Source organism: Furipterus horrens, unplaced genomic scaffold (assembly GCF_987537825.1).
Source record: "Furipterus horrens unplaced genomic scaffold, mFurHor1.1.pri manual_scaffold_1, whole genome shotgun sequence".
In the NCBI taxonomy this organism is placed as follows: Eukaryota; Metazoa; Chordata; class Mammalia; order Chiroptera; family Furipteridae; genus Furipterus; species Furipterus horrens.
The window spans coordinates 35306458-35450636 of NW_028327171.1; the positions used below are offsets into that span (position 1 = coordinate 35306458).

Consider the following 144179-nt stretch of genomic DNA (forward strand, 5'->3'; position numbering starts at 1 on the left):
TGGCTACTGTCCCTGACGCTTTCCACTCCACTGTCTCTTCCATCATGATTCCCTAAGTGTTAGATGGCTTGGAGGGGCTACAGGCATTTTTAGGATTCAGTCAGGGGAAAATTAAACTGAGAGGGCATTTAGCTTGCGTTTAGTAAAATAAATATATTCATGTGACTTTTCAGCTACTTCAGTTATTGTTGATTCACCCAGCGGAGGAATGACCCGGGAAAACTTCTATCCCACACTCTGTCTGCTAATGCAGGGCCAGATGTATTGAAACATGAGTTAACTATATTGTACCTAGAACCAGAAGTTTGAGGGAAGGTGGAACAAAAGCAACGTTAGAAATAAATGGGTCCAGAAGTAATCTGTGGAAGATTCTCCAAATCATCAGATATATTTTTAAAATGTAAGCAGAGGAAGTTCTCTTCTGGCAGGAATTGTTATTCCTTCCAGTAATTTGGGGTGTCTGTTTCAATTTTCTTAAATCTGGGCTGGTCCTGTGATTTGCTTTGACCAATAGAATATGGTGAAGTGATGTGGGGTAATTTTGAAACTTTTCATCTTAGAAGATACAAAGCCTCCTGCTTTTGCATACTTAGCATGTTCTGTCTTGGAATTCAGATGCCATGCCTTTAGAATTCCATTTCAGGAGAAAAGGCCACATGGAAGAGAACCAAGTCACTTAGCGAACAGCCAGCCACAAGTGCCAGCCACACAGTGAGTCACACGGATGGTCCAGCCTCATGGAACACTCTTTGGCTGGGCCCCAGGTCAACAGTATATTTAGCAAATAATCCACCACGCTAAGCTCAGCAAATAATCCACCAACCCAGAACCAGGCAGTAACAAATGGCTATTATTTTAACTTACAAGTGGCAGAATAATATGTTACTTAGCAATAGATAGCCAAGACAGTTGCTGTGTTTGGATCAGAAGGAGGATATAATAAAGATAACAGGGCCAAAAGGAAGTTCCTTCTTGACAGGACAGCTTTGACTATATTTATAGAGCTAAAAGAGAATGAGTAGGGTGAGAGGTAAAGATACTGGAGAGAGGGGGGTACCTCAGCAAGTCCTTGAATGAGACATTAATGAACTGGATTAAGGACACAAACTGAGGTACTGGCTTTGTGTAGAAGGCAGTAACTTCATTCTACGGGAGTGGAAGAAATGAACCATTTCTTCCACTCAGTGAACCATTCATCTTAAAGTTAAAGACTTAAAATAACTTTAATCGTGGGCAAGCAAATAAGTATTATTTCTTTATTTCAGGAATTTAAGCAGCATAAAGGAAATAGAATTTGATTTCTTACTAAAAAATAATGAAAACAGAAAGAAGAAAAAGACAATATCCTAAAAGTGGTAGAACTGTTTGACTGGTTAAAATTTCTCAGATTCTTGATTTGATTTCTGTGGAATATTTGTGGAATGTGTTACGTAGACCAGTCTTTTAGCAAAGCAAAAACCTCACTGTCTGTTAAGAGAAATGAAAAAAGGACTTGAATTGTGGAAGGATGAAAAGAAAATCTTCACTTTATCCATCTTCTCAAAAACATTTTTTGCTTTGAAATTTGGCTGAAATTCTTTGAATTATTTAATTTTGCTTGGAAATACTTAACTAACTTCTTTTTTTAACTTTCTGAAAAAATAGCTATGTATTTTATTGTGCAACCATTTAACCAATGTTTACATTATATAAATTGTTAACATTTAAAAATACAGTTATTATTTTTTCCCCATAAAATCCAGTATACTACAAAAAATGGAAAGAACAGGCTGACATTTGAAACATACTTCACAGTTTTTAAATCCAGTGTGACATACAAGTAACGTAAGTACTTCATCCATTCTGTAGTTTCCAAATTATGGGGAACCATGTATTGAGCAAAGATCTGTTCAAAAAGCAATTGCCCATCAACACTATTTTGATAATATATGTAGCGATTTGTTTTTGATCCCTGAAATCTGTTCTGCAGCATCTTTTCCAGCTGCTGATTGTAAAACCTATTTCTTATCTGTGCACTCTCTACCATTTCTCTAAAGCTCTCTGATTCACAAAAATTAAGTGATCATTGACCAGAAGAATATCCTTTATAGCAGTTATAATTATAGACACAATAACATCATGTCTAATAGCTTCCTTAGGGTCATGGGACCTCATTTTAAGAAACTATGTTAAGTCCTTTGCTAAATCAAGATGGTTCATAAGACAGTGACTAGCAAATTTCACACATTCCAGGCATATTGGTACATGAATGTCATTAAACCTGCCCAGGTAACACTGCCAAAGTGGTTTGTTTTAGAAGCCAATTCTGAATTATTTGCCCCAAACATTTTTGTCAGTAGTTTAACAATTTGCAGGTGTTCCTCATTATCATTGTTCTTTAGTTTAAACTCAAGCTGGGATAAAACTGAAATCAGCAAATTACTATCAGTATTAGAGAGCTTCAAATTATGTCAAAGACATACTGACAAATTGATGATAGATATTTTCCCAAGCATCAGAACCTGATTTTTTTTTTTTTAAGTATATTTTATTGATTATATTGTTACAATAGTTCCAATTTTTTTTCCCCTTTGCTCCCCTCCGCCCAGCACCCCCCTTCCCCAACAATCCCCTCTCCAAGTCCATGCCCATGGGTCGTACATACAAGCTCTCCCGCCTCACCCTTTCATATATTCTTCTTCTTCTTTTTTAAAATTAATTAATTAGTTAAATATTTTAACAATAAAAAATAACAATTCCTCCCTCTCAGACTTAAGACCCTTTACAATCTTATAAAGGACAATGGATGAAGGTCTCGAACTCCTCTAGCTGCTTCAAGCTGGACATGGTCGTCGTCCTACCTACCCGTGGGTCAAGAAATCCCTAATAAGAGTGGGGATGTGGAGGGGAGGGTGGCCTTCCCACAAGGGGAAGGATCGTGCAGACTCCAGGTTGGTTGGCTGTCTCTGGACAACGGCATGCTTGGTTTGACAGGCTGGCATCCTTGTTGTATTCTGGGGGCAACAGGGTTAAAGGACATCATTTAATCCGTAACCACTAGATGACAAAAGACAGGTATTAATTTTTCAATGTCCCACATTAGGGAAAAGAAGGGCTTCTTTGGAGGAAGGTGTGCCAGGTACATCTCACCTGTCCAAAACCCTTTTGCCCATTATACTTATTTTGGACTGAGGGAAATATTTTAGGTTTCCCCCATCTCAGGCCTCTGGGCTTTTTCTGTCCAAGCCATTAGGATAGAAAAGAGAAACCAGTTTTAAAGTGAAGCCCACAGACCACCCCGTTCTTCACCAACCCAGCCACTTAGTTCAGCCAAACCATTGAGTCTCAGGAGGCAGCAATGCAGACAGGATTAAGTGAGGCCTATGCATACAGATAATCACTCAGGTAATGAGATTGTAGGCTTATGCCCTTTGAAAACAGAAAACACATGTTAATTTATGTAACATAACCCACATACAAGTCTCTAAATCTGTAGGACTGTCTTATCGGAAGGAAAATCCTTGTCCTTCTAATATTCACTGAACTTGCATTTCTATTCTTTATATTTTTATTCCCCCCCCACTAAAAAATTTTCTGTTTGTTTGTTTTTCCACTACAGTTGTCTCACTTTTTTCCCCCTCTTGCTTCCCTGCACCCTGCCCCCCCCCCACAGTCAGTCCCCACCCAGTTGTCCATGTCCATGGGTCATTCATACATGTTCTTTGACTAGACCCTTCCCCTTCTTACCCCTTCTCTCCCTCCCATCTCCCCCTTTGTTACTGTTTATTCCTTGTTTACATACCTCTGGTTCAATTTTGCTCATTTGTTTGTGTTGTTCATTAGTTTCCTGTAACAGGTGACAGCATAAGGTAATTTTCTTTTGTTGCCTGGCTTATTTCGCTAAGCATAATTCTCTCTAGTTCCAATCATGTTGTTGCAAATGGTAGAAGTTCCTTCTTTCTTTCAGTACTTATTCATTGTCATTTTCCCCCTTTGTACTCGTGTTCCTCTCTGTCTCTCTGTTTCTTCATCTTCTTAAAGCAGACCCTTTAGCATCTCTTGCAATGCTGGTTTGGTGGAGATGTATTCTTTTAGCCTTCTTTTGTCTTGGAAACTCCTTATTTCACCTTCCATTTTGAATGAAAGCCTTGCTGGGTAGAGTATTCTTGGTTGTAGGCCTTTGTTTTTCATTGCTTGGAATATTTTTTGCCATTCCCTTCTGGCTTGTAGTGTTTCTGCTGAGAAATCTGATGATAGCCTTATTGGAGCTCCCTTGTATGTTATTAGTTGTTTCTCTCTTGCTGCTTTTAGGATTCTCTCTTTGTCTTTGAATGTTGGCATTTTAATTATGATGTGTCTTGAAGTGGGCCTGTTGGGGTTCATCTTCATTGGGACCCTCTGTGCTTCCTGGACTTGCGTGACTCTTTCTCTCGTCATGTTAGGAAAGTTTTCTGTCATTAGTTTTTCAAAGAGGTTTTCTATCCCTTGCTCTTCTTCTTCTCCTTCTGGAATTCCTATGATACGGATATTATTACGTTTCATGTTGTCCTGCAGCTGTCTTAGAACCTCTTCAGTCTTGTTCAGTCTTTTTTCATTTTGTTGCATTGTCTGGGAGTTTTTGTGTAGGTTGTCCTCCAGCTCGCTGATCCGATCTTCTGCTTCCTCTAGCCTGCTTTTAATTCCTTCTACTGTGTTCTTCAATTCAGAGATCGTATTTTTCATTTCCTCCTGGCTCTTATTGATAGCTTCTATGTCCTTTTTCATGCTCACGTAATTTTCTGTGAGTTCCTTGTAGTTTTTCTGGAGTTCTTTGAAGTTTCCGCTGAGCTCATTCAGCTTCTCCATAATCCATGTTTTGAATTCCATATCTGATAGTTCGCTCCCCTCTATTTCATTTAGCACTCTTTCTGGGGATTCTACCTTTCCTTTTGATGGGAGGTTGTTTCTCTGTCTCCCCATTTTTTTGACTCCTATTGTTTGTTGGTGCTTCTTGGAATGATCTGCACTTCCTGGATCTGCCTCTGGTGGCGTCAGATCATGTACCAGTCTGGGCCTAGGCAGCCTGTTGGAGACTTCCAGGGATCTACTGCTGTTGTCTGTCTTCTTTGATTGTTAATCTATTCAATCTGTGATTAGCTGTCAGGCTTAAGGACTGTGGGTGTGGCAGCTTAATTCCTGCAGGCAGGGCTTTTGCTTCCCCTCAGGCTGACGCCACTTGGAGGGGAATGGTCTACCCGCAGTACTGGGGATGAGTCAGCACTGGGACCCAGTCAGCTGCTCCTCCAGTTCTCCCCTCAAAGCCACCGTGCCAAATTCTCCCCAAGTGTCTCCAGTCCTCTCTGCCTTCCCTCTGCTTGAGCCCAGGGTAAGTGGTGGCCAAAATATTTTCGTATGTGATCCACTTAAGAGCTCTTTTTCTCCTGCTGTTTCTCTCCGGCTAGCAAGAAAGCCTGTGGCTTTTCGCTTTTCACAGCTGATACTATTTTACTTTCCACTCTGTCGCTGTAGGCTGGGAAGCCCAGCTGGGGGTTTAGACCCTGCCCTTCTCAGGGGGAATCCCCGGCTGTTGAGCTGTTTCTCAGTCCCTTCAGCAGCCACCCGTGTGAGCCCAGCCAGCCCTTCCGCGTCTCCGCACTCCCTACCGGTCACGTTGTGATGTAGCAGCCTTTTCTGTCTCTCCGTGGTTATAATACTTCTCTCCAGCTAGTGTTCGGTAGGTTATTCCAGATGATTTCTCCAAAATTACATTGTAAATCCAGACTAGTTCTAGGAGGAAGTTAGTGTAGCTTCCACTTACTCCTCCGCCATCTTGTTTCTCCTACTTAGCTCTCCAGAACCTGATTTTTAAAATTGGTAATAGTGTACATGGTTCAATAGCTTGAGCTGTCCTTTTGAGTAAAACCTTTGCCAAATCATATGCTTGCTTGTTTAAATTCTTCTGGGCAGGTTCCAGATTTACCAAAACTGTATCCAAAAGCTCCTGAGATACTGTATTGCCTTCACAAATAGTAGAACTCATGAGGTCTATGTGCATATGAACGTTCCAATTGCGGCTATTGTTTATAACTGAAAATAACATTCTGTAGAATTGTATAAAAAAGTTCAATGCTACCTTCCAAGTTAAAGCATATATTATATGACTTAACCCAGGCAATGTTGTCAAGTAAATAAAAACATTTATTAAATTGTGGGCTCTTTGTATCCTCTAACCCCTTCAACTGCCTTGTTATAAACATAAATCTACCCTTCAGTTTATCAGGCGATGTGTAAGGAGCTTCAGGAGCGTAAATCCTGAAAAAAATCCGCAAGGCAGCAGGCTGGCAGTAGGCAAACATCTTTATCGGGATGCTTGAGGAAAAAGTCTGAAGCAAGATGTAAAGCTATCTTTAAATAAAATAAAGCTCCCTTTTTTTCTTCAGAATCCTGGTCCATATCCATGAAAGTTTTCACAACCATCTTTAACCATCACACCATCTTCTCTTTGGATATTTTATCTGAGATTTCCTTGATCCCTGGAGGATAAGCAATTTTTCCATCATAAGTCTTGGGCTTTGAATGAGCCCTGAAGCCATGAAGGAAATATCTTTACCCCGTGCTGGGTTGAGATGTTGCCTGCTCTAATGCCTCCAGCCTGAGTTAGGTGTCTGCTGTCCAGATTTCCAGGACATCCCTTGGTTCCGGCAGAGGGAGGGTGGAGCAGACTAGACTCATGTGAAGAGACACTGGGGTTTGCGGCTCTAGGGAGAGAGCTGAAGGGACATGAGAGTCCCTTTCCCACACAGCAGATGCCACCATTCTTGGGTGGAGCACTCCCCTCCTTGCCTCAGCCTGGGGGAATGTCTGGTCTCTAAATAACTTTTTCTTTTTTTAAAAAAGATTTTACTTATTTATTTTTGGAGAGAGAAAACACGTGAGAGACACATGATCTGTTGCCTCTCACATGCCCCCAATGGGGACTTAGCCCACAACCCAGGCATGTGCCCTGAGTGGGAATTGAACCGGTGATCTTTGGACTCACAGGCTGGTGCTCAATCCACTGAGCCACACCAGCCAGGGCTCTAAGTAACTTCTTAAAAGATTATATATTTGACAGGTTTCCCCAAGATAAGCAGCACATTACTGTATCCAGACATGAAATGAATGTCACGGTGGAGGCCACTGAGCTACCTCTCCTGAAAGGCAGCTGGGGGACACCAGTGGGCAGAAGACTGGAGTAGAATTGTGGCTAGGAATCTGAGATACAGAAAGAAGGAGAGACATTGAAACCAGAAAAACAGACGAGGAACACAGTGCCAGATGGAGCCACTTTATTTCCAAACATGAGTCAAAGCAGACATATACTTTCCTACCTCCATACTGGATTTTCATCTTATAAAACAGATCTGCTGCTAAAATCCTTCATAAAATCTGCCTTTCCCTTTGCAGTGGGAAATAAGCAAGAAGTCACAGGTTAAAAGGTCATGCATAAAATATTCTATCCACCAAGATAATTATATAATAGTCTTAACTTCTTCACAAATCAATGGAAAAAAACATTAAGACTAATTGACACTTTGCTATGTTTTGCTGCACTTCAAGATTTTTTCTTCATATATTTATGTTCATATTTCACAAACAACAATGATATTACAAAAAGGCTATCAACTTTTTCATAAAATAGGAAAACAAAACAAAGCCATAACACTAAAATATATACATATCAATCTGCAGAGCATAAACTTAAAAAACAGACAAACAAAAAGAAAATGAACTCACCCCAATTCAAAATATCTTCAACATAAACTCTGTAGGCTTTCCAAAGGAGTTCTTAGCACTCCCATTTGGGGTTGCTAGAGAGCCTGTCTTGCATCTAGTGGTTTTGTGTATCATGATTCACAACTGTGATTATTACAAGGACAGTTTCAAGGTCTGAGGTGGGACACAGTGCAAGTCATTAAATAAATCATTCACATGTATAAAAGCTTTAATGAAACTCAAGTACTTCATCAGAAACAGTGCTTGACCCCCTTTTTTTCACCCACTCCCCTTTTCATCTGAGAGATCCCTTCAGAGATCTGGAATCATTAATTGTCTATAATTGCTAAAGGATTTGGCTTATAATTCTAGGGGCAAGGGATGTCATTTTAAGGAAGTCTGTGCATGCATTATGTTTTCTTTGCTTAATCAGAGGTAGATAACCTCAAAATAAGGTGCAAACATTGGTTCCTTCAAAGGGTGTCAAAAAGGATAATATTAAACGAGAAGGTTAACTACAAGAAAGTAATAACTAAAATCCTAATTTTTAAGAAAAAATATCTTTGATGATGCATGTATCTGTGTACATGAAATAAACGACCTACAAAAAAACAATGTAGCAGAAGAGGTCAATATAACTTGTCAGTCTGACAAAAATGGTTGGAACTTATAGTTGGAAGAAACCTCTTAAATCAAGTAATCAATTCTCTGATTTTAGAGAAAAGGGAAAGAGACCCAGAGAGGTTGAGTGACTTGCCTGAGTATATTAGTACGCTAACCTGTACAATTATTTTTAGACACATATAGGCACACCCATACACACACACTGTTGCATTTACTTCTGTTTTGCACAATAAATGCAACTGGCTTACGTAATAAATAAAAAAATAACTGCGAATTTTCATCTGTTATGTCATTGCCAGAAGTGGGAAATACCCATCTTTCAGATGAGCAAAAGGTTCTACTTTCTCTCCACTGATAAATGTATTAAATTGTGTCATGACATGGCTGGATGGCTGCTTTCTACAGCCCCTGGAAGAAGCAGATTGAGGGAGACATAGGAGTGGCAGGAAGGAAAGCAGAGGTACTCAGCTCACGTTGGAATTGGTTTCTTGTTATGCCACAGATGTTCCCACTGGCAGTGAAGGCTTTACATCAGTTTACACTTGGGCTATTGGAGCTTCTGGACTTGATGGAAGGACACAATGAGGGTGCAGGCACCAGGTGCCAGTGTATGCCCTCCGCCCAGAAGATTGTGAGCTAGTGCTCCTCTGAACATAAAGAGCAGAGGTGAGCAGTGTGTGTCTTGCCTAAGCTATAAACTATAAACTCAGATGACTTTGCTAAGTGAAGTCATAGTTTCTAATGATCTTAATTTGTATATGCATGTGAACATCACAATACTTAGGCCTAATGTATAGTAGTGTTAACAGCTATTATACCTTTTCCATAAAATTACATGTAGATATAATTCTAGGGTAGTTTTTAAAAATATTATTATTTTTAATATTCATTATAGACTTTATTCTAAAAAAATCTTGAGTCAAGCTACATATTTTAACATGAAATAACTTAAAAAATAAACAATGCTATATATATACCAAAATAGCCCCATTTTAAAGCCATATAAGTGAAAAAGTTGAGTTTTCAAGAAGAAACTAGACCTTCTACAAGTATTTTTCTACTTTTAAACTAATATTAAACTTTTTTTTCTGACAATGCCAAATATATTAGTAATTTATGTCAGAAGTATTTACTAGAAAAACAACGGGTTGGTTGGTTTGTCTGTTTTCACTTGTTCTTTAATGGAAAATTTATTCTAAATTTAAGTAAGTTTGGTCCCAAAAATTTTCCTCCAAGGAGACAGCATAACCAAGAAACCTAACAATGTACTATCCAGTGCATGCAACCTTGCATTTTCTAGTAACAGTGGTGGAAGGTAACTTTCAAGTATCATCATAATCCAACTGGACTTACAGATAGTTATCTCATAAAATCAACACTCTGAAGGGAGAAAGTCATTTGAGAAACGTGTCCTTGCTAGAACATCTTTGCCAAAATTCCCATAGGAAACACCACCACCCATCCACAAAGTACAGGGGCCACTTGGTACCCAGCACTGACCTTAAAGTGCACACATTTAACAGTGCTCTGAACTCAAAGTAAACTCTAGCAAGTTGAAGAAGAGCCCACCAAAGGGCCCTTTAACTTATTAAAGAGCCCTCTGGGTGCTCCAGTAACCTTTAACTCATTAAAGATTACTGTATCACCAAGAGCTGGAAGTATTTCTTCTAAAAAGAACTTGGGGAAGGCAAGGCCCACAGCTATTTCCAGCTCCTAGTCCTGCTCTCTGCTGCAGTGGCTATTTGTAGCTGTTTGGCTAAAGCAAGAAGAGAGAGATTTCCCCACTTGGAGAACCAGATGTGGATGTTTTTGTACTTATGTTAGTCAAACTAATTTTTAAAAATTAAATTAACATAGAGAAGGGAACAGAGATTCCATAACTCACAAATAACAAGGAGGGCAATTAATTAACTAAAAAGTGCGTGTTTTTCCAAAGCAGGCGCAGGTCAAGAGGGGCACAAGCATTCTACAAATTTTACTTCTTCACAGGTTTTGATCCAACCACTTGATGTAACTATTCCTAGTCCGGATTCCCACTGAGAAGTTGGTGGGCCAGCTGGTGAAAATCATGCACCCGTGGAAGCCATCCTCAAAGTGATCCAGGGTCACCTCCACGCCTGCACTCTCCAAACGCTTTGCATACATGATCCCATCATCTCTTAGGACGTCATGCTCACAGGTCAGGATGTAGGTCTTCGGGAGGTGCTGCAAGACTTCCTGGTCTGCGAGGAGTGGGGCAGAACGGGCATCCAGCAGCTGAGGGATCTCCCGGACGATCCTGGCATTGCCTGTGGTCTGTACCACAGGCTTGTAGGTCTTTGTGATGGAGGCAGGCAGGAGGGATGTCCAGTTTAGACGGGCCCTGAGGGCAGCGGCCTCTTCCACATCCAGTGACGTGTGATTGTTAACTATCATTGCCTGGACAAAGTCATAGTTGCCTTTGAAGTAGTCCACCCAGTACTTCACCATGACATAACGGGGCAGGATTGGGGTGTTCATGTTCTGTTGATAAGAGGGTGTGTTAAAATCTAAAGCTTGAAGGACTGGATAAATTAAAGCTTGCACTTTGAGCTTGTTTTTCAGCTTGACGTCTTGATTAAACTGGAGAAGAAGAAGCAAACATATTATTTTATTTTACACAGCTCCTTTTACAGAAACCACACCTCAAAAAATAGGTTAATGTGTTACTTTGAATCAGTCAATAGGATACAGTTGTTAAATTTCTAGCAGGCATGGGATTAATGTAGTTTAAAAAAATAAGTAATTCCTCATCACCAACCGCCGCCACCACCACCACCACCCTATCAAGCTGCTGGATATTTACTAAGGAAGGTATGATGTCTGCAACTCATAATTTTGAGTGAACACTTCAAAGGTACATGATCTGTCAGATCTTTAAACCCTCACTAACGTTATTTGTGTCTATCCTTCGGCACTTAGCGCACCTTACTGGGTATTGTGGATGGATAATATGTGAACCTTATTTAGTTTTGTATTCCCTGCAAAGCCCCAAAAGGCAATGGCTTCCTGGGGAGAAAAAGCTAGTCTGACTCTTCTGAAGGAGAAAGGTAGGAAAATGAACAGATGACAAGACTCCGAAGCGTTTAGTAGGGCCTCCGGGCACCTCCTCTGATGGGTGCTCAGTCTCCGTGCTTGGTGAGAGAGTGAGATTGTACATACATAGTACCGGCGATGTACCCACCGCTCTGCCTAATGAGCACGTGCCCTAGATTGAAGTCAAAACAGGAATGGGAAGGAACCCCGATCTCAGCAGATCTCAGTTCCCACATGCCTCCCACAAATATGAATGCATTGCCTCCTTTCGTAATTCTAGTGTCTCAAATGGTTGATTTAATTTTATGTAACTTTATAAGACAGCTAACTAGCTCACTGTATGCAACAAATAACCTTCAAGGTAACTGTAGCCTTACAATTTTGTTTCACAATGAGCCCCGTCCCCAGGGAAGATGTACTTGCTCTGTAAAAGTGAGGAAATGTTCAGTAAATAGTACTACTGATATGTGCCAAGCATTGTGTATACATCATCTCACTAAGTAAGTCCTGGCAACAGCCCTGCAACCAGATGACATTATCCTCATTTTCCTGAAGCTCAGAGAAGTTAATTAAGGGATTTGCCCATAGCCCTGCAGCTGCCCAGGGGGCCTAGATTCCTTCCCAGTTCTTCTGTGTGGTTGTAAAGCCTCCCCAGTGAGCCAGGACTGACTTCTTACTGCATCTGGACACATGGGAAGCAAACTTGCCAATGCCGAGTGGAGAATGAAGTTCTTAATTATAGCAAGAGGGGAAGAAACCAAAGTACACCACAAATAAAAAGGCAGGTGCTACTCCGTCTCAAGAGACGATGGTGTAGCTTCTTAAGAGTCTATCTGCACCGCCGAGAATGGCTGTGCAGTCCGACTCGGGAGTGACACGGTATCTGTCTCCTCCCGTGTTGAATCGACATCTTGTGATGACGCTGGAGTGTCCTCTCCAGTGAAGCTGAAGCTACAGATCCTGGGCAGGGTGATATGGAGGGTCTGCTGTTGCCCATGCAGCACACCCCCCCCCCTCTCTTCGCAGCTGAAGGGTCCAAGGGAAAGACGGAGTCAATACAGCTTGGCTTCAGGTGCGCCGCAGGAGTTGCCGGTGTTGACTACAACGTCAAACCGCCTTAGGGACTTCGGCTCCGGATTTTCTGTCGGGGTTTACTCCCTTAGCCTTTCCCCTGAAGAGGTATGCCGCAAGGCAGCGGAGGTTTTTTGGAGTCAGAGTTTTCCTTCTCTGATGTGCCCTGACTGGAAGATCGAACCAGCGACACTTAGCTCGCAGGCCAACGCTCAATCCACTGAGCCAAACCAGCCAGGGGTAAGACAGAGATGCTATTCTTCAGTTATTTGACACGTTAAATGAAAAACTATGCAGCCAAAAGCTTTTCTGGAAGGAAAGGGTTATGGAGTCTTGTGCTGGCCAGAAAAAGGACCAGGTCCCGGGACCTGCAGTCTGAACATCAGTCGCAGGGCTGGAAGCAGAAGACAAACTTGTCCACCATCCTGGAGCTGAAAGGGCTCTTGATACAATGGGTTCGAGGAAGAGGGGTGTACGGTAAGCAGTTTGAAAGAACTGACACTGGCTGTAGATAAGGAGGGGTGGCAACAGCGAAGCAGGGAAGGTTCAGGGCTAGGTGCATGGTCCCTGAGGAAGAAATACTTCCTACTCTGGGATCGGCTGTGGGCCACAGTCTGGAAAGTTCCTGCATAAGCAGGATGTGGCGGTATCTGGTGATCAGCCTTTTATTTTTAAATAGCCACCTGGAAGTTGATTCAGAGTTTTAACATCCATTCAGGAATGTGAGCAGTCTTCTTCTGGATGGAGCCCGAGGCTCTTTAACTGATTACCTCTTACCTCTTCCTCCCACCCTCCAGCCTGCTGTCATTTAATTTAGGGCAGCTCAGAATGTTTCTCTGGCCAAATCCATAACAGGAAGAAAATGTATGTATCTTTGAGCGTGTACATCTGCCTCAAATTTTGTTTTCAAGGAATTTAACCAGGTAAAGCTCAGATTTATTATTACATTTCAAGTGAGAGAACGATTTAATTTTATTTTCATATTAAAAAAAAATTGGGAAACACTTTTTAATTTTTTAATTTGGCCAAAAGTTCTAAGGAAACAATCACAACAACTGGATTAAAGCAAAAATATCCCGTTTTGGAAGTCCAGCATAGAAGAGGAGTAGGAAATACTTAATTCCCATGCCTTCCCTGAGGAGCAAGGGGGTCTCTAAAATGCTAGGCCTCTTCTCATATTGATTGTCCTCGGAGCTTTTACAAGGACTCAGAGATGACATGGCTTCCAGTGACCAGTCTCCTGCTTTGGAAAGACCTCTGAGAGCTCTCCAAGCTCAGCCCTCCAAATCACTTGGCCGATAGTGACCAGCCTGGCTCAGCCTCTGCCACGCGTAGTGGACAGTGCGTTTGCTCTTCCGGACATCATCCCGCACCCTCCTGCTACCTCACAGCAGTCTGTTACCTGTTGGCCCAGGGCGGCGGCCAGATTCCCACCGGCACTGTCACCAGAAATGCCAATTCTGCCTGGGTCAACTGAATACTTCTGTAAGACTTCCGGCTGCAGAAAATACTTCGTGGCACGCACAACATCGTGAATTTGCTCAGGAAAATGAACCTTTGGAACCAGCCTGTATCTGCGAAGACAAAAGTTGTAATTAATTTAAGGGTTCACTAAGTCTTTACAGGCCACTTAAAGTTTATGAAGACACTGGTTCTTTTGGATGCCAGAAATAAACAGGTAAGGAGTTGAAATAAATATAAAAATAAATCATTTATTTTCTTGCAGACCAAATACTTAGTTTTAAAATGTAATGATTTTTGTATTATCAATAATTCTCCTTCTCCTCCTTCTCTTCTTCCTCCTCTTCTCCTTCTCCTCTTCCTCCTTCTTCTCCTTTCTTCTTCTTCTTCTTTTTTTTTTTTACTGTTACCCACCAAACCAAACCAAACAAAAACAAACACTTACCACTACCAATGCAAAAACAAAACTTCAAAGTAAAAGACAGATGTTGACTATTAAGATATGGATAGAACCACAACAAATTTGGAATCTTTTTCTAGAAGTCAGTGTTCTATTGATAACACCTCTGGGTTAGAGTGTGACGTGGCAGCATTAACCATATGGCATTTTTCATGATTGACTTGGTAAATGTAGTAAAACTGTACTCCACTAAAGAAGTCATGCCAGTCTGACATTAGACCCAAGCAATACATTCACTGTCTGGAAGGCTGCACCTAAAATGCCAGCTGTCAACCAGCAAAAAGGAAGCCAAATCTGCCAGACGGCCCAGGACAGGCCCTTTAGGACACTTCTGGGGCTTCTCCTTCTGCCCCTCTTTGCAAGATCAGATTCCCTTTTGGGATCATAATCTGAGCACTTAGAAGGATTCATATTCTTTTAAGAGTCAAAAAATAAAATAAAATAAAATAAAACAAAAAGCCCCAAATACCCTGGTTTTGTCAAATGCTCATGAATTATTACAAATGCATATTTGGTGGTCTTATCTTGGAGAGTTCTCTCAGTGTCCACCCTCCTTCCTTCCTTACTAATTCTCATCCATCCTTTAATCCTTACTCCAGGGTTTGGCCTCCTCTAGGCAGCCTTCCTTGACTATAACTACACTTCCTTCTGAGGCTGAGCTAGCTACTATTCCTTGATGCTTCTATGTGCTGGGATATATTACTATTCTTACTGTCTCATCTTGAAAGGATTTTTTTATGTATTCCCCTAAAGGGTGTGTTCTCTAATATCAGGGACTGTGTTTCATTCATCATTGTGTGTCCAGTATCTATCAATGTGCTAGGCACATAATCATTCAAGCAGTAAACCTTTTGTGAGTATTAATACCTTTATTTTGCAAATGGAAAAACTGAGGCACAGAGAAGTTATAGTATTTGATTTGTATTGGGTTGGCCAAAAAGTTTGTTTAGTCTTTCTGTAAAATAAAAGACACATTTTTAATTTTCACCAATAACTTTATTGATTTGGGTATTTTGAGTATGTTGGCTATTTCCTGCTATTTGCTTCTTGTGAGTAGAGGCCAGGGTGCTGCTAAACATCTTCTAATGCATAAGACAGCCCCACAGCAAAGAATTATTTGACCAAAATGTCAGTAGTGCCAAGAAACTTTGCAAACCACTTTTGACACGTTCAATCTGTCACAGAACCTTCTCCATACACTGCACATTTTTTTTTTGCAATTCAGTTAAGTTTTTTTTACCTTTCTTGAAAAAATAAATCATAATACACCAAAAATGTTGCATATTTTCTTCCATCTTCAATATTAAAATGGCTGCACAAAAGTTCGCCAGTTTTGATACATATATTTTAAATGCACACAGATATGACAGCTGTCACAATACAATCTAACAAAATTGGTTCACATGAAGTTAAAGACAACTAAGCACACTAGAGTCATTATATGGAAAAAACTGAATGAACTTTTTGTCCAACCCAATAAATAAGTCTAACACAGATCAAAACAAGGTAGGATAGAACCTTCTTTATTAAAATCTAATAATAGTTAAGAACTCAGGTCTTTTAATTTCCATTTTATAATTAGCATTGCTATTCTCAGAAACTTTTTTTTTCTAAGCTACTCTTACAAGGCCATTTATTTTCTCCATCTAAAATCCAGCTATTTAACTAACTAGCTTCACATGCAGTGTAGATACAGTAGTCTCTCACTTATCGCGGGTATTACGTTCTAGACCCCCCTGCGAAGTAGGAACCTTACATTTATTCTACACTCTTAAACCTATGTAGCTTTAACAACATACGTATACAGTACCGCAATATCCCACGATAAAGCAAAAAATCCTCAATAAATAATTAAATATAATATTTTAAAAAACCCCAACATACAGTGAGGCCGCGATAAGTGACCCGCGATATAGGGAGGGACTACTGTACAGTCAAATGGACAAATATTTGTGAAATACTATGATAAATAATAATGTAGTATGGTCACTGAGGAATTACTATAATTAAAAACTGTAAATGCAATTAGAAATTCCCGTAGTTGTTGCCTTGTTACAGATAAAATAAGTTTTATAATTTACATCTTTTTTTTCAGCTATGATGATCAATTAATCATCCAAAATGTGTTTTTCTCCAGTCGATTTTCACCATGTCTTAAAGCTGCTGCTATTATGGCATTTCATTGGTAATAATTGGTGAAAGGAGTAGGATTACACCATTTTGTCCACTAGGTGGAGACATCTCACATGCTTCCATTTACCCCCAAATCTGGGACAAGGGTTCAATTTCTTAACTTCATTATTACTAAGCTGAAGTCTTAATTCTTTTAATGAAATAAAAACTAATGCATTTAGTAACTTAAGTTGTGAAAATAAAGGCTATTTTGTTTCATCAGGATTCCATATATCATGATAAACTATTTTCTTGGTGGCCCAGAAAAGGTCAGAACATATTCTATTAGCACACATACATGAATTAAATTTTTGGATATTGCTTCTGAAAAGGTCTTCGTGACTTTGAATAAGGAGAAACGGTTAATCTAAAAAAGTTCTATTGCCTCAAACCTTATCAGCCAGTTAATAACTGGTTCAGATAACAGAACAAACATATTTAAAAATAGTTTATAGTGCAAGAGTCTTCCAGGCACCTTCAAAGACCTCCCCAACCCTTTCCTTCCCTTGGTTCAAGCCAGAAACATCCCCTAGTTTTATTCCATAAGAAGGGACACTGTTTTCACAGACTGGACAATGCAGTGAAACTAGATATTTCTGAGGTCACCTAGTGTAAGCTGAGCCTTCAAAGGAGCTGGAAATAGACCACAGGAGTATAACAAAAGTTCCGTAAAATCTTTATAGCCATGGAAACTGACAATCAGGAGGAAATTCATGAGTGGTCGAGCCAAAGAAAGCATGCAAAAATATATGTATGTGCTATTTTTGTTCAGAGCTGTGTCCCTGCAAAGTACTGAAAGAGGATTCTGCATTTTTTATTTTATTTTAAATTTGTAGATCTGAAGTAAAAGCAACTGATGAGTTCCAGCAACTATAGTCCCAATTGCCCATCATGTAGCAGTGATAGAAGACTCCCCCAAACCAGCTTTAACTACCTATTACCGTGCATGCCTCCTACTAGAAGAACAAAATTTAGTGTGAACTCAGGAATGATGTTTGAGCAATTTAATAAATGTGTACATTCTATAAAAAATGTTATTCCTGCGAGGTGAGGCTCCTCACCAAGTGCTCCACAGACGTGTTTTACTCAAATCTCGGAGCAAACCTGTGGGTTTAAGGATGAAAACATGAGACCCAAGGAGGATTTGTATCTTGTCTACAACAGCTAGTAAGTGGCAAATCTGTGATGTGAATTCACAGCTGACTTCGAAACGCATGAGGACCCACCTTGTAAAATCCTCTTTCTTCAACTCACTGCCTTTTAATAGTTTGCGTGTACTTTTCTCAGAGCCCTACCAAAGCAGTGAATTCTCAAAACTGTAGATTTCAGACATCCTCATATGTCTCTCATGATTTCAACGGTTTTGCAATATTCTCAAAACAAACCACCAAGCAGAGTGCCTGGGCACACAGTACATGTTGTGGATGAGAAAAGGTGTTACAATAAATCATAAACTCCTAACAGGGCAGGTTATGGTGGGTCGTCAGGCCCCAGGCCTATAACTTCTTTAGTGGAAGGGTTTGAAGACAGACCTGTCTATTGTTCTTGTGCATCTAGGTTAATACACCTTTGAAATGCCAGAAGTAATACCCCTCAAAGGGGTAACCACCCCCAAGGGAGCACAGAAAATCTTGTTAACCATCCTATGATCTAACCCCTGCCTTGCTTTCTCTCACCCTCATGTCATCTTATATTTCCTCCTTAATTCCAAATGCATAAGAGAAACCACAAACTACCATTCTCTGGGGTATTTGAGATCTTGCCTCCCAGCAATCATCATCAGTTTTGCTCAAATAAACTCTTCCAAAAATTCTCTGCAGGTTTGGATATTTCTTATGTTTCTTTTCTTTCCTCCAAACAAAATTTTAAAGATTTATTTTATACCTTTTGCATATAAAATATGTCATATAACACTATCTGTGGTGAGGAAAGCAGTAAGCCATATGGCTTTAAAGACATAAATTGTTCTTAACCCACCTACTTGTCTGGCACAGCTCCAACGACGCCACTTCCTATATTCTATGCATAGTTCAGTTTCTCAGCTCTGTACACACACAAGATAATCCTGAGGGATTTATAAAAGCACTGAGGTTTGAGCCCCTCTGCAGAACATTCCAATTCATTTGATCTGGAGTGGAGCCCAGTAGTAATTCTAACGTGCAGCCAAGGTTCAGAAATGTCACTGTATCCAGCCACTTTGTTCCTTTTCTCTGAACACATCTCCCTGTTCCCATTCCCAATGCATTGGTCCCTGTCTCCATCCCCTAGGCCCTTCCCCCAGCAACTCCTCTTCAATGTTTCTGTCCTTTAAGTCTCATTTCAAATGCCACTTCTCCCATGAAACCGTGAAACCATCTGAGAGCCCAGCCAAAAGTAACTCTCTCCCTCCTGAAGCCCTCAAAATCTCTCTGACAAAAGATCATAACACAGACACGTCAACATTCTCTTGCAGTAGATGGATATGAGGCAGGAGATAGTCAGGAGGAAGGAAACTCTGGAGGTGCCCCGGGGCTAAGACAAGGGACAGTGATATGGGACAGAGACCCTGTTCTAGGACCAGTTTTCCCTGCTTTCTGGAAAAGTGCTGAATCATGGTGAATCATGACTGCACCTGCAGAGATGTTACATGACCCCTGCTTCATTATAATAAATTAGCATTGTGAGACCCCTTCCCTGGTGGCCAGTCAAGGAAAATCATGGTAGAACCCATGAGCAGTAGCCTAAAAGTAATATAACTACTTGTACATGCATAATAAAACCCCGCTGAGCTAGCTAGGAGATCTCTGCCTTATAAGAATAGAATCCCTCCAGCCAGAGTTCAATCTCTGCTCCAAGCTGGCGTGCTCCCATGATCTGTGGAGTGCACTATCACTTAATACATTTGCTCTCTTTCTCTTTCTGCTATAAACTCTCTGTGTGTTCGGTTCAGTTCTTTGTCCATGATCACCAAGAACATGGTTATCTGTGCCCACCTGTGACAGAAAGTGAGCATTAGGTACTAAAGAGTTTGATGTACACCTACCTGAAATAATCAGCACCCACTTTATTAACAGTGACAGGGAGGTGGAGCAATGATCAGGAAGGCTGGCAAATTGTTCCTAAATCAAGGGGTAGTGCAAGTTGTTTCAAGCCTGTGGAAGCTGAAGCCATGAATGTCGCTAGTGTTCTGGTGACCTTGAAATGGACATTCACCCTCAAAATAACCTAACCTGAAACACTGTGTACACTCTTGTACTGAGGACAAGGGCGTTAAGTTCTCTTCATGCAGTGCCAGTTAGGTGAAAGGTATATGTGATATTCCAGAATGAAATTATACTCCTATGAGATTCAGCAGGAGTGAGATAAAATCTCATTTTTCTTTTCTTTTTTTTTTTTTGGCCTCCCCCCCTTTTTTTCCCTTTTCATCATCTCCCAAGAGGAGCTCAATAGATTCATCTTGAAAATACAGAAAGGTTAATATTCTCCTCAGTCGTAGAGAACCACATCTTCAGTGGAGGTTATCTGAAACAAATCAATAATTGCATCCATGTTGTGCTTGCTGTGAGAGACAGCTGCAGAGAAAGAATCTATTTATTCCTCTAACTGGTAGATACTTCCTTTCCATTAAAAGAACATATAATGAAATTGCAAAAGTGCAAGGATTGTGAACGGGTTCTCTTTTTGTTCTTAAATGTGGTTTGTGCATAAAGGTTGAGGAAGGGTCCTCCTTTCTGATTCTGCTCTCAAAACAGGCCCCTTGATACAGCTTTGACCACCAGTCCTTGAGCAAGGGAGAGCTCAGATTAGCAAAGGCTTGGCTGATTGGGTCAGAATAACACCCAAGAGAACTGATGTGTCAGAATACTTCACCAAAATCCCGAGAGTGATTAAGCCTAGGATTGTGATCCATTCAAAGGCTGTGATTCCCTGTTGCTTTGGTTACTGCTGAAGACTTCTCGAGTCCTATCTCCAAGCCCAGAAGGGAGCTCCCCAGACTCCCCGGGGTTATCTAACTGCCTCCTCCCATTCAGATGCCAACCTCGCCTTTCACCTCAAGGGTAAACAGAGAGCCAGAGTGTTCCCCAGGTGGCCCCAGAAGCCCAAGCAGGCTTGGTGCCAGGTCCTTCTGGCCTCCTTTCTCTGCGTCATTTCAGAGGCTAAAGATAGCTCTGTGGGGTTCAGGTGTGGGTGACACAGGCTTCACAGCCTCCCTGGGCTTAGCAGGCACAGGTGCTCCGTAGCTGCAGCACAGGCCTTTTGGGAAGCTCCAGTCCCCACCCCCACCCGCCCTGAAACTCTAAAAGACCAAAACCACAAGAGAGAATCCTGGGGATTTTTATTAGTAGAAAATGAGAACCGAGAAGACATGAGTTAAATATGTCTAAAAAGGAGATGCATTAAGTTAATGATAGTGGCAAGAATAAAAGAAACTACTTCTTCAAAGAAGCCACAATATTATCTTTCTGAGGCATTGGATTATTTGGGATGTTGGCCTTCGGGTTTGCTCAGGTTGGCCTGGACTGAGTGGAGCGAATCTTCCCTTTCTTGGAGGGGAACCCTTAGGAATTTGGTCTGCCTGCCTTCCAGGGCTGCCTACATGGGACTGACACATGAGGGTTTCTCCGCTCAGGACTCAGGTAGGTAAAGAGCCGAGGGAAAGTCACAGCTAGGTCATTGCCGCTCTGTGTTTTTCAGTGTGTGGTTTTATAACTCTTTGTCACAGCGGGTGTTGTATTGTGCCTCTTAGAAGCACTGTGATTTGGTCAGCTTGTACTCATATAATTTTATGGATTAAAAAAAAAAGAGGCATAAGTGTCCCAATTTTGGTAATTCTGTTAGCTGTCAACTCCAGCGTCTTTTCTATCTACATTAGCCATGTTCTTCCTTACGCTCTGTAAAGTTTTAAGTTCTCTGTGTATACCTCCACTGACATGTAATGGAATGGGACTAAGTCTCCATCCACATCAAATGGAGAGTTTATGAGTGTAGTAAAGATTTAATGAAAAGCAAAACACAAGTTGAAACTGTTTTTCACATCCAAAAAAGCAACATAAATGCTTTCCAGAACTTAATAGAATTTATGGATAAAATAAAATTTATTAAATAGAATTTAATAATATTCAACATGCCAATATGTTAGCTTACATTTTATCTTCTAAAAAAGAAATTAAATCTTATTTTCCCTTATTTTTTATGGTTCTAGTATTGTGTCTTAGTTTATAAACTATAGATAAAAAGATACCATGTTATAGCTACAGTGAACTTTATGAAAATAAGTTTATGGCTATAAAATAAGACCTTCCTAGATTATATAAATGAGGATACATCCAGGCATCTTTGCTATTATAAGATGAACTTTTTCATTTATTTAACAAGTACTTATCATGCAATTATTATGTAAAATAGCATAGTGTTGTAGAAGCAGCTGAGAAGGCACTGCCTGTTTTTTATACCCTGAGGCCTTATCTACACCTCAGTCACTGGGTCAGTCCCCAAAACCTTGAGCCAGGACCAGTAACATTCCAACTCCTGGTGCGCATTTCACGTGAGGTGACTCCAGGACCAGGGTTGTCCCCAACCCCTACCTACCAGTTTCCTCGGATTATAACCTTCCCCGAGGCCTCATCCCACATGAAGCAACGCCTGGACACCACTACCCACTCCTGTGGGCCTCGAACATGAGGAACAGCTGTATGCAGACAGCCTCCCTGCTAGGAGAAGGTTAAATTCCCGGAAAACCAAGGGTCCACCGTCCTCCTGACTCTCAAGATCATCCACCCTTATTTCTTCTTTTGCTTTGTCAGCGCCAGAAGCGTAAGCCTCGCCATCTCATGTTTTAGTCCCTTAGTGCTCTCTGCCTCCTGCCTCCCCCCCGAGCCCTCTCCTTACACCACTTTGGACCTCCATGACCAACGCACTTTGTCTAACTAGGTAATACTTATCCTGAGGACCTCAATTCAAATATGACTTACTTCTAGTCACCGTTTCTGATCCTTCAAACTAGGTAAGATCTTACTTATTAGATGTCTCCAGAAATCCTATTAGATGCCTCTGTTACTACTCTTCTTCTAATTCACATCACTTATCACGCTAAACATGACTTCTTCAAGGTTTATTTTCTCACCTGGCTTATAAACCCCATGAAGGCAGGCATGATGTCTGTCTTACTCGCATTGTATGTAACCAGAATTTAACATAGTAACTGGCACATAATAGGAACTCAATAGATACTTATGGAATAAAAGAGAGAGGAAAGACATGAGCAGTGAGAAGAAATATGCTCTCAAGTGAGACATCTGAAGATACTTTCCAAGAGAAACATGACCATATGACGTTGGCTATGCCTTCACTAAAGCATAGGTTACACAGCTCTTTGCGGGCTGGCTGGCCAGGATTCTTAGCATCTTAGCTCATTATTTCTGCAAAGAAAAGTGCTGTGAGTTTCAAACATATGTTGAAAAATGAGTTTGTAGGTTGGACCTTTCCATTCTGTGGGCTACAGCACTAACCCTCCAGACTTGTCTAGCACCTTTGGGTCTCTGAAGCCCTTTTATCTCAATTGCCCAAACTGATTCTCTGGACAACTCTCTGAAGTCATTGACCCAACTCAAAGTCTATTTGCCTAGAGTACATGTGCTAAGCCTTGTCCTGGGTGATAGGGACCTCAAGGAAAGAAGACATGATTTTTGTTCCCAGAAGCTCACATTTTAGACACACAGAAAGGATTCCTAACCGCATTTGCACATGAGGCTAAATGACTTGCCTGAGGCCACACAGTGATGAGTAATGGAGGCTAAATGACTTGCCTGAGGCCACACAGTGATGAGTAATGGTACTTGCCTCTGCAGTGCTGCCTCCCAGGTGATAAACTTCTGGTTGCTACACTGTATAGATTAGGCCCAATGGAAAGCTAAAGATGAAAGTAGTCCTATGTTTTAGCTCTTTTTAGAAAATCTTAAAAACATCTCATGCATCCTTGTGTGTTTTATGATAAGCCTAAGAACACCTACTGCATTTGAAACAGATGCTGGCAGGTGGAGAAAGGCATATGGAAGAGCTTAGGTATGTTGCCAATTGTTTCTGTGGAAGCCCCGGAGGGTGAAGCCTGGGTGGGGCATCCTCATGGTGCCAAGTGAAGCAAGGCCATCTTCCTTTCCAGAGGCCTCAGAGGAGCTGGAGCCACACAGAAAAGCACTGAAGGGGCTCTGAGTGGTTCCCAGGCACTGAGCTGTGGGACCTTGCTCCATAATGGGGCTCAGCTGCTTAAATGGCTCCTGCTTTCCTCTGGCCCGTTGCCCAGGCCAGATGACATAATCATTTACTTGAAGGTTCCTGCATTACAAAATGTCCCTGAAGGCCCTTCAGTGATCTGCGAGGCCTCCCTGAGAGGAAAATCTGCTGAGGAAGCAACCACACATCCCTCTGTGTGACCCTGTTCACAGGGTCAGAGCCGCCCAAATGACGCAGGAGACCAGTCCTTGCCAGGGACTACAGAGCGAAGGATTCTCTTAGGTCTCAGATCTGGACTGGGGGCAAGCAGAAGATGAGCTGTGAATGGGAGGGCAGCTGGCAGAAAGAGGCAGAGGAACAGGAGACTGGATCAGCTCAAGGCAGGGAAAGCGAGTGATGTTGCCATAACACTTTCACTGTCACTCGGCATTATCCATTTCCTTCGATAGTGGCTTGATACTGCGCCTGGGGAAGGACTTGACCTGGCTCAGTTCTCCATTCCATCACTGTGACCAGCTAGCTAGGTGACCTCATGAAGGGTACTTCACTCTCAGGCCTCAGTTTCCCCATCGATGAGGAAACTATAAAAATACTGATCTTGGATGATTTATATGAGAATTAAGCAGGACTCCTTATTCATTCATCCCACAAATATTTATTGAATGCCCACTATCTGCCAAAAATGTTTCCAGGCACAACAATCAAAGCAAAAGGGATAGAATCCCTAAGATCTCTGGCTTCATGAAACTTATGTTGTGTGCTTCCCTTTAGTACAATAAGTACATAATAAGTTAAACATATGGTCTATCAGATGTTGATGACAGTTCTGGAGAAAAACAAAGCAGAGGAAAAGTGGGCTGCACTTTTTAATAAGGGTGTCAAGGAAGGCCAGAGCACCTGCTCACTGTCTGCCACAGAATAGGTACTATGATGGTTGTATTATTACTGTCACCATGATTCTCATAAGTATTCACACTCTTCTTAGTTTCCCAGAAAGATGGCTAATAAATAATTTGTAGAAATAATCAAAGTATCAATACTAATACCAGTGATAATAATAAAATTAGTTGAACTCATTTTAATAAATAATTGGTAGAAACCAACTTTAATAAATGATTGGTAGAACTATAATAAATAATTGGTAGAAACAACTCAAAATATCTATACTGATGACAATGATAATAATAAAATTTGTTAAACTCATTACTGCTTACAGCATTTGAGTTGCAGAACCTGACTCCAGGAGAATAATTTTTACAACCCTTGGTTGTAAAAAGAGATTCTCTTAAAATGTTGATTGGTTTTTAGTTTTTGAAAAAGCAGTAGTAATCAGCTCTCTGACTTCTCTGCCCTGGGAGCAGCTCTCCTGCCACAGCCCCTCACCCCCTGAAAATGTGCACCTGTGCCGAGTCCGTCTCCACCCCGGCCTTGGTCGGGGCACCTCTCAGCTGCTGAGCGGGTCACTGTCTGCAGTGGGGCTAAAACGACCAGAGGCGCTGACAGGTGACAGCCTCGGCAGGCAGCGTGGGGGCCTGCGTCCTCAGACCTCACTTGTTTCTAGAAGCAGCTTCCATACCAGCACCATTTCAAAGGCCATCGACCCAGCAGCCAGGGCCCCTGGGGCTACCACAGTGCGGGTGGCTCGCTCTGGGCTTGGAATTAGGACTGTGTTTGGGAGCCTCGTCGTTGGTGATGCCAGGAACCCTTCTCTGACGCAACAGCTCTTCTCCTACAGCATTCTGGGCTTTGTCCTCTCAGAGGCCATGGGACTCTTTCGCCTGATGGTGACCTTTCTCATCCTCTTTGCCAAGTGAAGGAGCCTTCTCTACCTCTCATAGTTCTTTCTCCCATGTTTTTTTCTGCCCTGGATGTTCCTTTTCCTATATCTCCCCACAGCCTGGGGAAAGTGGTTGGTTCAGGGTTTGACAGAGGAAGACAAATAACTATTGTATTAATAAGAGGGAAAAAAAGGCAGTAATCACATTTATATGCTGTAGGTAACTGATAGTATATTTCTCTCAACTTCAGTTAATTCTTCTTCTAGTTTCCAAAACTAAAATAAAAATATAATTCGAAGCATTATAAGTGAGTGCAAGAAATTCTAAGTTCTATCAAAAATCGTTTTGTGTAATCTTGGGAAAATCACCTCACCTCTCTGGACCTTTATTTTATACTTTGTGTTATTGCTTGTAAAATAAAGTAACCAGTTCATTCTTAAAATTTTTTTTCTATGACTAGTATTAATTACTTACTCAATGGAGACAATGACAGCATTCAATTCCTCAGCCATTGCTGTACACAGTTCATCATAATAGCTGATTTCTAAAAGAAACAAAGGAGCAATCACTATTAAACAAATTATTTAATACTGTCTTTTCTTAAATTCTGCTAACTGTGGGTTGCTTTTACATTTAGACTTAAATTATTAATAATCAAAAACAAATGTGAACATGTATCTCTTTAATACAGTTATATGTACAAATGCAGAATTTAAATTGAGTGTCTGATAAAATGCAATTGCTATTAAGTAACAGGAAATCCATATTAGAATGCCTTTGAATGTATTTTTAACTAACTAAACATTTATTTCATAATGGACTCCAAGAAATGCACCAAATTAATTCTGACTTTGTAGCTCTTCAAAGGTGTGCTTTTCCAAAAATCACAGCAAATAAGCAGTTTTCTTCTTAGAACCATGAACATTTTCTCTTTTAACATCTTCATTTGCTGCAATCTAGGAAAGTCACCAATTTGAATATGATATTTTGTTTAAACCAATGCATAACAAACTAGATTTTTAAGAATCCTTAGCAATTCTTGGAAAGAAGATCCAAAGGTTTGCAGTGATAGAAGCCATTTTATAATGTAAAAAATCAATCCCTTAGCTCTTCTTCCAAAATATTAAGAGTGGATTGTGCCAACAGAGAGCCAAATATCACCTTATCCATAGGCTTTCCAAGGCAGTCTTAGAATCAGAAGTTTAGTAACTACATAGCCATCTACACATCTCCCTCAGTCTGAACTCTTCCTCTGGCAAAAGTGATCAGTCAGAATTATGTACAAAAGGTCATGTTGACTCATAACCTATACCAATCCCTATACTTACCCTTCCTGGCCTCCAATATAATGTCTCACCTGGCAATTGTCCAATGGTACAGATTCATTCTTTTCTAGGAAAAAGATTCTGCCTTATGCATTTTTCTATCCCCATCACCTAGCACACATCAGGGCGATCAAAAGCCCAGGTGTGCACACAATTGAGTTTTTGTACTGGAAGTCCTGTACCCCAGGAAGCTTCTCAGTCCTGGGCTAGCCTATGTACTCAGTAAACATCTGTTGAAAATGTGAACAAATCAACAACTAAAAGTATAAATGATGAATATGGAGTTAAATGAAATGGAGTTGATAGAAAAAGTTATACTTTTGACCTTTGCCTCATAAAAAATCTTATTAAAAAATGAATTAGAACTGGTTGGCATTGTCTTTGAATTAAGGGGATGCCAAAGCTCTGGGCTGAAGATGAGGAAGCAGCTCCAGGGAAGTCACCAGCAAAGACAAGGCCCTCACTTCCTCCTTGGTATGCTTCCCGCTGGCCTGCTCCACTGGGCAGCTTGCCATTGTGAACCTGCTCTGCTCATGAAACTAAGCCAACACTAAAGAGAACATTCTTGAACTTTGTCAGATCACTTCTTTTGAATGGTGGCACACTTTTATATGTTCATCCTTGGTTTCCTAAGCAGATGAAATGTTGATGAGTTAATGAGTATTCAGAAATACTTGTTCTATTTCACAGAAAGATGTCTTCAAAACACAAGTTGGCAAAACAGTTATAGATAATTCCCTCGTCTTCTGGCCCAACAACACCCCACCTTGTTTTGGTATATAAAGCTACTGTAAGCTATTCATAATAAGTTAGTCTATGACTTAGGTCACAAAAAATATTTTCAAAACAGACTACCTTCATTAACAAACAAACTAACAAATAGGCAAAAACCTTTATGTGGGCTATAAACATAATTAATCATTCAAATCAGGACATTCTCAAGCATGAAAAGGGTACACCACTAACACTTTTGCTGGGACAATAAGGGCACCTGGGACTGCCCAGAGGAGCCAAGTCAAATGGTCCCTCTCTCTGTACCCAATAAGGAAGTCAAACTTAATTATATACAACTCTCTCCCCAGGTCAACTGCAACCCCAAACAAGCTGAAGGTGACCAGGACGTACTTGCGCTAGCCAAGGCCCAGCCTCCTCCGTGGATATAAACAACACTGCGTTTCAGAGGCTCTTCTGGCTTTGGGGAGCCTTCAAACACTCTGACTTCCACGCCATCAAAGTCAGTGTCGGTCACCTTCACCTGAGGAGATGACCATGCGCTTTTCTTGCCGAAAGAAACGATGATAAAATTCAGTGCGAGCAGATGATGGCTCAGGCCCAGGTAGTGGATCAGGTTACTCTGCAGGGTCAGGAAAGGAATGGAGAGGGAGAGCATGGGTCAACTTTGTCATCCCCAGAGCCACACTCACCAACTCTTAGAATTTAAATTCTTACAAGCAACTGCTACTGCACTTGAGAATTCCCTGGCTACTTTTGAAAAATATATATTTCATTTATTTATTTTATTTTAGAGAGATGGGAAAGGAGGAGGAAAGAGAGGGAGAGACACACCAATGTAGGGTTGCCTCTCACACGCTCCCAACTAGGGACCTGGCCTGCAACCCAGGCATGTGCCCTTACTAGGAATCGAACCAATGACTCTTTGGTTTGCAGGCTGGTGCTCAGTCCACTGAGCCACACCAGCCAGGGCTGGCCACTTTTAATACAATAACAAACTGTATTTACCTTTTGCTTTTAGAGCCTACAGAATATTTTTAGGCATTAGATTCCCTTTGATTTCCAAGATCAGCTCTGAGAAGGAAATGGAACAGGTATCATCGGTCCCATCTTACTACGAAAACTTAGAAATTAAATAAACTTGCCCATTTAGCTGGATACGTGGCAATTGTGGGACTAAAACCAAGAACTTGTGATTTCCAGGATTCAGTACCTTTTGTTTTGTTTTTTTTTTCCCTTAGATCAGCACATCACAGTTCCAAAAGCATAGTAGGAGTGGAGAAAGAGTGCTTTAAATGCAATTAAAAGAGAGAAAAGTTATACTTGCTTGAAACATTTTTAAAGTATTTTTAAGCTTATATATTTAAGTGTGTCTGGCTGTTTTCAGAGTAGGAGAAAAAAATAAACGTGTGAGAGGGAACAAGCAGAGTCAACTGCGACCTTGGCATTTAGAAGCAGACCAACGCAGACATAAACAGGAATTTCAGAAGTGTGCAAAGAACGGACAGCTGCCATCTCTTCCCCATTAGCCTGGAGGGCATTGTGCTCTGCATTCAGTGTTCACAGTTATTTGGTTGGAGAAGGAGCACAGATAGAAGAGACTCAGCAAAGACCTTGTGGGGTATATTCTCTTTTCTTCACCTCTTATACAAGCTCTTCCTGTTGAGTACACATAAAACTGACCTCCCTGCAAGATTGAATGGCCGTGTTTCAGAGACAGAGATTTGGAAGCAGACTGGAGCTCAGTGATGGGTCAACCTAGAGAGGCTCAGAAGTGGCAGAGTGATTGGAGACTGTGCTGGCATGTGCACTTCCTCCTAGGGGCTCTCAAACCTCAGGAAGGGGAATAGTGGGAGTAACAGCGTCTTTCTGTAGGATATGAAACAGAACACTGATGATCAGTGAATATTTAATGCCATCATAAGATCAAGGAAACAATGCTACCAGCAGAACTCAGGACTATATAAAGTCTGCAATGCACCATAATACAGCTTCCCAGTGCTGTGTGCATGGGGCACACTGGTGTGCCTTGAAGAGAATACAGATGTCCTGCTATGCAGAAGCCCTCAGCTCCTGGGCAGCCAGGCTCCTGAGACATTTATCCCAGTGTCCCATACAAATATTAGTACTGTATACATATGCTATGCCATGAAAAGAGTTGGGGAGCATTGCATTATAAAACCATTAGCCGGCGTTCATGAAAAACAAACAAAAGGCAAAAACACCTAGAACAGTGTCTGGTACATGCTAGGCCTTTTATGAGTTGGTTAATGTTATTATTATACCTCTGCCTCTAGAAATGTCAGTCCAGGGACAGATAGTCCAATATTTCCAGAGAAGCTGACACTGTGTACATTTGTTATTAAAACCACGATGATTACAAAGTTATGAAATTATTTCAGGTTAAACAGATGTAAAATAATTACCTCCAAAAAGTCCATTTGTGTGCTTACCTCAAAGGGGATGGGGAGGCTGGGGAAAAGCCATAGTACACCGATACCTATACACATAAATAACTTAGCACGTGTTCAACTTTCAACATGAGCAAACAACATTAAATACTTAAAGCATCTATTGTAATTCACTACCTACTTCATTTCCTATATTTAAAGGTTTGTATTCTAAGTCAGTGGTTTTCCACCTTTTCCAGTGATGGTCAATTCATCCTGTCAAACAGTTCTTTTTAAATTCTACTCTGTAAATCTGCCTTATTCCTGCTTATTATAGAAAAACATATTTTCATGGATCATTTATCTGCATGAAAATTTATGGTCTTATTTTAAAAATATTGTAAAGTTTGAGTGCACTTTTAAATGCAGATTTAAATTCATTTATTGGCATGCAAATTATCACAGGGGAACGATTTTTAACATAATTCCTGTTGAGTTTGATTTTTCAGCTGTTTAGACTTAAATAGGCATGCTGATTTCAAAACTGCAGTTAATTTTTCTTCTAGCACGTCAAGTTTTTCCTGTATAGCTTATCTTAATGTGACCACTCTAGGCTGAATCAAGCCTGGATCAAGGGAAGCACTAGTGCTCTCCTGTTGGCTGAGAGCAAACCTCCCTTGAGTGGGGAGGGGTGGACCAGTGGCAGGTTCATACTTGTCTAGGCTATTCAGTTACACAGGAGACAGTGTGGTGAGAGGTTGTGTGCCGCTCTATATAGTGAATTGTATTCCGAAGTGTAGTCCAAGTTCTTGTCTGTATACAAGGAGTTAGCAGAATTTATTTTTTTTTACATCCATACTTATTTCCTTTCCTTCAGAACATGTCTGCCTCTGCTATTTCTCATCGTAAGTGCCTAAACAACCCTGATTCATTTTGCTATATCTGTGGCAGTTTCACCATTCCCAGTCAAAGGACAAACATCAGTGCATTTGTCAGGCAAGCGTATTTTTCATATTTTAAAGTAAAACTTGGTGATCAAGATAAGTCTTGGGCCCCTCACAAGGTGTGCAAGCAGTGTGTTGAGGGTTTACGGATGTAGACGAAGGGAACACATGATAAATTGCCATTTGGTATATCTATGGTTTGGCGAGAGCCCAGAGATCATTCAAGTGACTGTTACTTTTGTATAGTGAAAATGTCAGGATATAACAAGAAAAATAGATGTGAAATAGAGTATCCTAGTCTACCATCAGCTATACGCCCAGTGCCTCATTCAGCTGAAATCCCTGTGCCAGTTATCATTGAACTATCTTCTTTCAAAAAACAGGAGTATGGTGAAGAACTAAGTGACAGCAACGATGAAGATTTTGAAATTGAAGATGACTCCATTCATAAGGGATTTGATCCACATGAGTTGAATGATTTGGCATGAGATTTAGGACTATCCAAAGAGGCTTCAGAATTCTTAGCATCAAGGCTACACGAGAAAAACTTGCTTGAAAAAGGAGCGAAGGCATCCTACTTTCAGTCAAGAAAAAGTGCATTTCTGCAGTACTTTCGAAGTGACGGTGGCTTTGTGTATTGCCATAACCTACATGGTTTAATGGAGGAATTGGGAATTCCAATCTAGAACTCAACTGAATGGTGACTGTTCATCGATAGCTCAAAGTGGAGCTTGAAGTGTGTCCTCCTCCACAATGGCAGTTTATTTGGTGCAGTCCCAATTGGCCATTCAGTTTGTTTTTGTGAAGAATATGAAGACATAAAGAGAGTCATTGATCTGTTGCAATATCACAAGCACAATTAGATCATCTGTGTTGACCTTAAAATGGTTTGCTTCCTTCTTGGTCAGCAACGCGGATACACCATGTATCCCTGTTTTCTGTGTATGTGGGACAGCAGAACTCAAGAGACGTATTGGGTGGAGTCAAATTGGCCTCCAAGATCTGAACTCAAACCTGGTGATCCAAACATTCTACATGAGCCAGTTGTTGACAGAAAGAACATTATATTCCCACCTCTGTACATAAAACTGGGTCTCATGAAGCAATTTGTTAAAACTGAAGGATATTGTTTCAAGTATCTCATTTTGGCATTTCCTAGCCTGTCGTTTGAAAATATAAAATACCTTAATATGTATGTTTTGTGGCAGAACTTTACTACTTGTACACAATTTGACTTACAGTAACAATATATAGCCTTTATATGAATAAAATAACGTTAAATAAACAGTATAGTCAGGGAATTTTTTCTTTATTTTCCTTTGTATGTACATTTTGTATTATTTTTTGAGACAAAGTGAGGGTATGCTGTACCTTAAAAAGTTGACATGATAGAGAAAAAGTGGGTTATTTTTGGATTCAGTTGCCAAAAGTTAGTCAAAAACGAGTGTCAGATCTAACTCAATGAAAATTGTGTTCCCCAGTGTAATATATGACATCCACTTAAGGCCACTGTTTAGATCACCGGAGATTCACTAAAGCAGAACTTTTGTGAAACAGAAAAACCTTAATGTTTGTGGCAAGAAATGACCAAAGGTCATATAACTTTAATTCAATAGAAATTAATTAGTTACCTACAATATGTAAAGACTACTACAAAGGTGGGTAAAAGATGGACTGAGAACTTAAGGATTTAAGTCTTGTTTGATTCCCTCCCTTTCCCTAAATTTCCATCTCTTCTGTACTTTCTCTGAGACTTTAACCTATGAAGGAATTCTTTAGATTGTAAAGCATTGATTCAGATTTTTTTTTTTTTTTAAGTTGTTGGGCCTTGGCAACCACTCACAGAGGGGAAGGACTGGAATCAGGTAGGCAGGTGAGGGGACACAGAGAAAGGATTCAAAGAGATCCAGGGTTTTCACCTGGCGTATGAAAAACAGAGAACATAGGTGGAACAGTCAGGAAAGTAAGATAAGTTTCATTTTAGAATTAGTCCACACAAAGCCAATGGAACCTCTAGGTAGATAGGTCCAAAGACAGATCACAAATACAGGGACAGAGACTCAAGAGGATCTGGCCTGGTGGAAGAGCTCAGAGGGAACTGTTAACTCAGATAACAGGGAAATACAGAAGAGGTAGCAAAGAGACAAAATATGGGATCAAGGAAACAGACCTTGGAGAAAACATTCTTTGACAGGTTGAAAAGAAGAATCTAGAAAGAGAGTTCTGGAGAGTGGCAAAAATAAAACTATGAGTGAATCATGGTATAGAAGACAAATTAGAAATAATTTTTAAAAAAGCTAACAGTTTGGCAATTTAAGGAAGCTTAGGATTTAAAAAATGACCATGAGCATAAGTAGCATGTCATGATTAGTAGTCAAAAGAAATTTGAGGTGCATCATGCAGGTGTAATCCTATTATTCAACATTCTCCTCATTATTGCCTTTACTATGTGCCAGAGAGCCCAGCACTGCACTTTGACTATTGCTCTCTTAAGAGATTTAGCAGCTATGTCAACATTTTCCTATACTTCCCACTCTAACCTGCTGGTTGCTCAGTTCAAGTGCTAAAAGTGTTAGCCCAGCCTAAGTGATGCTCAGGAATTACAGCACCATATCAATCTTCCACTATCAATGTGAAAAAAACTGGGTTTGAATCTCATGTCTACTACTTACTGGTTGTGTATCTTAGTTAATGCTCTTAGGCCTTAATTTTCTCATCTGTAAAATGGGAATTTGAGTACCCTAACTCATTGAGTTCTTCAGAAGATTAAATGAGTGAACATGTGGAAAACACTTTGAACAGTGCCTGGCACATATTAAATACTACATAACTGTTTATTATTATGATTTTCCAACTAATAATTGATATTATAAAAGAAAAGTGTTACTTCAATTTTTATCCCACAAAACAAATGTGATTCAATAAAATATACTTAAAAAACAAAAAACAAATGTGACAGTATTTATCCCTAGTAAGTTTAATAAGACTATCTACAGTATTTAGGGAACGTTTGTTCAATTTATTAAAGTTTGCAACTTAAATGGTTAGAACAACTTGACTTGGTTTTGGCCATCAGTTACTAACTTTTAAACTAACTTATAACTTCTATTTAGCTTAACTTGTAAGATCCCAGTATATCTTCTAGTGAATCTGAGATATTATAATTCTTCAAAAACTACTTGTAGTAAGTATACATCATTTAGGACTTACAGAAGGAGGACAGTGTTACAACCATCAAAGATTAGCATCAGAATCTTAAAGAAATTACAGGTGACTTGGAAAGGAAAATTATATTTACAGGGTCATTTTAGAGACCAGAGGGGAGGGAGAGTGGAAAGAGTTGGCCAAGAAGCTACTGGAATGACTGTACTCCAGAGAAAGGGGACCTGGAGGCAAGGTTGGGTTACCAGCCCAGAAAAAAAAAAAAGCATAATTGTCCTACAAAAATAAAAGACAGGGTAGTTGTGACATAGACATGCCTTGCAGGGCTCATTCCCATGAAACTTCATTCTTGGGAGTAGAATGGAACAATTGCAACATTTCTCCCAATGTTATGCAATTGAGCCAGTTGGCTAATGTAATACCTCTGAGAGAATGGATGAGGCTGAACGGATTCCCCCCACTGGAGAGAAGCTGGAAGGGCAATGACAGGTGACAGAGTCAGAGTCTATCCCTACGTATTACCAACTTTGTGGTTCATGCAAAGTTATTATATCATTCTGAGCCTCTGCTTTTTCCATGTGTTAACAAAAACAAACCTCATGTTTTTCCATTGAGTTATTGTGAAAATTTTTTTAAAACATCTGACATATAGCAGGCACTGGTATATTACTTTATTCATTTAATCTGATGGTTCTCAAAGCTGGCAGCATATTAGTTTCATCTAGAAGTTTTAAAAATTACCAATGCCTGAGTCCCATCTCACACCTATGAAATAATCACCTCTGATAGCATGACCTAAGGCATGGGTTATCTTCTCAGCTCTCTATGTGATTTCATTTCACAGCAAGGTTGAAAATCACTAAGTAAATCAACTAATTCATTCAGCCACTATTTATTGAGTTCCTATTTGGTCATGACTGGTCCAAGTCTGGGGTACAGGAGGAACTTTTACAGCACAAGGGCCTATTTTTGAGAAACATACAGATGTTTTGGGGAGGTCAGGAGGGAGTCTCCCCAGAATATGCCACCCTGACAGGCAGATTATTTTAAGTTGAAAACAATTAAAGCCAAACTAACTCAAAAAGTTGTTTTTTGTTTGTTTGTTTACCTCCTCTTTTGTTGCCTAAGAGATACAGATAGAAAAACCTGCTTCACGAAAGGAACCTTAACAGAGTCACCTTAGTATATTCATCTTAGCACATTTGAATTCAGTGTAGCAGACGGGGAGGAGCCGAGCAAAACTCTGTTGGCTAGATGCCCCTTTGTTTCTCATTGTTTCTGGGTGGCCATATAAAAATTTGTTTACCAAAAGTTTACTCTGCCTTGTCTCCCTGTGAATTGCTTACCTCCCACTCCTTTAGTCTAAAATGACATATAAGACCTCATTTTGCCCATCTTTGGAATTTGCATGCTTGTGTAAATTCCTCATGCACAAGTATTAAAATTTTATTTTTTCCTGTTAGCCTGCTGTATGTCATTTGAATTTTTCAGCCAGGCCAGAAGAACCAAAGAGGTAAGAGGAAGGTTTCACAGGCCCTGAAAGTAGGGACTTCATGGACACAATAGGTGATTATAAAATGATGTAGAAACTTCAAAAATAGAGATATGCACCTGAAAGTACCGAGGTATGTGATCCAGCTTAGGAGAGAAGAGACAGAGACTATCTGGAGAGGCTGCCTGGAGACAGTATTAGCTGGGTTGAACTGAATTATGATGAATGATCAATAAGTTGGAGAAGGAGAAAAGAGTGGGAAAGGCACAGGACGTTTGTGTATGGGACAGGGGTCCGCACTGCACCCTTCTGCTTACCACCCACACTTTGCTTCACAAGTGTTCAGCACCAACCGATCTCCTGTAAAGATAGGGAGATCTCAAAGTCCTCTTTCCTATCCAGTCCCACCCAGATGGCAAAAATAAAAACACTCCTTCACTTGCTGGGGGCTAGAGCTGTAATCCAACCCAACTCAGGCTATCCGATCACCATTTCTTTTTTTTTTTTTTTTTTTTGGTTTTTCAGTTACAGTTGTCCCCTTTTCCCCTAATTTCTCTCCCCCACCCAACCCACCCCCTCTCCCGCAATCTTATCCCTCCCCGTTGTCCATGTCCATGAGTCTTTTATGCAGGTTCTTTGACTAAACCCTTCCCTTACTTATCCCCCTTCTCTCCCTCTCCCCTCCCCCCTATTGACTGCTATTCTGCTCTTTGTTCTATTTAGTTCCTTTGTTTGTGTTGTTCTTTAGTTTCCTGTATTAGGTGATATCATATGGTATTTTTCTTTCTTTGCCTGGCTTATTTCACTAAGCATAATTCTCTCTAGTTCCATCCATGTTGTTGCAAATGGCAGGAGTTCCTTCTTTCTTTCTGCTACATAGTATTCCATTGTGTAAATGTACCACAGTTTTTTGATCCACTCATCTACAGATGGGCACTTAGGTTGTTTCCAGCACTTAGCTATTGTAAACAGTGCTGCAATGAACATAGGGGTGCATAAGTTCTTTTGAATTGGTGTTTCAAGATTCTTCGGGTATAATCCTAGTAGTGGAGCGATCACCATTTCTGAAGGCTTTTAGCAGTATGCTAAGCTCCACTACAGAGGGGAAGTCAATTTTCTCAGGAAAAGCAGGAATTGTAAAGTTGAGTAAAATAAAAAATGAAACCTTGGGAACACCATTATTTAAAGGGGCAGTGGACAGAAGAATCAATCTTTAAGATATCTTCTCTACCCCAAACTGCCACCCTCTCCCCGCTAAAAAAGAGGAGGAATTATCAGTATGGCAAGAGAAACAAGAGGCTGGAGAAGTTAAGAGGAAAGAGTTTCAAGAGAGAGCAAGTTGTTAAATGTCTGCAGAGAGGCCAAGTAGGTCATTGGTTTTGACACTGGGTTATGGGATTATTGGTGAACCAATAAGTACAGTTTAGTTGGAGATATCTGGCTGGAAACCAGGTTTCAATGGATTGTAAAATGGGTCAGAATCAAGAAATAGAGACAGTGAATGCAACGGAGTACTTTCACTGTTTCAGAGAAGGAAAACTCTGACTCCAAAAAACCTCCGCTGCCTTGCGGCATACCTCTTCAGGGGAAAGGCTAAGGGAGTAAACCCCAACAGAAAATCCGGAGCCGGAGTCCCTAAGGCGGTTTGACGTTGTAGTCAACACCGGCAACTCCTGCGGCGCACCTGAAGCCAAGCTGTATCGACTCCGTCTTTCCCTTGGACCCTTCAGCTGCGAAGAGAGGGGGGGTCTGCTGCATGGGCAACAGCAGACCCTCCATATCACCCTGCCCAGGCTCTGTAGCTTCAGCTCCACTGGAGAGGACACTCCAGCGTCATCGCAAGATGTCAATTCAACACGGGAGGAGACAGATGCCGTGTCACTCCCGAGTCGGACTGCACAGCCATTCTCTGCGGTGCAGATAGACACTTAAGAAGCTACACCATCGTCTCTCGAGACGGACGGCTGCCGACGACTTTCACTGTTTGTAGAGATAAGGAAGGCAGTAGGACAATAGGCTGAGGGAAAAAGTGAAGAAAACTTTTTTTGTTTTTAAGATGAAACGAGCATGAGAGAGAAGCATCGACTGGTTGCCTCCCATATGGGGATCAGAGATCGTACATGCCCAGACTGGGGATACGCTCCTGGACTGGAGATCGAACCTGAAACCCAGGTATGTGCCCTGACTGGAAATCAAATCCACAACCTTTAGGTTACAGGATGACACTCCAACCAACGGTGCCACACTGGCCAGGGCCCGTTTTTAAATTTTATTCAACTGTACATCTGCTGCTTTCCCTGAATAAGTCAAAGTACTACTATGGCACAATGCTTAGCAAACAGGAAGGGGTTACTAACTAGCAGCCTGTTAAATTGAATGGCCATGACTTCTGTCCATATGCTTATGACTTCCAAATTTTTATCTCCAGTCTCTGATCAGTTGTTCTTAAGCTGCAGGTGCATATTTCCAAACATCCCAGGATCTAGTCTAAAAGCTCTTTGAAATGAACATGTTCTACCATCCCTTCTCCACCCGCAAATCAGCAACTCACTCCAATAAAATTAATAGTCTGACCATAATTTAAGTTTTCAAGCTGGAAACACACTTTGATATAGGTTTCTCCTACATCTGAAAGTACAGCATTCTTATAAAAGCGTTTGTAAGCTGAAATGGCGAGAAGTGAAGAAGCAATACCATTAATTTACATAGAAACATTTTTTAGTATTCTCAGTCCCCCCAAATAACCTACCAAATCATAACAAATGCACTTAATTACATCCAGTTTTAGGCTAAGTATAACATCCTTACGAGCTCCCTTAGGCTTTTCTGATACCTTAGAACACACCTTGCTAATGATGCACAAAATAAATTGAGATCAAGCCCAGCTGTTCGCAGACACAGTTCAAAGCCCTGGCGGCTTCCTGCTGAGATGCTGAGTGTAGTAGGAGTTCCTGGGGAAGACCTGGGGCGGGGTGTGCTACTTCCATAAGGGCTTGCTGCAAAGCAAATGCTGAGTGCTGGTTTTGTTTTTCACCGTTTTTTTCGTAAAAGCAAAATCCTTTTAGAATTTCTTTCATTTAGTGAAACAGGTACTAATGTAGGCCTTTCATAAAGGCAAAGAGGTATAGTGGGCGCACCTGTATTTTTGTCACCTCCTTCTTTCCCTCACATGATATCCAATCAATCATCTATTTATGTCAATTCCACTTGCCAACAATTCTGAATCTTGTTCTACCCTCAGCCTCCACCCATCACTCATACTGCGGCCTTGATTATATGTTCATTAGTTCCTGTATTTGCCTCCTAACTTGAATTCTAGATACTTTCTTTTTCTCCAACCCACTGTATACAGCTTATCAGGGTTCTTACCCTAAAAAGCTGATCACATTACTTGGCTGCTTAAAAACTTCCATTGACTTCAAGTTTCCTACAGAAAAAAGCAAACCAAAACCAGACCTGACATTCCAGTCTGATCCCACTCTACATTCCGACCCATTTCTCACCACCTCAACTCTTGTACTTTCCGGTTCTCTAGAGTCAAGTGTACGCAAGTATAACTTGCGTAACTACTTTATCCCATACCTGCTGTTTGCTTCAGCAATGGCCTCAGTAGTGTGCTGGAACTAGCTCTTGCCAGGTCACAAAGATCTACTGTTAACATTTACAAGTCAGCTGATATCAGGTCAGTAGCTTGGAATTGGCCGTGGTGCGATTACTTATATCTGGAAATTAGCAATAGCCACAAATCAGATTTTCCTGGCACCCCACTCCCCACTGGAGAGTACTCCACTGCCTGTACTCCACCTTCCCTTCCCTCTCACCCAGAGCAGTGCATACTATTTTAGGGTGTGGATGAGGAAGTCAGTTGGCCAAGGTTCAATCCTGGCCCTGACACTTAAGAGTTGGGTGATTCTGGGCAAGTCATCAAACCTCTTTCTGCCTCCATTGTTTTCACCTGTAAAATTGGGGTGATCATAATATCTACTTGACAGGGCTTTTAAAAAGATACCTGGTATAGAACTCAGTGTATCAGTGCTCATAATCTTCTCTTTATTTGTTTATGCCAGGCTTTTGTAGCATTTCAGACTGTCATAATAGTCTTACTACCTCAGCTTAGCTGTGCTGACTTGCAAAATAAACCTCACAGTAGCTTGGGGTTTTGTTGAATCACCAGCCATGTGGCCCTAAACTGACATATATTTAAAGACTTCTGGTAGCAGAATCCCATCTACCAGGCTTTCTCAGAAGAAAGGCTTGTGCAGAATCACGTTTCCATCATCCTGCCTTGAAATTCTCAGAACAAGGTTAGACAGGGTCAAGGAAATATGATAGAGAAGAAAGAGACCAGGGCCAAGTGCTGGCTCTAGCATTTATGAGCTGCATGACCTGGGCATGCTTCCTAAGTTCTTTGCCCCCATTTCCCAGCTATAGGAGGGAAGAAAGAGTGTACGTGAGAAGTAAATCCACATTACCTATTGCTGTCTCCTCTCTCTGGAGGCCCTGAATTGGCAGGGGCCTTGCTCAGGGCTCTGGAAAGTCCCCATCTGGTTGGGTACCCTTCCTATACCTGTCCTTCCTCCCTTATTTCTTTTACTCAACACTATTTTTGTTAAATCAACTGTCTTTCTTACACTCCAAGAATAGACATGGACCAAAAGAGTTGTTGTGTGGGGCACAATTGCACTCTGCTCCATCTAGCAAAGCACTGGAGAAAAGTATTAAGTCAACCTGTGAAGTACAAATACATTTATGTAACAGTAGGGTTCTAGGATGAAATTACTTTACTACAGAATTTCAAATCTGTTTAGTTCTGTATCTAGGGATTTCGTTACAAACCGCAGAGCAAACCTGAGGGTGGCATCACCACCACTCAGTTAAAAAAGTAACCCAGGACAGAGAAAGGTAAGAGCTCACAGAGGAATCTGACACCCTAGCCCCATTCACCCCAAAGCCTTCCGTGTGTTTTCTCACTCCCAGAGCTACAATTCAATCTGGGGGAGCACAGAAAACATAAGTTTTTCTCTTTCTAGTTTCTAAACTTGTCTGTCTGTTTCTTACTATCACAGAGAAGACAAATAATTTCTGCATTGCCAAAGTACTTGCTTAGCTCCCAAAGCCTCCTATAGTCTGTCAAGATATGTCCAGAAGTATAATAACACACGTGTACTGACATCGCTGTCTGCCAGTCACTGTTCTCAGTGTGAAGGTAACTCAGACCAATGGGGTCCAGTGAATTGCCCAAGGTCACACAGGCAGAAAGCAGTGGGCTGGATTTGAAAAGAAGCATTCCGGTTCCAGAATCCTTAACCATTACCCTCTACTGCCACTCACGTGTTATTTCTTTTCAAACCAATATCATAAAACGGGAAGATTTACATCTGGAATGAATGCTTAGCCTTCTATATGTACACAAAGGGAAACTGAGGCTCGGGTAAAATACATGGCTCGCCAGGGTCAGCAGCTAGAGCAGAGCAGCTCGAGCCTTGACCACTCTGGGCCAAGCAGGCACTATTTTGCTCTCCCCCGTCCTCATCAGCACATTTCTCTTGCAAGTCGTCTGGTCCTTTTCTCTCTCACACCTCCCTCAGCCCTGTTCCATCTCACTCTCCCTTGCCTTCCATACACACACAGGTGGCAGTTGAAATGAAACTGAAAAAAATTAATTTGAGTTCTTTTTTACTCACACCTCTGTTACCTATAGTAGCAAAAACTAGATTGTGAGGTCTTTGGGATAAGATCTGAACCTCGGAGATCAACTTTTTTCCAGTGCCTCATACATAGCTGGTCATAAACAAATGTTCTTCCTGAGGCTAGTGAAGCTGCTAAAAGGCTCCCTGAATGGCCGGGACAAGCAGTGTTTGTTTTCATTTGAGTGTTCCCCATAGTTGCTGATTAAAGGCAGCAAAAAGGCGTTCAACCTGAAAACAAACTCTCCCAGCTTCCTTCTGCTACGTGGCAATTCAGAGCTTGCCCACTCACACCCTTGGCCTGACTTCGCAAGTATGTTACCCAGGATACTCCAGAATGTGGGTTAATCTTTGGCTTTACATAAAGTGAAGGAAGCAGCAAACTAGATGTTACCTTTGAGAAATGGTTGAAGTGCCATGTAACCTCAAAAGACATAACCAAATGATTTTTATAGATACCTACAAGAGTCTGAAGAACCAGATTCAGATGGTTATAATAAATTAAGACCCCTCTGTGTACCTTCAGAATGTGATTATAATAGCTTAATGCATACTATATAACATATATAATAAATTTTAAGAAGTATAATAATTATAATGCTTTACAGTTTATGAACATTTGAAGTTTTTTTGTCTGAATCTCAAAAGAACCTGTGAAACAGGAAGAGCAGATATTACACTCATTTTATGCTCATTTGAAGCTAAATACCTTGCCCAGAGTCATAAAGCTCAAAGCGACAAAACAAGCATCAGAACCCAACTGACTGCCGCATCACCCTGAACAGGATTACACAGAGCTCAGAATAAAATCACTAAACCAACCATTATTTAATGCTAGGCCTCTCCCATCATACAGGTTTTGAGCACTTCAGAGTCAAAGGTTTAAAATCAGGGTAGAGAAGGGAAGTCGGTCAAGAAATGTATCCTAAACTTTCCCTACCAGCAGCTTACTTGCAAGCAGATCTGCTGGGCTGGCTAGCAGGACAGGTTGCCTGTGTCAACAGTGGCTACGGAAGTTGATGTCAGTACAAAAGCCAGTGGCTTTGTAGCAATTAGAACATCTATAGCCAGAAGTTCCAGTCATTCCTTGGTCAGAGGCAGTAGGAGAGAGGGTGGTCCACCAATCCCAGAGGCTCCGGATGGAAGGCAGGCTGTTGCACTAGGATCTGGAGGTCCCTGACCTTGGAGATTTAAAATCTACCCCAGGAGAGGCTTCTCAATTTAACAGGTTTAGGAAAATGAAACCATTTGTGCCTCACAATCATTTAGATGTTCAGCTGTAGATCCACAACTACAACAAACGATCTGATGTGTTTAATGTCTAACATGAAGATTAAGTCAAAATATCTACACAACAGATCACTATACTGGTTACAGTTATGGGTTAGATAACTGTATCTGTTGTGAGTTCATAGCTTAAATATCCAATCACAAGGAAAAGGGTCCATATTTTTTTTTCAGCAAACATTTGAGTGTTTACTATGTAGCAGACACCAAAACTGGTGCAGAGACAAATGAAAATAAAAAGATGGGCTCTGCCTATAAGAAGACGACAGTATATAAGGTGGATATATACTCTGCAATGAAATTGTATGAAAAGCATCGTGGGTACACACACAGAGAAAGAAGGAACAATTTCTATTCAGAGGAGTTTGCAACATGTTCACAGCATTAGTGATATCTGAGCTGGGTCTCTAAGATCAAGTAACAATTTGCCAGGAGAAAATGAGGGAGGACATTCCAAGCAAGGGAACAAAGTATAGCAACTGAAAAAGGTATAGAAGAGCAAGACTTGTTGGGAAGTTGGGAAGAACTACTTACTGTTCTGTGGCCCTGACAGAAATAAGGTTGGTACTGTGTTTCAATGTGTTAAAATATTCTTAATTGGATGACTTTGAATCTGGTCTTTATGATACTTTCTAAGAACATCTATGCCTCCTCTCCATCACCCACTCCCTCACTCCCAGTACAAAAGCCAGGGAAGCAAAATTCTGGTTCCACTGAAAGAGGTAAACCTAACTGAAAAGACAAAAGAAGTTTGGCATAATAAGTAGGTTAGTAAATTATTAGTTTTTATTAATCACCTGTTTTTAAGACAAGGTTATTAAGAGCTACTTCTTTTTATCTCTTATTTCTTTTATCATCATTACACAATCAAGTTGTCCAGTCTAAGACTACTCAAAGTGTCTGGCTCTGTGAATTGATGAGTTCCTTGTCCTTAAAAAGCTGCAGAAGCAAAGGGCAACCAAACTGAAAAGGAAGAAGTAAAACTGTCATTATTTGCAGATGACATAATAATATATATGTAAAGAACACACCAAAATTAATAGAATTAATAAAAGAATAGCAGGATACAAAATTAATATGCAGAAATCCATCACATTCTTATACACTAATAACAAACACTCAGAATGAGAAATTAATAAAACAATTCCATTTATAATTGTATCAAAAAGAAAAAAATATCTAGGAATAAATTATTATCAAGGAAGTGAAAGACCTGTACTCATAAAATTATAAGACATAGAAGGAAGAAATTGAAAAGGACACAAATCAATAGGATATATAGGACTAATGGATTGGAAGGATTAATATCATTAAGATGATGATACTACCCAAAGAAATCTATAGATTCAATGAAATCCCTATCAAAATACAAATGACTTTCTTCTCTGAACTGAATAATCCTAAAATTTATATGAAACCACCAAAGACCACGAATAACCAAATCAATCTTGAGAAAAAAAGAACAAAGTTGGAGGTAGCATGCTTTTAATTTCAAACTACACTAGAAGGCTATAATAACCGAAAGAGTATGGTACTGGCACAAAAACAGACACATAGCTCAATGAAATAGAAAAGAGAGCCCAGAAATAAAGCCTCACTTATATCATTAACTGATCTATAATGAAGCAAGAAAATACAATGGGAAAACGATCATCTCTCCAACAAATAGTGTTGGGAAAACTGAACAGAATCATGGAAAAAAGTGAAACTGGACCACTCAAATCGATTAAAGACTTCAATGTAAGGCCTAGACCCATAAAACTTCTAGAAGAAAACATTGATTTCAGTCTGAGTTATATCATTTTGGATATGTTACCTCAAGCAAGGAAAACAAAAGCAAAAATAAACAAAGAGGACTTCATCAAACTAAAAAGCTTCTACATAGTGAAAGACACCATCAACAAAATAAAGACAACAAACTGAATGGGAGGATATATTCACGAATAACACAGGGGAATGATTTTAACATAATTCCTATTGAGTTCAATTTTTCAACTGTTTTAGACTTAAATAGGCAGTTAGTTTTCTCCTAGCACATCAAGTTTTTCTCTTCAGCTTATCTTAATGTGACCACTCTAGGCTAGATTGAGCCTAGATTGAGGGAAGCACTAGTGGTCTCCTGTTGGCTGAGAGCAAACCTCCCTCAAATGGGGAGCAGTGGGGGATGACCTTGGAGACCAGTGACAGTTTCATACTTGTCTAGGCTATTCAGTTACATATGAGACAGTGTGGTGAGAAGTTGTGTGCCGCTCTATACAGTGAATTGTATTCTGAAGTGTAGTCCAAGTTCATGTCCGTATACAAGGAGTTAGCAGAATTTATTTTTTTATTTACATACATATTTATTTCCTTTCCTTCAGATCAAGTCTGCCTCTGCTATTTCTCATCGTAAGTGCCTAAACAACCCTGATTCATTTTGCTATATCTGTGGCAGTTTCACCATTCCCAGTCAAAGGACAAACAATAGCGCATTTGTCAGGCAAGCCTATTTTGCATATTCTAAAGTAAAACTTGGTCATCAAGATAAGTCGTGGGCCCCTCACAAGGTGTGCAAGCAGTGTGTTGAGGGTTTACAGATATGGACGAAGGGAACATGTGATAAATTGCCATTTGGTATATCTATGGTTTGGTAAGAGCCCAGAGATCATTCAAGTGACTGTTACTTTTGTATAGTGAAAACATCAGAAAAATAGATGTGAAATAGAGTATCCTAGTCTACCATCAGCTATATGCCCAGTGCCTCATTCAGCTGAAATCCCTGTGCCAGTTATCATTGAACTACCTTCTTTCAAAAAACGGGAGTATGGTGAAGAACTAAGTGACAGCAATGATGAAGATTTTGAAATTGAAGATGACTCCATTCGTAAGGGATTTGATCCGCATGAGTTGAATGATTTGGCATGAGATTTGGGACTATCCAAAGAGGCTTCAGAATTCTTAGCATCAAGGCTACACGAGAAAAACTTGCTTGAAAAAGGAGCAAAGGTATCCTAGTTTCAGTCAAGAGAAAGTGCATTTCTGCAGTACTTTCGAAGTGACAGTGGCTTTGTGTATTGCCATAACATGCATGGTTTAATGGAGGAATTGGGAATTCCAATCTAGAACTCAACTGAATGGCAACTGTTCATCGATAGCTCAAAGTGGAGCTTGAAGTGTGTCCTCCACAATGGCAATTTATTTGGTGCAGTCCCAATTGGCAGAGTTTGTTTTTGTGAAGAATATGGAGACATAAAGAGAGTCAGTGATCTGTTGCAATATCACAAACACAATTGGATCATCTGTGTTGACCTTAAAATGGTCTGCTTCCTTCTTGGTCAGCAATGCGGATACACCAAGTATCCCTGTTTTCTGTGTATGTGAGGCAGCAGAGTTCCTGAGAAGCATTGGGTGGAGTCAAATTAGCCTCCAAGATCTGACCTCAAACCTGGTGATCCAAACATTCTACATGAGCCACTTGTTGACAGAAAGAACATTATATTCACACCTCTGCACATAAAACTGGGTCTCGTGAAGCAATTTGTTAAAGCTCTGCCAACTGAAGGAGACTGTTTCAAGTATCTCATTTTGGCATTTCCTAGCCTGTCGTTTGAAAAGATAAAATACCTTAATATGTATGTTTTGTAGCAGAATTTTACTACTTGTACACAATTTGACTTACACTAACAATATATAGCCTTTATATGAATAAAATAACTCTAAATAAATAGTATAACCAGGGGATTTTTTCTTTATTTTCCTTAGTACATTTTGTATGATTTTGGGGACAAGGAGAGGGTATCCTGTACCTTAAAAAGTTGACATGACAGAGAAAAACTGGGATAATTTTTGGATTCAGTTGCCAAAAGTTAATCAAAAACAAGTGTCAGACCTAACTAAACAAAAATTGTGTTCCCCAGTGTAATATATTCGACAAGAGGTTGATATAGAAAACATATAAGGAACTCATACAACTCAATAACAACAACGGCAACAAAAAATAAATAATCCAATCAACAAATGGGCAGAGGGCACAAAAAAAACAATTCTCCAAAGAGGACATACAAGGGACCAACAGACACATGAAGAGATGTTCAACTTCACTAACCATCAAGGAAATGCAAATCTAATCACAAAGGCCTTTCTTGCCAAGACCCATGAGCTCAGTGGCAAAATAAAGGGATACACATGGACCTTAGATGCTGAGAACTTGAGGAGAATGCAGAGGTGGTAGGAGAAAGAGGAGGAGGAGGAGAAGGAGGAGGAAAAGGAAGCTGTGGTGGAGCCTAATGATGAAGATCCCCACTCAAGTATCTGATGCTGTGGAGAAATAGGAGTGGCCACAGATTGAAGAGAAAGAAAACAAAGGAGAAAAAACAAACAAACACTAAAACATTTGAAAATATTGGTGGACTGAAAAAGGGGCCAGGTTTTTAATTAAAATACAGTGAGAACCTTTGTATTCTAACATTCCTGAAATATATTAAATGGGGGCATACAGAACCTAGCCAGCCCTTTAGTTTTGAATTTGTTTTCCATTTTGAACACAATAAATATATCCAAAGACATTGAAGAAGAGTTAAACTTGAGACTATTTTTCCACAATCTCTTCTGTGAGGAGTGGAAATTGAGGCTTACGATGAGTGTCAAATAGATACGAAGTCAAGATTTCCATTTTGAAACCATTCATCATACTACCACACTACACATAAGAGCCCAAACAGAATATATCCTCAGGACTTAATTCCTCAATTCTTTTAGCCCTGAAATTCTCTAGTGCAAAGAAAGCAGAACTTAAGAAAATACTATCTTGTATAACTCAGAGATCATTAGCCTTATACTTCAGAGGAGAGTGAGGGGTTTGAGGAAGCCTGTGTTGGACACGTCTGTTAATGAAGCCAGGGAAACCACCAAGCCAAGTGTGTGCCCATGCCCACAGCTCTGAAGTAGAAAATGTTTAATTTTAAGTTTGCTCGCATTAGTAGTACCTTTGTTATTTTGCTATACGAATATCAAATGGTGCATAATTAAATTTTACTGCTTGAGTATAGCTGTATGTAGCTCTTAGGAATTTTCGGGAAGAAAACATTTAATGTGAAGACTCTTAGTTTTGACTTCTGGTCAAGATGGTGGTGTAGGTAAACATGGCTGCCCTCCTCACACAACCACATCAAAATTACAACTAAACTATAGAACACCCATTATTAAGAGCAATCAGAAATCAAGCTGAATGGAAGTCCTACAACTATGGAATTAAAGAAAACCATATCAAGAGTGGTAGGATCAGCAGAGATGCAGAACAGGCTGGTTCCACACCCATGTGTGGCAGGTAAAAATCAAGAGCGATATCTCAGGGGCAAAGGGTCCCAGCCCCATACCAGGACCCCATCCAGGGTTCCAGTGCCAGGAAGGGAAGTCTCCACAACTCCTGGCTGTAAAAACCAGTGAGGATTAAGGATGTGGCAGCTCATTAGATTGTGCATAGACTTATTTAGACTCACTTCCTCTGAGCTCCAGCATGGGGGCAGCAGATTAAAAGGTATCAGAGACTTATAGGGAGGAAATGAATTGTCTGGTATCAGAGTAGAGCTTAGGGGCAGCTTTTTCCCATAAAGAAGTGCTGGCAGAGGGCACAGTTCCTTTTCTGAGGCTTCCCCACACAGAGCCACAGATCCAGGAGATGGCCGCCATATCTGACACTTTATCAACCTGGCTCAGACTGTTTGTCCCACCTGGTGATTTGCTGAGGCCTTGCCCCACCTAACTTTCAGGCCTACCCAAGCTGTTTCTAGTGGCTTTTTCATTTGAATGGCTTGTCTTGGCCCTTGCTTCAGATTTTCCTAAATTCTCTCAAACAGCATCTGGATTCAGTGAGCCCCATACCTCTCACTAAATGGCCTCAGGCCTTGCACTAGCAACAGCCATCCTCAGTTCACAGCATGGCTTCCCCTGGACACCTCCAAGCCCAGCACAAGTAGCAGCCATCTACAGATCACTTTGCAGTTTATGCCGTGTGACTGCAGACAGAACACATGCAGTGGCTGACCTTGGATGTGCCAACAGCAATCAAGGTTCAACTATAAAAAGAGAGTGTACACAGCCCAAATGGTGGGGACACCTTGAGTATCCAGCTTGGGTAATAGGGGAGGCTGTGCCACTGGACCTTACAGGACACCTACCAAGACAGAGTTAAAGCAGTTATACCTGATACATAGAAACAAACACAGAGAGCCTACCAAGATGAAGAGACAAAGAAACATGGCCAAAATTAAAGAACAAAACAAAACTCCAGAAAAAGAACTAAACAATCTGCTAGAAGCAGAGTTCAAAACACTGGTCATAAGGATGCTCAAGGAACTCAGTGAGGGCCTCAACAGCATAAAAAAGATCCAGTCAGAAACAAAGGATACACTAAATGAAATAAAGAACAATTTACAGAAAATCAACAGTAGAGTGAATGAAGCTGAGACTCAAACCAGCAATTTGGAATACAGTAAAAGGAAGCAAAAAACACCCAATCAGAACAGCAAGAGGTAGAAAAGAATCCAAAAAAATGAGGATAGTGTAAGAAGCCTCTGGGACAACTTCAAGTGTACCAACATTTGTATCATGGCAGTGCTGGAAAGAGAAGAGAGAGAGCAAGAAATTGGAAACTTATTTGAAAAAATAATGACAGAAAACTTTTCTCATTTGTTAAAGGAAACAGGCATACAAGTCCAGGAAGCACAGAGTCTCAAACAAGGTGCATCCAAAGAAGATGACACCAAGACACATTATAATTAAAATGCCAAAGATTAAAGACAAAGAGAGAATCTTAAAATCAGTAAGAGAAAAGCCATTAGTTACCTACAAGGGAGATCCCATAAGACTGTGAGCTGATTTTGCAAATGAAACTTTGCAGGTTAGATAGGATGGCAAAACATATTCAAAGTGATGAAGAGCAGAGGCCTACAATCAAGATTACTCTACTCAGCAAAGCTATCATGTAGAATCGAAGGACAGATAAAGAGCTTCCCAGACAAGAAAAAGCTAAAGGAGTTCATCACCACCAAACCAGTATTATATGAAATGTTAAAGGGTCTTCTTTAAGAAGAAGATCAAAAATATGAACAATAAAGTGGTTATATATATATATCAACAATTGAATCTAAAAAAACTAAAATAAACAAACAAGGAGAACAGAAACAGAATCATAGACACAGAGGACGTTTTGATTGTTGCCTGATGGGAAGTGGGTCAGGGGATGGGAGAAAAAGGTGAAGGGATTAAGAAGTACAAATAGGTAGTTACAGAATAGTCATGGGGATGTAAAGTACAGCATAAGAAATAGAGTAGCCAAAGGACATATATGCATGACCCATGGACTTGGAAACCAGTGTGAGGATTACCTGAGGGAGTGGGAGGCTGGGTGGAAGGGGGAAAAGGCAGAAAGATTGAGGCAACTGTAATAGCATAACCAATAAATTATAATTTAAAAAAGACTTCATTTTCTTGTGGGTTTTGAATTGTGTGTGACTCAGTGACTTACAAAGAAACACAAGCATGAGCTTATTTATCACTGTGTGTTAATAAAACTTAGTATTATTAAACAATTTTGTCCTCTCATACCATGCATATAAAAAAATAATATAAATAGTCACTTTCAGATGGAGCCTGAGCTGCCATCCCCAAAGAACTGCCTTGTACATCATATGTCTCAAGCTTTTGAAATGTTAAAACAGGGCAAAATAACCCTGGGCTGGGCCTAAAGCAACATTGTGTTCTGAACAACTGTTTGCAAATACAATAAGAAAGCAGATAGTATGACTATGGGACTGAAAATTTTAAAAAATTTTTAGAATAAAGATCACTACTCAGCTTGTCTGCACCTATGCCTTTCTTCTCTGATATAATTGTTGCCCTTTCCTTTTCCCTAAATACCACTTGCCTTTGCCTCCTAATCCTAACACTATATGGGTTTCTGCCCGAATCAGAGCCTCCTGAGTAGCTATTCTTTTTGATCTCAAATAAATGTTTGTTGCTTTTCACTTTGGCCTTTTATTTTTAGGGCAACAGGTAAATAAGGTGACAAAGCACATTTTCTTTCAGTTAAATCTTAATGGAAAGTTATGACTTTATCATTCTTTTATAACTTAAAATGAATAGAATCATTAATAAAAATGAATGAAGGAGTGAATGTTTACAAAGACAATTCTTTGTTTGAAGATAGGCACCCATTTGCACAGGTCAGAAGGATAACAATAATACATTTTCCCACTGCTTCATTAATACCTCTTAGCACATTGACTGGTATACAGGCATCAACACTTGTGGAATGAATGAGTGTCCATCATCATACTCAGAAGTATATACACAATGCTTGAAAACAAAATACACTTTCAGATAAGACACCTGTCCAGAAAATATCCTGCCATGTAATATGAAAAATAGAGACATTTACTGAAGAGACAAGATACAAGAAACATTGTACATAGGACCATGATGCCTCAGTCCCCTTCAAACTAGGCACCTTCCGATCTCACACTTCTCCAGTCTTTGTTGATTACAACCTGTACACGTTCAACATTCTCAGATGTTCTGCTTATTGCAGGTCTTCTAGAACATGAATCATTTTCATCAGATTCTCGACCATCTTTGAAGTATTTGTGCCACACTTTTATTTGTGCTGCACTCATCGCATCATCCCTGAAAGCCTTCTGAATTATCTGAATAGTTTCCACAGAGAAATGTCCAAGCTTAATGCAAAATTTGATGCAGATTTGTTGCTCTACTTGCTCAGTCATTTTAATTTGATGGGCGCACAGTTCACATGCTCACTCAACAGCATCTACCACCTGCACTTGTCTAGTACAGTGAAGTTCTCATTGTTCACGCATGTGCACTTCAGTCCACTCTCCTTGGCTGCCAGGTAATAATGGCTGGACTTTTTCCAGACAGACCTGGTATGTTTCCCATATATCTGAAACTATTTATTTACCAAGACATACATTACTGTGTCTTATAATTATGAGATTACTAAAACTAATTTTATCTTAGAAAATAACCAAAACAAATCAAATCTAGAAGGTGTTGCAAGACCAAATAAACAAAAATTGAAAATGGCTCATAAAGTGCAATTATCTAGGCACTCTATCACAAAACACACACACACACACACACACAAATCTGGGTGAAAGTTAAGTAAATCAATTTCTTGGGAGAGTTAATAATTACTCAATCTAGTTCAGATGGCTGGTGGGTTTAGTTGGAAATTGACACAACATAATGTTAATTAATGTTAACATAAGAAGCCAACTGAACAGATACCATCTACTCTATGTGCAATTCTGCAGAGAACCAGCAGTTGGAACTCAGTTTCACAGTGCACCAGTGAATATCCATCCTCATGGAGTTTGTAAAGGAGCCTCTCTGAACTAACTCTCTCCAATCCAGGTCTCAGTCATTTCTTCATACATCTTTCCTCACCAAATCCCCTTTCTGGAAAGCTTAATCCTTACTAACTTAAACTAGATGCAAATAAAGTTGCACACTTTTAAAACCTAATGGGCCCCCGGGTATATAGACCTTGACAAACTGAGTAAACTCATGTCCAGAGAGGTAAGGTAACAAACCCCAATCTTCCAGTTACTGATGTGTTTGGACTAGAAGGAGGGTCAGCAGATTCCTTGTTTCAATTTCTTCCACTACATCTGTATGGAGGAAAGTTTCCCTTTATCTCAGGAAGTTTCTGCATAGCAAAATTGCTTGACTCTGTATTTATTTTTGTCATTTTAATTCCACCCTGCCACTTTACTATTCCATCTGCCTCCCAAGCCTATAGCTTGAACATCTAGGTTTCAACAGCATTGTTCAAAATCCTCACTACCTGCTGACCTGATCCCTGAGCTCTCTGTGACATCACTGTCTTCTAGGCTTTCGTTGCCTTTTTACATACTTAAGAGTATTAGCATGTCTGAGCTAGAAGGAAAACCACAAAGCAGCCTTTCCCAAACTGGGTTCCATGGAACAGGAATTTGAAAAGATGATTTTGTACAGAGAACAAAGTGTGAAAGGTTCTGTGATGCTGTGATGAACTAAGTTTGGGAAATGTTGCTTATCGATTCTTCTCTCAGAGATTCACAAGGCACATCAGCTTTGCAAAGACACTGATAAGTCCCAGTAGTAAAACAGAAATTTATTTTACTCTGCTTAGTCTTTCATCTTTTCACACCTATTACATTCCCTTAAAACTGGTTTGGAAAGACTGTGCTTAATCCTGCCCCATTCTTTTGCAAATCAAAACTGAATCTGCTTTGAATGACTCACCAAGATCCTGTTCCATTTGGGAGCCAGAGCCAGGGCTCCAATCCTGCTCTGAGTCCCAGGCTGGGGCCTACACACTGTAATTTCTGCTCTGCTAGATCCAATTGTTTCTGGTCTTCAGCACATCCCTTGGCTAACCCTTTGCCCCAGGATGGACTACAAATGTTCACATAGTGTATGCCTATGGGAAAGGTGAGAAGAGTGGATGCTTGATTTCATTATTTCAGCTTGACCCTATGTCCACTCAGGACATAGGACCCTGCTGGGTGTCCTTTGTTAAACAACTTCTAAGTGACACTAAACACTGGGCATGGGCATGCAAAGCCATCCTAAGGTTCATTCTTAGGGGTTCCAGGGAGCTAGAGGAATGAACCCAGAGCAACATGTCCTGAAGGTGATCTGAGGGCAAAACTGTTCAGACCAGGGCCATAGTCTTTAGGGCAAAGGGTTGGGGGAAACTGGGCCCCTCTAAAAATTCGATAGTACGTGCCAAACTGTCCTTCCATCCTCTCCATGCTTCCCTTTCGTGTTCTCCAATTTCTCCCAGATGATTCTAGAGACCCTACTATGCCAAGAATCAGCCTCCTTTCCATTTCTCTCCTGGGAGACGGAGAGCCAGGAAGAGGCAACACAAAGGAGCTTGAAGATAGTAATAGAAAATATGGTTTTCATAAAGAGAGGTGGGTCGGTGTTTGTGCATTCTGTTTGGGCATTTCCAGAAAAATTGTGGAGTGAATGGACACTGATGGTGAGAATTAAGGGATGGATCTCAGATAGTTTCACTGAGGAGTGGTAGCCCATACTCTTCTAAACAGCTCCTTAATCCAGAAAAATAGGTCTGCTCACAGTTTCTGAGCATGCTCTATCCTACCAGTTTGCTTTTGTTCACGTTTTATATTATTTCCTTCTCCCCTACCATACAGGTCTGCCTTTCCCCAGCCTCCCTGCAGTGTTATTCTGACCCACTCTTCAAGTACAGCTTGGATCTTAACCCTCGCAATTTTGCTCCAGCTCAGTTTTCACCCTTCTCTCAGCTCCCAGCCATCATTACATTGTTAATTATACTGCGCATTTGAAAATCACCCATGTATTACACTTAACTGCCTCCTGACAGTTCTAGGCTTATGGTTCTGTATTATTTATTTACTATGCAAGTATGTCTTGTCTCTCCAAATAGGATCTGAACCCCTCAAGCATAGCAATCATTAGGAACACTTGTGCAAAATAAAAGTTGTCCAATAAATATTTTTTAATTAGGTGAAACATTAAATGGGTGTAACTACAGAGCACAGGTCATAAGCTCATGTCTTCAGGGGCCACAGCAAATGAATAAAACAAGTGTAACACATCAGGGAGTGGGGAGGTTTGTGGCAAACTGGAGGAACAATGTCCTGAATAAGAAAAAGGTGCTGCTCACCCCAGGTAATTGCCTAATGTGGAAATTCTGGCCCCATGTTGAGAGATAATCTAAATTTTTAGAGAAGTAGAAAGCCCACATTATTATGTGAATTTTAAGTGTTGGCAATAAATTTTAAAACGCTTAATATACAGTGTGGGCCAAAAAGAACATATCTACAGGTCAGTCTCTGGCTCTCAAGCTGGTTGCTTGAAAGTTAAATCACTTTTTTTTCATACAAACAATATACATGATTGACAGTGTTCTTCTATCCCCAAAACTGGACAAAAATAAAGAAAACCAAAACATCAAATCAGAATATTTATTTTTTGGATTTTGTTTGTTTTACACTGTGAGTTCTAATGATGCATAGAAACTGTTTAGAGAGCAATGACAATGGATATGGGGATTATGAAGAATCTGACTGGGATTTGTGAGTCTACCCAATAGCTGCAGAGGCTGAGGCACCTGTTTCTTTAAAAATTCCCTTTCTTTCAAAACACACAGATTTCCTTGATTTGAGTTTAGTCTTCTTGTCAGAGGTACTAATGACAATTTGTGCTGAGGGGAATAAAAAAAGAAATGGAGGATACAGATGAACTTTTCTGAGATTGTTAACTTGGTTAGTATTAGAAGAAAAGATTTAAAAAAATATGTTAAAGAGAATATAATATGATACATTATATGACATAATATAAGTATGAAAGGAAGTCCATGCTGTCTAAATGCTGTCTCCTTCACCCCACCAAGGATGCCAGGAAGTGGGCTATTTATAACTGGGTGTTACAATAATAGGTGCTCAATTCTGTGTGCAGAGTCACTGGCCCTTCTCCTTGAGGTTAGCATATGTGTCAAACAGTTGGTGGTACCCACAGGTGCTGCGGAGTTTCAGGGCCCTACAATCCATGCAGAAGTGGAAGTTGACAGTTCTCACTTTAACTGAAAACCAAAGCAACATCCAGAGCACTAACCCTTGCAAAGAAGTAGGGAACTTACATGTGTGATCCAACTGATTTCAGAAACTTTGGTTCACTCCTTTGTATACTCTTCAAGGAGACAAATCCTCTTTCCCTGAGGTTGAATTTGATTTCTGGAAAAGCCAAAGTTCCACTAGATAACGAGGTGCATGATGAAGCTGAGGACTGTATTTGTTCATAAGTGAGGTGAAATGTCATGATGTTCACCTGGACCTCATGAAATGGCTTGGAATGAAATTTCTAAAACAAGTTTTAGACATATTCTGAGTACTTGCAATGGTATCATAATTAGATTAAGTGGAGAGGAAGACACTTGGGGGCACAGGCACTCTGCTAAAAACCCCCTATATTTCCCTTCACACAGTAGTGTGACAGATTGGAAAGCCCAGGGGATTGAAATAAAAATGCAGGTTGGAATCCCCCCTTAGCGGTTTACCAGCTGTATAAGTTTTGCAAAAATACTTAACCTTTCAAGTATTTTTTTAATGAAAGTTTCTTTAAGTGTAAGAATAGAGGGTGAGAACAGGAATTACACTTGTTCACCACTTTTCCTCAGAATAGAGCTCATAGACAGTAGATGTACTGTATGTACATAGTCATTGAAGGAATGAACAAGAATTCTAATGCCAATTGTTTTCAAAGACATGACAATTAAACAAAATATCGATTTAAGCTGTTAAATTAACACATTTTAAAAAATTTGTTATAATATTTTATGCTGAAAAAGCATATAGCACAATTGGCATTCTCTCACAATGTGTTAACCAAACACATAGGAGAATAAGTTGGAAATAAGGACCTGCAAAAATATTTATACTCTAACTTAGTAGTTCTAGTTTTAAGGACTCTCTTGAGAAAAAAAATCCTAAACACACAAAAATTATATATACAAGTATGTTCACTGTAACATTATTTGTAATGGCAAGTAACTAAATAGTCTAAGTTTCTGGTAATGGAGGAATAGTTACATTAAAAATGGCACATCTCCATTATAAAAAGAAGGGAACACTAAGCAGCAATAATGTGGTACATCCTTCTGGTATAGTGATAAGTAAAATGAATAGTGCATAAAATTGTATGTACAGTATGACAGCATCTGACAAAAGTAAGACAACTTGTACTCAAAAAGAGAGACTGAAAGGAAATATAACAAAAAACAAATAGTGGTTGTGTTAAGGTAAGAGTGTAGTTTTCTATTTTCTAAATTTTCTGTAGCATAATTATTTACCCCTTAGGGTATATAAAAGTAATTCAGTTTAATTTCCTAAAGGAATTATGTTTCCATGGGAAAATAATTTTAAAGCAGCTGTGACAGCAAGGGATTCTAGAATTTAAAGGACATTGTGCACCCTCTGATATCCACCTCCTGCCCAAACACATCCTTTAACCTATATATTCCCACACACACTGGACAGCCTGTGATCTGTACAACTTGTCTGTGTTGCCCACGCATTATATACTTCCCTTAAAGACAGAGGCTGCACTGTAGTGTGTCATCTGCTATTGGAACTTCTCCTGCTTCTTCTCATGGCCAAATTCTAGCTCATTTTTTCAGTATCCATCAAACACCTGCTCCTCCGTGGTACGCTGTCCCACTCACTCCTGGGGCTATCACTCCTGCCTCAGTGCTCTTTAGTAAGTACTTCGTTTGAGCTTCTACTTTTGATACTTGCTGGATTGTCTTTATCAGTTTCTAGATCTAGCTCCTTTCCAGCATGAACTATTGTGACCTATTGTTAAAAACTTGTTAATTTAGTAGCTTAAATCGATACTTTAATTGCCTGCATAATTACTGCTCAATATAATTGTCCAGTGAATGAATATATTGCTGATTATGTTTTCTTTTGTTGTTGCTTCTAAATTCAGTCTTTCTGGAAAATCAGGCAGCTGACCCTTTACCATTTTTCTCACCTGAGCTCTTTATGAGGAGGAAAAAGGAATCCAGGCAAAAGAAAGCATATTTTGCAGGGTGGTCCTACTGATAATGCTTCTTTTGAGACAAGGGATGTCCAGGGAAAACTTTCTGTCAGGATGTTATCGTCACCCCTCTTTACCATACAAGCTGTCCAGCGCAATTCGGTCACTTGCCACTTATTCACTCAGCAAATATGTGAGTGCCAGTTACTTTCAGGAGCTGGGTCCACAGTGGCGGAGCCCACAGACCTGCTCCCTTCCCTCACAGAGCTTCCAGCCTGGCAAGGGAGACACAATTACTTAGGGAGGCAAATTACTTAGGAGTAATTAAACAAACAGACAATTACGAATGGAGGGAAAGAACAGGGTGGAGTGAGAAAGCAAAATGAGGTGAGAAGGAAACCAGACTGGGTGGTTAAAACAAGAGGTCAGTTTCTCTAACCATAGACCCAACCCCTTTGACAAACATGCAGGAAGCTCTTGACTCAACTAAGGCACCACCGCTGCCAACAACTGCAGTGTTTGTTTCAGGCTTTAAACAAAGAGTGACTTTCTGAAGCAGAGCACTTGGGGCACAGCAAGGAAAAGACTGACTGAATTTTTTCTTTAAGACCAAAAGCTATTAAAACCAAACAACAGCAGGAAAATAAATTGTTTTCAATCAAATGACATATTTGGCCACCGAAATGTAAATATTATACTATGGGTTTGTAACAATGGTTGTATGCTTTCATAATCTTAATATTAGCGTACTTAAAGTTACCATAATTAAAATGGTGAAATATATCTTAACAACACATGACGGGACTAGCTACACCCATGGATCAGTTATGTTAAGATCTCCTTCAAACTTTGATTTTCTGCCTTTCAGAAACTCGAAAGAAGTAGTTCCCTGAATAGGCCCTGTTCTCCCACCTCACAATTTTGCACCTGCTGTTTCCTTTTCCTGGAATGCCCTTCCTTCCTTGTCTGTCTCATGTGTTTCTTCTCATCCTTTCAGCCACAGCTCAGCCAGCACTTCCTCTGGGCTCCTCCACCTGAGCTCTCCACATGCCTCCTTGGCTGGACTCTCCCAATGCCCACTGCAGACCACAAACTGCAGCTCTCAGCAAGTTTTGTTGGAATTGACCACTCCTTGGATTTTCTAGACTAGAATACAAGCACCTCAAGGTCTCTGTAGGGTCTGGCACATTCCAGGTGACCAATGAATACATCGGTACATTACAGAATGAATAATGCGTGATTTCCCCCCATGAACAGAAACAGGAAAAGCTGTAACAGAGTAAAACACTATACATTTAAGCATAACTTCAGTGTTTACAAATAACCCTAAGTGCACCTGGCTCTCCCATGTACACATTAAACCACAGGAACCGATCTTTATTGCAATAACTTTAAGGATCATAGGTATATAAAACTTTAAAATGCTACCTATAGTTGCTTGGCAGTCTCTAAAGCTTGAACATGGAAAGAAGATGGGGATGGGGTGGGACAGCAGGGGGGAGGGGTGAGAATGGCATAAAGACGTTTAACCATGACAACACCCAAATGAGAAAGTCCAGCTTTTTAAGTGGTTAAAATTATATGATTTTTCTGAAAAATATGCTTTTATCGAATAAAGAAATCATGGTAATGTTTTTAGAGTTAATTGAAAATCACTTCTAAACAAGTTGCTCCTGGAGACATAACCAATAATAATGTTTTTTATTTTCATCCAAGGTACATCTTCATTTAAGTTGCAGAAGTATGCCATTTTTATTGGCTATATGAGGAAATAAGGCTGGCAAGTTACTGATTTTGGTCAGAAGGAGCTTCTGTGGCTGCAAGACCCAAATCTGGCACATAGTGTGTCCTGTAAAATACTGGCTCACTGTTCTTGACGAAGGGATAGCAGTGCATTTAAATGGTCTACTGCTAACTATAGAATTAGAAGGCATCAGTTTACAATGGAGCAAGTTTAATTTCATCTGATGTGAAGTTCGTTTTGAAGTACACAGGGAAAGCTTCTTAGCCTGGTAAGAATCCAGATTTTAAAATGTATTTCCATATAGATGCATAAATTTAGTTATTTAGGGAAGGGAATTTCCTTTACTTCTTTATTCCTCTGTTCTTTATTTAAAAAATTATTTTTAATATCCTAAATAATTATATACATATATATATGATTATTTCGTAATGAGTAATGTCCATTGGTAACTTCCATCTCAGGTTTTAATTACAAGCTATAAAATACATTTTGGCTACTTCCTGTGAGAAATTAGAGCTCAATACCCTCATTGCATAAATTAAAGCATTAGTTTTGTCAAGAACTCTTGAAATCGTTCCAACAAACAGGCTGCAGGTTGAGATGATGAAATGTAAAAGGGTCCGTTGCCTGGGAGTAGACTCAGAGTCTGATACATGGAGGGGTCAACCAGGATGCAGAGCTGCTGGCCCAGCTGCCTGCTCAAGCTCCTCAGGCTCTGAGCAGAATTGACCACCCCCTCTAGGATTTCCTCTTTGTTCCCTGACTCCTCTAGCTCCTTTGTTGGCTCCACCTCTTCTCACAACTCGAAAACTTCTCTCTTTTCCCTCAACACTGTTTCCTTAGGCGATTTCATGTCTTTACGGGATATCCAAATACCACTGACCTGCTAACAAATTTCTCCGTATTTCTTACATTTTCTTTTATATGATTAGTTGTCACATATTTTTGGCATGGACTGTAGCTCCAGGAAGGCCAGGTTCTGGGGGTGTGTGTGTGTGTGTGTGTGTGTGTGTGTATGTGTGAACTATTATAACCCCAATGCTTGGCAAACAACAATTGCTCAATTAACAAATGACAGAAGTCATGGCGAATTTCTTCTTTTATGGTGGTGAACTGAAGACACCTGCTTTTAATAATTTAGAAGTCAAAGCCATCTTTTCCATAGTTATAGACCAGATCTCTGGACCCAGCAAGCAATCATTTGAGCAAATCCAAAGCCCTTTGTTGAGTACTGCTTTGCAAGTACTTCTTCAGTACCTTCACATTGGGGCAAGATGGCCACCACTGGGACAGAAGTCAAATAAAGCACTTTGTATAACAAAATATCATGTTATTAACTCTGTCTTAGATACCTAAAGACTAAGGGACTCTTTTTCAGGTGACACATAATTTCCTAAAACAAATTAATACCTTGACAAAGGCCAGTAGAGATCTTTAATATAAAACAGTGACAGTCTAAGAGACATATAATTTCCCCAGCTTTTGGAGAACTGATTCCACCTGACTGTCTGAATTAGAACTCTGGCTCTGGGTGTGTGACTTGAGCAAATTACTTAACCCCTATGTGCCTGACTTCCTCATTTACAATATTAGAATAATAATAGCATTTACCTTATAGGATTGTTATAAAGATTGAGGTAATAGGTATGAAAAACGATTAGAAAGCACTAATTAGTGATGTTGCTACTGCTGATGATAATTCATAATCCAGTGTGAATATCAGCCCAAGGACTCCAAAATTTTAACCATAGGAAGGGGTTTTAAAGTTCTTGCTATACATAAAGCAATGTGCTAAGAATTTTATGTATGCAGTCACATTTTATCTATATAATAAGCCTTGAAAAAGGTAGTCATTATCCCACTTTTATAGGTAAGGAAACTAAACTAAGGTTTAGAGAGTTGAAACTTGCCCAACTAGTCTCACAAGAAAGTGCTAAAGTCATGATTTAAACTCAGTAGCCTAGCCAACAGCAGTTCAGCATCAGAAGACCTATATTTATACAGAAATCCACAAACCTGAGAGCAGTTAGCAGATTGACAAGAATAATGGTGAAAGTAAAAGAATAAAAAACAGCATATTACTATTGGAGTATACTATAGACAACTGCCAAAAATCAGTCTTTACTAAAGATATGTCTGAGGTGCCAGGTACTATTCCAAGTGCTATACTTATAAACTACTGTATGATAATGATGACAAACAATAAAGCTTTATACGCATTACTCATACAATCTTCAAATAATTGTATAGGCTAAGTATTGTGAACACTTACCAGATCAGGAAATAAACTCAAAGGTGAAATACTCTCCAAGGTCCCACAGCTAACATGGCTCAGAGCCTGGATTTGAACACAGATCTCCCTGATTCCAAAATCCCTGTTCCTAAACACTACGAAAATGGTCTTCAAAATGTGATAAATATACCATCAAAATCATAAACTCTTTTTAAAATAAAGATTTATAATCAATTAAATTTGGGATTCTCGATGTATTCTCTCTTTAAGACTCAAAATACCTATTAGTATGGTAGGAATTCTGAAACATTTTACAGTATTTTAAAAAAATCTCAGTGCTTCCCAGTCTTATTTAATCATAGACTTCTTTTTAATGTGCAATATATATTAAAATCCTCTGGAACTAAAATTTGTAAATACATAATATACTCTTTTCCTACACAATGCTTTCTTAATGTGGGTCACACAACTAATACAGAAGATTTCAGAGTGGAGGGGGGTGGAGTGGGAGAATGGGAGACCGAACAACCGTAACAGGAAGCTGTGCAATATAGCTCAGAAGGCTACAGCGTCCAGCAGACCTAGTTCTCAGCCAGCCTCACTAGGCAGTCATGTGTCTGTGAACCAGTTACTTAACCTTCCTGAGCTTCTCTTTCCTTTCCTGTTAAATGAGGACATTAAGCTTATTTCACAAGGTGGCTATAATCATTATTTCAATAAATAGATCCATTATTATCTGCTAGAAATCTTATTCTATTAAAAGCAAATAATCTTCTAAAAGCAGAAGAATTGACTTGCCTTACTAAAGTCCAGGAAGCAGGGTTTTTTGCTACTCAGGACTGCTTCTCACTAACAGGGAAGAACTGTGTCTTGAAATGGAAATGATTGAAACCTCAGGACAGAGTGACATACTCTGTATCTGGTGCATTAACTAGGAAGAGTGAGATGAGCAACTTGCACTTCAGAAAAGTAGACTCCAGAAAAGTCGAAGAAAAGGTAATTTGAATCCCAGGTCAGGGGCAATATTATGGAATAGGTAGCACAGAAGAGGGTCAGGTCAAATAAATTTCTTATGGGGCATGCATCAATTATCCATTCAAAGGGAAAGGTAGAATGATATCAAATGAATGTGGGAATTCGCCAGCAATCTTTTAAGGAGATGTCCTGGAATTGTACATAACGTTTAGCTCAAGCAGGCACATAATTCATTACGAATTTGAAAAAAAAGCATAATCTGCAAATACATTACGAGGAAGGCAGATACCTAGAAAACAGTGAGGCTTGCAAAAAAAAATTAAGAAGTTGCAAAGAACAACCAAAACCCATTTTTAGGTAAGTTCAGAGTCAGAAGCACATGAAACATTAGGTCTGCCCCTCGAGGCAAATGGGGTAACAGAAGACTGAAAGAAAGTGGAACCAAGAACTCCTATATTCTCTGTGGTGAATGATTTTCAAACCAAAACAAAACAAACAAGCAAACAAACAAAAGCACAAAGAACAGTAGGAGAGAAACTACTTCACAACGTGCTGGGGAGTTTGTACATATCAACAAAAGGGAAGAGACATACAAAGGCAATAAAAATGCTAGCAGAGTGTAAAGGAGAGAGAAATTAAAGCTGACTGGGAAAAAAGGGGAAGTTTCCAAAAGAGATGGTTTGGAGGAGATGTTGAAAGATGTGGGGGATGTTGGCCAAAGTAAGAGAGGGAGAGGGCATGTCAGGCAGAGGTGACAGATGCAAGTGTGGAGACTGTCATGGGAACACTGTGTGGCCAGATGCAGCACAGTGGTACTACCAAGTTGTAGCAGGCCCCAAATGTCAGCTAAGGAATTCAGTGCTTTTATTCTGCCACTGTCCAAGGGGATAGGAAGTCAGGGGGTAAGAGGGTGGGGTCCACTGGAGAGTTAACAGCCAGATTTGTGCAGAACAAAGAGCTCAAGGATCATTCTACAACTTAAGACTTGATTACGCTGCATATTTGCAAGTCAAATAAATGTAGGCCAAGCATCTGTCCAGGGTTGTCTAGGTATAATTCTGGTTTAAAACAGTTGTATTGGCATGATTATTAATAGCAACCCCTATCACTCTCCAAAATGTTCTGGTTTAGACAATGGGTTATATGGCTATTAAGGTATCTGTAATTGGGGACTACCTATCTATGTTTAATAGCAATAACAAACTATAGACAGTAGAGATTCCTACTAAGTATGTCACAAATAGTTTACAGGTGGACCACAAGATATTGGTTTTGGTGTTTTACAGAAGTAAAAACTTAAAACCATTTTTTATAACTATTCAAAATTTGTCCAAGCTGGCATTCTATTAGAGAACCATTGTATAATTCTCTTTATAAAGCTTGTGAATTCTGTCATTCAAACCCATAGTGATTCCCCAACATATTTCCTGCAGTTTCCCTGGTATACTTTTAAAATGTAATCAAGTCTATGGCATGAAAAAAAAAAAAAAGACTGGAAAACACTACTAGAGATTAATTTTACTGTGGGCTACTGGGACTCAAAAAAAGGTCAGGATACAGTGTATTTGTGACAAAGTGATTGATGAGCATTGCCCTGTGCATGGCCATGGCTCTGAGGGGATTGTCATTGAGGCAGCACCAGGGACAAAAGAAGCAAACTCATCACAGAGGCTTCACTTTCAGGTCATCCGGGCCCAGCAGTAGGAAACAAAACTAGGAGTCCAGGACCTTTGACTCCAGTTCCTAATTTGCTAGTAAAACTAATCATGTAATTTTAGGAGATGTCATTGATCCTTCCTGAACCTCGGTTTTTTCACTTGACAAATAAAAATAACTAATGCCAGCCAGTTATGTACTGTGAAAATAAAACGAGGTGATATAAGTGAAACCCTTTGTAAAAACCTAGAGTTTTATATAAATGTAAGATATAATTTTTTAAAAATAGGCTTTTTAGGGTCTCGCTTCTCTTAGGGCTAGCCTCCTCTTCCTTTCGCTGCTGTGGAGGGATATGGCATTTGTTCCCACTGCTTCCACCACCAGACATTCACTGACCCTTCCCACGTCCATATCATCTCCAGCCCAGCACTCTCTCCCTCTCTCCTCTGAGCCGTGGTCTTGTATGTGCAAGCTATGAACAGCCATGGACACTTGGAAACAAGGTCTTCACCCTCAGGTCAGCTCCTTTTCCTAAATCAGGGTCATCATCACCATTCACCCAGTTCCCCCACAGCCTGTCCCGGGAGTCATCTTTGACGCCTGATTCCTTCACTCACACCATCCCCTCCATCAGTGCCCTTCACTCCAAACCAGGCCCACTTTAGTAGTTCATGCTCTTGCCTCTCACCTGGGTGGTTTCCTAAGTGGTTTTTCACCTTCACTTGCTTTCTTAAACTCTAGTCTCTACAGTGCCACTGAGAAAGTCTGTGCTCAAACACAGATGTGACCATGTGATTTCCCTGCTAAAAATCTGCCAGTGGGTCCTTTCTTGGCTCACAGAACCCTTCATTATCTGACCTGTTGCTTCCTTCCTGCCTCATCCTTCTGACTTTTGAGCTTCGTGTTCCAGTCAGTCTAAACCCAACCTTTTCATTCCATGGACCAGAGGAGGGGACGGTGGCGGGGGTAGAGAGAGATGGCTTTATAGCCTGCCACCAGATGCAGCTTAATTGTCACTTGCGACTCACTGGTAGGGTTTTGATAGGAGTTTGCAAGCAATTGATTTATTATGGTCCCTGTGCAGTCAAACCTCTCTGTTAACGATAATCTATATTTGCAGCCGGTTCCCAGAGCTAGCATCACCACCTCAGCTCCACCTCAGAATCATCAGCCGTTAGATTTGCCTAAGGACAGTGCAACCTAGATCCCTCGCATGTGCAGTTCACAGTAGGGTTCGTGGTCCTATGGGAATCTAATGCCTCCACTGGTCTGACAGGAGGTGAAGCTCAGGAGGTGAAGCTCAGGAGGTAATGTGAGCAATGGGGAGCGGTTGTAAATACAGATGAAGCTTCTCTTGCTCACTTACCTGTTGTGCAACCTGGTTCCTAACATCGGTCAGTGACCCAGGGGTTGGGAACCCCTGGTCTAAGACACTCTTATTTCCTTAGTGGTATCACCTTCTCCCACTGGAAAGTCCCTTCTGGCTGGAGTGCCCTTTTCACCCTTCTTTCTCCCCTCTCTTCTCTTCCCCCACCTCCTGTGCTCAGCCGGCTCCTAAGGAAAGGCAGTCTAGCACGATGATCAGGCTCCTCAGTTCAGAACAAGACTGTAGGAAGGAGAATCATGCTTTCTCCTCTTATATACTGTCATCCTCCATTTCAGTCTCCTCCTTTGTAAGATTTAAAATAAAAGAAAAAAGAACATCTGCCTCTTCATTGTAACCCTCACTAAGGGCCTCGGTCCTCTGAGCTGGGAGTTCTAAGGGCAGACAAGGGGGTCAGGTGAAACCACAGTAAATGGGTTGATTTAGGTAATAGCTAAAATCCTTTCTGACCCAGTGATTCTATGGCTGCTAAACAGAGGCACCATTCACTTCATGCTTTTACAGGTCATTTCCAGGGCCACATAGTTCACCCCATAGAATTATAGGGTAGGCTAAATGAACTGCATGCAAAGCATGTAGCACAGTATCTGGCACAGAATAAATGCTCATTATATGCTTAATAGATGTTAGCTACTTTCTCTGTAAACACCAGCCTTGATAACTCAAATTAGATGTCAATGTGAAAGTGAAATAGTCCCCAATGCCCAGGTCCAAATTAGATGTCCTTTAAAAAAAAAAAAAAAAAAGTATTTATTTACTTTTAGAGAAGGGAATGAAGGGAGAAAGAAAGGGAGAGAAACATCAATGTGTGTTTTCAAGGGTCTTGTAGCAACCCATAAATACCTCTATCTTAACTCTTCTTCTGTCATTCAAGTCCCCACTCTGTAACTGTCAATAGGTTTATCTCCCTTTCCCTCAACTGTAAATGTCTCAAGATTAGGTATGTGTCTTTTTCACTTTCATTTTGCCACTTCCTAGCATTGGTGTTCAGTTCGTATTTATTGAATAAGTGATGACTTCTAAATGGTAAGATTTTATTTTTATTTTGGGAACAATGAAAGATAAAATGAAGGAGAAAATAAGTGATAGCTCCCTCATAGTTTCATTTGGCAGTAAAGTAAATATTACTCAATATTTTAAAAGAGGTGATTGTGCATTAATAGAACATTTAAGAATGATCATTGCAATTTCACATCTCACAGAAATGTCATAGATCAAGCTCAACCCACATGCTAGAAATAGAATATGCCATTAAAATAAAGTAATGCTGATGGCATTTCTGTGCATGGGACAATATTTGTAGAGTTCTAGGAAAAAGAAAAAGAAAAACTATAAATTGGACATTATCTAACACACTTGGTAGCTGAATCAGTCTGACCTTAATGTTTAATTGGATTCACCAAGAGGTTCTTTCTCTAAAGACCAACTCAGACTGCTGACCTGTCAGAATTAATACTGAATAAATATTGCCTTGAAACTACTCCTAAATCCTCTCTGCAGCAGTGTATTTAAGGAAAAATCCCATCAAATCAGCTAAAAATTCTTGTGGTTGGTGAAGACTCTAATTTACGTGAAGAAATATGTATCACGATAAGTCTAGGTGGTGGTTGACAAAACTTGTTATTTACTAATGTTTTCAAGTTGTATCCACCTGACATTAGTAAACACCCAGTTCATGCATGAATGATTATGAAAAAAGTCAGCAAATTGGAGTTCTGCATGGTGTCCCCTAAGCTGACATTTAAACCACACCCACATATGCACAGAAAATTCAGGTAAGATCACTTTAGAGTTCAGCAAGTTTGGGGGCATTTTGCAAGATTAAAAAACAAAAAATTTGCTTCACTAATCCAAAAGCACTTTGATCCATAAGAAATAGGGGGGACATTCAGTAGAAATACCAAGTTCAGCAACATCTCTTTTACAGTATGTCATCAAAAAGATACATAGTATAAGAACTAGTAAGTTAGATGATGCAGGTAGGACAAGTCAAGCTCTTATCTGAATTCCCTTCAGATACCATTATTAACTTTATTCACGATCTCATCACCTCTCTTAATTGTATATAACCTTTCTCTCTTAAGAGTTTCTGTAACTGTACCTCTTCTGTAATACCCATCAGCACCTACTTTTTTAATAGCTGTATATTAGCATGGCTTTTCCAGTCTTCTACGCTGTAGTTTCTTCTAGGTCATTTTAGCATCTCCCTAAAATCTCATACAGTAGGCTTTCAGCCTGTGTTACAATTAAGTGACTGAGCACAAAGCATGCCACTTTCATTGCTGTATCTGGGGATCCAGGATGCCTTCAAAAAATCTGATTTTATTCAAAGAACAATTACTAAAAGATTAATCACATTGATATACATTGGCACATCAATTCCACTTTCAAAGTAGGAAACCTACAACAAAAACTTGTTACAAGAAAAGTTTTAAAATTATTTCTTCTCATTACATGTTCATTGTAGAAAAACTAGAATATACAAATTTGAAAATTGAAGATATAACTTTACTTACCCCAACAAATCCCTATATTTTAAATTCTATACTTCTGCTTTTTCCAATACCTATATATAATATGCATAATTATATGTTTTAAAAGATATTTTAAATGGGGTGGTGGGTATATATACTGTTTTGTAGCATTTTCTCACTTACTATACAGTACAAATCCATTGTAGGCCACTAAACATGATTTCAAAGCTACTTTTTTTTTACTGCACAGTATTCCAAAATGTAGGCTTACTACAATTTACTTAAACTCTTATTGCTTTTAAGTTTTCATTCTTTTAAATGCTACCAAAAAAGGAAATAAAAGATAAAAAAGGTTGTTGAGTGGTCTTCCATATTTCTCATAAATAACAGCTCTTTTGGACTAGTTGAACAAGGTTTTTGATCCTGTAAACTCTTTCCCTCTTTACAGCTACAGTTTTGCCTATATCCATAATTACTTAAAATAAATTCTTCCAAAAAGATTGCTAGGTCAAAGAAAAAATAATATGCGTCTATGGCTTTCAATGGATATTGGCAAACTCAGCCATGCCTACATACTTGTCACTATCTTCACCTGTACTAGAATTAGCATTTTTTAAAACCTTTACTTGCATAGCAGTTTAAAATCAGTATCAGAAGCTCCCCACAATCCATTCTTTTGTCCCTCTAGTTTTCCCCTGCCCAATCTTTAAACCTCTTTCTCCACTGCCTCTCCAGATCATCTTTTGTTTGTGCTTTTCCACTGCTCAAGTCTTCTGATGGCTCTGCTGTAACACTGAAAATTTGCTTAGCTAGTATTTTATCCCCTTAGACTCTTAGACCCAAAGTATCAACCAACTAATCTGATAAACTAATCCATGCTAACATGAAGAGGCTCATTTCCAGCAACATATGTGCAATATAATTCGAGCAGTTTAAGGAAAATACATGATCAATATCTTCAATGCATTTCATTTATCTTAAAGCATAGTGGTTCTCAAATTTTGCTGTACATTGAAATCAACTGAGGAGCTTTTAAAAACACTTACATCTGGGACCCACCCCCCCAGGAATTCTAAATAAAGTTAGTATAGGGTGTGACTCAAGCATCAGGATTTTTTAAAATCTCCCTAGATGATTCTAATGTAGCATCTGTGTTTGAGATGACTTAAGAGAAAGATACCAAGTAGATTCTGCTTAGGTAGTTCTGGAGGACTCCAAGGAAGAGCAGTGCAATAAACCTAACTCTTCTGCACAAGATAAAGGAGATGAGAACAGTTCTAAAGGTAAAGCATTTGCTAATGACAATGAAGTAAAATTAGTATTCACATTTCTTGATGCTAGGCATGAGTCTGCTATGTTAGGAAGTAGGCCAACATTCACTTCTGAAGTAGTTTCAGTTGCTTCTGTAATTCAACAAATCAACTCTACAATTATTTGGGTATCAAATTTTATGTCATGAGATTTAGTGGTAGCTGTCCAGGTTTCAACTCCTCCCAGTTTACATTTGTTTTATTGTTTCAACAAAACTGGGCAATCCCACAGATATTGAAGTCTTCACAATGCATAGCAGACCTATGGGACAACTCTTAAAAGAATAACTGCAACAAGTTCCAGGCATTTAAATACATTACGAAACCTCACAACAAACTTACAAAATTAGTCTATTTTACAGGGAAAACTGAGGATCAGAGAAGGTTAGTAAATTGCCTGGCCTCACAGTCAGTAAATGGCCTGGCTGGGATGTGATTCAGGAAGGCATGTCTCTAACAGTCATTCTTTTATCTACTAACAGTGTGTCAAGCCATACTGTCTTTTCCCCAGGACAATTTGAAGAAATATTGGTAAATTGCTTTACTAGGCAGAACAGGACTCCATGTGGTTTGAATGATTTGTCTGGTATTTCATAATTCCAACAACAAGTGATGAAAACCACTTCTGTGCAAAGCCACTCCCAAGCTACAGTGCTAGGTGAGGACACTTTGCTACCTCATCTATCTCTGTGACCTGGCATTACCCACATTATCAATCCCAAACACCAGCTCGGGGCACACTGTGTCAAGGACCATAGGGTCCAAAGGTCTTGCCTTTACTGGGTCGGCAGCCTAGTTGGGGAAGAAAAGCTTTTCTTCCAACCTGGCTTTTCCCAGATTACTTATGCTGTGGAAGACTTCCCTGATGACCTGAAAACTAAAAATAATCTCTACTGCCAACATAGAAGTTTTATTCTTTTATTTTCTTCTGTTTTTCTTCTTATTATTATTAGTCACTATTTTTCTTATCTACTACCTACTATTTACTAAAGGCCATTTAACCCATTCCAGGTAAATACTCTGTATCCCAGGACCCTTGAAGGCTGTTACTCCCAAATTACATAAGTTCTGAAGGAAAAAAGGGATTGCAGGGCTTCCTTCATGAAGATGGTCTCTCATGGAACCAATTCTTTCACCATGTGAACATTACAGTGAGCAGGAGGGAAGGAAGAGGACCTGCAGCTTCATAAATACTTCCTAGGAGACAGCAGGGGGCTTGGGTGGAGGAGAAGGTGCCTGATTCAAGAGAAGCAAATCCCTACTGGGAATATGCTACAAAACCCTGGTGAAGGGGCTTTTTGGTGGGACAAATCTTCAGAGACCATGGAATCTAACACACAAGGAGGATGGGCAGAGAAAAAGAATATCAACCCTCTAAAATAAGTCATGATTTTCTCTTCTCTGTTTCTCTAGTCATTCTTGAAAAAAGGAAGGGGAAAACTTGATTCTGGAGGAAGGTTAGGAGTTTAGATAGAGCAAGCTGCTCAGAAATACTGTTTAATCATAGGGCTCAGCCTTGGCTCCAGATTGTAGTTAAGATTTTAGAGTTTCTGGCACTAAAAATAAGGCTTCTTGCCATAGAATAAAGCAGAGGCCGTAATATTTTCCTGTTGATGGGGGAAAAGAAATACACACCCGTGTTACCCTGTCAGGATATCCTGGCTCAAGCAAAGGTTAAGTCCTGACAGCCAAGGCCATCAAATAAATGCTGCAGGGCAGGCAAAAACAAATACATCACGCAAACACGGGCTGCTGCATCCACTGCCTCTCCTCCAGCCTGCCAGGCCTCCTGCCCTTGTGCCTTGGGCTACGCTGATAAGTGCCAAGCATGAATGGGAGGTCTGAGCGGTTCCTCAAGGGCTTAGGGCTGACTGCTGGGCGCTCGGGAATGGAGCACTCCGCGGTCAGAGGACGTCGGACACCGCCTGTGACCGCTTCTGCTTTTAAGGTGGCTTCATTGCCCGAAACTAGAGCCTGTTTTTACCAGAGCTGTCCTAAAAATATTTAACTTGCTCTCTGCCGGCCCCTATCAGAGAACGAAAATGGGGGTGGGGGCGTGGGGAGGTGGCTTATAAAATGCTGAATGATTGCTTTTGACGTTACAAACCAAAACGGGGCGAGGGCGGCTCTTTAGGTCAAAGGGTTAAACAGTTGTCAAATTCTATTTAAATGCTTCACCTTCTCCTTCGCCAGCGGGGACGAGGAGACACACACCTAGACCGCTGCTCAGGAGGAGGCGAATGCGACACTCTGAAAATGCCAGACAGAACCACCTTAAAAAGCAATTGCCTCACTGCGTTAGAAAAATATGCATTCTCTTGGGACACAGTCCAGAAATTTTGCTTCCCCCTTCAAATACTGCCTAAGAGCAGGGAGAGAGAATCAGCGCTGGGCTGCGTCTCACCACTTGCTGTGCGCCCCGGAAAGTCGCGTCCAGCAGCATCAGCTTCCAGGGATCAGACACGGAGCTGGGCAGGGGGATGTAGACGTAATAGGCGGCCAGCGCCACCAGGGCCGTGAGCACCACACAGGACGATCTCATCCTCCCCCGAGCCGGCTTGTCTTCGGGTTGAGTAGGACGAAAGGGCGATGCCACCCAAAGACCTCCGGCAAGTTTCTGCAAGGGCCAGCTGCTCATTCACTGGTTTCTTACATGCCCAGGAGCCAATCAGAGGCGGCGTCGGGAGGAAGTCGGAGCGCTGACGTGCCCCCTTTTTGGTGTCCTTGCAAAGTGTTGCTGACACTCTGGGTTGCAAAAGCTCCGAGGCTGGTCTGTGCGCAGCACAGCGGACTCTGGAGGACACAGGCCTGTATTGCACGTCTGTAACCAGTGAAGATTCTCAAGTGGAAGCCTGACATAATTTCGTGTGATGAGTTTCTCTCCGTCAAAAGCAGGTGGGCCTTTCTGACTCAAAATGGAGCTACTGAGAAAAATAAAAATCCACTTTCTTCTAGAACCAGACTTGGAATAGAATAAAATTCTAGCTGGCACGTGGTGAAGGAAGATAATTACAGATTCATTTAATTCAAGGAATGACAAGCCAGTAGTGTATCTAGCACCCAAGTCTTTGTTTCTAAGCCCCAGTCTCCAATAAAAGGAACCATGATTTTGCTACAGCTCCTTGGGTGGGTGGGGTGGGGGGCGCTAATTTCAGGGCTGGGGAAGATAAAGTAAGGATTAGCTCTGTGCTAGGAGATAGAGAAGTGCTTAAACACGAAGGGGACTTGTTTAAAGGACACAGGTGGTAGTTTTAAGGGTTCTCCCAATGGTTAGAGCTGGTTAAAGCTGGAATACTTTCAGCATCAAAATGCATAACTGGTGATCAAATGGTAGACTTAAAAGGACTTGGAGAGGGAAGGAAAGATGAATTCCCAGTTTTCTTGTTGAAACAACTGAGTAAAAAAAAAGTGGAGAGTAAAGGCCTTGAGGGAAAATGACAAATGCAGTCTGGATAGTTAGGTTTGAGGTGTCTATGGAACATCCAGGAAGAGATATTGAGTAGGCTCCTACATATGTAAGCCAGGACCCCTTGGAGTGATCCGAGCTGGAGATGTAAGCAAGCGCGGGGATCTTTATATGTAACTGAAGCAGTGACAGTGGATGAGAGAGAAGTGGGAGTGTGGGGAGTTGGGGGAAGAAAAGCAGGCCTGAAGGCCTGAGCATTTGCTATTTAGGAAAAGGAGGCGGACAAGTTGACCAAAGAGGCTGAGAAGAAGTTAACTAGAAAGAAGATATTCTCTGATTTAGAGAAACTCAGTAGTGATAAATAGTAAAAGTGAAAGAAATGATTCAGAACTTAAATTGGTGAAATTTCTTAACCAGATTTTAGAAAGGGGAGAGATGGGGTAGAGTCAATAATGACTTGAGTTTCTGGTTTGAGTAATGTCATCAACTGACAGAAATATTGGATGTAAAGCAGGTTTAGGGGTAAGATGGTGAGTTCAGTCCTGTCATGTACCCAGGATTATTGTCAGCCACATTCTTACAAATATGTTCCAAATTCAATGTTAAGCTTTTAATTAAAATCTAAGTCACTACATGATATAATATGTTGAAGAAAATTAGTTTGGGAATTTTTATATTTATAATATATGTGCTTAATTTGCATAACACCCTGTATTGCTGATGGTTTGAAGCCCATCCTTGATTTTACCAATTGTAACAGCATTATACTCAAGACAGAAAGCCTTCGCTTGTGTTCAAAGAACAAATGGAAGTTTTCTTTTCTTTGCAACCATCCTTCTATATCATCATTTAAAAGATCTATGAGCTCATAAAAACAAAATCCAACATGCACCAGCCTATGGCAGCTCTTGACTGGGAACATCATATTGCCTTGTCCTCCCAATCATGAACACACAACTCAGGGACCACTCCAGGGCCTCACCTCCCAGTTTCCTGGATCTTGCCCTCAGTAATTGTATTCGTTTCCTATTGCTGTTGTAAAAAAAAAAAAAAAAAAAAGTGCCACAAACCAAGTGGCTTAAAACAACCAAAATGTATATTCTCACAGTTCTGGAGGCTAGAAGTCTGAGATCAAGATGTCAGCAGGTCCGTGCTCTTTCTGAAGGCTTCAGGAGAGGGTCTTTCCTTGCCTCATCCTAGCTTTTGTGGTTGCTGGAAATTCTTGGCATTCCTTGGATTGTAGAGTCATCCAACTCTGCCTCTATCGTCAATGGCCTTCCCCTCTGTGTATCAGTCTTTGTGTCTCTTCTCTTTTTATAAGGACATTAGTCATGTTACATTAAGGGCCAATCTTACATAAGTTAGTTAAGATACATTATAACCTCAGTTTAAGTAACTATATCTGCAAGACCCTATTACTAAGGAAGGTTGATTTCTCAGCTACTGGAAAGGAAGTAAATTTGAAAGGGATGTGTGGCACTATTCAATCCAGTACAGTACTCAAATGTTAAATGAGTAATGGTAGAACTTTAGCTGAGCATCCCACCCCTTCCACTATATGGTAGCTATGCCTGTGGTTTCCAGGCCTCTTGAGATAGTTTGGGTGACTCCATTTTACAAATAAAGAATCCAAGGTCTAAAGAAATCTAACAATTTATGTTAGCTTAGAAGGGTAGATACTGGAACTCAACATCAAGCATGTTTGTCTTTTTACAACCAGCAAAAAAAGATAGATCATATAGCTATTATGGAAGATAGGTAGATAGGCAGTTTTCCTTATCCTTTTATGAATGACTCTCTAATTGAACCCTTATGAATAAAACATATTTCTTAGTAACATGTTAGTTATTTAAAATTAGGAAAAACACCTTTGAAACTACATAAATGGTTCCTTGTAGAAAAATATTTATTTAAAAAATGAATATATATATAAATTAACGTTTCTTCTATATGCTAAAACAGTATAAGTAAATGTTATATCTAAATGTATATAGAATACCTGGCCCTTAAAATAATTTAAAAAACAAGATACGACCACAAACAGCTGCTTAGTAAATATATATTATGACACCACTTATGTTTAAAACAACACAAAAACGTTTAAATGCAACAACTGGAGGTAAATATACTTAAACTTCAAATATATTTGTGTTTGTGTAGTAGAACAATGTATAACTTTATTTTCTTTTTATTACTTTGAAATTTTCAAATTTCTTTATGTAATACTTCTATAATAATATTTTTAAAATAACTTAGAAATAGAAGGTCACACAAATATCAAAGAAAATTGGTACCAGAACTTACTTATATCAGACAGACCTGGACTTCCATTGAAAGTTACATCTATAGGGATCATTTATTCATCTAATTTTAAAATTGCATTTATAAAACCATCTTCTACAACTTATTTGCCTCAGATAGCCTATCCTAACAGAAAAGTTGGCTGGGAGTTTCTTATTCTGCTCTATCAACTGCTAGCTATGTGACCTTGGGGAAGTCATTCATCATTCTTGACCATTAGTTTCTTCATCTGTAAAATAGTTTGGGCCCAGGATCTCTAGGATTCCTTCCAGATCCAAGAGCTACAAGTTACATGAGAATGCAAATACAGATTGACATTTTTAGAGAACATTCTGATAATGTATGCATGCTGTAGTGGGCAGGCAATTGAAAGTCAGGGTGTCAGGCCAAAAGTAAGATATTGATGTGGGTGAGAAGAGCTGAGACCTGAAAAAGAGAGCAGGAGATGGGGTGAAAAGTACTGGGCAAATTTTAAAGGGGGATAATACGTACACAGGATTGCTGGGCTACTACAATTTGGGGGAAGGAAAGAGTGGAAGGTGATTCGGAGGTTTCTAGATTCATGGGTAATTGGGTAGGTGGCACCATTTGCGTAGAAAGTACAACAGAAGGTCTGCGGAACATAATACTGCATTCAGTTTGGAGCTTACTGAAGATTGAGGACCTGTTAGACTTCAAAAGGGAGAGTCTGGTAGGCTGTTCAATGTATGGGTGTGGGTCTCAGGAGAAAGATCTTAGCTGGAAATGTAGACTTAAATATTGAAAACACTAACAGTATGAAAAGTGAGAACACAGAGAACACAGAGAAAGAGAGGGTCAAGCACAGGACTAACAACACTTAAACGGTGGATGGAGGGGAAGCCATCAGGGTTGGACTTCAGGGTTGTGTCCTTGTTTTTGCTCTTCAGATCTCTGCAAATAGATTTCCATACCATAATTATTTTAAAAAGCATATATAACATTAATGACTCATTTAGAAAAAAACTGCCAGTTGCTTTATTTTGTTTTGTTTTAAAATAGGTCTGGAAAGTCTATTTTAAATCTTTATTGTTGAAAATTGAGTTATATACTGTAATTTTGCTTTTTTTCTTATTGAACTTGATCCTACTTTGTTAACTTTTTGGTAATATTTTGAAGTAATTTAAAATTTTAATTATACCTACTAAATAGAAAGAGATTTGTCTGTTTTATTCACTGCTGTATCCCTAATGCCTAGAACAGTGCCTGACACATGGCAGGTGCTTAACAAATATTTTTAATGAATGAATATTATGAAGCATTGGTGAATTCATTCAATACTTTTCTCAAATTCAATGAAAACTGTAATTTATACAAATTATTGATAAATATATTTAGAGAAATCATATATTCAGAGAAAAAGGCAAGAGAAAAAGAGGCAGAATAGGGGGAAAAAGGTGATAAAAAAGGAGTTTTGGAAGGAAATAATAAAAGGAAAATTTTAAACTACTTAACTCCCCAGAAATGTTTTATTCCATACTGTTTAAAAGGTGAATCATCTGACTCTTCATATGCTTTATAGTGAATATGTTTGGGGGCCTATGAAAGGAACATTATTTCAAAGAAAACTTGCCTGAGTGCCATAGTGGGCATTTGGTATATCTGTGTCCTCCTGAAATCTTTGAACACTCTTTCTAAACATTGGTAATTTCCCACATTGTGAACCCCAGGTCTGAAGGCTGGAAGCTAGAAATGTCACCTTCCCAGTGTCTCAAGTATCTCAGATACCCAACACATGTTCTAGATTCTGTCATCAGCAGCACTCATGGAAACCTTTGATGCAAAAAAGAAAAAAGGCATCATGAGGAAGAAGACATTATGCAGAGTCGGTTGAGAGTCATGGAGTTTTTAATGGCTCCAGAGGTGAAGGTTGGTGTTAGTGTCTGTGTGCATTTTTCCCAGAGGCACTGCGGATGGTCTCATGGTGGCTTTGGGTACTGCTCCAAGCACCACTAGCCTCTGAGAATGGCCCTTTTCTGTTAAAACCAACTAGAGTGAGTTGGTTCTGTTGTTTGTAACTGAAAACCCTGATACATATATGTAGGGAACCGCTCCTCGTGGTTTAGGGAATTGTAGCCCCAGCCTGAGCATGACTGCTGCCAGCACTCTGGCTGTGCTTGTCTTTAAATCTCAACATAAGGCTGCGTGGGAGACATAACTAAAAGCCACTCAGAGGGTTCCCGTGGGAATTGGATTTAAAGAATGCTTATTACGCTTTAGAACTTGCTCTGCTTATCTTTTAATATAACATAAACAATCTCTAGCAAGGAATGTATAAAACCTTGCACCTACTGCCAGTGTGGCATCAAGATGTTTGATAGACCCTGACACAAATTGGTCGCTGTACCCTCTGTACTAGTACATGTAATCTGTTACTGTCAACTGAAACCCTAACGCCTCCGAACTATTGATGATTCATGAATCTTGACCTTGTATCTCTCGTGTGTATCCTCTTCAATAAAAGGCATGAGGGAAGAAGGTCTAATTGCTGTTCTCCACTAGAGAGAGCAGTCACCTTCCTTCCCCCAGACATAATGAAATGTCCTGGATAAAAGTTTGTTCTGCCGAGGTCACGAAGCCTCTGCTGGACAGAACGATTTCCAGCCAAGCCTAGGGTGTATGAGGCATATCCGCCTCACATATAACCATTGAGGAACTCACATGTATAATGATTTGTAATATTTTGTAAACCAAACTCATGGATATTTGTGCATTCCTGAAGGCAGAGGCTAGCCAGTGGTGGCACATCCATTGGATACACAGGAATTATACTTAGTTGTGTTTGTTCTTTCTCCCCCGTTTCTTTCCATCTACAGGTGCACACCACTGCATTTCCAAAATTAAGTCAATAAATGTACAAAATAAACATATATACTGAACCTGATATATATAAATATTTTTGCCCATGTTTTCCAAGAAGATATCTGTTCTTCTCTTTGAAAATGGAGCTTCTCAAACTGTCCTTGGTTAAGGACCAAGGTTATTTTTCAATTCTTTCAGACCAATATTTTTTTAAGTTACTCTGTGATCATCCATTTGGATGTCAGAGCAAACTATTAAATTTTTAAAATGCTAACTTGCAATTTCTGCATTTATCTCATTGCAAACTAGTAACAGTTTATAGATTATTTCTGATCTACAGATCATACTTTGAGTAGCACTGTTTTTAAAACACCTACAATTATTGCAAAGTATGAAGAAAAACAAACTTGATAACCAATCCTGTTGGGGATATCAGATAGCACTGTTCAAGGGCAGTGGCTCTACTAATTTTATTGCCTTGAGAAAAAAAGGCAAGTTCTGCTGGAAATAAACTATACTTTGTTATAAAATCAACTTCCTATAGCATGTTGTAGATTGTAGAAACTTGCACTTCTACCTAACTTTATGCTATTCTACACCTAATCAGTCACTAGCAAGTCTTCTGTTTTGTTTACCTTGGCTCTCATCTTTGCCTTCTTTGTTATTGCGGTCATCCTTACTCAGGACTTGACTCATGAACTATCACAAAGGCCAATTTAATAGTCTCCTTGCCAGCAGTATCTGTTTCCTTTTCCTTCTCATTTTCTTTGTTTAGAAAATGAAGAAACAGAGACTTTTTCTAAGGTGTTCTGTAGCTCTCATATTCCATGGTTTATTTTCCTGCTGTTCTTATGGACTCAGCTCTATCCAAAATACCTTATCCTAAGTTTCACATTAGTGTCTTTACCACAGAAAATAAGTACAAAAGGGAAGTACATCCTGGAAATCAGCAGCTGAAATTTGAAAGGTCAACCTGGTCCAATATGCTAACAATCTAGAATCCATAACCTTGGCTACCTTGCACTGATGTTTAATGTTTATTTATTTTTTAAATGTGGTACCCTACCCTCAAAGTAATTAATATTTCTGTGCCCTAGGAAGGCAACTCATAAAAAGAATAAAAACTAATAACAAGAACAGTATAGACACAACAAAAACATAAATTTGAATACATAGTATTAATACTTTTTAAATTGCTTGAAGTAGTAATAAGGAATTTTAAGTACACTAAAGAAGTAAAATCATCAAGATAATGCAAAGTTTGTTTTTCTAGAAAGTGTTTTCCCTATGATAAGCTTGTCACACACATATTTAAGTTTTCTCTAGGGACCTAAGATAGTAAATATATTTATTAAAGTTGTAAAAAGATAATGGAGTAGACTAAGAGACTGGAACCTTAAGTGTTCTTTTGTTGTTGTTGTTGTTTTTAAATTTTCACTATTACTTGTAACGTTTATGGCAGATGTTTTAATTTCTGACTGTAAAATTTTAAATAAATATATTATTTGTGGTTTCTACCTTAAGGTAGTCCAAAACTTTTCAGAAAATGAGCCTTTTAATTTATGTTTGTTATTTTTTTCTTTTTTTTTTAACAAAAAATTAAAAATTGATTTTAGAGAGAGGAGAGAAAGAGACAGAGAAAAACATTAATTTATGCATCCATTGGTTGTTTCTCATATGTGCCTTTACCGGGGATCGAATCCACAATCTTGGTGTATTGGGAGGACAATCTAGTGAATTGAGCAACCTGGCCAGGGTTATGTATTTTTATTTTCATAGCATGAAAACATATTTCTTCTTTCTGCTTAGGGGAGAGTTGGTAAAACACTTGAATGTTCATGGGAAAGTTTTTGAATGCATGTCATTGGTAATTAACTGGAAACGAAAGATTTGAGAGGGTAAATGACACAGTTGTGGCTCCTTTGTTATCACAGTTTTAAATTATAAAAGTAATCCTTGTTCACAATTTTAAAAATCAAATGATATAGAAGTGCTGTATAGTGGTATCTGCTTTCTGATAACATATTCTTGGCTTTTAATTTCACAGTAATGTCCTCAAGGGCAGTGATTTATTATATATCAATTAACTGATCAATCACATTCATGCAAAAAAAAAAAAAAAAAAGAAAACAAACAAGAAAAGAGTTTTAATTAGGAAAATAAAACAATGTAATTTAAAAATATTGATAAACATCTCAGCTCTATGATATTACCCATAACAGCTCCATTTAGTCTTTAAAATGGGAAGCATGCAAAATGTTAATGAAAAATTAAAGGATATTATGCTTAATGAAGGAGAAAATAGCCTAATATTTTAATAGCCTCTATAAAATAAGTTCAACTGTGTGTGAAAGAGAAGGTACAAATAATGAGATAAGGCGTTAATTTTTTTTCTTCACATTTGTGACTAAATCAAGCAAAACAACTTTCATGTTACTATGCATTAGGAAAACATTTTTCTATTTTATACATAAAATTACCTCTTGATTATGGATGGATAAGATACCATGTGGCTTTATGAATTCTAGTTGTACTAAAAGGAACACATAGGGAATGGAGCGAGTTTGAGACTGTCTAGATAGAGCTAAATAAACTCTGAGCTCTGTCAGGGCAAAAGCCACATCAATCTGTTTCACAGTTTTATCTTCAGTGCCTAGCACAGTGCATAGTGTATAATAAGTACCTGAAAAATGTGTGTCAAAGAAAGAATAATACTAATAGCAGGCATATATTGAGTGTTTTCTATGTGTCGCTATCCTAAGCACTAACATTATTTCATATGATAGTCACAGAAACTCACAAAATACTTGATAGGGTACCCATTAGTTCATTCACTATACAGCAAAGCTTAAGAACTTGAGGAATTTCACAACTGCCCGAATTTAGGTTTCCTTTGATTTACCTTTGTTGTACAAAATACGAAATTTCTTTGCCTGTCGGTACCTATCCGGTTCTTATCATCTCACACACTGTTTACCTGGTCCCTTATGCTTGCTAGAATTTCAGGACCTCAGTCATATGGATTAAAAACTTTTCTTGGGTCCTAGTGTCTTGAGCTCATATCCCATAAGTTGTGAATTCCTACACTGTCACTCTTTTGCTTTATTTCTGTCCCAGAATTTAGTAAAGGTGTTGTATTTAGGGTCAAAATATCACAATCATAGGAAAAAAGAAAAATAAGAAAATCTTTAAGGTCAACTACATGAATAAAAAATATATATATAATTTGGCAATGAACAAAGAAAAATTAGCAAGGGTCTCAAAAACCTGGTTTTTATATTTTGGAATGTATATTTAAAAAATAAGACAATACCATTATCACACGTAAATATAAATATAACAATTCCATAATATCATCTTATATAAATAACCTTACTCTTTTGTGTGAGGCTTTTCCCCTCACACAGCATAATGTTTTTGAGAGTCATACACATTGTGAAAATCAACGTTTCATTCCTTTTTCTTGCTGAGTAACATTTTATTGTAGGAATATACCACACTTCGTTCATATATTCTCTGGCTGATGGACATCTGGGCTATTTCCGGCTTTTGGGGATTATGTATAAAGCTGCTATGAATAAATCTTTTTGTGGTCATATGTATTGGTTTTTCTTGAGTAAATATTAATGTTATAAGTAGGTATATACTTAGTTTTATAAGAAACTGCCATATCTTTTTTACTAAAGAGTTTGTGAGCTTTTACATTCACCAGCAACAAGGGTTCTGATTTTCTCACATCTTCTCCAACATTTGGCATTATCCATCTTTTTAATTTTAGCTATTCTAGTGAGTGTACAGTTTTATCTCATTCTGATATTAATTTACATATCCCTGATGACTAATGACATTGAGTGTTTTTTATGTGCTTATTGGCCAGTAGTATGTATTCATTTGTGAACTATCTGTTCAAATCTTTTGCACATTTTTTATTGGTTTGCTTGACTTTTAAAAGTTATGTTTACTGAATATATTTACATATAGTAAAAGTCATGAGTTTTGACAAAGGCATACATTTGTGCAACTACTACCATTATCAAGACATTACTTTAATCATCCCTCCCCAAATTTTTGTGCCATTTTGTAGTAAACAAGGCATTTTGTTTTTAGGTTCTTTCATTTAACATAATGCTTCTGAGAGTCATCCATTTTGTTGCGTGTAAGTTGCTCAGTAGCATTCCATGTTTTGTATGTACCATTATTTATTTATCCATTTACTAGTAATACATCTCTGGGTTCTTTCCAGTTTTAGCAATTATGAATAAAATTTTCTCAAAATCTCATATATTGGAATGGAATTTCTGGATTTTAAAACAATTGTATGTTTAACTTTGTAAGAAATATCCACACTAGCAAAGATTGAGAGATCTTGTTGCTCCACGTCCTTGCCAGAACTAGGTACTTACTGTTTTTATCTTAAATTCTTGCCATTCTAATAATTTTTAGTGGTTTTCAAATTCTGTGTTTTAGAAGAACTTAAATTTTTTCAGAGTTTCTAAAGGCAAATCAAGGTCTCTCCTCCCCTATTTCAGTTCAGCTCAGTTCTAAAAGCTTTCCTCCCTTCTCTTTATTTTTCATTCTTTCTTTGTTTGCTTATTTCTCATTTTGAAAACATTTTGAGTACCTATTATGTGGCAGGTACTGACCTGGTCACTAGAAATATACCAGGGAACAAAACAGGCAAAACGTGCTATTTGGAGAGACAGACAATAAACAGTAATATAATAAATAAATACATAATATGTTTGCAAGGCAAATGGGATCAGGAATGCTTGCAGAGGGGCTGCAATTTTTGGTGACATAGAATTGGACAAGAGGAACAAGTCATGCACATATAAGGGAAGAATGTAAGAGCAGAGGAAGCAGTGTGAGTGAGTTAGGAGCATGTCTCGCATTTTGCGGAATGGCAAACAGGCCAATATAGCTAGAGGTGAGTAAAGGAGTGACGGGGAGAGTAGCAGGTGATGATGCCAGTGATGATTGTGTAGGGCCATGAAAACTATCATGAGAACATTGGCTTTAGTATGGAAGAAATGGGAAGCCAGTAAAGGGTTTTGAGCAGAGTGATATAATCTGACTTATGTTTTAACAGAAATACTCAGGTTACTTTATTGAGAATAGATGATAAAGATTTAAGGATAACATTGGGGAGTTGAGTCAGGAGGTTTTACAGTAATTCAGGTGAGAGATAATGAATGGTAGCCTAGAAAATGGGAATGGAGGAGATAAGAACTAGTCTGGTTCTGGATATATCTTGAAGGTGGAGCCAACAGGATTTGGATTTATAAAAGCAACACATCTTAGCAGTCTTGGTCATAAGCAATAGAAACCAATTCTAACTACTTTTAAGGAAAATAAATTATTTTACAAATTCACGGAGTCAGTTTGAGGATCAGCCTTGACAAATGGGCAGGAACTAAAGAGCTCCAGAGGCATAGGCAGTGGAAACACCAGCAACAATGATTATACTCAACTATAGTTGCTATTGAAATGCATATGATCCTCATCCCTTTTCATATCTTCAGCACTTGCTAAAAATTCAAAGTCCTATGAGAGAGCATCTGATTGGCTAAGCTTTAATTATAGGAGGGAAATGTGGCCCCATTCAGATCTATGGTAACATGGAAGTGTTACTTCCCACTAAAATTATATTCAATGACGGATTCCTCAAAAGTGAAATGAAATCACACTATTATTAGGAAGGAAGGGTTAAATGTTCAATAGCCAAGAACACAATTGTCCACCAAAATACCCGTGACAGAAAATTTTAAAAGTACTCAAAAAAATTTAAAGGAGAGGGAGAAATAATCTCCCCAAATATTACTGTACAGATAGAGCCACTAAGAACATTTTGTATATTTCTTTACAGATAATTGTTTTCTATGTACAGATTTATATCAAGTTGCACTATGCAATTGAATATCATTTGCAAGACTACATTTCACCTTCTAAATATCTCTCCAATTTATTTCTATTATTTCTTACATGTGATTTTTCCTTCATTATTAAACCTACAGTGAATCTGCTTTTGTCAAATGGACATACAGTTGAGGTCAACTAGCCATACCTTTTTGATGACCTGGGTTCCATTTTTATATCAACTGCACTAGCAATTACATTTCCTCATTCATTTAAACAGCAGAAACATAAATATGGCTAAGGACAAGCAAAGTATTCAAACTGTTGTCATAGCAAATACCACTCTATAAAAATGGAGTTGCTGTAAAAACTAAATGGGCAGACAGTATAGTTTTGGGATATCCCAGATGTTTGCAAGTCAGTTGATAGTGTGGAAGAAGCAATTTATGAGTGTCAGTGAATAAATGAAAGTGTAGATTGTAAGAAAACTGAATTTTTGATATGGATAATTTATAAACAAACAGTGGCAAGTCTTAACTGAATCTGTTTAGTACCATTCACGTTAATTCTCGTCCACTCATAGCTTAATTAGCTGTGGTACAAGATTTCAATTCTTGGGTAATTCATGTAAATGTCAAAGGTGAAATTATTTTATCCTTGTAAATTTATTAATTTTGGAAATATGCCACTTGTTTTTTTCTTGAAAAAGTTATAAATAATGGGTAAGAAATAAATAAAAATAATAGGCACTTTCTTTAGTATCTTTGGAAAAAGCACCACCAATATTATAATAAAAGTTTTTATTCATTTATTAATTTATTCACTTGTATTCCAACAAATATTTGAGTACTTTCTATGTGTTAGGCACTGTGAATGAAATGGTGGATAAAAAGATGTTTTCCCTACTTTTAACATTAATCTGATAATCACATCTTTGATCAGCAGTACAAAAGAAATACTCATGGTGCTGGGGATTGTGTAATGGGAATTCTGATAGTGTAGTTAGTTAAGAAAGACTTTCTTAGGAGTGGAAATTGAGCAAGTACTAATGGATGAATAGAAGTTATCTGTTCTAAGTTAAAGAAATGGGTATCAGAAGGATTGGTAGAAAGAAGAGCAGGTGCAAAAATTCTTGACAAGGAATGCAGGTAGAAAACTCAAGAGAAAGAAAATGAACATGGTGTAAGATGAAGCTGGAAACATAGTGGAGGTTAGACCATGCAGGTGATAATTATGATAATTTTGGATTTGCATAATGTCACTCTGAATGTGGGCTGGAGAATGGATTAGAAGGAGATATGGATTCTTGCAGATTAATTGCAATGCTATTCATGCAACTTTTGAGAATGTACTGTGTACCAGGAACTATTGCTAGGTGCTGAAGATACACCGGTAAACAAGACCAACACGTCTCTTATGGAACTGAGAGCATCTTAATGCTTTCAAAGGTAAAAATATATAAGCATTATGAATAGATATATTGGTACTTTTATAAGTATAATGTAAAATATAAATATATCTTTAATAAAAAGAATAATTACTGGAAATAAAACTTGGATCTTGGTTTTGCCACTAACTAGTTACCTGACCTTGATAAAGGACTATAACCTCTCTGTTGCTAGCCTTAGTAAAATTAATCTGTAAAATAAAGAATGAAACTAATGAACTGAGATTTTTTTTCTACATATAAAATTTAACTAATCAAATTGTATAATTTGAAATAATGGTCTCATCATATTTGAAAACCTCTTGCTCCATCAAGTAAAGCTAATTCTATTTGTGAAAACTTTAAGGGCTAAATTTGTACAGTCTTACAAATCTATGTCAAGTGAGTTATAGCCTTTTGATTCATATGAATAAGCAATGATTCATATTCTAATTACTGGCTATTGAGGTGTATAAAATAGCTTTGTATGCTCAAAGTGATTATAATTTCTAAAGCTTGTTTTTTCAGGCAGAGATGACAGGTTAGAAGGTGCTGTATTATAAGCAACTTGGAAATATGACATTTTAATTGGAACATGTTAATAATTCCAAGATAGAACAGAATTCCATGGCTATTCATTAAAACATTTGGAAATAAAAATTTGAAGTGATAAGTTCTTAGAAGGACTGAATTTTTGTAACTGTACCTAATGTGGCATTATATATAGCTATGTACTTCATAAATGCTTTGAGGGGTTAAGGATGGTGAAAGAAGAGAAATACAATTGTTTGAGATCTATGTGACATTACAGTGTTAATACTTAGTTACAGTAAAACATTTAATCCTACGGTGAGACATTTAAATTTATTTATTGATTGATTGATTTGTAGAGAGAGGAAGGGAGAGAGATATATAAACATCGATTTGTTGTTCCACTCATTTATGTATTCATTGGTTGATTCTTGTATGTGCCTTGACTGGGAAATTGAGCCTGCAACTTTGGCTTATCCAGATGACACTAACCAACTGCTCTACCCAGAAAGAGCTAAGACATTTAAATTTATTATTAACTAGATAAGATTATAGGTTGATAACATAACATCTCATATTTAGAAATGACATCAGACAATTGTAATACATTTTATCACAACTTTAGGTAATAAAAACAAAGTCTATTACAACAAATGTCCATTTATTGCCACAAATTTAATAATTTTTCAGATATACTAGTTCCTAGTAGATTTGAACAAACTAGAAAAGCGTGAGAAATCTTGTTCATGATGATTTGAAGAGTAATAGCATGAACAGTGTGCACCCTTGTGAATGAGGGTGGGTGGAAGAAAATAGTTCGTAACCCAAAACTAACTTTCCCAACTTGCCATTTTCTGCTGTCCTGAAGGAGTATAGACTAAAAAAATAAAATGGAGCTACAGTGGGGATGGAGAGAGGGAAAGAAAAAAGAAGACTATGAATAAAAAGGAGGAAATAAACTGGAAGAGGAGCAAGTGTTGGAGGAAAGTCAGGGAAGACAATCCAGAGGGTCACTCAGTTCGAAGATGGAGGGTGTAAATTGATCCTCCAAAAGAATAATCTCAGTAATTCAATCTTCTCAATTTCATTTCCCCCACCCCAGAAGTTATTTTATTGGTTGGGGAAAATATGCCACACACTTTAATATACTAAGCACATAAATTCAGTTCAATTCCTTTAGTGTGTTTTTTTTTTTTTTTTTTTTTTTTTTGTCTGAAACCTGTTCATTCAGCATCTCAAGAGCTGTGGATGACACAAGAATTTTTAAAATGGTTTATTCTTTCAAGAAACTTCTCATTTTGATTTATCTATCTACCTAGCTAGCTTATACTTGAAACAGTTTTGTCCTCTTGACATCCGAATTTAATAATTGTATTTCCAGTGAAGGGTCCTGGAGCATAAGGAATCTTAGCTAGGGTCTGCCTTGGAAAGGGACAGAAGTCTGGCCAAGGGCAGCAGCAAGAGAGCCATGTCTTCTAGACAAGACGGCTTGAGTAGAGCAGGGTTTTTTTTCCTTAGGAGAGAAGAAGGAGATTAGATCTGGTGTAGAAGAATGATATCATCCTTCTGGTAGGAAAAGAATGCAATGGAGGTCTTCTCGGCATCAGGCTTGGTCTGGTGGGGGTGGTATTTGTGGCTGGGGTACTGTGAAACAGGTGCCATAGCTCCTGTGGTCAGCGGTGAGAAGGCAGTGTAGAGACCCATCGGTCCCATTAGGAGATGACAGGGCTTCAGCGGAGATAACAGTAGTAGTAATATTATTAGCTGATATCTATCGAATGCTTATTATATGCCAGAATATATTTTAATTACACACACTAGTCTTCTAATCATCACAACAACAATACGACTTAAGTAGGAGCATGCCATTTTATAAAAACAAAACAAAACAAAACTGAGGCACAGAAAGGTTAAATACTTTCCTTGAGATTACATGGCTTGGAAACGTTACAAGATTGTTTATTTGGTAGTCAAACTGCCATACATCTCTTTAGAGGAACCAAGTAAAACTGTTGTTAAGCTAGCAGTGGACAGACAGCTTGTGCAGCGATGCCACGTTATATGAGTCACCAGGTTTGAGTGCAAAGCCTGTGTAACAGGGCAAATAGACTGCTCTCCTCACTAGGGTAATACAGTTACAGTAATGAGAATTTTTGGAATGCTGGGAACACCCTAGTTTAAGTATGCAAGCACATTCCAAAGTGAAATTTCAATTACTGTTTTTCTTTTCTTTTGCCCTAACGGTTATCCCAGCATTATAATGAATGGCAGACTGCAAATATTCTTCAATTATAAACAGGGAAATCAATAATTACCAGACTGCTTCACTCATTTTGCGTATTGCATTACGAACTTTTTCAGGCTTTCTAAGGTGGCCTGACCTGTTTGAGAGGTTCAGAGGTACCTACTCCATTTCAAAGTACAAGTTTTGCCTCTCTTAATGGAATTTGAGGTTCTGGCTACGAATTCGCCTTTCCTCTTTTATGTAAATCAGCGATTAGGTGGGAAGAATGCAAATCCAACTGGGGAAGACGTACTTTTCTAAAGGGATTGTATTATATGGGGTACTATATTTAGAGAACGAAGTAAGATTGTTTCATAATAACAGTAGTTATTGCAGGAAAAACGATAAATTCTTGGCTACACTTTAGAGGAAAGTAACAAAAATTCTCACGGTGGGTGTGGATGAGGCCATCAGGAAGCAATTAACTTTATCTCCAGGAAATTCGAGACTCTCCTGACATATTTTTACATTTATTCAAATGCAGGCTTCTATTTTTAAAAAGTCCGAGAAATACTAAGAGCTTCTTTTAATCATCCACGAAAATTTCTAGACCACAGTCCAGTGCTTTACATACATAAGGATTTAAATAAGCGGACTATGTACTGATTTGAAGTCTATCTGCAGAGCTCCCGAATTATCTTGTCCTTGGCTCTGCTATGACAACACCTTTAAAAATACAGTAAACAGCTTTAAGCCCAATGACTAAAGCAGAAAGCATTCAGGTAGGAAAATCTTAGAGATCTCAGCAAGCGGGTGGAAAATCATCATGGAGGCACTGATTTCGTTTAGAGGATTTGGTGGCGCTTAAAAGAAAAATAAAAGGTGTTAGAAAGGAGAATCCGCTCAAATTTTACTCAGGAAATGGGATGTTTACTGAGTAAACAAGAGGTAGCCACAGACACACCTGCTGTTCCCAGAGCAGAAGCCCTGGAGAAACCACCGCCACCTTCCGGCCACTTCCGGGCACTTCTCTACAAACCCCAGACGTTCCTACGTCCGAGCCGTTGGGTTCATTTGAAACACACGCTCAACCAATCAGTGGGCGGAGAGCAGCGACCGATCACTGCCCCCTTGGAGACTCCAGCCTATGGGAAGGAGGTTGACATCACGCGCCAATCGGCATGGCTTTTAGAGAGAGAGGCTCACTTTTTGAATTGGCTGTGGCCGCCTCCGGCGAGGAATGGTGGTAACGGTGAAAGGAATCGGAGCTTGAAGAGGTGGCGTTGCTGGGCGTTTTTGAGAGTGGTGAGGACACCGTGGGAGTGGGAGGTGGAGGTGGGAGTGGGCTAGCGTCCCGGGAGCAGTGGGCTCCTTTGCTTACTTCCGACAGCCCGCCCCGGTGACCGCGAATTCCGGAGCACCCGCGCCCGGGCTTCCCGGCTCTGGGAACTGTCCTACAGCACTCCCTGCACTGGGGCCGTGACGCGGAGTGGGAGTCCGAAAGCCACTAGGTTGCTGTGCATCTTCACCGCTCACCTGGTTAGATAATTTTTCAGGAAGAGTCTCTGGGCAAAGGGTGGGAATTAGGAAGGGGGTCCTGGCAAACCACACTGTCCTCTGCGGCTCTGGGGACCGGCCGCTGCACCCTTTGTGGGCTTATCTCGGAGGACTAGTGGTTTCGCTCCAGGATTCTTCTTGGCGTCTTCTCTGTGGGCGGTTCAGTTTTTATGTAAACGCCAGCTCATCCTCTTCGGTACAGATATGTATGGCTAGTGGTTAAAAGCGCAGCCTCTGGAATCAGTTCGGATTAGAATCCCAGTTTACCACTGACAGTGTGACTTAGCGAAAGTTACTTAACTTCTTTGTTCTGGGTTTCTTTCTCAGCTGGACGTAATCGTAGTACCGGCTTTTTAGGATTGTTGCAGAGATTAAATAAATATAAGCAAAAGGCGGCCCTAGCTGGTGTGGCCGTGTGGATTGAGTGCTGGCCTGCGAACTAAAGGGTCGTCTAGTTGGATTCCCAGTCAGGGCACATGCCTGGGTTTCGGGCCAGGTCCCCAGTTGGGGGTGTGCGAGAGGCAACCACACAGTGATGTTTCCCTCTCTCCCTCCCTTCCCTTTAAAAATCAGTAAATAAATTCTTTAAAAAAGAATACCAACAAAAGGTTTAGAATAATGACTACCACATATTAAGAGTTAAATAAATTTTCAATAATCATAATGTTATCAATATTGTTACTGTTGTTAGTAACACCACCAACATACCCAGTATTTCATTTAGGTCCTCCACGCTGAAAGATACTTGCCTAAAAAAAGCTAAAAAGAAGCCAAAAGTAAATATTTAGATAAATGACAGATTTATCTTTGTGATGAAAAGATGCATGTTATAGTTAATGTATTTGGTCAGAAGGTCCTTAAGAATGTTCTTAAAGCAGGTTAGTTCATCTCTTGACCTTTTTTTTTTAAGTAACTTTGAATGAAAGTCTCTTTAGAGCCTCTACCCTCCACTGAAAACTTTTAAGTGTTAGAGACTTAAAAACAATAAGAGCTAAGCCGAATTGATCATGGATTCTAAATAAAGACTAACAACTGTTGGAACACTCCTTTGGAGAGCCTCAGAATAACAATTAACATGGATGTTTGGTTAAGACTATAAGGAATCTCCACATTGTGAATATTATATGATAATAATTGTCACTCATTTTAGGACATCATGTATTCAGCTTTCATCACGACTGGATTTGAGTTCTATTATCTTTTTCACCTTTGTGGAAACTGTTGCTTTACCTGTTAACTTCAGAGCTGAGATAGGAAGTTGAGTTGTCTGACTTAGAAGTGTGTACCTAACAATCGTGCTTAGGACTGTTTTTAGTGTACGCATCTTCACACTACTTAGTATCATAGCCCAGAAATGATGCTAATGTTTCTCCAGAGCATACAGTTTTCTTAAACTCTCACTTTGCTAAGATCTGGTGGGAGATACTTGTATATTTTATTAATTTGAAAAAGTAGAAAAGCTCAGACATGTACCTCCAGATAATGTTCTGGAAATATACTTCAAGATAGTAAATTTACATAAAACCCCTATTTGAATTGATGAAAATCTGTTCAACTTTTCGTTTTTTTCCCCTGCTTGCCCAACTTTCAACTCTTAGGTCCTGGACATCTTAAAAAAAAAAATTTTTTTTTTTCATAGTCCAGAGTCATATTGGCACTAACCCGTGCATAATTATCTTGTTAACTTTTTTAATAGGAGACACATTTGTAAGGTAATATGAAAATACAGATAAGGGAATATCCAATTATATGTGAGAGGTTCAAAGAAATCCCACAGAAGATGAGTCAAGAGTGGTAGTTTGGAGGTTGAAAGACATGATAGGCGGAGAATTAGAACTATTAAATGCAAATAGGTGTGGGGTAAATTGTGATCTGTGTTTCAAAATGCTGAGAAATACGTTGCGGCTGGAGCATATGTAGACAGGGCAAATTATAGGAGATGAGGCTGAGTAATCTAGTCAGCGAGGCTAGGACCAAATTGTATACCGGGTAGTGAATTTAGATTTGATCATATAGGGAGCAGTGCTGTTCTATATGGATAGGTGGCATGGTGTGGCATTGGACCTCAAAAAGAGGGGCCATGTTCCAGAGTTACTTGAGATGGGATTGATAGGAATTTTGAGGAAGGTAAATGAGGTAGAGAAAAGAGTAAGAATGGATCCAGTTTTTGACTAAGATTATTTTAGGATGTTAGTATTATAAATGAATATAGTAAGAGAAATAGGTTGGTTGAGGGCAAGATGTAGGGAAGGGAGGTAGAATAATAATTTGAGTACCTTTTGAGTGTTCATATAGTTAAGTAATGTTCTAAGTACTTTTGGTTGTTATTTTTACTATATTCTAATGAGCCAGGTACTAGTATCTATTTTGTAGAAGAGGAAACTACGGCTCTGAGAAATTGAGTGACTTTCTTTGGTTCAGTATTAAGCAAAATGGATGATGATGCTTTTTATAAATTCTAGTATAAAAGTAGAGCCTCTAATACTTGTTTTCCCAATGATGGTTTGTTTCATGTATTTTTATTCAAAGTTATTAATTTTTTTAGCCCACGTAGAAGAGTACAAACAATGGCTGACAATAGTATATTAGCATCCACTACGGGGAGTACAAGCTTGGCAGACTCTTCCATTCTTGATTCCAAAACTACCGAAACGTCTAAGGAAAACTTACTTATTGGACCTACTTCATGTGTTGAAGGTAAATGTGCTTTAAAACACCAAATCAGTATTTTCATTCTAAACTTACTGACCAGAGACTTTCTTAAGATTTAACTGTAGCAATGTTAAACTAGTGTACAGATATTTAGTAAATATTTGTTGACAGAATCTCTTTACCCTATGTAGATTATTGTTTATTGTTTGGATTAATGCTTCCCAGCTTTGAAGGGGAAGCTGTCATCTTGTTGGATATTGTTTTTTCTGTATATGAGGGCAATCCAACTGCAACATTGTTAGCTCAATTATATTTGGTTATATCTGGTTTGGTGAAAAGATACTTCTTCCTTTATTCCACTATGTAAATGGGTCTTTTCTAAAGTTGCATAGGCTGTTGAAGAGGATGATTATACAAGATAGTTCATTCTTTCTTTGGTTAGGAGTAGTGCTGATGTTGTATACTCTGGTACAATATATTTTCTCTTCCATAAAATGTTATGTGGCCGAAGTTTTTTTATAAACTGGGAATTAAGTAATTTTAATTATAGAGAATGTTATAATCTCAAAGGTGGAAAACATACCAGATATAGCCAAGAAAAAAGAATTAGGAAGTACTGATTTTGATGTTAATTCCTAACAGACATATTTCTAATTTTAATAGAAGAAATGCCTCAAGTAGAAACAAGAGTGATATTGGTTCAAGAAGCTGGAAAACAAGAAGAACTTATAGAAGCCTTAAAGGTATGGAGTTTTAGTTTTTTAAAAAGACTCTTTTTCATCCATCAGTGTGTAAATAATTTTATAGTTTTCTTAATCTCATACTTAAGTCTTTTTTCCACAGACTATTAAAATAATGGATGTCCCTGTAATAAAGATAAAAGAAAGTTGTCCTGGAAAATCGGATGAAAAATTAATAAAAAGTATTGTTAATATGGTAGGTCAAGCACTTCATTGCATGAGGCATGCTGCACTTCCCTTGATTGTATTCTTATATTCCACTTACGGTGACTGGACCTAAATTAGGCACAAGGTATATTGTGCGCTCCGAAGCTAGATGAATAGAAACAATTTTATATTTATTTTTAAAATTTGGGTGTTTCTGTAACCCCGAACTATATATAGCATATACTGCAAATAATGAAATCCTTATAAAGTAATTTGGCATTGTTCAATTTAAATGACATATCATTATATTTACAAAGATATGAGGTCTGTCCAGAAGGTATACAGCCATGTAATGAAAAATAGAGACATTTATTGAAGAAACATTGTGCATAGGACAATGATGCCTCAGTTCCTTTCAAAGTAGACACCTTGGAACCTCACATAGTTCTCTCAATTGCCATCAGCTGTCTATCGTGTTTTCCTTAGTCTCATCAATGTTTGAAATCTCTTCCCTTTCAAAGATGACTTTAGTTTTGGGAAAAGCCAGAAGTTGCAGGGCTCCAAATCTGGGCTGTTGAGGGGCTGAGTCATCTGTGTGATTTGACGGTTTGTCAAGAAACTGCATGAGACAGGATGCGAGTGGGCACATTGTTGTGATGAAGCTGCCAATCACCAGTTGCCCATATCAACCTTCTGAATCATCCAGAGAGTTTCTGCAGAGGAATGTTCAAGCCTAACACAAAATTTGATGCAGATTCGTTGCTCTACTCGCTCTGTCTTTTTGAATGTAATGGCCACATGGTATACATGATCACTCAATGGCATCTACAGTCCCCACTGACTAGTATAGTGAAGTCATCATTGTTCACACAAGTGCATTCCAGTTTATTCCAGTTTATTCTCCTTGGCCAGGTTACATTGATGTTGTGTAAACTGTTCTCATTATATTAACAGTGGCTGGAACTTTTCTGGACAGACCTCTTATGATACTTTTCTTTAAATTTTTAAAATCTTTTTTCTCATTAACTTCATATTTATTCTTAATTCTTGCTTTATTTCCAAAATTATAAATTATAATGATTGACAATCAGCTTATGAACTATGTCCAATTCTCTGTACCAGCTATAATAGGTTGTGAGAGCTGCCATAACGGAGTACTGCACACTGGTGGCTTAAACAACAGAAATAAATGTATTTTCTCAGTTTCTAGGCTTAGAAGTCCAGGGTATCGGCGGTTTGGTTTCTGTTGAGGCCTTTCTCCTTGGCTTGCAAGAAGCTGCCACTTTCTTGCTGTTCCTCCTGATGGCCTTTTATCCATGCACATCCCTACTATCTTTGATGTGTGTCCAAATTTCCTCCTCTTATAAGGACACCAGTCCGATTGCTTTAGGGCCCACTTATGTGACCTTATTTTACCTTAATTACATCCTGTAAAAGCTCTATCTTCAAATACAGTCATATTCTAAGGTAAGGGGGTTAGAGTTTCAACATGAATCTTGACGGTACATAATTCAACCCATCACATCAACCTAGCAAATAAAGCCCAGATAATTTACCCATGCAAAAATTTCTTTAAATGATGCTCTTTTTTTTTTTAAACTTGAGTTGTACAGGTACTTAAATATCTTCAGTTTTTAAATAGATGTACAGTATAAAGTGGTAGACAGTAACTTGCCTTTTTATATCCTATGTTTGCTATGCTGCAACTGCCTGCATATTTCACATCTTTCTCTTTTTTTCCTCATATATACTGAAATGATTATGTTAATCTACATTCTTTTTATAGATAGTAAGTGCCAGAGTAGCTTTTCTATTTTTCTGAAGATAGCTATTTTGTGGAAGAAGGAACCATTTCTATGGCATCATTTTCTTGGTCAGAAGGAAAAGCAGTATCTTTCTAATGTATTCTCCTATCAAAACGTGTGCACTTAAATTTATCATTTTTATTTAATATGCATACTAGATTTATAATGACTTAAATGAGAAGCTTATGCCTTTATAATATTAATCTTCAAAATTTAATCTTAATGTTGATGGAGATATATATATAATAAAATATAAATAAGCAACTAAAGAAATGGGTGTTCAGTACTAAGTATAATGCTTATTATCATTTTTTAAAAGATTGTATTTATTTATATTTAGAGCGATGGGAAGGGAGGGAGAAAAGAGAGAGAGAGAAACATCAGTGTGCGGTTGCTTCTCACACGCCCCCAGTCAGGAACTTGGCTCACAACCCAGGCATGTGCCCCTGACAGGGAATAGAAATGGACGACCCTTTGGTTCTCAGGCCAGCACTCATACGACTGAGTCACACCAGCCATGGCTATTGTGCTTATTGTTGTATGATTTAATACTTAAGTTTTCTACAAATAGAAATGAAAAATGTTGATATTGAATTGACTTTTAGGTCTATTTAGAGAGTTATATGAATTAATTTTGTAATATATAAATTTTATTTCTATAACTACCTGAAAAAAAATCAAGGAAATTAAAGTGCCCTTCGTAAAGATGGGATCAGTGGAAGAATATGAAAGTTTGGATTCTCCAGAGTTTGAAAATGTGTTCATAGTCATGGACTTCCAGGATCCTGTCTTTAATGAGTTATACAAGACTGATTGTAGAGTTATTGGACCACCAGTTGTATTAAACTGTGCACAAAAAGGAAAGGTAATAAAAATATGTTTATTATGACTTTTCAAGTTTAAATTTTTATTAATGAAAGTGGAAATTCATAAGCAGAAAAATTTTGTCAGTTCAGAGCATGAAATATTTAGAATAGGAATTGTAGTAGCTACTATTAATATAGTCCTTTATTAATTGCTATTATAATTTTCAGTAGTGAATATCTAAGACCTTTGAAAGTTAAATAATAAAAACTATATATGTAACATATAAGAGTTGTAACAGAGTTAGTCTCTATTCTTTGGTTTCATTGCTGTGGCTTGCCATTTTTAAGCTTGCCTTATTAATTTAAAGTTGCTTAAGCCATGGTGTTTATGTGTTATAGAAACTAGTAATAAGCACGTGATCTTTAATTCTCTGTTTTGATTGAGAAATGTTGCTTTCAGAAACCAAATAAAAATTTTAAAGACCAAAATTAAGATTGTGGTCATTAAATGCACATATATTAAGTAATTAAATATATATTTATGCATTTTCATTCTTATATATATATGTGTGTGTGTGTGTGTGTGTGTGTGTGTTAAATTGGTTAAATTATTTACTGATTACCTCCATTTATTTAGCTAAAAAATTGGCAGGATATTTGGCTCAAGTATATGTTACATACCTAGTATGTATAAATATTTCCCCTTTTTAAACTTTAATTGGAAGCATTTATAATAGTGTGTGGAGTCAGAAATCTTCCCTTACTGATAATACTTCACATGTGACAAAGTACATTTTGGAACTAAAGGTTTGAATATATTTATGTTTTATTTGCATATTGTAAAGTGTGCTTAGATTATGTGTATCTGATATGATTTGAGAATTAGAAAATTTTTTAAATTGTAAAACTAGCAATCTTTTTTTGCTTTTTTTTTGTTGTTGCATGTTGAAAATTGAAAGTAAATCTTTGGATTGGGATAATTGATTGGCAAGAGGGAAAAATATATTTAAGTTGAGAAAGATGTACTCTTTTCTACTATGAAGAAACTCACAGATTTAAAATCGTGTTTTTCAGCCTTTGCCATTTTCATGTCGTCCACTTTATTGTACCAGCATGATGAATCTAGTACTGTGCTTTACTGGATTCAGGAAGAAGGAAGAACTAGTAAGTATTTCAAAATTTCTATTTTTTGGATTCTTGTATCACAGTTGCATTTTAGAAGTTTAAAAGGAGAAATTACTCTTACTATACCAGGTTTTCAATTTTGTGAGGAAACATTCTGAAGAGCCTGTAAAGAAACAAATATTTTATCTAGGATGGCTAGCATATGAATTAGCAGAAAAATTCATAACTGTCCAATCTTTTATACTGTCCTTTTGTTTAATATCCAGTCAGCCACATTATTTGAAGTTTTTGTTTATACATTGTAATTTTTTGTGATACAAGTTCAGCCTTAAAGTGTTCTTATTTCCCTAAAGAATTCATAAAAACTTTCTTTGATTTGTAAGATTTTCTGTGTTGGAGCTAATGTAGTATTACTCTTAATTTTGTGGGAAAACTCTTGGTGTGATGTAACCTCATGTTAAAAAAACATAATATAGTTAGGCTGTATGAAATCCAGTTTAATTAACTGAGTTTTGTGTGATCATCTTTACTAGCTTATCACTATACATAATTTTCCCTGCGTTAATAATGCAAATGAATCTTTCATTTTTTAATCATAAAATTTATATCTATAAAAATTCCTTATATGTATCTTATAAATAGAAAGTATTCAGTAAATGCCAAATGAATTGTAAACATAGTTTAAAATTTTGTTTAATTATAAAATCAATGTTAATTTTTCTTTTGAGGTCAGATTGGTGACATTGGTTCATCACATGGGTGGAGTTATTCGAAAAGACTTTAATTCAAAAGTTACACATTTGGTGGCAAATTGTACTCAAGGAGAAAAATTCAGGGTATGTAAACTTGGATATTTTTGTGTATTTCAGTATAGCATCATTTGGGAATGCATTTAATAATAGCACTCTCATCTATTTCTCCTACGATTTACTGATGACCAGAAATTCAATTTTTGCTTTATGTACGTTTAGTGAAAATTTTAAAACAGTGTGGTCTTAGGTTTTAAGGTGGCAATGGAACGTGAGTTAGGTCTTCAAAGATGAGTTGGATTGTGGAGGTTGGTAGCTAGATAACATTTCAGGCAGATGAATAATATTAACAAGGTTACAGTGAGCCTTGGTGAAAGAGGGGGTTGAGAAGTGATGAGAGCAGATATTTCACTTTTATCTAAGTGATCTTCATAGGAACAGAGCAGAGCTATGTTCTTAGAAAATGGTTCTAAGATTTATTTTGTAAAAGTTTTAAAAGAACAGGAGAAAGTATTTACTTTTATTAGGATTAAAGTCTTAGTTTAAGATTATACTTCAATATGTATCTTAGGAAGAGTTGATCTCTCTGTTTCAGTATAATGTTGAATTCCTGGGGATTCGTAATTTCTAATTCATACCGAAGTTTTTAGTTACTTAATTAGGTATTTTCTTCTGTTGTGCTGTCTTTCTACATGAAGAAAGTAGAAATAAAATATAATTATAAAGGTGAACTTAACTTCAGAGATATATTTATTTAAAGTAAAATAAGGAAATGGTTTGAACATCATGGAACTTGTTTTAAAGTTTTTTTACCTAAGTTGTATGATTGACAGTTTTTGTTTTTTTTTAAGTATATTTTATTGATTATGTTGTTACAGTAGTCCCTGACAGTTTTTTATATTGTCTTGTTTATATTATGTTACAAAGCAAATGAACAATGATCTAAAACTATGCAAAAAAGTATGTATGTAATTGTCTAGAATTTCTATGAATGCAGTTATTTAAAGTAAAAATTAGTAGTAGTTATCGTTTATATTTTTAGATTGCTGTGAGCCTGGGTACTCCAATTATGAAGCCAGAATGGATTTATAAAGCTTGGGAAAGGCGGAATGAGCAGTAAGTGTTTAATAATTAAGTAGTTCAATATGTGAATTAAACATACTATCCTATAGAGAGGTAAACCCACCTGCTCTAAACCCTAAATTCATAGATGATATAGGAAAAATGAATTCAGTCTTTGGGTGGCTTAGGAAGTAAAGGCTAGGAAGAGCAAAGTTATTTTTAAAAATTATGAAATATTGTAAATTGAAAGACAGCTGTGGTTATCTTTGGCTTTCATCTTGTGAAATAATTTTGATTATCACAAATATTCTAAAATTATTAGGTAATAGCTTAATGCATCTGAATGTTTGAATTGTGTTGTATTTTTTTCTTATTTTATGTTTTTCTGGTTACATTTTAATTGGTGATTGCAATTCATAACCTTTTAAAGCTTAACAACCTCATAATTCCTTGCCATTATACTTCTTCATTACTTAAGATTAGAAACTAGAACTCCTGGAATATACATAAAATTTTATGTACAGAGCAGGAATTTGAATCTTGTAAAGATTACCTGTGATCAAATTTTGTCAGAAGTTAACTCACATCAATTTTTTTTCTTTTTTTTTTTTTTTTGGTGGTTGTTAAAATGTTAATGTTTTTGTTACTATTTCAGGGCCAGATGTAAAATATTTTCAATAAATGGATTATGCTGAAACCTTGAGAATTATAAATTGATGTACCTAATTTGTTGAATTTAAGTTAAGCTGGTTTTAGAGGAATTTGTTTTGTTTTTAGGGATTTCTGTGCATCAGTTGATGATTTTAGAAATGAATTTAAAGTTCCTCCGTTTCAAGATTGCATTTTAAGTTTCCTGGGATTTTCAGATGAAGAAAAAGCTAATATGGAAGAAATGACTGAAATGCAAGGTAGGAGTTAGCATAATTTAAACATTTTATATATGCATTATTCTCACTCCTGAATAATGACTTCCTGGTGAATATGCCTTTTTAAAAATTTGAGTTTGAAGATTGTATGCATTATTTATGTTTGTATGCATTCCTCTTTAGGAGGTAGCTACTTGCCGGTTGGGGATGAAAGGTGCACTCACCTTATAGTTGAAGAGAATACAGTAAAAGAACTTCCATTTGAACCTTCAAAGAAACTTTATGTTGTCAAGCAAGAGGCAAGTAATTCTAACATGAGATTGGTTTTCTAAAAATATTACTGTTGGTTTTCTGATGATTTGATTTCTTAATTAAAATGTTCTTTCTCTCACCTAGTGGTTCTGGGGAAGCATTCAAATGGATGCCCGGGCTGGAGAAACTATGTATTTATATGAGAAGGTATGCTTCTTTTGGACCTTAGTCATTTCTGTGAATTTGATTGTATAAAGATGACACTTTTCTAACCAAGAAGAGCATAGTGTAATTCACAACAGGCCATCTTTTACATCATGGTTGGGTTTGAGAACAATTGAATGTTGAGTAGTAGTCTATGTATATTTAGGTAAAAACACTCAATGTAATGCATATTATTTTAATCTCATATATGACATTCTGTTCTAATACTTGGTGGTATTATTATGAGCAATAATATCCCTATCTTCAGAAACTTAGAACCTTATGGGAAAGGTAGATATGCAAACAGTTACAGTGCAGTTATGTGTACTATAATTGAGTAATGAACTTTAACTGGCCTCATTCTGAGAGAGTCAGGCAGGATTGACAGGGGCAAATGAATATTGAGCCAATTTACTGGATTAACCTGGTAAGGACATTCAGGTTAGACAGAGGTGGGAGTGGGTATGAAAACTTGAAAGCATATTAAAAGAGCAAGTAGTTTAGTATGGCTTTTAGCAAAGAATATGGGAACCAAGGCCAATAGATAAAGCTTAGATGATAGACAGAATTAGGAAGTTTTTAATTTTGAAGAGGTTTAGATTTTATTCTGTAAGTATTGGGAGCCATTTAATATTAAGGGCACCCTGGCTGGTGTGACTCAATGAATTGAGCACCGGCCTGAGAACCAAAGGGTTGATTCCCAGTCTGGGCACATGCCTGGGTTGTAGGCCAGGGCCCCAGTTGGGGATGCATGAAAGAAAGGTAACCACACATTGACGTTTCTCTTCCTCTTTTTCTCCTTCCCTTTCCCTCTCTCTAAAAATAAATAATATCTTAAAATAATAATATTAACAATATTAAGGGGAAAGATGTCATTTAAAAAAAATGACTGGAGCAATAGAATGTAGGCAAGGAATATCCAGCCTTCATGCTGCATCTTGGTCAAGAGTGGTATCATTCACCAAAATGTGGCATAAAGCTGTAGATACAGGCTTTGAGGGAAGATTTACTTCAGTTTGGGATTTAATAATTTTGAATAGAATATTGAAGATGAGGTGTGGATTTATTGTGTTTCTGTAAAATTTAAACATGTAGGTATTGTATTCTTTTCAGACTCTTCTCAATGTTAGGTTCTTAACATAAAGTTTAAAAAAATGTTTTAGATATTGAGAAAGAGCTCTTAAAATCAAGTGTTATTAGACAAATATTGGAGGGCACTATGTCCAGCACTGTGCTAAATGCTAGAGATACAGTGAACAAAAGATGAATGGTTCCTGCCCACCTGGGGAACAGACAGTAAACAGCTTTCAGGAGAATACAGTATGTTTTGGTGATAGTGCTATGAAGCAAAAGAATGAGATACTAGAGGCTAGACAATTACGGTGGTCCCCTGACGCTATTGTTTTATGAAGCTTCTGAATTACCTGGCAGAGTATATAGTTGTAAAATTATTGTGCAAAATCTAGGTTTTGTCAGACTCATAAATATATTTTTCTTTTGTTCCTATCTCAGTAAAGAACCATGGAAGTGAAATTGAGCTTTTGTGCCTTTGATTGCAGGGTAATACACCTGAGCTCAAGAAGTCAGTATCACTGCTTTCTCTAAGTACTCCAAACAGCAATCGCAAAAGACGTCGTTTGAAAGAGACACTCGCTCAGCTATCAAGAGAGTCAGACCTGTCACCTTTCCCTCCCCGTAAGCGCCCATCAGCTGAACACTCCCTTTCTATAGGGTCACTCCTAGATATCTCCAACACGCCAGAGTCTAGCATTAACTATGGAGGTAATTCACATTTTAAAAAAATTTATCTTTAAAATTTAGTGAAATGGAATGATTGTTAAAATATAGATAAATCTCTATCATAGTGAATATGAAAGGCTCTTTAATTTTGTTCTGGCTGAGGAGAATAAGCACATGGAATTGCTTCTATTTAATGATTGCTTACTATATTCTAAGTGCTTTTAATATTTTGTGTATTTATAAGATAGGTTTTATTCTCTTTTGCAGATGAGTAGACTGAGGTTAGAGAAACAACTTATTCAGGGTCACACAGAGAGTGATGGAGATGTTCAAAGAACAAGCTCTTAGCACTAGCTAAGCAGAATCACAGATGTATTATGGAAAAACAGGTACAATGAAGTCAAAAGAGGGGAATTCACTTTGTTCCCAGCTGACACAAAAAAGCTTCTACAAGAGCTCTTCTCTGTTTATAATCAGTTTTTCGTTTTTCAGTCAGCACACAAATATGTTGTGTTTTCTAGATTCCCTTGATCTTATGACATTCTTCACTTATCCCATTTCTCTCTTCCCTTTCCCATGAGTACTCTTCAAAGAGCCATTGTCCCATTCCTTTGCTTTTCTTTGTCTTTTCAACGCATTCCAATTGAACTTCATCCTCCCCTTCTCCCCCCACTAGGTATAATTGGCTGTTGTTAGGGAGATGACAGTTTTTGTGCAATCAGTAGCATTCAGCACATGAACAGCTACTTATCCCTGGACACGTTTTTTTTCTTGGCTTTTGTACATTACTCATTTCTCATTCTCCTTTGCCTAGCTTCTCTCTCCAGCTCTGAATGTTGAATGTTTATTCTCTGTGTTATTTCTCTAAATGATCACATTTAATTCCATGGTTTTAACATTTATATGCTGATGACTCTAAAATTTGTCATCTTCCTTCTCCAGCAACCTACTTCTTACCTTATTGTCCCTATCTTAAACTTAACATAAGTTAGGACTTTTGATTCTATCTCAATGCTATTTCTTTGCCATCTTTTATCAGCTTTTTCTATAGAAAAGATCTCTCTTAGACAATTGCAGTGGTCTTGTGAATGGTCTCTGTATATCCACTTCTGCCTTTCTACATGTAGCACTTACAGTGGTCTCTAAAACTCTAAAAACTAGATCGTGCCACTCTGCCTAAAGTCATTCAGTGGCTTTGTATTACCATAGCTTTCAAGTTCCTGTGTAATTCTTCCTCACCTACCTCTAACCTCATGTAGTATCATGCTCTCCAGTGATACTTTCTAAGCTTCGGTCACATGAACTTTGTTATTCTTTTAATATTTCTACTTTATCCATAGCCCAGGGACATTACACCTGCTTTCTCTGCCTTAAAGTAACTATTGGGTTCTCTGTAAAGCTAAGCCTCTGTTCTACCGCTCCTTCCTACCAACCCATCACCTAGTTGTTGTTTTCAGCAGTATTTATCACTGTTAGAAATTACGTGTGTGTGTGTGTGTGTGTGTGTGTATTTACTTTATTTGCTTCACTAGAATGTAAGCTTTGAGAAAAGAAGAACCTTGCCTATCTTACTCTTTGCTCTATTGTCAGTGCCGAATACAGAGTAGGTGCTCACTAAATATTCATGAAATGAAAGTCATTTTAAAGTGGGCCCAGAAAACTGAGGTGGATTTGGTTATATAAGAGGAGCAAAAATACAGTTTTTATGGAATAGTAAATAGGTTGGTTTGCTTGGAGTATGAAGGAGTAACAGTTAATTAGAAAGGTTAATAGGGGCCTAGTATTAGAGGACTTTGAAATCAAATTGGCATATCTGAACTGTATATTGTCATTAACAAGGAACATTAGAAACTCTTGAGCAGCAGACTAATAGAGTAGATCATTTGTAGTGGATTATTCTGAAGAATGATCAGAAGGAGGACAGTTTAGAGATAGCCTGACTATGAAGTAATCTACAGTGACTTGGGCCACAGATGAGAAGGCCCTAAACCCAGATTGGAAAGAAAAGAAGCCCTGGGAAAATATTGATAGAATGGAGTGATAGGAAGGGAATACAAGAAGACAGAAAAGTGGGAGAAATGCTACCTTGGTAAACATAGGAAGTTGATATTTTGAAGGAACACAGTGAGTTTTAGAGTACATCCAGGTTAAATTGAAGAAAAAGAATTTTTTTTCTTTTGTTAAAGACCTGACCTGCAACCCAGGATCACAGGTTACGTAATCTTTCTTTAGTCTCTTCTAATCTGGAATAGTTGTTCAATCTTTATTTTTAATGACCTTGACATTTTTGAGGAATACAGTCTATTTGTCAATTTGGAATCCTTGATATTTTTGACAATGATTTTTTCGGTCTCATAAGGAAATTTTACTTTAACGAAAATCTGTATGGTGGTATATTTATAAGAGTTGGTATTCTTCCTGTTTTCCGTTAAATCTGTGTAATGTTTGGTACCTATATCAGGCCTGCATTTTAAATCATTCCTCCTTTGTACCTTTTAGAAACACCAAAGTGCTGTACTAAGTCTTCCAAAAATTCCACTCCTGTTCCTTCGAAGCAGTCAGCCAGGTGGCAAGTAGCAAAAGAGCTGTATCAGACTGAAAGTAATTATGTAAATATATTGGCCACAATTATTCAGGTAAGAGTTGATTGCAAAATGATTTCTGTTCCAGTATTTCTAGGTAAAAAAAAAAAGAGGTGTTATTTTTTACAAGAAAAATTGCATAAGCATAGAATTTGAATATAGATATTAAAAATTAAAGTGTGATAAAAACTGTTAGGGAAATGGCGTAACTGTAATAGTAGCTTTTTTCTTTTAAAAAACATTTCATTTATTTACACTTAGAGGGGAAGGGAGAGAGAAAGAGAGGGAGAGAAATATTAATGTGGAAGAGATACATCAGATCAGTTGCCTCTCTCATGGCCCCAAATGGGGTCCTGATCTACAACCCAGGCATGTGACCTCACTGGGAATTGAACCAGCAACCTTTCAATTCGCAGGTTGGCACTCAATCCGCTGAGCCATACCTGCCAGGGCGAGCTTTTATTCATGCAGAAATGGCACCATTTCTTAGTGACTTTAAAGAAGGAAGGATCCTAGAGGGGACCAAGTTTAATACCGAACTTTGCAGGTTCCTTATCGAGATACTGAATTTATATTTATATTTGGAAGTGATAGATAACTTTTTCTGAAAGTGTGTTAGTCATTGTTTTAGCTAGTACTGTACATATGTGACAAAGCAATAGCAGTGTGGTTTAACAATATGGCTATCAGTAATTTAAAAAAACCCTTTCATATGTTGAATTTTCTTAAACTTCTCAGTGATTGGTCATAAATAAATGTTAACTCATTTTTTACTAGTATTAACGTGTACTATGAAGTTTTTTCTGAAGAAAAACAATTTAATGGTCGGCAGCCGTCCGTCTCGAGAGACGATGGTGTAGCTTCTTAAGAGTCTATCTGCACCGCCGAGAATGGCTGTGCAGTCCGACTCGGGAGTGACACGGTATCTGTCTCCTCCCGTGTTAAATCGACATCTTGCGATGACACTGGAGTGTCCTCTCCAGTGAAGCTGAAGCTACAGAGCCTGGGCAGGGTGATATGGAGGGTCTGCTGTTGCCCATGTAGCAGACCCAATTTAATGAATCCTTGTAATATGAAATTGAAGACTATTAAGGAGTAAATCGAAATTCAGGGTTTTGAAAGATGTAATAACAGATCATTATTTTGGAATCTGTAGAAAGAAGGAATAAATTTGTTTTACATAATGAAGGAGATAGTTTGTCAGAAAAATAAAGTTAATACCATCAAACTTGTCTTTGAATAGAAAGATGATAATAAGAAATTGAAAGACTTCTTTTTTGATAGTAAGGAAGAAAGAGATATTTCTGCACAGTTAATTTGTTTAGCAGTAGTCAAGGTTTTATGAGGCCCTCAGCTGTATTAAACTTTACTTATTTTAAGTCAGCTTTTCTCTTCTTCGTCAAGGGAAATACCATACTGGATGACTTTCTTGTTTAAGTTTTTATAGTCAGCCAAAATGTAGTTGAGTAGCAGAATATCCTTTTGGCATATACTGTTCATGTACTTTGATTGCATTTATTACCTAGAAGTGTAAATCCTTTCAGGCCATGGTAAATGCACTGGAATTTCAGAATTCTAATTTGAATAGCAATTAAATTCACCAGAACTCCTTTTAATAAAGCCCTTGGAATTATTAAACAATAGGCAAAACTTTATACTACTAAGTATGAACTCACCTAAGGTTTTATAAAAGATTGCGGTCTAAATTTATGATAATTTTTCTAGGAGCTTTATTTTAGGACTGATGTGTTCTCTCTCTTCTTTTAATTGAATTTGGAATAACTGAATTTTAACTTAACCCCCAAATTAAATGAATATCCAGAATATAATATAATATGGAAGAATATAAGATATTCCAGAATATTATAAAAATTTATAATAAAATTGTAAATTAATATTGTGCCGGGAGTTAAAGAGGATTTGTGATTTAAAGGAGTGCATAGACTGGAAGAGGAGATAGAACATACACACCAAATTGTAATATCAAGTGGAAGGTTATAAGTATCATGAGGAGGTCTAGTTAAGATATTTGGAGATTCATGAGGTGAGCTTTACTTTTCTTCCAGCTTAGGAGAGGTGTTGGATTGAAAGTTTTGATAGGATGAATATTGGAAAACCATCATAAAGGAAAAAATTGAACTGGATTTTAAGTATGAGTCTGATTGATATATGCAAAGAATATGGGTGGGAAGTGTATTTGAGATTTTGAAAACAGTACAGGTGATTGAAGATGTGTATTATTCAAGGTATCGGCAGTAATCTAGGGGGATTAAAATTTAGGGTGGAATAAGGGGCCCAGGATTGGGAATGGGGTATGGAGACAGTGAGACTTGAGAAAACTGCCTGTGCCATGGGAGAGAAGGCCCTTGTATAGTGTGCTGTGCCATCTGTAGGCTGTAGAAGGCGAAGACGATGTTGTCTGACTTGCACTGTAGAAAGATAATTTGGTTCACTTTGAAGGAGATATTAAAGAGGAGAAATTGTGGAGGCCAGGAGACCAATTTGGAGGTTCTTTTAGTAGTCTTGTTTAGATTTTGAGGCCTTGAACTTCTTAGAATAGTAACAGCGACAATGAAAAGAGGATAGATTTACAAAATATTAGAAAGGTGGACTGAATAACTTTGACTCTAATTTCATATGGAGATTAACTGAAAATGTTAGGAAAAAGGTCTCAAATTTAGAGAGAAATATTTAAAATTTTTTTTATTTTTTATTAACATCTCATCTCCCCTTTATCACTGTCTGTCTGTTAGCTCCCTCATCCCCCAACACACAATCTATCTAAACTAGTCTTTTTCTTTTTTTCTTTCTCTTTTTTTTTTTTTTTTTTACCTTTTAGTTATTTCAGGTACCATTGGAAGAAGAAGGACAACGTGGTGGGCCTATCCTTGCACCCGAAGAGATTAAGACTATTTTTGGTAGTATCCCAGATATCTTTGATGTGCACACTAAGATAAAGGTAAATTTGTATATGTTATGTATGGAGTAAATCTTTTTCGATTGTATATATTTATTATGGTTTCTCAGGCACTTCTAATTAACTAAGTAAATTTTGTATCTAAAACTTCTGATTTGTTCTTTGCTCCAGTGCACTGTTAATGTTTATTGTTTGCTTTTTTTTTTATTTCAATTAATCCTGAAAATAAGTAATTAAAACTTTACAAAATCTTCTATAGTCACATGGTTGCTAGTACTATTTTCCTAGCATTGTTTCTCTGCATTTGTAGATGTTTAGTTTTGTTTAGGTTTGTTTGAAAAACTGTGAAGCTGAAAGGGACTTAGAGTTCATTTCATTCAATTCTCTATAGTTAGATAAATGTTGAAGAGAAAGGCTATTATTAATTGTTTTGCACATCAAATTAAGAGACTATGTAAAGTACCTTCAAAAGAATATCTTGAAAATGTTAAAAGACGTTTAAGGGATTGTCAAGTTTAATCTTAAATGTTTTAATTTGTGCTCTTTCAGGATGATCTTGAGGACCTTATTGTTAATTGGGATGAGAGCAAAAGCATTGGTGACATCTTTCTTAAATATGTAAGTTTTTTGTTTTTTTTTTAAGTTTTTAGATTAAGGATTGGCAGGAAGTGAAGGTTATCTGTTTGAATGAGAGAGCTTGTAAAACCTTGACATCATTGTATTTAATATATAAAATTTAACACTTTCAATAGCTCGAGGTCATCATTAGGAATAGCAATTGTTATACTGTACTGTAATCGTTTTGCTATATATAAAGTTATTTGCCCTTTACAAATGGCCATACATTAATGTTTCTTTTTGAAATTTTCTTATTTTCACTTTTCCTTAGTTGATACTCCTTTTTATTGTCTTATCTACTCTTCATAAAAGCTTCTAATGGACTGCATCTCTAGTGTAAGAACAGCATAGTCTAAGTTTTTCAAATAAAGTAAATTTATTTTGAATGAAGTGCTGTGAATAGGATTTATAAATTTATTTCAGTCTTTTTAAAAAATGATTTATGAGTTTCATTGCCTTGGGTTCTGGCACATTTACTTCTGTTTTCTGAGGCCTTTTAACTTCCATCCTTAACATATAGTTCCTTAGATCTTTTTCTGGTTGGTTGTGAAATCCAAATATGCAAATTAGTTTTACATATCTTTTTGATACCTGTTAATCTCCTCAATTAGCCAAGACACTTTTCATTTTCTTATTTGCGTTTTTGGATAATGTAAATTAGTCTTGTACTGGTGGTTTGGACCCTTCAATAAATAATAGTGTATTCTTATGTTCTGCATAGATTAATTCTAATTACTATATTCTGAACTTATAAACGTTTTTATTATTTAAGTTTCAGTTATACAACATTTAATTCAGCATCTATATACACTTACAAAGTGATGACCAAAAGTCTAGTTGTTATACATCACCATGCAATTGACCCCTTCCCTTCTTTTGCTCACCTCCCTCCCCATCCCCTTTCACTCTGGTAACCGCTGATCTGTTCTCTGTATCTATGATTTTGTTTTTGTTTTGTTTGTTTCTCTCTCTCTTTTTATTTTTTTTTAAGATTTCACATATGAGTGAAATTATATAGTATTTGTCTTTCTCTTTCTGACTTATTACACTTAGCATTATACCCTCAAGTTTCACCCATGTTGTTAAAGGTGGTAAGATTTAATTTTTTATGGCTAAATAATATTTCATTTTATATATATATATATATATATATGAAACCATGTCTTTATCTATTCATCCATTGATGGACAGTTGTTTCTACATCTTAACTATTGTAAGTAATGCTGCAATGAACATAGAGGTGTGTATATATTTTAAATTAGTGCTTTCAAATTCTTTGGATAAATACCCAGAAGAGAAATTGCTGGATTATATGATAGTTCTAGTCTTAGTTTTTTGAAGAATCTCCATACTGTTTTCTATAGTGTCTGTACCACTTAACAATCCCATCAGCAGTGTACAGATTTCCCTTTTCTCCACATCCCTCCAACATTTGTTATTTCTTGTCTTTTTGATAATAGTTTTTCTGACAGGTGTGAGGTGGTATCTCCTTGTGGATTTGGTTCTCACTTTTTAAATATTTAGTGATGTTGAACATCTTTTCATGTGCCTGTTGCCCATCTGTATGTCTTCTTTGGGAAAATGTTCAGATTCTCCTGTCCTTTTTTTAATCAGGTTTTGTTGTTGTTGTTGAGTTTTATGATTTCTTTATATATTTTGGATATTATCCCCTCATTGGATGTATGATTGGCAAGTATTTTCTCATTCAGTAGTTGCCTTTTTTTTTTTTTTGATGATGGTTTCCTTCCTGGGAAGAAGCTTTTTAGTTTGATGTAGTCCCATTTGTTTTTTTGCTTTGTTTCCATGGCCTTTGGAGTCAGATCCTGAAAAACATTGCGAAAACACATGTCACAGAGCTTAACCTCCTGTCTTCTTCTAGGAGTTTTATAGTTACAGGTCTTACATTCTAATCCTTAATCTACTTTGAGTTAATTTTTGTGAACGGTGTAAGATAGTCTAGTTTTATTCTTTTGCATGTGGCTGTCAGGTTTCTCTAACACCCTTTATTGTAGAGACTCCTCCATTATATGTTCTTGGCATCTTTGTTGCAAATTAAATTTTTCAGAAGTTTTTATACTTGAGTGCTTATCTCAGTACAATAAGCTTTAATATACTTTTGTTTCTTTCTGGTCTTTTTTTTTTCAGGTTATGGCTGTGTGTACCAATTGATGCATTTTGTGTAGCAATTAACTCACTCATTAGTGAGAAGTTTGTAAAATAAATTTTTTTATTTAACATGAGAAGAAAATTATAAACTTTTGCCTTCAACATGTCAGATTGTGACTATTGATTATTGATTTTAAGTCTCATTATCTAAGGGTGAAATACATTACAAATTAATGTTTTTATTTCTTCTTCCTAGTCAAAAGATTTGGTAAAAACCTACCCTCCTTTTGTAAACTTCTTTGAAATGAGCAAGGAAACAATTATTAAGTGTGAAAAACAGAAACCAAGATTTCATGCTTTTCTAAAGGTAATGTTTTCTCTGATAAAAATTGAGAATAATTTCTGCAGGAGTTTATTAAAATTATGCTTTTAGTAAAAATGTATTCATGTGAGGACACTTTGATTTTATCTGTTAATTTTTGCTGTATCTGAGAGTGGCAGTGATATTAAGCTTCTGAAGACTTGACATATTAGATAGCAGGGTCCAAGAGACAGCTAAGTGAATGAGAATGTTGTACATGGTTGTTATTATTATTTGTAAAGTTATTCATCTTTTATTTCTCAAACACCTAAACAATTTCCAGGGTAATTTGATTTGCCTTTAGTGATCTTCTCCCCTCTTATCAATGCCTTACTTTGTTTATCCAGTGGTGTCAGCATAATTACTATTTTTTAAAAGATTTTATTTATTTATTTTTTAGAGAGAGGGGAAGGGAGGGAGAGACAGAGAGAAACACTGATGTGTGAGAGAAATACTGATTGGTTGCCTCTCGCATGCCCCCAACTGGGGACCTGACCTGCAGCCCAGGCATGTGCCCTGATGGGGATTAAATGGAGACCTTTCAGTTTGCAGGCTAGCACCAAACTCAGCTACACCAGTCACAGTAGCATAATTAATATTTTAAAACATTTTTTCTTAATGGTATAGATTTATGAGCAACTTAAGATGAAATATATAGTAGAGTGTGGAGGAGCTCACGCTCTGGTTAAGATGTTAACCCTTGACTGACCAAGAGGTCATTTCAGGCCTTGGAAAATTTTTCAACCACAGTAAACTGCCACTAAACAATTGCCACACCACATCTGCCATTACTCATCAGGGCACTCATGATCAGGTATAATCTGAGATATGTAGGGTGTCTGGTGTTTGCAGAAAACCTTTGTTAAAAATTGTTGAATAAATTAATTCCTTTCAGATAAACCAAGCTAAACCAGAATGTGGACGGCAAAGCCTTGTTGAACTCCTCATCCGACCAGTACAGAGGTTACCCAGCGTTGCGTTACTTTTGAATGGTACTTGTCTATTAGTTTTTTAGACCACTTTGGATGTTTTTATTGAATTGTTTTGTTCTAAAAAATTTGAAACTGTTTTGTTTTCATAGTTATCCTAGATTTCAGCATTAAAGTACAGTAGTCCCTCTATTACGCGGTTCACTTATCGCGGCCTCACCATATAGCGGGATTTTAAAAAATATTACATTTAATTATTTATTGCGGATTTTTCACTATATCGTGGGACTTTGCAGTACTGTATAGATATGTCGTTAAAGTTACATAGGTTTAAGAGTGTAGAATATGTTTAAGAACGTAAGTAGTGTTTATAAAAGCGTGGAAAAGGTTAATAAGGGAGTGGGAATGGTTAAGGGACTGGGAACGGTTTATAAGTGTGTGGAAAGGGTTTATAAAGCCTCACAATATATATAAATACTAAAATAAATGTAAGGTTCCTATTTTGCGGATTTTCACCTATCGTGGGGGGTCTAGAACGGAATACTCGCGATATGTGAGGGAATTCTATATATTTTTTACATAGATAATATCTTCATGGATAATCTTGTATAATCACTTGTGTTACAAAAATTTAGTTTGGCCTAAAATGCTTTATTTGTTCTGATATCAATTATATTGACTAATATTTTACTTTTTATATCTCCACTAAAAATCTCCTTACATTTAATGGTGTATCACTAATTCAGGATCATTTTATATTTATGTAAACATGCCATTTATCCACAGAATCACAAGGCAAGAGATAATACATATGTCTCAAGTTACTTGGTTCTTTTTCCGAATCTTAGTAAAATTTTGTATATTTGGCCTTATGCTTTTTTTTTTCTTTGTCTTAGATTGTACAGAACACTCTTGAAACATACATTCATTTATTTTTGGAGTTAAAGCACCAATATCAATGGAAGGGAATTTTAGGGCAGAGGGTTAATTCTTAGGAATAAATTTTGCCTGCAGTAAAAGGCAGGCATATTTCTACACTTAGTTGAAAAGAAGTGAATATGTTTAGGACAATGTCAGGTTTTATATTATTTTAGTAGTTTACTCATGAAAACTAAATTATAGACAGAAATAAATCCGTAATAAAGCATTTTGATTCTCAAACGTTTACTACAGGAGGCTAATTTTGTGAGTGTTTAATCTATTTTTAATCTTTTCTGTAGAATATTTTTGTTAAATTGAATTATAGTACTAGGTTAAAAATGGAAAATTTTTGTTCTCTAAGTTTATCTAATGTAGTTTAGAATTATTAGCTGATACAATGATTTTCTAGTCTTTTTCTTTTTTAAATATATTTTACTGATTATGCTATTACAGTTGTCCCAATTTCCCCTTTGTCCCCCTCCATCTGGTACACCCCTTCCCTTCCATGATCCCTACATACCCCCCACTTAGTTCATGTTCATGGGTCGTGCAAATAAGTTCTTTGGCTTCTCTATTTCCTATACTGTCCTTAACACCTCCCTGTCTGTTTTGTACCTACCCCAGTTATACTTCTTAAGCCCTGTATCTTTTCCCCCATTTTCCCCATTCTCCCCCTTCCCCCTACCAGCTGATAACCCTCCAAATGATCTCCATATCTGTGATTGTGTTCTTGTTCTGCTTGTTTGCTTAGTTTGTATTTTTTAGATTCAGTTGTTGATAGTTGTGAATTTGTTGCCATTTTAATGTTCATAGTTTTGACCTTCTTTTTCTTAAGTAATTTTCCCTTTAACATTTCATGTAATAATGACTTGGTGGTGATGAACTCCTTTAGCTTTACCTTGGCTGGGAAGCACTTTATCTGCCCTTCCATTCTAAATGATAGCTTTGCTGAATAGAGTCATCTAGGTTGTAGGTCTTTGCTTGTCATCACTGAATACTTCTTGCCAGTCCCTTCTAGCCTGCAAAGTACCTTTTGAGAAATCAGCTGATAGTCTTACGAGAACTCCTTTGTAGGTAACTTTTCTCTTGCTGCTCTTAAGATTCTCTCTTTATCTTTAACCTTCAGCATTTTAATTATGATGTGTCTTGGTGTGGTCCTCTTTGGGTACAACTTGTTTGGGACTTGGTGTTTCCTGGACTTGTATGCCTATTTCCTTCACCAAATTAGGGAAGTTTTCTTTCATTATTATTTCAAATAAGTTTTCAATTTCTTGCTCTTCCTCTTCTCCTTCTGGCACCTGTATGATTCTGATATTGGTACATTTGGAGGATCCTTATTCTATTCTTGTTTTTTTGAATTCTTTTTTCTTCTTGCTGTTCTAGTTTAATGCTTTTTTTCTTTCTTACGTTCCAAATTGTTGATTTGAATCCCGGCTTCATCCCCTTTGCTATTTGTTCCTGGTAGATTTTTCTTTATTTCACTTGTGTAACCTTCATTTACTCTTGGGTCTTCTTTATTTTGTTGCCATACTCAATAAGGTCTTTGAGTATCATGATCACCTGTGTTTTGAACTCTGTGTCTGATAGGTTGGTTATCTGTTTTGTTTAGTTCTTGTTCTGGAGTTTTGTTCTGTTCTTTCATTTGTGCCATATCTTTTGTCTCCTCAATTAGGAAGCCTCCCTGTGTTTGTTTCTGCGTATAAGGTAGAGCTGCTTTGACTCCCTGTCTTAGGAGCGTGGCCTATTATAGAAAAGGCTCCTGTGCCGGGTGGAGCCTTAGGTAATTGCCAGAGGGGCACAACCTGCTTCACTGCTTTGTGGTTCTGTGCCCCGGGAGAACTTAGAGAGGGGACAGTGCTCCTACCTGACTTCTGGAGGTTTGCTACTGGTGCCCTCCAACTGTTGCCCTGATGCTGAATTCCAGAAATGCTGTGTCTACATATGTTTTAAGGTTGTGTGGACCCTTTAAGCGATGTCTCTTGAAAATTTGGCAATTTCTTCTGCAGCTCCAACCCCCATTGGTTTTTACAGCTAGAAGTTATGGGGATTTATATTTCTGGTGCAGGAACCCTGGGCTATGTGATCTGGCCTGGGGCTGGGATTGCTTGCTTCCATGGTATCCTACCTGATATTTATCTACCACACGTGAATGAGGACTGCCTGTTCCGCCGACACCACCTCTCTGCCTGTCTTCACGTCTCTGCCTTTCCTCCCTCTCTGGATGAATGTGGCTTCTTTAAGTTTTTGCTTGTAGGATTCCCTTACAGCTCGGTTTTCTGATGGTTCTGGTTGTTATTTGTTTTGAGGTCTAGTTGTAATTCTTTTTGTGGTTGAGCAATGAGGCAAAGCCTCTTTACCTACAGCTGCATCTTGACCATAAGTTGATTATTTAGCCTTTAACAGCTCTTCTATTTTATGGAATATAAAGAGAATATATGAAAGCAAACTTGACTTTACACAACAGTATGAGTGTCTTTGTGTATACACACACACACACACACACATATATATATATATATACACACATATATATTTTTTACTTATCTTCTTCATTATTTAATTTAGCACTTGTAGAAACCCATCAAATGTCATGACTAAAATAAATTTGATTTCTAAGCCATTCTCATATCAATCCATTTAAAAGATTAGGTGGGAGCAATACTAGGAAGCCATTTGGTGGGACATAGCATAGGGAATATTATGAACAACCTGGATAAGAAAAGTCAAGGTGTAAGTATCCCATGAACCTGTAAACTAAATAAAGCCTGCTCTTAAGGACAACAGATGCTCTCTGTGATGGAATCCTGAGCTCCACTATGACATGTAACATACAGGTGTGGGCAAAAGTAGGTTTACAGTTGTAATACACGTAACAATAATTAATAAATAATAATACAAGAATAAACTTTCTCATACACACAACTGTAAACCTACTTTTGCCCACACTTGTATCATTATTTCTCAGGTACTTTAGTACCATGTGTTTTCATTCATGGGAATACTTTAAGGAATCTAAAAGTCCCCAACCTTACTAGAAGGAAGTTGAGATAGTATTCTGTAAGTAAAGGCGATAAAAAAAAAAGAAAGTGGAAACCTTAACAAAAGTGTAGAAAGAGAGCTTTTAAGGGAATACTGTGTAAATTTTTTTTTTAAGTAAAGGTCGGATATTGTCTTTAAAAATTATCAGTCTATATCTATTAAGATAGACAGCATTTTTAAGTCTTAGATGGAAAACCACTGAATTTTTCTTAATCATGGAAAAAACATCTTGTCATTACAGATCTTAAGAAGCATACAGCTGAAGAAAATCCTGACAAAAGCACTCTAGAGAAGGCTATTGAATCACTAAGGGAAGTAATGATGTAAGTGCATTATTTCAATTTTTTATGTTCCTTGGATTTAGAATAGAATTGATAGAATAATTAGTGTCGTAAATGGAGAGAAAAATGTCAACAAATATTTGTAAAGTATTTAAGCTATTTTTCTAATAGTGTAAGTTACACATTAAAGTGATGAGAGATTAATTAAAAACATTTATTTCATTTTTTTAAAGTATATTTTATTGATTATATTGTTACAATAGTTCCAATTTTTTCCCCTTTGCTCCTCTCTGCCCAGCGACCCCTCACCCAGCAATCCCCGCCCCCCAACCCAGTCCATGCCCATGGGTCTGTGTATACAAGTTCTCTGACTTCTCCCTTTCCTGTATTATTATTATTTTTTTTTGATAATTAATTATTTTTTTTATAACAATAAAAAATTACAATCCCTCCTTCTCAGACTTAAGACCCTTTATAATCTTATAAAGGACAATGGGTGAAGGTCTCGAGCTCCTCTAGCTGCTTCAAGCTGGACATGGTCGTTGTCCTACCTACCCTTGGGTCCAGAAATCCCCAATAAGAGTGGGGGTGTGGAGGGGAGGGTGGCCTTCCCACATGGGGAAGGATCGTGCAGACTCCAGGTCGGTTGGCTGTCCCCGGACAACGGCATGTTTGGTTTAACAGGCTGGCGTCCTTGTTGTATTCTGGGGGCAACAGATTTGGCAACAGGGTTAGAAGGCATCATTCAATCCATAACCACTAGATGACAATAGGCAGGGATTAATTTTTTAATGTCCCACATTAGGGAAAAAAGGGCTTCTTTGGAGGAAGGTATGCCAGGCACGTCATACCTGTCCAAAACCCTTTTGCCCATTTTACTTAGTTTGGGCTGAGGAAAATATTTTAGGATTTCCCCTCTCAGACCTCTGAGCCCTTTTTGTACAAGCCATTAGGATAGAAAAGAGAAAACAGTTTTAAAATGAAGCCCACAGACCTCCCCATTCTTCACCCACCCAGCCCCTTAGTTCAGCCAAACCCTTGAGTCTCAGAAGGCAGCGATGCAGACAGGATTAAGTGAGGCCTATATGTGCAGACAATCACTCAGGTAATGAGATCATAGGCTTATGCCCTTTGAAAACAGAAAACACAAAAAAATTTATTTCTTAAAACATTAAACTTATGCACAGAGAATAGCAATGGTTTACATATTTGAAAATGTTATAATTTACTAATAAACATTTTCTTCACGTATCTCTAGTTGTAGCCTTTTGTGGTCTTCATAGTCATATAAACTACCTGGATTTAACTTGGGAATTTGACCACAGTGAAATAAAAATAAAAGGTTTATAATACTTTCTTCACTTTACTTGTAGCTTTTTTTTTTTACCTTGAATTTTAAGGAATTAAATTATTGAGGTTGGTTGGAGATGTATGAAAAGCATAAACTCAATAAAATTGACTTGGAGCCTTGATTTTTATAAACCTCTAGACATAGTTCTAATCAGCAATGATCATTTCTGACTGTTATGATTATTAGAATTGAAAACTATGTGTGTATTGTTTTGTCTCAGGGAGAGTAAGGGCGCTTTGTCTCTTTGGACTGTACATATCAACATATTTAATAGTTTTGATGAAATAATATCTGAGATTTCATGAGGTGCCTCAATATGAAATATTTCTTAAAATACCTGCATAGGAGCTTTTAGCAAGGAACTTTCCTAGCTGCAAGACGAGGGTCCAACAGTAAAATAACGCTCAAATTAGTGAATATCAGTTTCTGTTGGTACTGACAGTTTTATGCATGTTTTGTTTTTTGCTTACATTTGTTTTTTGCTTACATTTGTATTTTATGCGTTCATCAGTCACTCTTGCTTTTGACTGTTTGGGGCCAGGATAATAGTTTTTTTCAACACTTCATGCTTTAACAATCTCTGACACTATTTACTGTGATTCTTTCAATAAACTCTTTGAAGTAGGAGTCATTGTTAACATATTTCACAAAAGAGAATTGTTACTTGCCCATTTATCTGTTTAGTGTCTATCATACTCTACCACTATTATTTTCATAATAACATGTGCTATTTGTTATTTTTATATAATCAATTTTGGCAAATAAAGATTATAAGGTAACCTAGCTAGGGAATACACTAGTCATTAGACCTGTTGCCGCCTTTAGAACAGTGTCATGTGGGCTGCTCGTAGCAGTTTTTCAATAGATGTTGAGTTATAGAAGCTGCTATTTTAATGTTGAGTTGTGATGTTGATATATAAACCTTACAGACTTTGACCATATCTGAATTCTTGAGATTCTTGAACATTTAGCATAGGGATTAAATGCTTATTATGGTTGTTTGAAACAACCATAATCTGTTAGGTAAAGGAAATAATGAGACAGCACTAATTAACTAGTCCTTGCCATTTAAGCAAAGCAAGAAAAACTAAAATTGGATTCTAACACCATTAGTTATACATACTTAATTTGTAAACATTAATTTGTTATAGATTTATGTTTCAGTAGTTTCAGCATGTTAACTATACTAGTTTAAAATATATTTTGATTAATTTTGGCATATATTACTCCCACAATACCATCACCACTGTTAAGGAACAATTTTGTCACCTCCAGAAGTTTATGAGTAGCCTTTGGTAATTGCTTTTCCTGCTTCTCCCTGTCTAACCTATCCCAAGGCAACGACTGCTCATTTTTTAAAAAATCAGTATAATTTGCATTTTCAAGGATTTTATTTAAATTAAATCAAACAGTGTATTATCTTTTATCAGGCTTTTTGTTTTTGTTTTTTACTCCCCATAATTATTTCGAGATTAGTCCTTATTGTTGCTTATAACAATAGTTCATTCTCTTTTATTCTTTCCCATTGTAGCTATATACCCCATTTATCCATTCATGTGTTGGTGAACATTTTGATTGTTTTCAGTGTCTGGCTATTACAAGTAAAGCTGCTATGAACATCCATGAATAAATCTTTGTATGGACATATACTTTCGTTTCTCATGGATAAATACCTAACAGTAAAAATGGCTAGGTTGCCCTGGCTGATGTGGCTCAGTGAATTGAGTGCCAGCCTGTGAACTGAAAGGTTGCCAGTTCGATTCCCACCCAGTCAGGCCATATGCCTGGGTTGCAGGCCAGGTTCCCAGTTGAGGGTGTGTGAGAGGCAACCACACATCGATATTTCTCTCCCTCTCTTTCTCCTTCCCACTTTCTAAAAATAAATAAATAAAATCTTCAAAAACATTTTTTTTTGAAATAGCTAGGTCATGCAAGTGTTTAAAAATTTACCCTACTATTTACAAAGTGGTTGTTTTATTTTGCATTCCCACCAAGAGTATGTGTTGAGTACCTGAGTACTGGTGTCTCCATGTTCTTACAAACATATGGTCATTCATTTTAGTTTGTGAAATTCTAATGATGTGTAGTGATATATCTCATTGTAGTTTTGACTTACATTTTCCCTGATGACAAATGATGGTTAGCATTTTTTCATGTGCTTATTTGCCATCCATATTATCTTCTTTGTGATATGTTACGTGTATGATCAAATCTTTTGTCTACTTTTTTAAAATCTGGGGTTTCTTATTTTAAAGCTCTTTAAAAAAACTTCTTTTAGAAGAATTGGTTAAGAAAAGGCTTTTGTCAAATATGTGATTTGCAAATATTTTCTTGTAGTCTGTGGCTTTTTATTTTTTTAACAGTTCCTTTCAAAAATGAGAACTCTAGATTTTTATGGAATCTAATTCATCAGTTTTTTTTCCCCCATGGGTGGTAATTTTGTAATTTTACCTAAGAAATGTTGATCTTGGTCTAACCCCAGGTCATGAAGATGCCTGTTTTCTTCAAGAAGCTTTGTAATTTTAGTTATTAGGTAAAAATCATAGGTCCAATATTCATTTTGAGGTCTCTCTTTTTTTTTTAAATAAGGATAGGGTATGGATCAATATTTATTTTTTTAATGGAAATCTGTTTTATCACTGGTGAAAAGACCAACTTTTCTCCATTGAATTACTTTTTCACTCTTATTGAAATCAGCTGACCATAAATTTCTAGACTCTTAATTCTATTTCATGTATCTGTATGTCTGTTTCATGTATTTGTATGCCTCTGATTATGCTAATACCACACAGTTTTGATTACTGTGCTTTGTAATTTAAGTTTTAAAATTGGGATGTGTGAATCCTCCGAATTTATTCCTCCTTTTCGAGATTGTTGTGGCTATTCTGGATCCCTTGAATTTGCATCTTACTTTTAGAATCAGCCAGTCAATTTCTGGAGGTGGGGAAGAACAGTGGGGAATTTAATAGGGATTTTGTTTAATCTGTATTTCAGTTTGGTGAGTATTGTCATCATACCGGTAAATAGTAAACTTTTCGATCTGTGAACATTTATTTCCATATATTAGTTCTTTAATTTCTTTCAATTATGTTTTATAGTTTTCAGAGTATAAGTTTTGTATTTGTTTTGTTAAACTTATTCCTAATAGGGTTTTTTTTTTTTTGGATGCTATAGTAAGTGGAAGTGTTTCTTAATGTTTTTTTCTTAATATCGTTTTTGGAGTGTTCACTTTTAGTGTGTAGAAAGACAATAGAATTGTATATATTGATCTTGTACTCTATAACCTTGCTGAACTTGTTTTAGTTCTAAGCTTTTTTTAGAGGGCTCTTTAAGACTTACTGTAAATACAATTCTGCCAATAGAGATAGTTTTTCTTCTTTTTTTTCCAATCTGGATGCCTTTTATTTCATTTTCTTATCTAATTGCCGTGGCTAAAGACTTCAGTACAATGTTAAACAGAAGCTGTGAGAGCGAGCGTCAACAATTACTGGTTTTAGGGGCGAAAGCATTCAGTCTTTTACTATTAAGTATGATGCTAGCTGTGGGATTTTTATAAATTCCCTTCATTAGATTAAGAGAGTCCTCATTTATTCCTAGTTTGTTTAGTGTTTTTATCATGAAAGGGCATTGGATTTTGTCAAATGCTTTTTCTGCATCTGTTGAGTTGGTCATGTAGTTTTTGTCTTTGATTCTATTGGAAGGGTGTATTACGTTCATTGATTTTTGATTGTTAACTCAAGCCTGTATTCCTGGGATAAAAATCTCACTTGGTCAAGATGTTTATCCATTTTATATGTTGTTAGATTTGGTTTGCTAGTATTTCATTGACTATTTTGGTGTCTATATTCATAAAGGATATAGGTGTATAGGTGTACTGTATAGGTTTCTTGCAATGTATTTGTGTGGCTTTGGTATCAGGATAATACTGGTTTTATAGAAGAACTTGGTGTTCCCGTCTCTTTTAAGTTTTGCAGGAATTGGTATTAATTTTTCAGGTCTTCAGTAGAATTTCATAAATTAAGTTTTTTGGGCCTAAGCTATTTATTGTAAGAAGTTTTAAAATTACTAATTGAATTTGTTGTTATAGATCTGTTCAGGTTTTCTATTTCTTCTTGTGTCAGTTTCTGTAGTTTGTGTCTTTCTAGAAATTAGTTCATTACATCTTAGCTATCTAATTTATTGTTCATTGTGTTTTTTTTAAAAAATCCTTTTAATTGCTCTAAGGTCAGTAGGGATGCCCTTCATTTTATTCCTGATTTTAGTAATTTGAGGCTTTTCCTCTTTTTTTCTTGGTCAGCTAGCTAAGTTTTTGTCAATTTTGTTGATCTTTTCAAAGAACCAATTTTTAGTTTTGTCAGTTTCTATTCTCTATTTCATTAATTTCCATTCTAATCTTTATGACTGCCTTTCTTCTGCTTGCTTTAGAGGTAGTTTGCTTTTTTCCCCTCAGTTTCTTAAAGTGGAAGGTTAGGTTATTGATTTTAGATCACTTTTAAAAATTATTATGTGCACTTATAGCTCTAAATTTTTAAGTATTACTTTGCTTGTATCCCATAAATTTTGGTATTATGTGTGTTTTGTTTTTATTTAAGTATTTTCTATTTTCCCTTGTGATTTCCTTTTGACCCATTGATTACTTAGGAATGTGTTGTTCAATTTCCACATATTTGTAAATTTTCAAAGTTTCCTTTTTAATTTTTAATTTCATTCCATTGTTGTCATAAAACATGGTATTATTTCAGTTCTTTCAAATTTTTTGAGGCTTATTTTATGGCCTAACCTGCAAACTGTTCCATGCACACTTGAAGAAAGTATATTTTGCTATTGTTGGATGTTGTATTTCCATCATTTTACTTGCATCTTATTTGTCTTTGAATTTAAATGTTTCTCTTATAGGCAGTACACAGTTGGCCGACTTGCCTTCTTTCCTGTCACACAGGAATTGAACCCTTGTTTCTTTATGTTTTAACAGTTTTTGTTTCAAGCAGAAGGGTTTCCTTCTTATTTCATCTTATCTAGTCTTAGTTTTTGTTTCAGTGAAATGATTAGCGTATGACTTGGGAATAACTAATAAAATCTTAACTGAATTTATAGTTAAAACTGTTAACCTGATGATTATACAGATTTAATGTATTTTAGGAAGTGTATACTGAGTATAGTTTTTAAAAAAAGAATCTAGTAAGGAGTATAGCAAACCATACTTTTCTGAAGGATCTGGAATTTTTTTCAATGTAGTGGATACTTTTAGAGAATATTTTAACTGATTCAGTTATCAGGATTAAGATAAACTCACTGGAAGGACTTATTGTGACATGAGATATATTTGTATGCAGTTTCCATATTTTGTTGCATTAAACTTTAAAGTTTTAAAAATAGCCTTATCAATTTTTCAGGCATATTAATGAGGATAAAAGAAAAACCGAAGCTCAAAAGCAAATTTTTGATGTTGTTTATGAAGTAGATGGATGCCCAGTAAGTATTCATTTTTTATTTTTTTCTTTCTTGTTATTTAGATTCTACAATTTTAATATAAACAAATCTTGGCACCACTTTCTTTTAAATTATAATTTTTTAAACATTCCTTGCTCCTCAGTGATCTATTAATATTTTCAATCTATACAGGCTAATCTTTTGTCTTCTCACCGAAGCTTAGTCCAGCGAATTGAAACAATCTCTTTAGGTGAGCACCCATGTGACAGAGGAGAACAAGTAACTCTCTTTCTCTTCAACGATTGCCTAGAGGTAAAGTTGTGTTTAATATAATATAACACTGCTGATTTATGTGACTTCCTTGAATGTTTAAAACCAAGCTTTGAGTAAAGTATTAAATATAAATTTAAAGTAAGTAAACTTAAATAATCACACTTTTTTGATTGAGACCAGTTGTTGATTTAATACGATTTACTAATGGAATGCTTTTAGAAGAAGAGCTAATGTTAAGAAGTTTGATAAATTTTCATGATGTCACATTTATGTCAGAATGAAAATTTAGTTTATTTTCATGCAAATAAATACAAGTCAAGAATTTTAGGAACTTATTATTTATATGTCTATTTATAAAAGATGCACAAAATAATTATGAGTTTATTTTGAAATTTAAGTAGATTTTTTCAGCAAAGAAGTCTTTTCTTGAAAAGAGAGATAACTTAATTATTTAATATCATGAATTCTAATTCCCTGGTTCTTCCTTAACTCAGCAGGGTTTAGAGTGTGTGAGTAGTCAGTATATCAAATGGTGTGCAATGATTCTAATTCCAAAATTCTCATCCAAGTTAAATTTTTCCTCCATATTATTTGTACAATATTTGTGTGCTTTTTTCAACTATTTTCTTTTATTCTGTTAATAGTATATTTTATACACTTAAATAGCCTAATGGGGGATATAAAGGAGTGTATTTTCCTTTATCTCAGGAGACTAAATTGTTCATTTTGATAAAATGGATATTAGAAGAACAATTTGACAGTTCTTTTATTGGGTAACTTTCTACTGCTTTCATGAAAGTGACTTGATGGGTTTCCTCTGTTTTATTTATTTATTTGTTTGTTTATTTGAATTTATTGGGGTGATAGGGCTAACAAAATCTTACAGGTTGCAGATGCACAATTCTATAATGTATCTGTAGGCTGTATTGTGTGTTCACTACCCTTAGTCAAGACTCCATCTTATCACCATTTATCCTCCCTATGCCCTCCTCTACCTCTCCCCCCCACCCCCCAGCAATTTTCACATTGTTGTCGGTGGTCCATGAGTTTTTTTCTCTTTTCTTTTTTGCTCAATCTCCCCACCCCATCACCCAGCCCAACCCTCCTTCCCCTGGCAGCCGTCAGCCTGCTCTTGATCCCGTGTCTGTCTCTATTTTGCTTGTTAGATTTTGTTAATTAGATTCTACATTAAGTGAAATCATGGTACTTGACTTTTTCTAATTGACTTATTTCACTTAGCATAATGCTCCTCCCCAGGTCCATCCATGCTGTTGCAATAGGTAAGATCTCCTTTTTTATGGCTGAGTAGTATTCCATTATGTAAATGTGCCACACCTTTTTTACCCACTTACCTACTGATGGATGCCTGGGCTTCTTCCAAATATTGGCTATTGTAAATAACTCAGTGAACATACGGGTGCATATATTCTTTCAAATTAGTGTTTTGGGTTTCTTTGAATAAAAAGCTTATTTTTTAAATGATGTAAAAAAAAACAAAACAACCCAAGATGATATCACTTTGACCTTGCAGTAATTATCCTTTTAAAAAGTCTATACCTCTTTCTTTTTTGCCTTTTCTACTTGATTCCTAGTGTTGTGCTCTTGTATCATGTATATTATTATAAAATACAAGGGAATGTAAGTCATGTCCAGTCACCCAAAGTTCACTTGTGTTAAGTGCATCATTTTGTTGTTGTGAGGTTAGTGAAAAATGATATTTTCATTTGTTCAGAAATGTTACAACACACAAAAGTAAAGACAGTGAAAATACTGTACACAATGACCATACCCAGAACTGAGAAAGTTCAAAGAAATCATGAGGCAGATAATTCTGAACTTCCTTTCTATCCTATAGTAAGAAATTTAGGCTGCTCTGCCTTTGAGAACAGGAGGAGTTACGTGGAGTGAATTATCAATCATATTTACCTCAGTTTGCCTTGTCATGGAGTTCTGTCTGTCCATAGATCGTTAGTACTTCTATTTGTCAGCTTCTATTAAAGCTTTTTTAGGTTTTTTTCCTGTTGAAGTCCCTAGGTCAACTGGCTCTGTTCATCTAATTGGTTAGGTTATCTGTACTTCACTGTTAATCCATTCTGGTTTTTATTCCCTTAATCTTGAGAGAGTTGTGACTAACTTTAAATTTTTGATCTTACATCCCCTATAAGTTCCATGAAGTCTTCTATAACTGGCTCATTGACTTACCTTCCACTTTAATTTCTGCCATTTGTCATTCCCTGTAACTTCCAGTCGATTTTGTGATGCTCTGGCCTCTCGTTTCATTTACCAGTGACTTTTTGTTCTACTCTCTCTTAGCTTTCCTTGTCTCAGAAACACAGTAACTGAAACAGCTCTATTTTTAACATTAAATCCTAAACTCCTATTCTTCAGCTTGTTTGTCTAAAAAACAAACAGAAAATCCAAACCTCTTAGAAAATTGGGAATGAAGAGTATGGTAAAATTTATAATGACTTTTCTTAAATATAGCAGATGATGTTTTACTGAATCTAAATTAATTTTGTATTTAAGAATGTGTTTTCTTTTTTACATTTTATTTGTGTTTGATTTTTTTAACTTGAGGTACTAGTGTATGTGTCATTAATATTAACACTTGTCATTCTTTTTTCTTTTTAAAAAGGAACCTTAAAATTATTTGTTTTGCTTAACCAAATTAATGTAAAAGTATTTTTAAACATTAGTGAAAATATTTAGTCTTTATTGCTTATTTTCACTATATTAATGTAAGTGAACTTTTAATATTTGATACATAACATAGATCTGTGTCCTATATCTGCTTCCAATGTGAATATGATACTGACCGCCTTTTGGTGTTTTCTAATTAGTCAACACAGATAGGGATACTTTTCAGCCATACTTTGTCATATTTCATGGAAATGAAAACAGTAACTTCAAAGACCTTATAAAATTCATGGAACTCAAGTACATCATGAATCACCGGGTCCTTTCTGATCTTGCTCCAGGCTTTTGCAGCATTTCTTTGCCCCTCTCTTACTTTTGTTTGAATCCCCAGTTTAAGTAAAGTTATATTTTAACACAGCACCTTCAGTTTATAATTTATCATTTGTTTAGTGTATTGTTTATTACCTTTAACTGTCATCTTTCTCAATAGTGTGAAAATATGAGAGGCAGAACCATTTCTGTGTTAATTGACTTCTTTATTCTCAGGATCTGAGTTAATCATGAATTCTTCTCTTAAATTGATATCAATTATCTTTTGAACCCAATACAGAGATCCTAGAGCAGCTTTTTTCCTCCTGGACTCAATAAGATTCCTCAGTTCTTTTATCCACAGTGCTTCTAAGTTTTTTCACACCTCTGGGATTTTTTGCATAGATCATGTCCCTTGGCCTGGTTTCCTGACTCTTGAACTCCTATTATATAAACATAAACATAAACATTTCTGTTATACAATTAATGTGTATGAATTTTTTTATGTAGTTTCTTATCACATAGTAATTCTGGAATGACTAACAGTCAAATGAGTTGCATATAGATTTATATGATTAGTACCATTTTATTTTTGATTATTTAGTCTTTGTTTTTATTCATATTACTTTATTTATATTATTATTTTAAAAATGTTTTCCTTTTTCTACAATCAGATAGCAAGGAAACGCCACAAGGTTATTGGCACTTTTAGGAGTCCTCATGGCCAAACCCGACCCCCAGCTTCTCTTAAGCATATTCATCTAATGCCTCTTTCTCAAATTAAGAAAGTGCTGGACATAAGAGAGACAGAAGGTATGCTTATTAGTAAAACCATTGGCTAATAAAAATAGTTCATATTCATTGCTGGTTAGGTTCACTTTCTTATGTTTTATTTGTAAGTGCTAAATTATCTTTACATACAGCTGGTTAGTTTGGTAAAGTAATTCTTATATTTCTATCCCAGCTCCATCTCTAAGGACTGACTTGATTTTTTATTTTTTCAAATGAAAATGCTATCTCACCTTGACACGTAACCATTTAATGAATATCTTCATCCCTTAAATGGTTGGATACATGTTAAAATATTACCATAACCTAGCCTGTTCCCATACCAAACTTTTAATTTCTTCAGAATCCAAAAGAAATTACCAGCTCCACATCTTATACCTTCCATGTTGCCAGTGGCTGCATTGTTAAGGATACAGTTAGGATATAACCAGGAGTAGATGTGCATCAGTAAATACACCCAAAGTAAATATGGTAGTCTTGACGTGGAGTTAAATGTACAGTAAGGGAAGCTTTCACTCTCAATTTTGGTAGTGTTAGGGAGGGTTCTCGGTTCTCAGAAGGCCTGAAATTGCCAAAAGTTTATACCTACCCAAAACAGTATCATCTGTTTAACTGCCACCTAGTGCTGCGTCTGCATGGCCGTATTTTGGATGTTAGGCACGTTTTCACAATGTAAGCCGGTCTATTACTGATCCCGTCCTCTAATGATGGAAGGCTTTGAGTCAATAGAAACAAAGAAAATTTGAATAGTAACTTATCTTTACTAATTGTCAAATTCTGAGTTATTAAGAGTTATGTAGTACATTTATTTTAAACTATTTCCATATTTTTGGATTATAATAATGGAAGATTTCATTGTTTAAAATAGGTTTTGGTCACAAAACATTTTGTAACAATTTTAATATTTGGACATTTTATTTCTTTGAACTTGATTTAGGTAGGTTGAGTATTTAAATTATTCTTACAAAGTCATTTTATTTTATAACTTAAATGCTAGGATTCTAAGAAATGGTTCATTCTAATTGTTTAAAACCTCCATCATACAAAATATTAAATGTCGTGGAAAATACTGTTTATACTATGTGAAATTTTCATTGTTGGTTCCTCATATACTTACAGTTATAATTCTTTCTAATGTTTCAATGGAATGCAGTGATGCTTTGTCCAGTTAAAAATAGAGGGGATTGGAAGAATGTGAAGAGATTTTTTTCATTGGAATATTGTTGGTCTTAGGGAACTAAGCTTGCCTAAATCTATCATTTTCCAAGAGTAACAATGTTTATGATTCTGGAACCCTAGATTGCCATAATGCTTTTGCCTTGCTTGTGAGACCACCAACGGAGCAGGCAAATGTGCTGCTCAGTTTCCAGATGACATCAGAGGAACTTCCGAAAGAAAATTGGCTAAAGATGCTATGTCGACATGTAGCCAACACCATTTGTAAAGCAGATGCTGTAAGTTCTTAATCTACTGTTAACAATGGAAAGTTAAACTTCATGGTATAGCATTCAAGCTAAACCTGTACATTTCTAATGGCTTATTAATTGTGAATATAGGGGACTTTTAGTTCTGTGTGTATTGAGAAAAGCTGGTTTAATAAGTTGTTTTGGAAAAGATTTTTTAAAAGTGTAGACACATGAAACATTGCTTTGAGTTGCTAGTTGACAGAAAGGACCTCATAACCTTATAGTGTATATGTTTCTGATTTAGTGAGACTTTTAGGGCTTGTAATGTACCCTGTGATTTTCACTGATGCTCTTCGACCTGGCTGTTTGTCAAATAGAGGGTGTTCTATTCTGTTTTTGTTTGTTTGTTTTGTTTGTTGGTTTTGCATTTTTTTTTTTTTTAATCTAAGCGAAGGAAATGAATGAGTTGTAGTAAGTTGATTTTCCTATTAGACAAGTGGCCAATCTACTTTTCTTAGTCCATCCTTTTAAAATCAAAGCCATTATGAATATATACATATCGTATATACAGTGGTACCTCAGGTAATGAAGATAATTTGTTCTGGAATCACATTCGTTAGCTGAAGTCTTCGTTAGCCGAAACTTGATTTCCCGTAGGTTTCTATAGAAAAATCACTTAATTCATTCTGGATGCTGCCCATTATTTAAAGATAAGTTCTATAAAATAGTAAAAAGCACACTATAAAAGGACAAAAACTTACCAAAGGTGGAGATGAACAGCTACCCAGTTGGATGAAGGAGAATGGAAAGTAGAATGAGAAACTGATGATCTTTACCCTATTATAGTTCATCATCATCAGATCTGAAGTAGCTTGTGTTGTCAGGCGTCTTTCTTCTCACTTCTCACTGTCTTGAACGTAAACAACCCAGTGGGGTCTCCCCTATGTGATGTGGTCAGCTCATTTCTTTGTCACACACATACAGACGGAAAAGATAAGCTCCTGGAATGGCCCAACCGTTTGTGTTTGCTGCCTTATTTTAGTGCGTGCATCCACTAAAACAGTCATAAGCCGAGTCCGAAAACAGCAAAAAAAATCTTCATTATCTGAAAAATTCATTAGCAGGGTCCTCGTTAGCCAAGGTATCACTGTATGATTATCTTATACAGATTAAAGTAAAGATATATGAGAAATTCAAATTATCAAAGTTAAGTGACTTACCAGAAGTCAGTAACCTGTAGTAGCTCTTGGGTCAAATATAAATCCCTTAAAAAATAATAAAATTTTATCATATATGGGAGGCGAGATAGATATAGACCCTCATCTTTGCACAAATGACATAGATTTATTAACACCATTCATTTGTTAATAGAATTACACTTTTGATATTAGTGGTTAGCAGTCTGTAATGGCTTCAGAAAAGCTACCATCTTACCTGTTAATGGAAAATTTTCCTTAAAATACGATCTGTTGAATTACTAGCTAAAGATGGCTAATAATGCTAGAACTCAACTAATGAAACTAATTCTATAAAGTAAACTTAGCCACAAGGTGGCAGCAAACATTTAACTATGTCCTGATTCATACTGTCTTAAACAAGATTCTTAAGTTGTGGAATTTTGTTACTAAGAAATACATCTGTAAATTCACATATTTGTTGACTTCAGTTGAGCTCTGTCTCACATGTAAAATACTGTGCATAGTAAATTCTTTAAAAACCCTGAGTCACTGTCTTATCATTTGAGAATATTTGCCATGTTGTAGAGAAAGTATTTTTAAATGTATATATACAAAAGATGTAAAAGGTAAAAATATCTGATTCTTTGAATCAATAGTTTTTGTCCTCCTATTGTATCTTTTGCTGCCATAAATAATTGGAACTTAAATAATAGAGTAAAAGAAGTATAGCTATTTTATTGTAGACATATTTCATTTGTCCTGCCCATTTGTAAATGACTTAAGAATTAAAATTTTCAGGCTGAAAGAACATTTAATCTAATATCATTATTTTTCATGTGAAACTAAGGCCAAGAGCATAAAACTAACATTAGATTCTGGGTATCCTTATTCTTGGTTAAACCCTCTCAATAGTTTTTCTCATGGATATGATGTTGCATATTTTGTCATTTCAGATTTAAAGGTTATAGTTTTAATCTGTTGAAAATTATTTTCTCAGAATACTTAGGTATGTATTTTTGGTCTCTTGCCAACATGTAACCTTTAATTGCATTGTCTGTACTCTAAAGCTCATATATCACCTGAGGTCAGATGGTAGCTTTGCTGAAGCCATTACAAATTTCCAGCCTCTGATATCAAAAGTGTAAGCCTATTAACAAACTTAAGCAATCTTACACTCCCCTCCTCCACTTTGAATAGTTTAGAAGTAACTTGACAATTACATATCTTAGACTACAATTCAGTACTTTCACCACTAATTATTTATATTTCTTTAAAAAATCTAATTCATCTCTACATCTTGTTGAAATCACCACTGGCTACTTGTTAGTAACAATATTCATTCAATATTCAATATTGTAGAACCAGAATTTCTAACTACATGAGGAATAATTGACTGAAGAAAGAACATATATAAGAAAAGTTGTGCTTCTGAGCCAATAATATTTATAATGGAGTTAATATGATTTTTATTTAAAATCACAATTATTCTGCTGATGATTAGCTATACATTGTAAGTTGTTAATATAAATGTCTATTATTGGAACCACTTTAACTTGACCAAATCAGAAACTAAGCTATTAACATGATTACAGAGTTTGAGGAAATCACTGAGGCACAGGCTAAGGGAGGGGACACAATGATACTAGATACTATCATAAATTAGAGTGTAGCTGAGTTGTTTTCTATATAGGTGAATCTATATAGGTGATATATGGATGTTAATTGTGACCCATCGTTTTCATTAAATATCTTACTGCCTCCAATTTTTTCCTCACAATGCTTTTGGGTTTTTCAGCTCTCAGTTTTAAAAAAAAAAATGCCATAAGTTGACCAATTCAGCTTGAGCATTGATAAAGTAATTACCGTGTAGTTTGAAAATATGACATAATAGAGGAAAATGATTCTATGTCAAAACTTAAAAAATAATTTTTGTCTCTGTCTGGGAACATAAACAATTTCTATCAAATAGTAGATTTTCAGTATATATTTACTGATTAGATGAAATCCAAATTGAAATAAAATTAAAATCGAAAGTAGAATGAAATGGAAACAAAATTAAGTATATAAAACTGAAGTTGAAGCTGTGCTTAGCTGATGGTGCCGTATGTATAGTAGTGTAGGGAATGTGATCCCATCCCCTGTGAGATGTAGGAAAAGTTAATGCAAAACATGAAGGTAATGCAGAGAGACTTGGGGTTAGGCAGAGCTGGAATCGCAGTCCTGGCTGCATTGTTTCCCATGGATTGGCAAGAGATGTTACTTTTTTCTTTAAAGATTTTTTATTTATTTACTTCTTTTTAGAGAGATGGGAAGGGAGGGAGAAAGAAAGAGAGAGAAACACCAATGTGGAAGGGACACACAAATTGTTTGTCTCTTACTAGCCCCCACCTGGGGACCCGGCCTGCACCCTGGCATGTGCTCTGACTGGGAATCAAACCGGCAACCTCCTTCGCAGGCCAGCACTCTGTCCACTGAGCCACACCAGCCAGGGCTCCTTTTTACGTGATTGTCTAGGTAATTGGCAGGAACCAATTGAAAACTAGTAGCCAAATAAATATAAATGCATACAAATAATTTTCATCTTTGTCAGCAGTAACCAACTAGAAAGTGTAGGAAATAAATATCCCTCCCACCCCAAGCACCTTTCCAGTAAGATTTGGTATAAATTTAGGAAATTTTAGTATAAATCTAGGAATAGCCTTATAAGAAACAAAAGAAGTCTGTTTTAAGAAAACTACAATACTTTATGAAGAAACTTATAATGTTTCTCAGTGAGAATACTGACTAGTCATAAAGATGTTGATTCATTGATTTTCTTATAAAATCTTACAGGAAATATTTGGAATTTGACAGAATGATTTAAAAAAAACACCCAAAATTTAGAAAATGGTACTTCCTTTATGAGATATTAAATTATATTTTTAAAGTTACAATGATCAGAACACTGATTCAAAAATTTATAGATGGATCAATGGGAAGGATAGATGTCCTTGAAATAAGACTATTGTATGATAAATGTAGAACCTTTACAATTTAATAAGATTGTTGACACATGGTACTAAGGTATTTTGTTAAATACTTATAGAAAATTAGTTGTATCTCCTAACATTTATAATTCCTAAAGGTAGATGTGAGAATTAAAAATGAAAAGTGAAGCCATTTCAAAAACCTATAAGAAAATGTAGGGGGGTGAATATTGAATGTTTACTTTTTTGTTGTTGCGTTTTAGGAATATATATTATGGATATTGATCCTTTATCAGATATATGATTAGTAAACACTTTTTCCCATTCTGTGAGTTGCCATCTTACTCTTTGATAAAGTCTTATTTACAAAATTTTAAAATTTTCATCAAGTCCAATTTATCTATTTTTCTTTTGTCTCTGCCTCTGGTATCAACCGAGAAATGACTGCCGGGTCCATTGCCTTGAAACTTTTCCCCTGTGTTTTCTTTTAAGAATTTTTATAATTTTAGCTCTGATATTTAATCCATTTTGACTTAATTTTTGTATATGGTGTAAGGTAAAGGCCCAACTTTATTGTTTTTTGCCTGTGACTATCTAGATGTTGAAAAAACTGTCCTTTTCCTTTAGAATAGTTTTGACACCCTCATCAAACCACTTGACTTATGTGAGGGTTTATTTATGGGTTCTCTATTCTTTTCCATTGTTTTTGGGCTCTCTACTCTAACTTATTCCACTCTATTTTATATCTTATATCAGTACCTTATTGTTTTGATTATAGTAGTTTTGTAGTAGGTTTTGAAATCAGGAAGTTTGAGACTTTCAACTTTATTTTATCTTTTTTTGGAAAAAGATTATTTGGCTATTTGGGGTCACTTGAGATTCCATATGAATTTTAGAATAATTTTTTCCTTTTCTGAAAAAAAAAATCATAGAGATTTTATTGAATGTGTAGATTGCTTTGGTTGGTATTGACCTCTTAACAATATTAAATTTTTCAGTTCATTAACACAGGATGTTTTTCCATTTATTTGTGTCTCCTTTAATTTCTTTCAGCAACAACACTTTGTTGTTTACAGTGTGTAAGTCTTTCATTTTCTTGGTTAGATTTTCGTGTTACTTTATTCTTTCTCATACTATTATAATAATTTATTTCTTAACAAGGAAGTATAAACACTTTAAGTGTTCAAAAATAGTTAAATGATAAAATTCTAGTATAATCAGAAGAGACTTTTATAAACTGTTTATTAAGAATAATTCTTTTGAGAATTTAAAGACATGGGTGGGAAAAAAACCAAAATACACAGCTAATGAAAAATATAAGATACAAAACTGAATAGTATGACTTCAGTTTTGTTGAAATATTTCATGCATGGAGGAAAATATCTCTCAGGGTTATACCAAAATATAAATAGTAAATGAGTATTAGAGTTTGTGGATGATTTTATTTAAAATTTTTCTCCCAAATTTCTCATAATGATGTGATTTAAAAAAACAAAACAAAAAATTGTAACATTGTACTTAAAAATATTGATAATTATAAGTACTCTTACCTGAGTGGAATTAGATAAACAACTGAGTGGAAAAGAGAGGGTCTAGAGCAGGGAGGGTGCAAACCTAAGGCTGTCTATGTGGATGTTAGTGGTAAAGAGCCAAAGCAAACACTTGTAATTGTCAAGTATAATATTCAACATCTTGTGCTTATAAAGGAGATTAACATTTCATTTCAAAGAACTACTGTGCATTATTTTCTTTTAGCCTTATGATTACAATGGGTTAGGTATGCCAGGTATTGTAGATTTTGCAGATGAGAAAATTTTCAGAAAAACCAGCATTCACACAATTGTATAAAATTCTCTCTAGAAGTAGAATGATAGTGCTGGAGGATACTCAGTCTTACAGTGTTAGAGTAGTGACGTAACTTGCCAGTTGATGGCCTAGATTTATAAACTTAAAGTGAAAATTGGTTATAGGAATATACAAAAACATTGGTGTAATTTGCTTTCTTCTAAAAGACCAAGCATAATCTGAGCAAGTAATATTTAAATTACTTACTTTATTTGTTTCATTTAAGGTTAATTGTGTTTAGTGGTTGTTGGCCTCTATGAAATCTTTGACTCTTTTCACAATGTGATATAAGATTTAAACCACCTCAGAAAAATATCCTTTGCACTTATGTACACACAGAATTTTGCACATAATTGAAAGGGCGTTGCATACCTCCTGATTTCCATGTATTGCCACTTTTAGGAACTCTGGATCACATAGAATTCCTCTATATGTTAATTGAGCATGAAAGGGAAAAAAAAAGTAGGAGAAAGTGTAAGTTTAAATTTGAGATTTTTCTCAAGAAAAGTGTTTGTGATATTGGTTTTGTCACAGATGTTATTTTTAAGCATATAAATTATGCTAATTTTCTAACTTGTTAGTTTTAGGTTTGTTAGTAAGATTTTATATTAAGTTCCTTTTCCAGTTGATTTGGTATCTGTTGTCCTTGTAATGAATTTTTTATTAACTGAGTGTTTATTTTCCACTACTTAAGTTAGTACATTTTAGAATAGAAATTATGTCAAGCACGTCAAAAGTATTGAATAGCTTCATTTACATATACTTCATATGTAGATAGGTACTTAAAGGTTTGATTTTTAGAAACAGTTGTGTATTTTTTAAATTTTATCTTAAAATAACAAACATGTTTATTTTTTAACAGGAAAATCTTATTTACACTGCTGATCCAGAAACCTTAGAAGTAAATACAAAAGATATGGATAGTACATTGAGTAGAGCGTCTAGAGCAATAAAAAAGACTTCAAAAAAGGTGAGCCCTGGTGGCATTATTTTTAAACATATCTCCAAAAAGTGTTTTTCAGAGTATATTCAAATAATATTGCACCAGGGTAAAAATAGTCTAAAACGAAGTTGGTTTTGGGATAGACGTGGCCCACAGAGATGATAGTTCTAGTTTAGTGAATTCTTTGGCACAGTAATTATAACAGCTTGTTGTCCTTCCTATTCATGTTATAGTGATACTTCCATGAACTCTACTCAGTAGGAATGTACGGATGGTGCTTTAGATATAGATATGTGTGCATTCATCTTAAATATGGCATCAGATACTGTTCAGCAAAGGGCAGGTGATAAAGACAGAAGACCTGGGATCTATTCTTGACCATAGTATGTGTCAGTCTTGTAATGATGAAGATAACTTCCCTACCTTACCAGGGTTGTTGAGGACTGTGTAAGAATGTTGACAATAGGGCTTTTTAAAAGTAGAACTAGAATTTTAATTGTCCAGGTTAAATTTGCAGCCTAAGTGTACTGCTCGATTTACAAGTTTTTGTTGTTTTTGCTTTTGAGGGGAAGCCTTGTACTTTATTTAATAATCTTTGTATTTCCCAGCAAATAACATGTATGATATATAGTAGTTAACAGGTTAAATGATGAGTCAAATGAACTCCTTCACTTTTTCATTAAAGAAATCGAGGTTCAAATGGCTTTGGATTAAAGATCACAACTAAATTTTAGCGGAATCTGGAAAAAACAATCCCATTTCTTCTCTTCCATGCCAGGTTTATGCTTGCACTTTCTTTGACCCATCTGACTAGCACTCTATGAATGCAAGTATACAGCAGTTTTTTAAATGATGTTCAACATCATTTGATTATAATGTTGATGAGCTGGTGTAGAAACTTAACTCTTGTTTATATCAATTAGCCTGCAGTAAATTTGGTTTCGTTATGTGTCCTTTCCTGTGAAATCACAGACCCTGTTTATGGCCACTATGCAGAGTGAGGACTTAGTGTTCTAGTTTTCTCAGTACTTTATTTGAAGAGATTCTAATTCTATTATGTACTATTTGTACAAAAACTTTTGGTGTTATTTGGCTTTGTTTATGTATAATTGTTCTTATATGTTATGTTAAATTTATATAGGCTTTATTGTAACTTTTTTAAAACCTAGGTTACAAGAGCATTCTCTTTTTCCAAAACTCCAAAAAGAGCCCTTCGAAGGACTCTTATGACATCCCAAAGTTCAGCAGAGGGAAGAAGTCCTCATAGCAATGACAAGCATGTACTGAGTCGTCTGTCTAGCACATCATCATTAGCAGTAAGTGACTTTGATTTAATGGGCTAAATGACTTATTCATTTTTATGGAGTAAGTATGAAATTTGCTAACTTTTAAAGATGGGAATCTAATATCTCCATCATTTTTTAATATATCTCTTAACTCCTAACATCTTTTTGGGGGTAAACGTAATTGAGCAAACCTCACTTAATGAATTGGAGATAAAGCCATACTTTAAATACAGTTAATATGATAAGAAATTTTATTTGGATTGAGATATGTCCTAAAATTTCTAAGGAAAAAAACATGTTTCAATATGGCCTATCACTTTACTAACATATATAGCAATGGTTCTGTTTATACATATTGGTTCCAATAATTATAGGGGTGTGCAAAAGTATGTTTACAGTTGTGAGTTCACAAGACAGTTTATTCTTATATTATTATTAATTATGGTATTATTTTCCATATGAACAACTGTAAAACGACTTTTGCCCATGCCTGTATAACAGACTGAGTTTTATTCCTTTTATGATTTCTGTGATGAGTAGAATATAATCTCTGACACTTGGATGTCTAAGGATGATATGGGTTCCAAATTTATGTGTATATTTTTAAATGTTTTCGAAAAATCCAAATTTCCAATGATGTCAACATTATTAGAAAATTAATATTAAGGACATTTCTAACATTTATTACTGTCACTAAGTATATGAGTGATGTATTTTTGTAAAATTATTAACCTAACCTACAAGTGACTGTCAGTTATATGTCCTTTAGCAAGTTTCTTATTCTCTTACCATTTTTGCTGATGAGGGAAAAGAGATTAGTAGTAGTTACCTTCTGGTGTTAATGTAAGGACTAAACACACATACACCTACACGATGTAATTATGTAGTGAGGCAGTTTGAATAATGGCAAAAGCATGAACTCTAGAACTCCTGTGTTCAATCCAACTCTTCTATTTCCTAACTGTATGGCTGTTGGGAATTGTCCATATCGCTGTCTATAAAATGAATCTAAAGCAGTTGTAAGGTTTAAATAAGTTAATTTATGCAAAGTGCTTTGAACAGCCCCTGGCACATAGTGTGCACTCCAGTGTGTGTGTGGGGGGGGGGTTTGCTCCCCTTCCCCCATCCTCTTTCAGCCTCCCGTTCACACTCCTCATGGCTGCCAGAGAGAACCCCTGTTGTTCCCAGGTAGACCCTCATTAAGCTCCCTCCACTCTGAGACTGTCAGGCTCCTCCATGGCAGCATGCTCTGTGCCCCCAGCCCCGGCCTCCCTCCAGTTTCCTTCCACTCATGTCCTCTCCTCCCACCCATTTCCAGCCACGCTGGCTTTCTTACTCTCCTTAAAAAGTGCTAAGCTCACTCCACCTAGCGGCTTTTGCACAGGCATTTCCTGCACCAGTAATGCCCTTCCTGAACGCTCCACATTGGATCTTGTAGACAAAAAAGGGGTGCTATGTGTAAATGCTAAGTTCCTCACTGGGCAGGTCATGATGGTTAGTCGCTGCTCTGGCTGCTCTAGTGTTTTGTAAGTGTTTACCTGGTATTATATAAAATTTAGACAAGGCACATCATGTTTCGTAGCCTATTTTTTTTAAAGCTAGTTAATGTCAGGGCAGTCTTGCTCTGAGAAATTACCGGGAGACCACTGTGGGATTAGGCAATGGGTTTATTGAGTGAAAAAGAGGTGAAGGAGGAGGGGAGAGGCAGCTCCGGGACCAACTCAAGGGCCTGTAGGAGCAAGGGGAACAGGGACCCGGGAACAGGAAATGGGGAACAGGGACTCCCAGTCCTCCTCATGGGTCTGTAGGAGTCCCATCCGGACTTCTGCAAGCACGTTTTATACTTGTCAACCACACATTTGGGTCAGGGGGAGTTTGCTTATCAACATGTTCAGTAGGTCATTTACATCTCATTGCCCCCCACCCCCCAAATACCAGGTTAATTAACGTATCAGGCTAGGTCCATTACCATTTCCCCTGGGAACAGTTTCAGTCCATCAGTATATCCTTTGAGAACCACTAAGTCCAGGGCCAGGTTGATTAGCATATACCAGAAGTCCAGGTGTGCATTCTAGCTGCCTCCATGTTCTGACTGTTAAGTCTTTAGTTAGTACATCGAAGAGTTACAGCTGAAATGAGCATATTTATATAGATAATTTGATTAAGGTTGTACTTAGCTGATAATATAAATATATGCAAAGAAATTTGATCAGTGAAAAATGTATTAAAATTGACAAAATACAGTAAGCATTCTATATTAAAACCAGATTATAAGCTTTCTGAAGGCCAAAGAACCATCCTTTCTTTATTTCCTCATCTATAGTAACTGTTATAAACATTGCTTTTCAAATGAAGGTAATTGGGTTTTATAGAAACTTTTTAGAAAATTAATTTGTATAATATATGATTTTGTCACTTTTATGTAGACAGTATAAATAAGAAGTACCTAAAATATCTTTTAGACATTTATGTCCTCTTCTCCATTGCTTATTTCTGTTCTAACAGATTATCCATTCAGTTTCCACAAGCAATAAAATTGGATTTACTAAGCATGTTTATGCTCAGTGCTCAAACTCTGCTGGTAGGCGCTCTCAAAACTCCTGGTTTCCATCTATACGCCATTCTGCTTCACGAGCTAGTTTGTCAGAGACACTGAAAGGAAATATTGGTTTTTCAAATTTAAATAAAAGTTCTATCCAAATCATCTTTGGTATTTGTGAAGAATTAGGAGATATGGCAACCGGTAATAGAAACAAGCCTCGTGAAGCTTAATGTGTGCTTATTTGCTGTTCAGAATTTGTATTTGTGATAAAAGAAAGTATTCTTTCTCCACTGAATTACTTTTTAGGTGGGTGGGGACTTTTGAATTCACGACTTTATAACTGCTTTGAATTCACAACAACTAGGCTTAATAGAGTTTCTTTGCATATTGGCACATAAAAATAACTTTGCAAGGTAATTTATGCTTGCGTCCAGAAAAAAATCAATACTACTAAAAATTTTCTTATTTATGAAAGTGGTCATTTTAAGCAATAGTAATAATTGCCATGTAAAGTGGATTCATATTCCAAATCTGATTCTTAAGCTTAGATTTATGGCATTTTTATTAAATTAATGCTTTTAATATAGCAAAGCATAAAAAATTTACTTGAGGAAAATGTAAACTTTTATACTTCCTACTTAAATCATTGCTTTGTTACCACTTGAATGGTAATACTTTATCAACACAGCTCTTTAAACACTTCATTTTACTACCTCGTAGGTGAGAACCTTGTTGGATCTAAGTTTTTGGTTACACTTAGCCTTTTATATATGCTAAAATAAAACAGTAACTTTCTTTGTAGTTCATTTTACTTTATACCCACGGTTGGGTTTTTGGTATTCTTGTGTATGTTTCTTTGTTATTGTTAAAAATTCTGATGCTATTTAGCTTTGACCTCAAACAACAAATTTAGACAGCTTAGTAACTTAATAATTTCTATTATCAGAAGTGCTGCTGTTTTGCTAAATTTTTTCATGGGCCAAAATTATACACAAAAAAATAGATACATGTGGGTTGCAAATATAAAACCTCCTTAGGAGTGTATGACTTAATTTTAGAAAATTATCCCTCATGAAGTAATTTCTTCTCTTAATTCTGCTTTATGATTAAGTTAAGAAACCACTAGGGTTTGTCTTTTTACCTCAAAACTTGTTTACTAATTTATAACTTTTTAATAATCTGAAATACTAAATCATTAATATCTCATAGACGTTAAATGCCACTACCAGCAGTAAGCCAATATCTATTCCAGTGAGATGATATGTAGTTCACTAGTGTATCCATTTGTTTTTGGTTTTCAGAACACTGACTTTTAATTATGTTTTTTTCCCCCCTCCAATTTTAAATCCTTTTATTTATTTAAAGAGTTTCGTATTTTCAGATGTCTTTTAATTAATTGTTATGGTATTTCGTAAAATGTAAAAATGATATGTAGACTCTTATAATTTTTTGAAAGAAAATGTTTTAATATAAAATATTTGTTTTGTCTTTACAGGGTATCCCATCACCCTCCCTTGTCAGCCTTCCTTCCTTCTTTGAAAGGAGAAGTCATACTTTAAGTAGATCTACAACTCACTTGATATGAAGCTTTAAAAATCTTAATTTATAGACACTTAACACCTCATATGCAAATAAGAAACTGACTTAAATGGTACTTGTCATTAGCACTTGGTGAAAGTTGGAAAGAAGATAGGTAACACTACACTATGCCATTTGATTTTCTTGAAAGAGATAGGTTAACCTCTTTCATTTTTCAAAGTAATTTATTAAAAAATTGTATTGATTTTGATGTAATTTTTCTCTTTGCTCAAATCCTTCATTTGAAGACCAGTATCTTATTATTCATGATATGGGTAGCTTTGCAACCTGATGCATACCGTAAATACATTTTATTGGTCTATGCCAGATACTACTGTGAATTTCATTGTATAGTGTCCATGAATGAATTTTGGAAATCCATACTTGTGTATCTCAATTTGTACAGAAATTAAGTGATATCACAGTACTTAACTAGATAAAAACCTGCATAAATATCTGATTAAATAGTGGGGTCTTGTTTCACGTGTGCTGTTTGAAGTACTTACTTAATTGCTCCTTTTGCAGTTTATTTTATTCTCAAGTGTTTTAAGTCCTAGTTTGTGGATGAGAAGATTTGCCCTTAATAACAGTTAAAGGAGATTGTTTCAAAATATTTTTGCAAATTGAGGTAAAGACAGATTTAAAAAATGTATATTTTGCACAAACATGATATTAGTGTATACTTGTAGCTGTTTCAGAGATACATATTTATGGTCATTTACTTACTAATAAGTCTTGATTTAGTTTGATGGTATATGGGATTTATTTTGAAGAATGACCATGTGGAAATTGTGGTAAAGATTGTTTGTACTCTTTATAAAATAACTCTAAAATTAGCATCAGTTTTACTAATCTGCTGTAAAATACATAGATGTGTGTATGGTCAACTTTATATTTCAGTCCCATAATTAAATGTAAAATTGAAATACATTTATTTGCTGCTGTAAAATATTTTTCAAGACTTGATGTTATTTTTTTCAATAGTTTTTTTTTTATAGTCAGTAATACAAAATAATCAAGTTCTTATGAATAAATGCATTTTTATTTCCTACCTGTTTAGGGAGCACTACAAACATTAGTCATTTAACAATACTCAGTTATCATTTTTAATATTTTAACTGACTGTATAGGTTCTTTTCTGTACCACATATTTGCCACTTTTAAATTGTAAATTACCCTTCATTACTATATTTTAAAAGCAGTTGTATTAGTAAGAACTTGGTAAATAAATACTTAAAACCTGAGGTTATTTTATGTTTTATGTTTTAAAGTTTCTTTAGACAAATTTTCATAGACCAATATGAGTACCTTCATCAACCTCTGCTCTGTTGTGTATTTGCTTGCATACTTATTTGCTTCTTTCTTCCTCCATTAATATTTTTCAGCATTATTATGTGTAGGATAGAATTTTTTAACTTGGAATCAATTTTGCAGAATGGAGATAGTGAATTCTATGGTAGTTATATAAAATTGTGTTTACATATGCATTTTTCTGTTAGAAATTATACTGTTTTTATCATTTTGTTAGGAAGGAGCTGTGATTCTCTCCAAAAGTGTGGGGTTTCAAGGGAGAGGAAATTACAATAGGCATGACATTGGAAACATTATTGGATGTACATAGATAAGTCATTATAGCCTGATACAAAAATCAGTATACAAATATCAATTGTATTTCCTGATACTGGCCACAAACAGGTTGAAAATCCTTTTTTTTTTTTTACGTTACCTGTTACAATAGCATAGAAATTATTGAAGTACTTAAATCATGGATTGGATACTTAAATACTGAAAAATAGCAGTTTTGCCCAAATTGAACTATAGAGTCAAACAAAGCCAATCAAAATACTGACAGGTGGTTTTGTGTGTATGTGTGTGTGTGTGTGTGTGTGTGTAACATGATAAATTATTCCCAGAATTAATATGGACATACAAAGGGTTAAAAATAACCAATCAGTTGAAGAAGTACAAAGATTTCCTCTATGAGAAACAAGGTTAATTATAAAGCTGTAGACATCAAGACGGGTATAATGGATCACAATTGACTGCACACAAACAGATAAAACTAACACTTAAAACAATGGGAAAAGATAGTCTATTTAACAAATGGTTCTGAGAACAGTGGATATCTTTATTTTATAAAAAAGAAGAGAAAGGAAACTAATTTCTCTACACTATACAAAAATAAGTTCCAAGGGAATAACAGACCTAAACCTGAAAGTAAAACTTATAAAGATTTTACTAGATAATATAGGAGAGTATCTTAATCTGTTGGGTTGGAAAAGATTGCTTAAATATGTTAACAAGTTTAAGATCATTATAGTGGGAAAGATGGATAAATCTACATTTAAATTAACTACTAGTTTTTAAAAGACATCAGTAAGAGTGGAAGTCACAGAATATGTGTTCATGACACATGTAACTGACAAGAACTCATATCAAGAGTACAAAAAGAGCTAAAAAATCAGAAAAATCAAACATTCCTATTGGAAAACAGGTATTTCACAAGTGAGAAAATGCAAATGGCTAATAAACTTACTAAGAAATGTCTCATACATTTTCTTCTTTTTAACAGCTGACTAGTATCCCATTGTATGAATGTAAAAAAGAAGAAAATTTTGCCCTTTGTGACAGCATGGATGGACCTGTAGAACATTATGCTAAGTAAAATAAGCCAGTCAGAGAAAGACAAGTACCATCTGATTTCACGCATATGAGGAATCTAATGAACAAACTAAGCTAATAAGCAAAATCAGAGACAGACTGATAGAGAGCAGGCTGATAGAACTGGAAGAGGATTTGGTGCTGGGGGTGCGGGGGTGGGTGGAGGTGGAAGAGGGTATAAGGAGGATAAATTGTAATGGAAAAAACTACAATAAAAATGAACTATTTAAAAAAAGGAATGTTCGCATACATAATGCAGAAAGTACAAGATACCATTAATTGCATATGCACCATTATTGTCTTAGCACAGGTGGGAACCAGAATGATCCCTCCACTGCTTGTAGGAGTGTAAATTGTGTAACCATTTATAAAACACTTAGTCATTAACCAATGAAGTTTAAGATATATACATGCCTTTAAACCCTACAATTCCAACCTTAGATATTTATTCCAGAGAACATGTAAGCATGTAAATACCATGATCCATGTAAAATAATGTATATAACTATTACACATTAGAGCCTGAAACTGAAAAAAATCAGAAATTTATATTAACATTCGAATAGATTAATATACTGTGTTCTGGTCATGCACCAAGTGAACTCCAATGAATGCGCAATGACCTGGACAATTATTGAATGTGAGGAAGCAAGTATAGAAGAATAAACACTATGATTTCGCTTAGATAAAATTTAAAACTTGGTAAAGTGACACTCTATTGTATAGTGAGTGTTGCAGAGTTATCCAGCAAAAGTTTATAAAGAAAAACAAGAAAATTATTTTCCTAAAAACCATAGTATTGTATAACCTCCGTGGGTGAAAATGAGGGAAGGGCACATGGTAACTTAGGTGCTGCTGACAGCATTCGGTTACTTAGCCTGTGTGTTATTTATACAGTTGTTCACTTCATAGTAATTTATTGTTTTATTGAGTTCTTTGAGAAGCCAATAACATTGATAAACATCTCAATGTTGAGGGAGATAGAGCAAATAAATGTTAGGTATGATCTGCATCTGGGCATATTATATTATGGATATCTTTCTAAATTCAAGAAGCAGATTGAAGAGAGAACATATTCTATTTTTTAATTAGTTTAACATGACCTTGATATCAAAACAAAGACAGCATAGGAAAGGAAAAAGATAGTTAATCTTATTCAAGACTATCATGGAAATATTCTAAAGTTGCTAATGATCTAAGCAAAGTAAGTTTGCATTGTATAAAAAAGATTATGCATTACTACTAACCTGAGTTTATCTCTAGAATGCAAGGCACATTTTCTTTATGCATTCATTCCATTGTTAAACACAGGTTGTTTTCATGTCTTGGCTATTGTAAATAATGTTGCATTGAAAAGGGAGTGCATATATCTTCAAGTTAGTGCTTTCATTTTCTTTGGGTAAATACCCAGAATTGGAATTACTTGATCATATGGTCTTTCTATTTTAATTTCTTGAGGAACCTTCATACTCTTTCCTAGGGACTGCGACCTATTTACATTCCCACCAACAATGCATAAGAGTTTCCTTTTCTCTACTTCTTGCCAACACTCATTTGACTTTTTGATAATAGCCATTTTGGCAGGTGTCAGGTAATAGCTCATTGTGGTTTTGATTTGCAGTTCCCGGATGATTAGTGTTTAGCATTTTTTCATGTATGTGTTGTTAATGTGTATGTCTTTGGAGAAATGTTTGTTTAGATCATTTACTCATTTTTTAATTGGAGTTTTTTTTTTTTTTTTATGTTGAGTTGTATGAGTTCTTTATGTTTTGGATATTAACTCCTTATTGGATATAATATCTTCTCCAATTCAGGAGATTGCATTTCATTTTGTTGGTTCCTTTGGCTGTGCAGAAACTTTAGTTTGACATTGTTCCTTTTTTTTCTTTTTTCTTTTTTTGCTTTTGTTGCCTTTGCCTGAGGAGACATGTAGAAATATATTGCTAAGGCCAATACCAAAGAATTCAGTCTGTTCTTTTGGGCCTTTTGTGGTTTCAGGTCTTACATTTAAGTTTTTAATTAATTTTTGAGTTTACTTTTGTATATGGTGTAAGAAA

General features: G+C 37.0%; 2 protein-coding genes and 2 pseudogenes across 3 annotated transcripts; 2 read left to right on the forward strand and 2 right to left on the reverse strand.

Moving 5' to 3' along the window:
• Positions 1–1696: 1696 nt before the first annotated feature.
• Positions 1697–7334, reverse strand: LOC150020882 (sister chromatid cohesion protein PDS5 homolog B-like; annotated as a pseudogene). Its single transcript, XR_016512741.1, has 4 exons — positions 7329–7334; positions 7127–7212; positions 5817–6562; positions 1697–2501 (listed from the first exon to the last, which is right to left on the reverse strand). The product of XR_016512741.1 is annotated as a sister chromatid cohesion protein PDS5 homolog B-like (transcript).
• Positions 7270–71573, reverse strand: NCEH1 (neutral cholesterol ester hydrolase 1). The gene is made up of 5 exons (XM_090273997.1): positions 71310–71573; positions 27993–28221; positions 26017–26086; positions 13865–14036; positions 7270–10938 (listed from the first exon to the last, which is right to left on the reverse strand). The coding sequence occupies exons 1-5, from the start codon at positions 71541–71543 to the stop codon at positions 10321–10323; spliced, it is 1323 nt and encodes a 440-aa protein (XP_090130123.1). The 5' UTR covers positions 71544–71573; the 3' UTR covers positions 7270–10320.
• LOC150020884 (ATP synthase F(0) complex subunit C2, mitochondrial pseudogene) lies at positions 25157–25578 on the forward strand (annotated as a pseudogene).
• Positions 71574–88663: 17090 nt separating the features above from the next.
• ECT2 (epithelial cell transforming 2) lies at positions 88664–140705 on the forward strand. The gene is made up of 25 exons (XM_090274010.1): positions 88664–88774; positions 91572–91723; positions 92342–92421; positions 92522–92614; positions 95053–95235; positions 96251–96340; positions 97030–97137; positions 98093–98166; positions 98890–99020; positions 99162–99277; positions 99375–99437; positions 100994–101216; positions 103674–103810; positions 106596–106715; positions 107223–107291; positions 109654–109764; positions 110654–110750; positions 114889–114970; positions 121673–121751; positions 121902–122021; positions 125603–125741; positions 127017–127171; positions 133975–134082; positions 135225–135371; positions 139379–140705. Exons 2-25 carry the CDS (start codon positions 91594–91596, stop codon positions 139466–139468), a joined length of 2745 nt encoding a protein of 914 aa, XP_090130136.1. The 5' UTR covers positions 88664–88774; positions 91572–91593; the 3' UTR covers positions 139469–140705.
• Positions 140706–144179: the final 3474 nt, after the last annotated feature.

Bases quoted from the DNA above. Each gene is read 5' to 3' on its own strand.
- NCEH1 (XM_090273997.1), bottom strand. From the start codon at position 71,543: ATGAGCAGCTGGCCCTTGCAGAAACTTGCCGGAGGTCTTTGGGTGGCA. The intron at 28,222-71,309 runs GTGAGACGCAGC...CTGACCCTGCAG, and splicing joins TCCGGGGCGCACAGCAAGTG to AGTAACCTGATCCACTACCT. The intron at 10,939-13,864 runs GTAACAGACTGC...CTTCTTCTCCAG, and splicing joins CCGCCGCCCTGGGCCAACAG to TTTAATCAAGACGTCAAGCT.
- ECT2 (XM_090274010.1), top strand. From the start codon at position 91,594: ATGGCTGACAATAGTATATTAGCATCCACTACGGGGAGTACAAGCTTG. The intron at 101,217-103,673 runs GTAATTCACATT...TGTACCTTTTAG, and splicing joins GTCTAGCATTAACTATGGAG to AAACACCAAAGTGCTGTACT. The intron at 106,716-107,222 runs GTAAATTTGTAT...GTGCTCTTTCAG, and splicing joins ATGTGCACACTAAGATAAAG to GATGATCTTGAGGACCTTAT.